General features: G+C 43.4%; 2 protein-coding genes across 12 annotated transcripts; both read right to left on the reverse strand.

Moving 5' to 3' along the window:
* Positions 1–7,596: 7,596 nt before the first annotated feature.
* On the reverse strand, positions 7,597–42,542 carry hif1aa (hypoxia inducible factor 1 subunit alpha a). 10 transcript variants are annotated; one of them, XM_031788110.1, is made up of 14 exons: positions 42,105–42,542; positions 35,387–35,580; positions 23,530–23,690; positions 14,445–14,529; positions 13,804–14,119; positions 13,396–13,502; positions 13,136–13,283; positions 12,680–12,966; positions 12,355–12,542; positions 12,101–12,223; positions 10,790–11,055; positions 10,578–10,680; positions 10,344–10,434; positions 7,597–8,761 (listed from the first exon to the last, which is right to left on the reverse strand). In XM_031788110.1, exons 1-14 carry the CDS (start codon positions 42,131–42,133, stop codon positions 8,598–8,600), a joined length of 2,262 nt encoding a protein of 753 aa, XP_031643970.1. In that variant the 5' UTR covers positions 42,134–42,542; the 3' UTR covers positions 7,597–8,597. The 10 variants fall into 10 exon arrangements, with proteins under 10 accessions (XP_031643970.1, XP_031643972.1, XP_031643968.1 ...); XM_031788112.1 differs by having other exon boundaries at positions 23,530–23,687; positions 35,387–35,577; positions 42,105–42,538; XM_031788108.1 differs by having other exon boundaries at positions 10,344–10,449; positions 23,530–23,687; positions 35,387–35,577; positions 42,105–42,538.
* A 13,343-nt stretch (positions 42,543–55,885) lies between these two features.
* Positions 55,886–113,010, reverse strand: prkcha (protein kinase C, eta, a). 2 transcript variants are annotated; one of them, XM_020501252.2, is made up of 14 exons: positions 112,009–113,010; positions 99,816–99,879; positions 91,737–91,890; positions 91,312–91,346; positions 90,828–90,910; positions 89,211–89,340; positions 88,958–89,091; positions 86,843–86,977; positions 86,570–86,743; positions 75,512–75,666; positions 69,536–69,674; positions 68,728–68,916; positions 56,875–57,021; positions 55,886–56,589 (listed from the first exon to the last, which is right to left on the reverse strand). In XM_020501252.2, the coding sequence occupies exons 1-14, from the start codon at positions 112,357–112,359 to the stop codon at positions 56,443–56,445; spliced, it is 2,037 nt and encodes a 678-aa protein (XP_020356841.2). In that variant the 5' UTR covers positions 112,360–113,010; the 3' UTR covers positions 55,886–56,442. The 2 variants fall into 2 exon arrangements, with proteins under 2 accessions (XP_020356841.2, XP_031643975.1); XM_031788115.1 differs by lacking the exon at positions 112,009–113,010 and adding an exon at positions 100,136–100,180.
* Between the last annotated feature and the right edge of the window lie 21,407 nt (positions 113,011–134,417).

A 134,417-nucleotide genomic window follows, 5' to 3' on the forward strand; every position in this document is an offset into this window, starting at 1 on the left:
AGAAACATGTTAGTCTGAAAAGTTCATTTTAATCATCTTCACTCTCTTAACACACATCTTCACCAAGATCCAACGGCTGGAACATCTTACATTAACTCTGTACAAACAGCAGGTGGCTGCCTGGGCCCACACGGTGCACTAAGGGCTGGATTCAGACGGGAGATAAGTAGAGGAAGATAAGTAAACTAGACTCGATTCAAGCCATATCGCTGAAGTTCGGCACTATAGCGCGATTGAAATGTGTAGGCAATGTTCCCGCGTGTGTGGAAACTGCATTCACAATAATCGCTGCATATGTCGGCTCAATTGGAAAACACCTGAAAATTTCAATCATGCTATAATGTTGAACTTCAGCGATACGTATTGAGTTGAGCACTAAACATGGACTTCAGTCAAAAAACATTACCTTTAAATTTCAATCACACTGTAACGCGGAACTTCCAGTACAGATTGGATAAAGGTCTACTTATCTCAAGTTTGAATAGCACACTAAGGAAACAGAGTGGTCTTTACATAGCAGGTATGGTGGATGATGGTGCCATAGGGGAACAAAATACAATTAATGTAGTCTCATACATTCAACACATGATATGACTGCAGCCACTCACTCATAGAGAAGTCTTCTCAGGGAATCATGTACACTGAACAAAAATATAAACCAACAAATGTTGGTTTCATGAGCTGAAATAAAAGGTCCCAAAAATTTTGCAGACGTACAAAAAGTGTATTTCTCTAAAATCTGTACATCCCTGTTAGTGAGCATTTCTCCTTTGCCAAGATAATCCATCCACTGACAGGTGTGGCATATCAAGAAGCTGATTAAACAGCATGATCATTACAGAGGTGCACCTTGTGCTGGGGACAATAAAAGGTCACTTTAAAATGAGCAGTTTTGTCACACAACACAATGCCACTGATGTCTGAAGTTTTGAGGGAGTGTGGAATTAGCATGCTGACTGCAGGAATGTCCATCAGAGCTGTTGCCAGAGAATTGAATGCTAATTTTTCTACCATAAGCTGCCTCCAATGTTGTTTTAGAGAATTTGGCAGTACATCCAGGCCTTGCAAACCGCAGACCATATGTAACCATGCCGACCCAGGACCTCCACATCAGGCTTCTTCACCTGCGGGATCGTCTGAGACCAGCCAACTGGACATCTGATGAAACTTTGGATTTGCATACTGAAAAGTTTGGGGGGGGGGGGGGGGGGGGGGGTTAATCCTAACTTCTACATCGTTTAGCAGTAACATCGGAAACTATGAAGTCGGCGCGCAAAACCCCCACGTCTGCATCACCTGATCTCGGTAAGTAATTAAGAGAATGTGAAACTTGGTTGCCAGTACTTAATATACAAGACATGCACATGATTTTATTATATTATGTTATTCACATAGGAACGGGGGAAGCTGCTCTGCAGCCCGTGCGCCAGATGAACATGTCCCCTCCACCAAGGGAAGCTGCGTTGCAGCCCGTGCACCCTCCACACAGGGATAAAGTGCATGAGGCTCCCAAATCAGCAGGTGCCAGGAATGCTATCCAGGTTTGGCTACAGGTGTCGATGGCCCATCCATGTCTGCGTCCACATTTCGCATTGCTGACCACCTCAGTCCTGCAAAACCAGAACGGGTTGGGCAGATTGTGACTGAACTCGGAAGAATATGAAGGGGTTTGATTAATTTACATAATGCAATTGTTGAACGTTTCCCACAACGTGAATAAAAAACCTATGCTTTGTATATTGTCTAGCATTCTGTTTCTTACCACCAATCTCTGTATGAGCTGCCGCCTCCTTACTGCATCACCCGGGGCAGGTGCTCCATTAGATGATGGGTTAGGAGGCTCATATCATATCATATCATGCCCAACGTTCTTGTCAAATAAACTTGCACTTCAGTTAATGAGAAGTCCCCTTGAAATCTGTTCGCATTTTGTTGCAATGCCAGTGGAAATGATAGGAATCAACTGATTCCATTCGTTTACACCAGCATTGCTTCAAAATTAACAAGTTTCAAGGTGACATCTCTGTAACCGAAATTAACTGTTTTCAGCTATTTGGCCAAAACCTTTTGGGTGTGCAATTTCGATAAAATGTTGGTATATGTTGCTTTAAGTTAACCCATTTTAAATTAAACTTTTGTATTTCTATTAAGTTATGGTGCGCTCCACAACCGACCTTGTTCTGCCATGCGCCAGAATGTAGCGCATTTCCTGTGCTGTTCAGGGATCGACAAAGGGAGTGAGAAGCCACGTTTTCAGTGGACAGCTCCGGTCACCTAATAGCGTAAACCATTATTACATTATTTTGCAAGGTTAATAGGAAACACACTGAAAAAAAAAACTCACCGAGAAGCCACCTGCCTCCACTCACCAGCTTCTAGACGCGTAGACCTTGGCCACTTAGAGCATACATTGAGTATGTTTCTAATGCTAAATTAAAATGATATTCCTTGTCACTATATGAGTTCAGATAAATACACGAACATTGTGCAGGTCACAGAAACTAGTCCTTTCATATTGCATTTTTATCTGTTGGAATAAAATATGTAAATATGTCTCATATTCCATACATATATGAAAACAAATTCATTTAGAACAGAACAAGATGACAATATAAACATTTAAAATGTTTTCAGTTAGTGACAGTTTCAACAGTTACCATTGGAATGGAGTGCTGAGACCAAGGACATGAAATGTGTCCTTATACTCTTTATGCCATAAAGTAGTAATAACAGTACTGCATGGTACCCTTGGTCCTGTGTATAAACATGGGAGTTTTGTATTTTGGTTATTTTATTAGGATCCCCATTAGCTGTTGCGAAACCAGCAGCTACTCTTCATGGGGTCCACTCAAAACATGAAGCATAACATAATACAGAATATTAATAGACAAGAACAGCTCAAGGACAGAACTACATCCAAAAGAAAATGTAAAGGCACATATAGCCTACATATCAATACATACACACAAACTATCTAGATCAAATAGGGAAGAGGCGTTGTGACGTGAGGTGTTGCTTTATCTGTTTTTTGAAACCAGGTTTGCTTTTCATTTGCGCAATATGAGATGGGAGTTTCATGCAATGATGTCTCTATATAATACTGTACACTTTCTTGAATTTGTTTGGGGACTGTAAAAAGACTCCTGGTGTAATAAGTGTCTGTGTATGTTTCTTATAGTGTCTGTGTATGTTTCTTAGCCAAGAGAGACTGACATGCATATTAATTACAGTGGCAAGAAAAAGTATGTGAACCCTTTGAAAATACCAGGATTTCTGCATAAATTGGTCATAAAATGTGATCTGTTCTTCATCTAGGTCACAACAATAGACAAACAGTCTGCTTAAACTAATAACACAAACAATTATACATTTTCATGTCTTTATTGAACACACCGTGTAAACATTCACAGTGCCGGGTGGAAAAGGTATGTGAACCCTTGGATTTAATAACTGGTTAACCCTTCTTTGGCAGCAGTAACCTCAACCAAACATTTTCTGTAGTTGCCGATCAGAAATGCACAATGGTCAGGAGGAATTTTGGACCATTCCTCTTTATTGCTGAAATGAAACAGTTTTGTATTCTTGTGGTGTCTGGTGTGAACCGTTCTCTTGAGGTCATGCCACAGCATCTCAAATCGGGTTGAGGTCAGGACTCTGACTGGGCCACTCCAGAAGGTGTATTTTCTTCTGTTGTTGATTTACGTCTGTGTTTTGGGACGTTGTCCTGTTGCGTCACCCAACTTCTGTTGAGCTTCAATTGGCGGACAGACAGCCTAACATTCTCCTGCAAAATGTCCTGTCCAGGCCCTGAGGCAGCAAAGCAGCCCCAAACCATGATGCTCCCTTCACCATACTTTACAGTTGTGATGAGGTTTTGATGTTGGTGTGCTGTGCCTTTTCTTCTCCACACAGTGTTGTGTGTTTCTTCCAAACAACTCAACTGTAGTTTCATCTGTTCCACAGAATATTCTGCCAGTAGTGCTGTGGAACACCAGGTGCACTTTTGCTAACGTCAGACGTGCAGCAATGTTTTTTAGGCACAGCAGTGGCTTCTTCCGTGGTGTCTTCCCATGAACACCATTCTGGTTTAGTGTTTTACATATTGTAGACTCGTCAACAGAGATGTTAGCATGTTCCAGAGATTTCTGTAAGTCTTTGGCTGACACTCTAGGATTCTTCTTAACCTCTGAGCATTCTGCACTGTGCTCTTGCAGTCATCTTTGCAGGAAGGCCATTCCTAGGGAGAGTAGCAACAGTGCTGAACTTTCTCCATTTATAGACAATTTGTTTTACCGTGGACTGATGAACATCAAGACTTTTAGAGATACTTTTGTAACTCTTTCCAGCTTAAACAATTCTTAATCTTAGGTCTTCTGAGATTTCTTTTGTTCGAGGCATGGTTCACATCAGGCAATGCTTAGATTTTGGAGAAGTCATTACCCTAGGGGTTCACATACGTTTTCCAACCTACACTGTGAATGTTTAAATTATGTATTCAATATAGACAAAAAAATACAATAAATGTGTGTTTTTAGTTTAAGCATACTATTTTTGTCTATTGTTGTGACTTAGATGAAAATCTGATCAAATTTGATGACCAATCCAGTTATCCAATTTATGCACAAATCCAGGTAATCCCAAAGGGTTCACATACTTTTTCTTGACACTGTACAGTGGGGCAAAAAAGTATTTAGTCAGCCACCAATTGTGCAAGTTCTCCCACTTAAAAAGATGAGAGAGGCCTGTAATTTTCATCATAGGTACACTTCAACTATGACAGACAAAATGAGGAATAAAAATCCAGAAAATCACATTGTATGATTTTTTATGAATTTATTTGCAAATTATGGTGGAAAATAAGTATTTGGTCACCTACAAACAAGCAAGATTTCTGGCTCTCACAGACCTTTAAGAGGCTACTCTGTCCTCCACTCGTTACCTGTATTAATGGCACCTGTTTGAACTTGTTATCAGTATAAAAGACACCTGTCCACAACCTCAAACAGTCACACTCCAAACTCCACTATGGCCAAGACCAAAGAGCTGTCAAAGGACACCAGAAACAAAATTGTAGACCTGCACCAGGTTGGGAAGACTGAATCTGCAATAGGTAAGCACCTTGGTTTGAAGAAATCAACTGTGGGAGAAATGATTAGGAAATGGAAGACATACAAGACCACTGATAATCTCCCTCGTTCTGGGGCTCCACACAAGATCTCACCCCATAGGGTCAAAATTATCACAAGAACGGTGAGCAAAAATCCCAGAACCACACGGGGGGACCTAGTGAATGACCTGCAGAGAGCTGGGACCAAAGTAACAAAGCCTACCATCAGTAACACATTACGCCGCCAGGGACTGCTTAAGCCAGAACATGTCCAGGCCCGTCTGAAGTTTGCTAGAGAGCATTTGGATGATCCAGAAGAAGATTGGGAGAATGCCATATGGTCAGAAGAAACCAAAATAGAAAGTTTTGGTAAAAACTCAACTCGTCGTGTTTGGAGGACAAAGAATGCTGAGTTGCATCCAAAGAACACCATACCTACTGTGAAGCATGGGGGTGGAAACATGCTTTGGGGCTGTTTTTCTGCAAAGGGACCAGGAAGACTGATCCGTATAAAGGAAAGAATGAATGGGACCACGTATCGTGAGATTTTGAGTGAAAACCTCCTTCCATCAGCAAGGGCATTGAAGATGAAACGTGGCTGGGTCTTTCAGCATGACAATGATCCCAAACACACCGCCCGGGCAACGAAGGAGTGGCTTCGTAAGAAGCATTTCCAGGTCCTGGAGTGGCCTAGCCAGTCTCCAGATCTCAACCCCATAGAAAATCTTTGGAGGGAGTTGAAAGTCCGTGTTGCCCAGCAACAGCCCCAAAACATCACTGCTCTAGAGGAGGTCTGCATGGAGGAATGGGCCAAAATACCAGCAACAGTGTGTGAAAACCTTGTGAAGACTTACAGAAAACGTGTCAACATTTGTGTATGTACCAATCAAATAGAGTTTTGTCCTTGTTATCTAATGTGTATCTAATTTTTATTTGACTGCAGGATTCTTCTGTTGGAGTGAATAATTCATGTTTATATTGATACCACAATATTCCATGACATGACACAGAATATACACTGCTCAAAAAAATTAAGGGAACACTTAAACAACACAATGTAACTCCAAGTCATTCACACTTCTGTGAAATCAAGCTGTCCACTTAGGAAGCAACACTGATTGACAATACATTTCACATGCTGTTGTGCAAATGGAATAGACAACAGGTGGAAATTATAGGCAATTAGCAAGACACCCCCAATAAAGGAGTGGTTCAGCAGGTGATAACCACAGACCACTTCTCAGTTCCTATGCTTCCTGGCTGATGTTTTGGTCACTTTTGAATGCTGGCGGTGCTTTCACTCTAGTGGTAGCATGAGATGGAGTCTACAACCCACACAAGTGGCTCAGGTAGTGAAGCTCATCCAGGATGGGACATCAATGCGAGCTGTGGCAAGGTTTGCTGTGTCTGTCAGCGTAGTGTCCAGAGCATGGAGGCGCTACCAGGAGACAGGCCAGTACATCAGGAGACGTGGAGGAGGCCGTAGGAGGGAAACAACCCAGCAGCAGGACCGCTACCTCCGCCTTTGTGCAAGGAGGAGCAGGAGGTGCACTGCCAGAGCCCTGCAAAATGAAATCCAGCAGGCCACAAATGTGCATGTGTCTGCTCAAACGGGTGGTATGAGGGCCCAACGTTCACAGGTGGGGGTTGTGCGTACAGCCCAACACCGTGCAGGACGTTTGGCATTTGCCAGAGAACACCAAGATTGGCAAATTCGCCACTGGCGCCCTGTGCTCTTCACAGATGAAAGCAGGTTCACACTGAGCACATGTGACAGACGTGACAATCTGGAGACGCCGTGGAGAACGTTCTGCTGCCTGCAACATCCTCCAGTATGACCGGTTTGGCAGTGGGTCTATCATGGTGTGGGGTGGCAATTCTTTGGGGGGCCGCACAGCCCTCCATGTGCTCGCCAGAGGTAGCCTGACTGCCATTAGGTACCGAGATGACCCCTTGTGAGACCATATGCTGGTGCGGTTGGCCCTGGGTTCCTCCTAATGCAAGACAATGCTAGACCTCATGTGGCTGGAGTGTGTCAGCAGCTCCTGCAAGAAGAAGGCATTGATGCTATGGACTGGCCCGCCCGTTCCCCAGACCTGAATCCAATTGAGCACATCTGGGACATCTTGTCTCGCTCCATCCACCAACAGTCTGTTGCACCACAGACTGTCCAGAAGTTGGCAGATGCTTTAGTCCAGGTCTGGGAGGAGATCCCTCAGGAGACCATCCGCCACCTCATCAGGAGCATGCCCAGGCGTTGTAGGGAGGTCATACAGGCACGTGGAGGCCACACACACTACTGAGCCTCATTTTGACTTGTTTTAAGGACATTACATCAAAGTTGGATTAGCCTGAAGTGTGGTTTTCCACTTTAATTTTGATAAATTTGATTTCCATTGATAATTTTTGCGTGATTTTGTTGTCAGCACATTCAACTATGTAAAGAAAAAAGTATTTAATACGAATATTTCATTCAGATCTAGGATGTGTTATTTTAGTGTTCCCTTTATTTTTTTGAGCAGTGTATATATGTTTTAAACAAGGCAAAAAAATAATAATTCAGTTTTATTTTACACAGCAACAGGAAGCATGACAACACTACAGTATGTGGACCAATGCCATAAAACAGACAAAAAAAGAGAGAAAACATGCAAGCATAACACTTGCTTGCTACTAATGATGAGATAACTATACTGGTAAAATGATGATCATATGACACACGTCACTAAATTCTAAATGAAGTGTTTGAGTCTCGACTAAAAATATGAAATACATGATCAAGCTGAGTGACGAATCCTCCATTGTTAAAAACAAACACTGGATTTAGTTCCAATTATATCTTTCCACATGTATTTTATTACTCATGACAAGGCTTTAAGACATCTCGGAAAGTTCCCAAGGTCAATGCACAGTAACAAACACACACTTATGCCTAAAATACTGGTAACCAGTAATGGGGATATAACATCCAATGAAACAATGAACTCAGCCTTCTGGACCATATACTATCGTTGTACACAACATAAGAATACAGAGGGAAAAGTTCAATAAAATGGTTGAAATTCCAATTGAATGACTTTTAAAAAGCCGTAATATATATATTGCTGGTAATCGGAATTATTATGATTATTTTTTCAAATAGAAACTGTGCGATTAAAGCTTACAATACACTGCTGGCAGTAGCGCCGCCGGTTTCCATGGAGACCAGGCAACAGAGCCATCCATGGAGGTGCCATATGTGTGCTGTTAGACTCCCGAGAAAGAAACAATTACGTGCCTCTACCTGCTAACACTACCACATCCCTTACACCAACTCTGTATGACGTTCATCAAGGTGGAACGCTGCAGAGATCACTTGGTGGATGCAGACGGCAGCCAAAGCATAATATCAAACTCACACAGAGACAAATAAAGTGGCAGTGGGTGGGAACAGGGAGTGAGAAGTTGTAGTGTCTAGTCTGGTCCAGCAGGGGGCAGGCTAAGCGTTGACTCAGTTGACTTGGTCCAGGGCACACAGCAGATCCTCGCCCTGCAGCAGGTGCTGGCGACCCACCACGGGGGCATTAACCTCACAGTCATACCGGGTCAGCTGTGGAAGGGTGAAGGGTGAGCCGCTGCCCTCCGAGGAGATGCCAAGCAGGCAGCTTGCCAGGTCTAAGAGAAACAAGAGAATATAAGGGACACTAGTGTCATTGTTTCATGTAAATTATATGGAAAACATACAGTGCCTTCGGAAAGAATTCAAACCTCTTAACTTTTTCCACATTTTGTTAGGTAACAGACGCATTCTAAAATTGATTAAATCGTTTCCCCCCCCCTCAATATACACACACAATACCCCATAATGACAAAGCAAAAACATTTCAAACGTATTTTTTGGGGCTAATAAAATTTAAAAAACTGAAATATCACATTTACATAAGTATTCAGACCCTTTACTCAGTACTTGGTTGAAGCACCTTTGGCAGCGATTACAGAGTTTTTCCCATTATTCTCGGCAGATCCTCTCAAGCCTTGTCAGGTTGGATGGGGAGCGTTGCTGCACAGCTATTGTCAAGTCTCTCCAGAGATGTTCGATCGGGTTCAAGTCTAGGCTCTGGCTGGGCCACTCAAAGACATTCAGAGACTTGTCCCAGAAGCCACTCCTGTGCTGTCTTGGCGGTGTGCTTAGGGTCTTTGTCCTGCTGGAAGGTGAACCTTCGCCCAAGTCTGAGGTCCTGAGCACTCTGGAGCAGGTTTTCTTCAAAGACCTCTCTGTACTATGCTCCGTTCATCTTCCTCTCAATCCTGATGAGTCTCCCAGTCCCTGCCGCTGAAAAACATCCCCACAGCATGATGCTGCCACCACCATGCTTCACCGTAGGGAATGTTGCCAGGTTTACTCCAGACGTGACGCTTGGTATTCAGGCCAAAGAGCTCAATCTTGGTTTCATCAGACCAGAGAATCTTATTTCTCATCATCGGAGTCCTGAAGGTGGCAAATTCCAAGCTGGCTGTCATGTGTCTTTTACTGAGGAGTGGGTCCCGTCTGACCACACTACCATAAAGGCCTGATCGGCAGAGTGCTGCAAAGATGGTTGTCCTTCTGGAAGTGACCATCGGGTTCTTCATCACTTCCCTGACCAAGGCCCTTCTGCCCAGATTGCTCAGTTTGGGCGGACTGCCAGCTCTAGGAAGAGTCTTGGTCGTTCCAAACTACTTCCATTTAAGAATGATGAGGCCACTGTGTTCTTGAGGAATTTCAATGCTGCAGAAATGTTTTGGTACCTTTCCCCAGATCTTTGCCTCGTCACAATCCTGTCTTGGCGCTCTATGGACAATTGCTTCGATCTCATGGCTTGGTTTTTGCTTTGACATGTACTGTCAACTGTGGGACCTTATATAGACAGGTGTGTGCCTTGCCAAATCATGTTAAATCAATGGAATTTACCATAGGTGGACTCCATTCAAGTTGTAGAAACATCTCAATGTCGAGTCTCAAAGTAAAGGGTCTGAATACTTGTGTAAATAAGGTATTTCTGTTTCTGCAAACATTTCTAAAAACCTGTTTTTGCTTTGTCATTATGGGGTATTGTGAGTAGATTGCGGAGTATTTTTATTTGATTTCATCCATTTTAGATTAAGGCTGTAACGTAACAAAATGTGGAAAAGGTCAAGGGGTCTGAATTCTTTCCGAATGCACTGTACATACGTTTAATATCAGGCCGTGGCTATTGTGTATTCCAGGAGTAACTACCTGTAGGTAGGAGCAGTATGGTCCTGTTGGAGGGAGCCTCAGAGCTGCCCAGCTCAGACACCTTGAGCTGTTTACCTGCCCCAGGAGGGTCCTGGAGCAATGCCCCGTAAGAAAAACAACATGTTCAAATTAGCCCTCAACATGCCAGATGTTATCAAACAGAATATCTCTGCTAAATGTTTTTTTTCATATGTATAATGTGATAAAAAAAACATTTCTAAAGGTCCTACACACATTTACTATTCCGACAGCCTGAGACAGAGACAACTTTCTCTTGCGCTGTGAGTTCTGGGTGGCCAGTGTCCTGATGGACATCTCTCTGTCCATCTGAGGCGCCCTAGAGCACAGAGAGTCACACACCATGTCAGCAGTCAGAAAACACTGATATGCTTTAGTTTTGAGGAAAGGGTAAGTTGGAAGGAGTGTGTGTATGTGGTGGGACTTACCTCATGGTGAGTAAGGAGGCAGGGCAAGGGCTAGCTGCCAGCTCCGGGGCTGGGGAAGCTGTCCGGCTTCTTGGGGCACTAAAGGGGGAATCAGTGTAGCTGTGGACATCCTGGGTGAGGTGCAGAGGAGAGCACAGAGGAGAGTTCTCCAGGGGCTGGGCTGGGCCACACGATGGGGGCTCCTCTGGGGACAGGGTGCGCAGCTGGAAGTCATCATCCATGGGGATGTATGGAGCCAACATCTCCAGGTCCAGATCCTCCATGCCCTACAGGGGGAAACAAGAACATATGTCAGATCATACTTTACCTGAATCAAGTCATATCCTTTAAAAGAAGTTTAGAATCCACGCAAGTTCAGGGAAGTGGTGGAATGGAATCACAGTAATTACATCTCAGCCTACAGTATTTCAACCACACAACAGCTGATTCTCATTTCAATTAGGTTCACCATTGTACCAAGATGGACGCGTCCCACTGCCACCCCAGTCTCTTCCTTATATTGTTCACTACCTCCTCCAGCTACTGATAGTGTGTAACCCAAGCTCGTGACATTTTTCTGGTGACCACACGCTTTTTCAGTTCTGGCCACAAATTCTCTATAGGATTGAGGTCAGGGCTTTGTGATGGCTACTCCAATACCTTGACTGTTGTCCTTAAGCCATTTTGCCACAACTTTGGAAGTATGCTTAGGGTCATTGTCCATTTGGAAGACCCATTTACGACCAAGCTTTAACTTCCTGACTGATGTCTTGAGATGTTGCTTCAATATATCCACATTATTTTCCTCCCTCATGATGCCATCTATTTTGTGAAGTGCACCAGTCCCTCCTGCAGCAAAGCACCTCCACAACACGATGCTGCCACCCCTGTGCTTCACGGTTGGGATGGTGTTCGGCTTGCCAGCCTCCCCCTTTTCCCTCCAAACATAATGATGGTCATTGTAGTCAAACGGTTCTATTTTTGTTTCATCAGACCAGAGGACATTTCTCCAAAAAGTACTATCTTTGTCCCCATGTTGCAAACTGTAGTCTGGCTTTTTTATGGCGGATTTGGAGCAGTGGCTTCTTCCTTGCTGAGCGGCCTTTCAGGTTATGTTGATATAGTACTCGTTTTACTGTGGATTTTAGAGGGTCTTTTGTACCTGTTTCCTGTCTAAAAAACTGTTTTCACTTTGTCATTGTGGGCTATTCTGTGTAGATTGATGAGGAAAATATTTTATGTAATCCATTTTAAAATAAGACTCATGTAACAAAATGTGGGAAATTTCAAGGGGTCTCTGAATACTTTTCGAATGCACTGTAGGTACCATACCTGTGAGGTGAAAGGTGTCTTGGGTTCTGTGTCGATGGCAAACAGTCTTTCCACCAGGTCCAGTTTCAGCGCAGCACTGATGTCAGAGTCCATTGGAAAACAGAAGTTCAGCGGGCTGTCAGGCTGCAGAGGACATTACATTGGTTAAAGACTAGTATTTGTGAAAATAAGTATTTTTGACATAGCAACTTTCCATTGATTTCCTGACTGGCAGTTTTAAAAGCGGTCCATCTGCACGTGGTATCCCTGGTCACCTCAGTTGAGCTGTGGCTGCCTGGGGTGCTGAAGGAGTCTGGACCTGCCTTGGTGTCCACCGAGGCACTGGGGATCAGGGGCTGCTCATTGGGGGGCAGCATAGAGTGAGGCAGGGCCAGCTTGTCACTGGTGGAGGGCAGCATCACATCGTTGTAGAGAGGCACCTCCTCCAGCAGGATGTCAGAGTCTGCAGGGACAGTAAAGAGGAGGTCAGAATGAGTTTGGGATAGTAAAGTAAAGCATGACTTTATCACTAATTATAAAGTTAGTCTCCCATTAAAAAGTAATTATCACCCAAAGCTCCAGGCAGGGCAGGGTACTGACCGGGGCTGCTGAAGTCCAGGGAGATGATGGTGTCTCCTGCGGCCGGGGCCAGAAGGGTGAGGGCCTCTGGTTCCTCCTTCAATCTGTCATACAGGCTCGCCTGCGGCTGGGCCTCCATTGCCTGGGTGAACAGCTTAATCACATCCACCTTCTCCTCCTTCAGGAGCACAGGGGACACCTCTGCCTCTGAGCCCTCGTCCTCTTCCTCCTCCACCAGCTCCTTCTTTACAGACCTCATGTCCTCAGTCTGCTCTAGAGACAGCACCATCTTCTCCTCCTCAATGCCACTGGAGCAAGAAGGAGACAAAAACAGTTACATATCATGTCTTACTCCACCTTACAAAAGGGAAAATCTGATTGATTGGTTGAGTCAGAACCCAGTGGAGTCAGTCCACCAGACAGTTTAAACCCCTGATCAAACTAGCCTCTAACACACTATGTAGACCATGACGGTACCTGAGCACAAAGTTGACAGAGACAACACACTGGGGCTGGGAGTTCTTGTTGTTGTAGATAACAGTGGCCTGAGTCTCCACCCACACAAAGCCACCTATCTTAGCCAGCATGCGGTACTGGCCTGTGCTCACCTGGCCCTTAACAAACACTGGAGAGCCAAAGAAAGAAGAAAAGGGTGAGAGAAGAGGAAAGAGAGACTGCAAGTAGCTACCTAGTACTTCAACAATATATTACGTACTTATTTATGTGGGGATGCTTACAGTTGTGATGGGTCTTAGTGAGGTAGTCTGCGTCCAAGGCATGGTAGTACTCATACACAGAGCGATTTATCAGGTCCTCTGGATCATAGCCCATCAGCTCAGTGATCCTGGACAACACAGAGTTAGGGGACAGGTTAATCCTGCTGCTTACTGGAGTGACATTCAATCTATTGGACACAAGGTGGATCTGTGGCACTACATTCAGGAGCTACCTATTATTTTAAATCACATCTTTGTGTGAATACAAGTCATTTAACTTTTCAAGGAAAAAATCTAACGCAACATATATTCTTACAACAATAGCCCTTATTCTTATATTGAGTAAAGCTTTGTGTTAGATTCAGTATTCTTCTACTACATTATTCATGCTGGTGCTGCAGTCAGTGGAATGGTAGGTCTCAGTTTCACCTCTCGTCACAATAGGTGAACTTCATGTCCAGTGTGTGGCGGCTGAGGAAGGTCTTGGTGTCCAATGGCGCCTCGATGTTGGAGGGGTGGGGGATGGGGTCACAGACTAGCACCAGGTAGGAGACGGGCTGCTCCTTGTGCCCAATGGGGCTCTGCTCAGTTGGGGCTTCATGGACTCGCACATGGCCTGAGCAGTGGAGAACCTTCCAAGTGGATGATTTGACATTGACAGTGCGCCCCCTGCTGGTGAGGGTACATTTCATCCGCAGGAAGAAGCTGCGCTCTGTGTTTGGTCCCTTGGACTTTTTAGAGGTCCCTGACCAGGCAGAGGAGAGAGAGAGAAGGTTAAGGTTACTAAATAAACAATTACATTTAGTGTTGGTGCGATGTGCAAAAAAGGAATGGTGCCAGTGAAGCAGAGTGAATACCAAGGGAAAAGACAGTAGCCCACTAATCACCCTGACCTCAGGGCTGGAGTGGGAAATGATAACTACTTCTACAGGCTCCAACTTTTGCTTGGAGCTGCTAAATTGAGCCCCACACTACTTGTTACACTGATATTCCAGAGTGCTGTGTGTAGCAGAGTCTATTCTCAGTAGGAACCTTTAGTTTGAGTGTGTATTCACATTTGTGGGTCTCACCTGTTCTGTGTACCAGGATCTCCCTTAGCTCCTCGTGGTCACAGGGGTGTGTGTACTCAAACACACTAAGTCCTGTCAGGTCAAACTGCACATGGACAGAAGAGGAAGGATGTTTAGAAATAACATATTCATGTCAAGGAAAGAACAGCAAATGTGACTAATTTCAGGAAACTAGGCATATGTCATCCATTACTACTTCACAGGAGAGCCATTTGAAAGTAAACTTTTTTTTTGTTGCAGAAATGCCATCTCGAACATGTGGACTTTCATGTGCCTTAATAACAAACTTGTATGCCATCTGTAAATACAAATGATATTGTTATATGTTACGAGCCTAGTTGGTTTAGCCACAGAAAGACAGGAACCTTCCCACTAGCCAATATTGGCTGAGATAATGGGTGGGCTGGACAAGACGAGAGATGAGTTCGGCTTGGTCTGCCATATACCATGCTTCTGTATATGAGCTGGTCAGTACGTGTTGGTAATCCTTTCTAAGGCGCAACTTTTTTTAAAGATATCATGTAGTAGAACTGCAAAGGTGTTGTTCTCCACTTTCCAAAGGATCGAGTTTTGAAATTAGTGGGATGCACGGTGGAATTTGAGTATGACAACAACGCGTTTGACTGCAAATATGCAGACAGAGTCGAAAAGAAAACATACGGCTGTTGTATAAAACACCTGTCTCCAGATTTATCAAACAGAAATTTGCATCCTGTAGCGCAAACTCCAAAAGGTTCTGGGACACTAAAGTCCATGGAGAATAAGAGCACCTCCTCCCAGCTGCCCACTGCACTGAGGCTAGGGAACACGGTCACCACTGATAAATCTACAATAACTGAGCATTTCAATAAGCATTTCTCTACAGCTGGCCATGCTTTCCACCTGGCTACCCCTACCCCTGTCAACAGCACCGCACCCCCCACAGAAACTTGCCAGAGCCTCCCCCATTTCTCCTTCACCCAAACCCAGATAGCTGATGTTCTGAAAGAGCTGCGAAATCTGGACCGCTACAAATCAGCTGGGCTAGACAATCTGGACAATCTGCAGCTTGGTGAGAAGGCAACAACTGTTGGCGCAATTATTAGAAAATGGAAGAAGTTCAAGATGACGGTCAATCACCCTCGGTCTGGGGCTCCATGCAAGATCTCACCTCGTGGGGCACCAATGATCATGAGGAAGGTGAGGGATCAGCCCAGAACTACACGGCAGGACCTGGTCAATGACCTGAAGAGAGCTGGGACCACAGTCTCAAAGAAAACCATTAGTAACACACTACACCGTCATGGATTAAAATCCTGCTGCACACGCAAGGTCCCCCTGCTCAAGCCAGCACATGTCCAGGCCCGTCTGAAGTTTGCCAATGACCATCTGGATGATCCAGATGAGGAATGAGAGAAGGTCATGTGGTCTGATGAGACAAAAATAGAGCTTTTTGGTCTAAACTCCACTCGCCGTGTTTGGAGGAAGAAGAAGGATGAGTACAACCCCAAGAACACCATCCCAACCATGAAGCATGGAGGTGGAAACAGCATTCTTTGGGGATGCTTTTCTGCAAAGGGGACAGGACGACTGCACTGTATTGAGGGGAGGATGGGATGGATGGGGCCATGTATCACGAGATCTTGGCCAACAACCTCCTTCCCTCAGTAAGAGCATTGAAGATGGGTCGTGGCTGGGTCTTCCAGCATGACAACGACCCGAAACACACAGCCAGGGCAACTAAGGAGTGGCTCCGCAAGAAGCATCTCAAGGCCCTGGAGTGGCCTAGCCAGTCTCCAGACCTGAACCCAATAGAAAATCTTTGGTAGGGAGCTGAAAGTCCATATTGCCCAGCAACAGCCCCGAAACCTGAAGGATCTGGAGAAGGTCTGTATGGAGGAGAGGGACAAAATCCCTGCTGCAGTGTGTGAAAAGCTGGTCAAGAACTACAGGAAACGTATGATCTCTGTAATTGCAAACAACATTTTCTGTACCAAATATTTGGTTCTGCTTTTCTGATGTATCAAATACTTATGTCATGCAATAAAATGCAAATTAATTAGTTAAAAATCATACAATGTGATTTTCTGGATTTTTGTTTTGTTCTGGATTTCCGTCTCTCACAGTTAAAGTGTACCTATGATAAAAATTGCAGACCTCTACATGCTTTGTAAGTAGGAAAACCTGCAAAATCAGCAGTGTATCAAATACTTGTTCTGCCCACTGTAAATGTTGATGAAAATTCAAGTGTTATGCATGGAACTTTAGATACACTTCTCCTTAATGCAACCGCGGTGTCAGATTTTAAAACATCTTTATGCAAAAAGCATAATCTGAGAACGGCGCTCAGAGCCCAAACCAGCCAGAGAAATATCCGCCATGTTGGGTAGTCAACATTAGTCATAAATAGCATTATAAATATTCACTTACCTTTGATGATCTTCATCAGAATGCACTCCCAGGAATCACAGTTCCACAATAAATTCTTGTTTTGTTCGATAATGTCCATTTATGTCCAAATAGCTTCTTTTGTTAGGGCTTTTGGTAAACTAATCCAAAAGCGTGATCTGGTCCAGTCGGGCGAAATGTTCAATAAGTTATATTACAGGTCGAAGAAACTTGTCAAACTAAGTATAGAATCAATCTTTAGGATGTTTTTATCATAAATGTTCAATAATGTTCCAACCGGAAAATTCCATTGCCTGTAGAAAAGCAATGGAACGAGAGATACCTCTCATGTGAAATGCGCGTGACTGAGAACGAGGCTGCTGGCAGACCCCTGAGTCAAACAGCTCTCATCTGGCCCCCCTTCACAGGAGCAGCCTGAAACAATGTTCTAAAGAAGGTTGACATCTAGTGGAAGCCTTAGGAAGTGCAAAATAACCCATATCCCACTGTGTATTCGATAGGGGCTGAGTTCAAAAACTACAAACCTCAGATTTCCCACTTCCTGTTTGGATTTTTTTCCAGTTTTTTGCCTGCCATATGAGTTCTGTTATACTCACAGACATCAGTTTTAGAAACAGTTTTAGAAACTTCAGAGTGTTTTCTATCCAATACTACTAATAATATGCATATATTAGCATCTGGGACTGAGTAGGAGGCAGTTCAGTCTGGGCACGCTATTCATCCAAAAGTGAAAATGCTGCCCCCTATCCCAAAGAAGTTAAGCATCTCCAATCCAAATTTAAATCTAGAAGAATCGGCTTCCTATTTCGCAACAAAGCATCCTTCACTCATGCTGCCAAACATACCCTCGTAAAACTGACTATCCTACCGATCCTCGACTTCGGCGATGTCATTTACAAAATAGCCTCCAACACACTACTCAGCAAATTGGATGCAGTCTATCACGGTGCCATCCGTTTTGTCACCAACACCCCATATACACTACCCACCACTGCGACCTGTATGCTCTCGTTGGCTGGCCCTCGCTTCAGATTTGTCGCCAAACCCACTGGGTCCAGGTCATCTATAAGTCTTTGCTAGGTAAAGCCCCACCTTATCTCAGCTCACTGGTAACCATAGCAGCACACGCTCCAGCAGGTATATTTCACTGGTCAACCCCAAAACCAATTACTCATTTGGCCACCTTTCCTTCCATTTCTCTGCTTTCAATGACTGGAACAAACTGCAAAAATCACTGAAGCTGGAGACTCATATCTCCCTCACTAACTTTAAGCACCAGCTGTCAGAGAAGCTCACAGATCACTGCACTTATAAATAGCCCATCCAACTACCTCATCCCCATACTGTTATTTATTTTGCTCCTCACCCAGTATCTCTACTTGCACATTCATCTTCTGCACATCTATCACTCCAGTGTTCAATTGCTAGATGGTAATTATTTCACCACTATGGCCTATTTATTGCCTACCTCCCTTATCCTACCTCATTTGCACACACTGCATATATACTTTTTCTATTGTATTATTGACTGTATGTTTATTTATTCCATGTGTAACTCTGTGTTGTTGTTTGTGTTGCCCTGCTTTGCTTTATCTTGGCCAGGTTGCAGTTGTAAATGAGAACTTGTTCTCAATTAGCCTATCTGGTTAAATAAAGGTGAAATAAAAATAATTGCATTGTTAGTTATAGCTAGCTAACATTGAACCTGGCTGGTTAGCTACCTGCAGATTCATGCAGGGTAGTAACGTCATGAGTTGGGATTAAATCAAATCAAATTTATTTTTTAGCCCTTCTTACATCAGCTGATATCTCAAAGTGCTGTACAGAAACCCAACCTAAAACCCCAAACAGCAAGCAATGCAGGTGTAGAAGCACAGTGGCTAGGAAAAACTCCCTAGAAAGGACAAAACCTAGGACAAAACCTAGAGAGGAACCAGGCTATGAGGGGTGGCCAGTCCTCTTCTGGCTGTGCCGGGTGGAGATTATAACAAAACATGGCCAAGATGTTCAAATGTTCATAAATGACCAGCATGGTCAAATAATAATAATCACAGTAGTTGTCGAGGGTGCAAAAAGTCAGTACCTCAGTAGTAAATGTCAGTTGGCTTTTCATAGCCGATCATTAAGAGTATCTCTACCGCTCCTGCTGTCTCTAGAAAGTTGAAAACAGCAGGTCTGGGACAGGTAGCACAGGTGTTCGGGAACATGCTATATAGCTAATTATCACAAGTGGTCTCTCTGTCTTCCATAAACACGTGCAGTAACATGGAGATATGGCCGTTTGGGAACATTAACCCTATTCAGTATATAATATATACACTACCGTTCAAAAGTTTGGGGTCACATAGAAATGATTTTTTCCCCCATTAAAATAACATCACATTTATCATAAATACAGTGAACACATTGTTAATGTTGTAAATGACTATTGTAGCTGGAAACGGACAATGTTTTATGGAATATCTACATAGGCGTACAGAGACCGATTATCAGCAATCATAACTCCTGTGTTCCAATGGCACACTATGTTCGCTAATCCAAGTTTATAATTTTAAAAAGGCTAATTGATCATTAGAAAACCCTTTTGCAATTATGTTAGAACAGCTGAAAACTGATGTGCTGATTAAAGCAGCAATAAACTGACCTTCTTCAGACTAGTTGAGTATCTGGAACATCAGCATTTGTGGGTTTGATTACAGGCTCAAAATGGCCAGAAACAAAGACCTTTCTTCTGAAACTCGTCAGTCTATTCTTGTTCTGAGAAACGAAGTCTCTTCCATGCGAGAAATTGCCAAAACACTGAAGATCTCGTACAACGCTGTGTACTACTCCCTTCACAGAACAGCGCAAACTGGCTCTAACCAGAATAGAAAGAGGAGTGGGAGGCCCGGGTGCACAACTGAGCAAGAGGACAAGTACATCAGAGTGTCTAGTTTAAGAAACAGACACCTCACAAGTCCTAAACCAAAACCAAAAAAACAATCTTCACATAATCACTAGTTAACTACACATGGTTGATGATATTACTAGGGTAACTAGCTTGTCCTGCATTGCATATAATCAATGTGGTGCCTGTTAATTTATCATCGAATCACAGCCTACTTCAACTTCGCCAAACGGGTGATGATTTAACAAAAGCACATTCGCGAAAATGCACAATCGTTGCACAAATGTACCTAACCAAAAACATCAATGCCTTTCTTAAAATCAATACACAAGTATATATTTTTAAACCTGCATATGAAGTTAAAAGAAAGTTAATATTGCCTGCTAACATTAATATGGAAATTGTGTCCCTTCTCTTGCGTTCAGTGCAAGCAGAGTCAGGGTATATGCAGCAGTTTGGGCCGCCTGGCTCGTTGTGAACTGTGTGAAGACCATTTCTTCCTAACAAACCGTAATTAAATTGCCAGAGTTTTACATAATTATGACATAACATTGAAGGTTGTGCAATGTAACAGCAATATTTAGACTTAGGGTTGCCACCCGTTCGATAAAATACGGAACGGTTCCGTTTTTCACTGAAAGAATAAACGTTTTGTTTTTTCGAAATGATAGTTTCTGGATTTGACCATATTTCTGGAAAGTTTCTGGATATGACCATTGGCTCGTATTTCTGTGTGATTATTATATTATAATTAAGTCTATGATTTGATAGAGCAGTCTGACTGAGCGGTGGTAGGCAGCAGCAGACTCGTAAGAATTCATTCAAACAGCACTTTACTGCGTTTGCCAGCAGCTCTTAGCAATGCTTGAAGCACAGCGCCATTTATGACTTCAAGCCAATCAACTCCCGAGATTAGGCTGGCAATACTAAAATGCCTATAAGAACATCCAATAGTCAAAGCTATATGAAATACAAATGGTATAGAGAGAAATAGTCCTATAATAACTACAACCTAAAACTTATTAACTGGGAATATTGAAGACTCATGTTAAAAGGAACCACCAGCTTTCATATGTTCTCATGTTCTGAGCAAGGAACTTAAATGTTAGCTTTTTTACATGGCACATATTGCACTTTTACTTTCTTCTCAAACACTGTGTTTTTGCATTATTTAAACCAAATTGAACGTTTCATTATTTATTTGAGACTAAATTTATATATTATATTAAGTTAAAATAGAAGTGTTCAGTGTTCATTCAGTATTGTTGTAATTGTCATTATTACAAATATCTATAAATAAATGGCCCGATTAAATTGGTATCGACTTTTTTGGTCCTCCAATAAATCAGTATCAGCGTTGAAAAATCATAATCGGTCGACCTCTAGTCTAAACCAAAGACTCCACTATGAAATTAACCATTTAAATTTTCATCATGTCACTGTGATAACTGTTGATAGACGTAGCTGGTAAATTCACTCTGGCTATCTACTCGGATTTCAGAGCACTCGTCTGACTGTGCCAGAGCGCAGAATAAATGACGAATTTATGAACGCTAAACACCCGTTGAATATGGCCGGTGTCATTAAACGTTGAGGAATAAAAGCGTAAGAAAAAAGCGTAATTAAATTGTTGCCAGCAGCAGTCAGCAACGCTCTGGATAACATAAAGACAGCCTAACCAGCTCTGCTAGAGCAAGTAAAATGGTCAGAGAAAGCAGTTCCCTCATTTGTGTATGGAAGTAGCTAGCAAGCTAGCCAACATTAGCTTGGGTTCTTGACTGTGGTTAGGTCAGAATGCTCGGATCAACCCTACTCCTCGGCCAGAGGGAACATCCAGTGTGCTCTCTGAACGCTCCGAGAGCAAAACGCTCTAAATTTACATAACTGACAATGCTCTGAGTTTCAGTTTACGAACGCCCAGAGCACACACTGAGCACACTTTGGCACTTCAGATTGAATTTACAAACACACCCATTCTATAAACCAGGCATTAGTCTTGACATTTTTGGTTGTTTAGTACATGGCCTCACATGTGCATCCTTAAAAGAGCTGGGTGGGGCTAAAGCTTAAGAGGGTGTGAACGATGCTGAATGGGTGTAGACAAAGAAGAGCTCTCCATTAGGTGTACCAAAACATTCAAAGACCATTTTCTCAAAAGTGAGGTTACAAGTTATTCAACTTTCAAAGCAGAATTACTTTCCCATTGTTCCTCAACTGTAGTGAATGATATACCACTTTGTAGCTCTGAGTCTCTACTTTTATACAATGTAAAAAACACAATTTCACATTTTGCTACATAAGACCGAATCGAGCTGGTCAGTCACAAATACAGGTAAGTTCCAAAATAAAGGAAATACCAACATAAAAAAGTGTCTTAAAGGGATAATCCAGCCCCAAATCACTAATTCCAATGATTAACAGTGTTAAATGACACTAATATGTGAAAACAAGTTTTGGGAACAAATGTTTAATTTTGTAGTTATAACAAGGTTGGTAGAAACATGTGAAAATCTATTTTGGAAATCTGTTGCATCTCAAATCTACTACAAAGCACACAATGCAATGCTCTCTCTCTCTCTCTGGGCTGGCTGGCTAACTAGAACACATAGCTACTAAAGTCAATATCAGCATGTCAAATAGCTAGCTAGCTGTCAAAATCGGCTAAATAAAACTGTACTATCAATTTAGGAGTCTTACCTACAGAGTTCAACTTGAAGTTAGTCTCGGTCACTGAGCTATAAATGGCATCTCTGCCCAGAGGGAGAGCAGAGTAACGTTGATTTCCCACAGATACTTTTGAGGAGATGGGGAAACTCCATTAGAATCGTGTTAACAAGTTTCCCATAAGTCATCAATGGGCCGCGCAGGGCATTCTGGGTGATTCTGGGAAAAGGACACCTCTCCTTCAAGGAGTGAATGCGAGTTAATAGGTCGTGAAAAATGCATTTTGTGAGATGATTAACTTGTTCTCTGAAATATCGTATAACTTTACGTACATTTGAGGAAAATAGGCAGGTTTCTCAACACATACCCTGACTTTGGGAAGGTTACGTTTAGCAACCGCGTGACACAGCATGACAACATGAATGCAATGGGTTGACAGTCAGTGGGTGGGGAGTTTCTTCATTCATTGCCCAATTGGATTCCAATCGCCTCCTTTCTGTAATATATCTCTCCATTTCCCACAGACACAGGGCACATTGCGACATGGTACTTGAAGGAGAAACGGAGTTGAACAATTTGGTACACCATTTAGAGTGAGCACACCTCACGAAATATATATACTTTGTCATGACAATATAAACGGATGGATGTATTCAAGAAGGTATTCTCATACCATCTATTGGCTGATTTGGCGATCTGGAGTGCAGGTAATTGTTTAAAATATTGTGGGTTATCCCCATCTAGTGATGAGAATGATGTAGCTATGACTCAATACTACACAATATCCAGATTTTCACAGATGGACCACTTAGAAGTTAAATCATGGGTATTTGTATTTATTTTACCCACTGACAGAACATAGGCTTTCACCAAATTGACAGGAATATCATAATTGTATTTCTGCATTGTCATCCTATGGGGACATAGCCATGGTAGCCAAAATAATAGCCTGTCCAGCATTTTTATACATGACCCTAAGCATGATGGGATGTTAACTGCTTAATTAACTCACAAACCATCCCTGTGTGGAAGCACCTGCTTTCAATATACTTCGTATCCCTCTTTTACTCAAGTCTTTCCATTTTTGGGGCATTCTTTATCGATCTATCCTAGTCAGTTCTGTCTCTAACGGGACACCAGACCTACCTGTGCCAGACCCAAGCACTTGTTGACATTTTCAGAGAGATAGATCATGTCCCCGTCTTTAGACAGCACCATGAGGAAGCCCTCCAGAGCCTTCAGATAGGAGCCATTCAGCTGGGAGTCCATCTCACTCTCCTCCTGCTCCTTCTCTACTGCCTTATCTTCTGGAAAAAGAGAGCGAGAGAGAGGGGTGAGGGGATGAGAAAGAGAATAAGAGAGAGGGAGGTAGCAGAAGGGACCGTGTGGCAGACATGGGGACATGAATAAAGCAGGATATATGATTACTAGCCAACACACATGCTTGTGTGGCAGGGTACTGCAACATACACAGAAACACTAAAAGGTTCTGTTCACATAGGCAGCCCAATTCTGATATTTGTTCCACTAATTGGTCTTTTGACCAATCACATCAGATATTTTTCAGAGCTGATCTGATTGGTCAAAAGACGAATTAGTGAATAATAAAAAGAAGAATTGGGCTGCCTGTCTAAACGCAGTCAAAAAGTGCCCAATTATTGATACCCTTGATAGAGATGAGCAAAAATTACTGTATAAAATAAATAATTTTAACCATTATTTTACCAGGTAAGTTGACTGAGAACACATTTTCATTTACAGCAATGACCTGGGGAATAGTTACAGGGGAGAGGAGGTCGATGAATGAGCCAATTTTAAGCTGGGGATGATTAGGTGGCCATGATGGGTTGAGGGCCAGATTGGGAATTTAGCCAGGACATGATAAGTGCCATGGGATCTTTAATGACCTCAGAGAGTCAGGACACCCGTTTAACGTCCCATCCGAAAGATGGCACCCTACACAGGGCAATGTCCCCAATCACGTCCCTGGGGAATTTGAATATTTTTAGACCAGAGGAAAGAGTGCCTCCTACTGGCCCCCCAACACCACTTCCAGCAGCATCTGGTCTCCCATCCAGGTACCAACTAGGACCAACCCTGCTTTGCTTCAGAAGCAAGCCAGCAGTGGGATGCAGGGTGGTATGCTGCTGGCAATTAATTGGCCCAGTGTCATCCGGGTTTGGCCAGGGTACGCCGTCATTGTAAATAAGAATTTGTTCTTAACTGACTTGCCAAGTTAAATCAAATAAATAAAATACTGCATGCTCAAAAAATGTGGAAATCATATTATTTTACAGTTGCTTAGAGAAAGAGATTGTTTAACAAGTAATAAAATTGACATCTGTTTTTAATACAGCACCTCACCTTAAGACTATTCATCCATACAGAATCCTTCCAGATCCATGACATCCTACGTCTGCGCTTATGGACTGCCCACTTCAAATCAAACCACAGGTATTCAATTGGTTTCAAGCCCTGAGACGGCAATTGCAAAATGCTGATTTTGTGGCCAATTAACCATGTCTTTGTGGATTGTGATATGTGCTTGGTGTTACCGTCTGATAGATCTATAAGTGGCTAAGTTTCAGCCTCCAAGCAACCAGGTTTTTGGCTAAAATGTCCTGGTACTGGGTAAAAATCATGATGCCTTTGACCTCAACAAGGCACCAGGAGGACCAGTGGAAGCAAAATAGCCCCATAATATCAAAGATCCACCACCATATTTGACTGTAGGTATGAGGTTCTTTTCTGCATGTTTCAATGCCAAACCCACCACTGGTGTGCGTGGCCAATGTGCTCTATTTTCATGTCATTTGTCTAAAGCACACCCTGGACTTTGCTAAACGGCATTGGCACTTGGATTGGAAAAGGTGCCCTCGTCAGATGACATGCAAATAGAGCTCTTTGGCCACACATACCAGCAGTGGGTTTGGCATTGAAATGAGAATACATACGCAGAAAAGAACTCCATACCTACTGTTACGGATACAGGTATCCTGTGTCTGTGTGTGTGTGTGTATCCTGTGTTCTTTTCTCTCCTTCTCCCCTCACAGGTGAAAATCATCACTCCCCAATCAGTCAACAATCCAATCATCAATCAGAAGACACACCTCCTCCTGTTTCCTACCCTATCACAGTTCCTTTCCCTTGGTTTAAAAACCCTGTCAGTTGTTTGCTCTAGAGCTCAATCTCTCTGTAAATGCCATGTCTGTAGGACTCTGTGTTTCACCCTCGCTTTGTGTATTAACTGCTCTTTTGTTTGAGCACCTCCATAGCACTTTGTCATCACCTGTGAGTATTGTTTCTGGTTATGGTGTTTGTTTGATTGCTGGTGGGAAAAGGGGAAACCAAGACAAGTTGCCCATGGGCATACACTACCCGTAGGTAGACTTTTAAATACACTAGTTAGAACTGGGCGGACCACCCACTGTATTTTTGGTTAGTTAGTTAGCTGTTGTTAAAGTAGGCTAGTCTAGCTTAGTTTTTTTTTAATACTTATTGTTTCTTTCCTTGGGTCCAGCTCAGCCCCTTTTCCTGCTCCCCCCATTACCGTGTTTACAAAAACCTTGAGTTGTCCTGGTTGTCCTAGTTATTTCATTCACACTTTGTCACTATTATAATTTGCATGAGTTATGTTACGGGTACTCATTACCATCCCCCCTAGACTGTCGGGCCAAAAGGGATTTGTAACACCTACCGTAAAATATGGTGGTGGATCTTTGATGTTATGGGGTTATTTTGCTTCCACTGGTCCTGGGCCCGTGTTAACCCTTTAGACTTGTAGGGATGGGCGATATGGCCAAAATATCACATCACTGTATTTTTCCAAATTTTCACTGTCGGTATTTGATGCTTTTGAATAATACAAATTGTAAATTTGCTTTGAGTAGTGCGTGACCCTAGGTTGGCAACACATACATTTCTAAATGATTTAAATGGGTATTTCTCTAATTTTTTTACGTTTGTTTTTAAAATGTCATCAATTGCTGCAATTCCACATAGTTCTGCAGGATATTGTCCCCAAAAAATTTGAAGCCTTATTTTTAACCAAATCTTGCAATTGCAATTTGACTTGCGATTTAGATCAAAACACAAATTATTATTATTATTATAATTCTATAGTTAGAATATAAATAGTAGGCACTTTGAATACATTGTCATTTGACATGAGAACCCAATGGGGAAAAAGAAAGGAGAGGGTACTGCAACATACACAGAAACACTAAAGGCTCTGTTAGGCACTTTGGTTTCCCTTTGTCATCAAGGCTTCAAGATCTGCCAACTGCTCATGTGGACAGGAGAATGGTATCTGCCTGAAGGCTGTCCCAACAATGTTGTGAAGCTCTAGTTTACAGTGAGTGTCTGTGAATCCCATCAGAATCCCATCAGCACAGTCTTCTCATTTCCCCTGTTCACCTTCATCCCCAGAAGGGAGGAGCAGCAGTGTATTGTGTTTTCTGCTGGTCAGACCCTGCCAGACAAACCTTCTGTACAGGATCATTGGGAGGCTGTTTCTTTGTCCACCAGGTAGAAGCAATAACCTCCTGGGGCCTCAGCCAGATAGAGGCCCTTTCAAACCTCAGTGAGGGGCCAACCAAGACGCTTAGCATTGCTGACAGCCTGGCAAGACTGCAAAGTCAAACCGAGGAAGTCATTACCTTGGCGATATTCTCCCACTAATTGTAGATGAGTTCAGTCACGATGTCATCATCCTCTGGCCCCAAGCCGACCATTGTCTTGCTCCATTTTCCATCATTAGGGACCTTACAAGTTGCCTTACATCCTCCTTCAAACTCTTTGTGAAGCACAATCTTCATGCCGAGCATATCTCTGTGAAAGGCGGTCGTTTTGCTTCTGTCTCCCACTTTGAAAACTAAATGCAAGGCTCGCCTCAAAGCCACTGAGCCAAGTGAGTTTGCTACATACTATACGATTATATATATCTCACGCTCAGTTTGTCTACGTTGATTAAGGATCCTTGCAATTGATTGCCATATAGAAAAGAGAAAGTATAAACAGAAGAAACAAGACAAACACCCTGAGGCATGATCATTGTCATTATTTTAATTATCTCTTAACGTGGTAAGGTTTCCCATTACCTTCTGCTGCCGTAACAGCAGTAACAAATTAACCAAGCGGAAACACTTCACACTCAACTGATCTTCACACTCAACCTTTAAGTCTTTATTGAAGACTCATCTCTTCAGTTGGTCCTATGATTGAGTGTCGTCTGGCCCAGGAGTGTGAATGTGAATGGAAAGGCACTGGAGCAACAAACCGCCCTTGCTGTCTCGCCGGTTCCCCTCTCTTCCCTGGGATTCTCTGCCTCTAACCCTATTACAGGGGCTGAGTCACTGGCTTACTGGTACTCTTCCATGCCGTCCCTAGGAGGGGTGCATCACTTGAGTGGGTTGAGTCACTGACGAGATCTTCCTGTCCGGGTTGGCGCTCCCCCTTGGGTAGTGCCGTGTCTCAGGATGGTAAGTTGGTGGTTGAAGAAAATCCTCTAGTGGTGTGGGGGCTGTGCTTTGGCAAAGTGGGTGGGGTTATATCCTTCCTGTTTGGCCCTGTCCGGGGGTATCGTCGGATGGGGCCAGTGTCTCACAACCCCTCCTGTCTCAGCCTCCAGTATTTATGCTGCATTAGTTTGTGTGTCGGGGGCTAGGGTCAGTCTATTATATCTGGAGTATTTCTCCTGCACCCTCAACAACCACTGTGATTATTATTTCACCCTGCTGGTCATCTACGAACATTTGAACATCTTGGCCATGTTCCGTTATAATCTCCACCCGGCACAGCCAGAAGAGGACTGGCCACCCCTCATAGCCTGGTTCCTCTCTAGGTTTCTTCCTAGGTTCTGGCCATTCTAGGGAGTTTTTCCTAGCCACCGTGCTTCTACACCTGCATTGCTTGTTTGGGGTTTTAGGCTGGGTTTCTGTAAGGCACTTTGAGATAACAGCTGATGTAAGAAGGACTTTATAAATAAATTTGATTTGAACACATCTTCTGTAACACCACAGCTGACCTTACAAACTTATCAACATCAAAGAAATCTGCCAATTTGACAGATTTACCACCTCTAAATTGTATATATATACATCATATAGTCATCACCAGTTGCTATCATATCAAAAGAGATCCTTCTCCTGATCCTCCTCAACTGAGGCTACATACCACCGACTCCCCTCAGCCACATTGTGTAGCTGGGACCCTTGGGGTTGCAAACAGAGGAAGATCTTCAAAGGTAAGTGATTTATTTTATCGCTATTTCTGACTTTTGTGACACCTCTGCTGGTTTGGAAAATGTTTAATGCTTTTGTGTGTGGGGTGCCGTCCTCAGTCACCGTAAAGCCTTTTTGAAATCTGACAACGTGGTTGGATTAACAAGTTATGCTTTTAAACAATGTATGACACTTGTTTGTTCATGAATGTTTAATATTACGATTTTTGTATTTTTCACTGGATGTTGTCGAGGTGGGACACTATCCCAAAGAAGTTCTTTAACTTCTCTAGGGTAGGGGGCAGCATTTGGAATTTTTGATGAAAAGCATGCCAAAATTAAACTGCCTTCTACTCAGGCCCAGAAGATAGGACATGCGTATAATTAGTAGATTTGGATAGAAAATACTAAAGTTTCAAAACATTTTAAAATAATGAGTATAACAGAACTGATTTGGCAGGCAAACCTGAGAAATCCATTCAGGAAGTAGGATTTTTTTGTAGTTTTCTATTCAATGCCATTACAGTATCCATTGACTCAGGACTCAAATTGCATTCCACTAGATGTCAACAGTCTTTAGAAATTGTTTCAGGCTTGTATTCTGAAAAATGAGGGAATAAGAGCAGTCTGAATGAGTGGACCCTGCCGTGTCACAGAGCTTTTTCATGCGCGAGAGAGTGCCTTTATTGTTTACCTTTTTATATTGACGTTAATGTCCGGTTTAAATATTATCGAATATCGATTATTTTGGCTAAAAACAACCGGAAGATTGAATAAACTTCGTTTGACATGTTTCTATGAACTTTACGGATACAATTTTGATTTTTTTTTTGTCTGCCTGTTGTGACTGCGTTTGAGCCTGTGGATTACTGAAGAAAACACGCAAACAAAACGGAGGTTTTCGGATATAAGAGAGACTTTATCGAACAAAAGGAACATTTATGGAATAAATGAATATCTGAGTGCAATCATAAGAAGATCAAAGGTAAGTGATTAATTTCTCTATTTCTGACTTGTGTAACTCTTCTACTTGGCTGGTTACTGTTTGTAATGATTTGTCTGCTGGGCTATGTTCTCAAATAATTGTAAGGTATGCTTTCGCCGTAAAGCATTTTTTAAAATCTGACACCATGGTTGGATTCACAAGAAGTTCATCTTTAAACCAATGTAAAATAGTTGTATCTTTTCTGAATTTTTATAATGAGTATTTCTGTATTTGAATTTGGCGCTCTGCAATCTCACTGGATGTTGGCCAGGTGGGACGCTAGCATCCCACATACCCTAGAGAGGTTAAGAAACAACACCACTGTTGAATTCATCCGCGATGCATAAGCAACATTTTTCATAGCCTACCTTCTCTCCAACAGCGATCAGAAACTCCTCAATAGTGACAGTGGCTTCAGAAGTGCACCTAAAGCTGTGCCAATGTGACAGGGACCGTGTCCGCATGTGGGTCGCCATCCCCGCCAAAACCAACAAGAAATACAATATACTTAATTCTACCACAAGAAGAAAAATTATGAACCTTAATCATGCATAGAAAAACAAAGAAAACACAAACGATGTAACTCCAGATAGCAGCCGGTAAGACAGCTAACGGTGTTATCTGAATAGACAATCGGACAATTTTTTTAAATTATTTTTTATTATTATTATTATGTTTTCTTCTTGGGCCTCTAACTATATCTATTGTTTTTATTTTTGTTGTGTGATTTGGATTAATCCCCTCTACCACACGGAACCCCACTAATCTACTGACGGAACGTAAGGGGTGGCTAACAACAGACCTCCATCCTATGCTAGCTTGCTACCGATGCCCTGGCTAGCTGTCTAAATCACCAACCAACCTCTCCACTCACCGGACCCTTTTGATCACTCGACTAAGCATGCCTATCCTTAATGTCAATATGTCTTGTCCATTTCTGTTCTGGTTAGTGTTTATTGGCTTATTTCACTGTAGAGCCTCTAGTCCTGCTCACTATACCTTATCCAACCTATTAGTTCCACCACCCACACATGCAATGACATCTCCTGGTTTCAACGATGTTTCTAGAGACAATATCTCTCTCTTCATCACTCAATACCTAGGTTTACCTCCACTGTATTCACATCCTACCATACATTTGTCTGTACATTATACCTTGATGCTATTTTATCGCCCCCAGAAACCTCCTTTTACTCTGTTCCAGACGTTCTAGACGACCAATTCTCATAGCTTTTAGCCGTACCCTTATTCTACTCCTCCTATGTTCCTCTGGCGATGTAGAGGTGAATCCAGGCCCTGCAGTGCCTATCTCCACTCCTATTCCCCAGGCGCTCTCTTTTGATGACTTCTGTAACCGTAATAGCCTTGGTTTCATGCATGTTAACATTAGAAGCCTCCTCCCTAAGTTTGTTCTATTCACTGCTTTAGCACACTCTGCCAACCCGGATGTTCTAGCTGTGTCTGAATCCTGGCTTAGGAAGACCACCAAAAATTCAGACATTTTAATTCCAAACTACAACATTTTCAGACAAGATAGAACTGCCAAAGGGGGCGGTGTTGCAATCTACTGCAAAGATGGCCTGCAGAGTTCTGTCCTACTATCCAGGTCTGTACCCAAACAATTTGAACTTCTACTTTTAAAAATCCACCTCTCTAAAAACAAGTCTCTCACTGTTGCCGCCTGCTATAGACCACTCTCTGCCCCCAGCTGTGCTCTGGACACCATATGTGAACTGATTGCCCCCCATCTATCTTCAGAGCTCGTGCTGCTAGGCAACCTAAACTGGAACATGCTTAACACCCCAGCCATCCTACAATCTAAACTTGATGCCCTCAATCTCACACAAATTATCAATGAACCTACCAGGTACCTCCCCAAAGCCTTAAACACGGGCACCCTCATAGATATCATCCTAACCAACTTCCCCTCTAAATACACCTCTGCTGTCTTCAACCAAGATCTCAGCGATCACTGCCTCATTGCCTGCACCCGTAATGGGTCAGCGGTCAAACGACCTCCACTCATCACTGTAAAACGCTCCCTGAAACACTTCTGCGAGCAGGCCTTTCTAATCGACCTGGCCGGGGTATCCTGGAAGGATATTGATCTCATCCCGTCAGTAGAGGATGCCTGGATATTTTTTTAAAATGCCTTCCTAACCATCTTAAATAAACATGCCCCATTCAAGAAATTTAGAACCAGGAACAGATATAGCCCTTGGTTCTCCCCAGACCTGACTGCCCTTAACCAACACAAAAACATCCTATGGCGTTCTGCATTAGCATCGAACAGCCCCCGTGATATGCAGCTGTTCAGGGAAGCTAGAAACCATTATACACAGGCAGTTAGAAAAGCCAAGGCTAGCTTTTTCAAGCAGAAATTTGCTTCCTGCAACACTAACTCAAAAAAATTCTGGGACACTGTAAAGTCCATGGAGAATAAGAACACCTCCTCCCAGCTGCCCACTGCACTGAAGATAGGAAACACTGTCACCACTGATAAATCCACCATAATTGAGAATTTCAATAAGCATTTTTCTACGGCTGGCCATGCTTTCCACCTGGCTACTCCTACCCCGGACAACAGCACTGCACCCCCAACAGCAACTCGCCCAAGCCTTCCCCATTTCTCTTTCTCCCAAATCCATTTAGCTGATGTTCTGAAAGAGCTGCAAAATCTGGACCCCTACAAATCAGCCGGGCTAGACAATCTGGACCCTTTCTTTCTAAAATTATCTGCCGAAATTGTTGCCACCCCTATTACTAGCCTGTTCAACCTCTCTTTCGTGTTGTCTGAGATTCCCAAAGATTGGAAAGCAGCTGCGGTCATCCCCCTCTTCAAAGGGGGGGACACTCTTGACCCAAACTGCTACAGACATATCTATCCTACCGTGCCTTTCTAAGGTCTTCGAAAGCCAAGTCAACAAACAGATTACCGACCATTTTGAATCTCACCATACCTTCTCTGCTATGCAATCTGGTTTCAGAGCTGGTCATGGGTGCACCTCAGCCACGCTCAAGGTCCTAAACGATATCTTAACCGCCATCGATAAGAAACATTACTGAGCAGCCGTATTCATTGATCTGGCCAAGGCTTTCGACTCTGTCAATCACCACATCCTCATCGGCAGACTCGACAGCCTTGGTTTCTCAAATGATTGCCTCGCCTGGTTCACCAACTACTTCTCTGATCGAGTTCAGTGTGTCAAATCGGAGGGTCTGCTGTCCGGACCTCTGGCAGTCTCTATGGGGGTGACACAGGGTTCAATTCTTGGACCGACTCTCTTCTCTGTATACATCAATGAGGTCGCTCTTGCTGCTGGTGAGTCCCTGATCCACCTCTACGCAGACGACACCATTCTGTATACTTCCGGCCCTTCTTTGGACACTGTTGACAACCCTCCAGGCAAGCTTCAATGCCATACAACTCTCCTTCCGTGGCCTCCAATTGCTCTTAAATACAAGTAAAACTAAATGCATGCTCTTCAACCGATCGCTACCTGCACCTACCCGCCTGTCCAACATCACTACTCTGGACGGCTCTGACTTAGAATACGTGGACAACTACAAATACTTAGGTGTCTGGTTAGACTGTAAACTCTCCTTCCAGACCCATATCAAACATCTCCAATCCAAAGTTAAATCTAGAATTTGGCTTCCTATTTCGCAACAAAGCATCCTTCACACATGCTGTAAAACTGACCATCCTACCAATCCTCGACTTTGGCGATGTCATTTACAAAATAGCCTCCAATACCCTACTCAACAAATTGGATACAGTCTATCACAGTGCAATCCATTTTATCACCAAAGCCCCATATGCTACCCACCATTGCGACCTGTACGCTCTCGTTGGCTGGCCCTCGCTTCATACTCGTCGCCAGACCCACTGGCTCCATGTCATCTACAAGACCCTGCTAGGTAAAGTCCCCCCTTATCTCAGCTCGCTGGTCACCATAGCATCTCCCACCTGTAGCACACGCTCCAGCAGGTATATCTCTCTAGTCACCCCCAAAACCAATTATTTCTTTGGCCGCCTCTCCTTCCAGTTCTCTGCTGCCAATGACTGGAACGAACTACAAAAATCTCTGAAACTGGAAACACTTATTTCCCTCACTAGCTTTAAGCACCAACTGTCAGAGCAGCTCACAGGTTACTGCACCTGTACATAGCCCACCTATAATTTAGCCCAAACAACTACCTCTTTCCCAACTGGATTTAATTTTTATTTATTTATTTTGCTCCTTTGCACCCCATTATTTTTATTTCTACTTTGCACATTCTTCCATTGCAAAACTACCATTCCAGTATTTTACTTGCTATATTGTATTTACTTTGCCATCATGGCCTTTTTTGCCTTTACCTCCCTTCTCACCTCATTTGCTCACATTGTATATAGACTTGTTTATACTGCATTATTGACTGTATGTTTGTTTTTACTCCATGTGTAACTCTGTGTCGTTTTATCTGTCGAACTGCTTTGCTTTATCTTGGCCAGGTCGCAATTGTAAATGAGAACTTGTTCTCAACTTGCCTACCTGGTTAAATAAAAAGGTAAAATAAATTAAATAAATAAATAAAATTGAAATGTTTCTTAAAGAAGAAATATGAAAAAACGCATCTGCATAACCAAGGTAGCAATTGAAAGGGAACAGTTAACTGGAAAAGTATTAGACCAAAAGGAGAGGACACAACAGTTCACCTGACAAGACTGAATCCAAACATCACACTGTTGATCTTATGTCCATTTGACATTTACTGTACTTTTTTCCTCATTTGTTGATCTGAAAACACTCTACATTTAGTAACATAAGACTATTCCTGGAAAATGGTGCAACATAATACAAAAAAATGAAGGGTTTGAGTGAGAGGACTAACTGGTGTTTCCAAGTGGCCCCACACAAACACCTCTCCATATTGCCTCTTGCAATATGGATATTGTGAATGCCAATATCACAATTCCGATTAAAATGATGTTACTGTACAGCCACTACGTTCCAATTGAGGCTCTTATTGGTGCCCAAATCTGCCACTTTCAACCAATATACATACGGGTACGAGTGTAAAGGCATAATGAACTTTACACAGTACCAGGACATTTTAGCCAAAAACCTGGTTGCCTCTGCCAGGAGGCTGAAATTTGTCAACAAGTGTAACTTCCAGCTAGACAATAACCCCAAGCACAGATCAAAATCCACAAAGAAATTTCAACATTTTGCAATGGCCATCACAATCTCCGGACTTGAAACCCATTAAATACCTGTGCTTTGAATTGAAGAGGACAGTCCTTAAGCGCAGATGAAGGATATCAAGGATCTGGAAGGATTCTGTATGGAGGAATGGTCTAAGATCCCTCACAATGTGTTCTCCAACTCATAAAACATTTTGGTTGTTATCCTCACAAGGTGAGGTATTGAAAACAGGGTGTCAATTTTGACCCCTATATTTTAAACAAAATCTTTCTATGTGCAATTGTGTTAATATAAAATATAAATATAGCTCAGTATTTGAATTATTTATTTCATACGGTCATTTTATGCTTAAATTGAATTTTTGTTCCTCTTTATCAAGGGAGTAAATCATTTCAGACCCCACTGTATATCCTCCTGTCTGCAAGTTTCTAGATCTTCCAGGTCGCCCACGCTGCTCACCTCAACGCTTTTTCTCACCTCAAACTTCTCTCCTCACCCCCACCCCTTAACCCCCAAGACACTTTTGACACTATCCGCACCACAGCTGTGTCCCTCTAATTTGGACACTACCATATTCCTCTTCCTCACTCCCCCCAGGGTACTGACCTGTGCTCAGCAGTTTCCTCATGTGCAGGTAGCTGATGGCCAGTCTCATGATAGAAGCCTTGTCTAGGTTGGAGGTGACACTGTGGGGCAGGGGCAGCTCCTGGGCCAGCTCGTAGAACACCTCCGACTCCTTCCCCCTCCGGTATCGCGCTGCATCCCGGGACTTCTCCTTCCTCCGCTCCGAGCTCACCCTGCTGTGGGAGACAGGCCGATCAACAAGATGCAAGTCAGAGTCCGGGCCTAACACACACACCACCAGGGATTGCATCATTGTTGTCTGCCTGCCTGCTCTGCGCACTGTTCACTAAGCCACTGGCCAGACAATGGGAAAGGCTGCAGCAGCTGGGGTCTGCAACAAGCTCCAAGTCCAACCGTCTCACCCTAGCAGGCTCCTTTTCGGATGCTGGCCCAGCCTGCCGTCTTATTGGCTGCAAACCAAAGGAAGCACAGTGAGCCCCCCATGGCACCATTGGCTGGGAGTGGGGACTTGGTTGTGTGTGATACGCAGTAGATTCTCCACTCTACCTGCTTGGTGCACTGCCAAGCCTCTCCACCAATCATCCTGACATTTACTGCCAATAGTACAATACGCCACTATTGAGGGACAGTGAGGGGGGGACAGACGGTCCTCGTTAAGGACACACATTTATATAAAAAAACACAGGCTGCTGAACGAATGACAGCCTCTTTAAAAATTGGTCCACTTCATGCAACAAGAACCATAAGAGGAACAAAAAGGAGCCCGTTTTGAAAACTATGCAGGCTAGGTGTCCGCTAAGATCAGTCCCTCAAAAAGGTAAAAAAAAAAAATTACAAATATAGTATGTACAAATATAGGCCACGATGCAATTCTCCATTGAGTGAGAGAATGTTAAAATATGTAGGCTAAAATAAGGTCTTAACTAAACAGTAAAAAAATATCCTGTGGGAAAAAACGACAAGGAGAACTTTTAATTCCGTAGAAGAAAGGTCTGCCGAAAACAAAGGTGACAATAAAACATATTTAATTCTCCTTCAGAGTTTCTTGTAAAGAAATAAACTGCTCAAAAAAATAAAGGGAACACTTAAACAACACAATGTAACTCCAAGTCAATCACACTTCTGTGAAATCAAGCTGTCCACTTAGGAAGCAACACTGATTGACAATAAATTCCACATGCTGTTGTGCAAATGGAATAGATAACAGGTGGAAATTATAGGCAATTAGCAAGACACCCCCAATAAAGGAGTGGTTCTGCTTACAGCCCAACACCGTGCAGGACGTTTGGCATTTGCCAGAGAACACCTGCAAGAGGAAGGCATTGATGCTATGAACTGGCCCGCCCGTTCCCCAGACCTGAATCCAATTGAGCACATCTGGGACATCATGTCTCGCTCCATCCTCCAACGCCACATTGCACCACAGACTGTCCAGGAGTTGGCGGATGCTTTAGTCCAGGTCTGGGAGGAGATCCCTTAGGAGACCATCCGCCACCTCATCAGGAGCATGCCCAGGCATTGTAGGGAGGTCATACAGGCACGTGGAGGCCACACACACTACTGAGCCTCATTTTGACTTGTTTTAAGGACACTACATCAAAGTTGGATCAGCCTGTAGTGTGGTTTTCCACTTTAATTTTGAGTGTGAGTCCAAATCCAGACCTCCATGGGTTGATAAATTTGATTTCCATTGATAATTTGTGATTTTGTTGTCAGCACATTCAACTATGTAAAGAAAAAAGTATTTTAATAAGAATATTTCATTCAATCAGATCTAGGATGTGTTATTTTAGTGTTCCCTTCATTTTTTAGAGCAGTGTATATACACACAGTACCAGTCAAAAGTTTGGACACACCTACTCATTCAAGGGTTTTCCTTTATTTTTACATTGTAGAATAATAGTGAGGACATCAAAACTATAAAATAACACATATGGAATCATGTAGTAACCCAAAAAGTGATAAACATTTCTTCAAAGTAGCCACCCTTTGCCTTGATGACAGCTTCGCACACTCGTCATTCTTTCAACCAGCTTCACCTGGGATGCTTTCCAACAGTCTTGAAGGAGTTCCCACACAAGCTGAGAACTTGTTGGCTGCTTTTCCTTCATTCTGCAGTCCAACTCATCCCAAACGATCTCAGTTGGGTTGAGGTCAGGTAATATGATGCAGCACTCCATCACTCTCCTTCTTGGTCAAATAGCCCTTACACAGCCAGGAGGTGTGTTGGGTCATTGTCCTGTTAAAAAACAAATGATAGTCCCACTAAGCGCATACCAGATGGGATGGCATATCGCTGTAGAATTCTGTAGTAGCCATGAAGTGTGCCTTGAATTCTAAAGAAATCACAGACAGTGTCACCAGCAAAGCACCCCCACACCTGCTTCATGGTGGGAACCACACATGAGATCATCCGTTCACCTACTCTGCGTCTCACAAAGACATGGCGGTTGGAACCAAAAATCTCACATTTTGGATCATCAAACTCTGGGTCTTCCATTCCTGTGGCGTGGAGAGCCAGCTTCATTATGGTTTTTGCGACTGCACTTGAAGAAACTTTCAAAGTTCTTGACATTTTCCGTATTGACTGACCTTCATGACCCTAAGTAATGATGGACTGTCATTTCTCTTTGCTTATTTGAGCCGTTCTTGCCATAATATGGACTTGGTCTTTTACCACAGAGGGCTATCTTCTGTGTACCACCCCTACCTTGTCACAACACAACTGATTGGCTCAAACGTATTAAGAAAATAAATTCTACAAATAAACAAGGCACACCTGTTAATTGAAATGCATTCCAGGTGACTACCTCATGAAGCTGGTTGAGAGAATGCCAAGACTTTGCAAAGCTTTCATCAAGGCAAAGGGTGGCTACTTTGAACAATCTGAAATATATTTTATTCGTTTAACACTTTAATGGTTACTACATGTGTTATTTAATAGTTTTGATGTCTCCACTATTAATCTACAATGTAGAAAATAGTAAAAAATAAAGAAAAACCTTGGAATGAGGTGGTGTCCAAACTTTTGACTGGTAATGTTTATATAGCTCCCACGTGATGTGAACACATGCATGGCTTATTGTCGGTCTTGTCCATATGTATTGAAGCATGTAGAGATTGTAGACAAGTCAAGGCAATGACACCAATGCATACCAGAGGCTGCTGCTGAGTTGTGGTCTTAACCCTACAGACAACAGCGTAAATCCAAAAAGTGTGCAACGCTCACCATGAAAATAGACGTCAGTAAAAATAAATCCCCCCCGAAACATTATTGCAATTTATCTGTTATGGAGTTAGTCACATAATTATATTATGAGACTGTCTGTAAAAATCAGGAAAATGCTTCAGCTAGCTAATTGAACGTAATTTAAAAATATATAAATGTACTACTAGCCTATATAGATTGGCACATTTCCTAACATTTTGTGAGTACAGAAAGTCCCTCCTAACAGTTAATGACAGAAACTGATCCACCTCAATGTACATCATGTCCACACACAAATGAGTAGCCTAGATGGTCAGTTTTGCAACCCAAATATTTTGCATGCTCAGTGAATGTGTCTGCAGGTTTTCCATCACGTGCATGCATGATGAGAATAACCAATGTAATACCTCAACCTGAAGTCAAACTGACAGACAGGCAGTCAGTAGGTAGCAGTCTGTGTCTCTTTACCAAGCTGACAGACTGACTGTGCAGGTCAGGAGCTCAGTCAGCAGGGGCCAAATATTTACACTATCCTCAGTCAGATCTCCCAGACCACATGAGGTCTGCCTCTCTGGGGTCTGAGTTTGTGGTCCTCTGGTCCTCTGTGTAATGCAACCAGTTCTGCATAGTGCCATCACACTTCTCACCCTCCGCTACAGAGACCTTCCTGGTCACTTGCCCTAGCCCAGAGCAATATCTTTCAATAATCATTGCTTTCAACCAACCAACCACTGCTAAGTGAAGCAGATAAAAATAAATGAATATCTAGGTCTTCACCCGTGGAAAATCTGGCCACATGAAGGTAAAATAAAATCTAAGCGTATCTCTGTGCTATGTATTGGAATCTATTGTGATGTGACAGACAAGTATGGCTTATGCACAGAGAATACAGGGAATGTCTGGAAACCCTTTACCTGAAAAGTCCTGGTTTAGGCTGGACTACAAACTCTACAAAGTGAGTTATGTGCAGTCCAAACAAAGGCAGCTACAGAAGACAGGATTCTCGTGCTGCTGTCTTAATGGTGCGTCAGCCCCTCCACACTACAGATGGGAGGTGGGTGTCCTGCAAGACAGGAATGTCAGTGTTCTGCCATGGCCAGCGAAGAGCCCGGATCTCAATCCCATTGAGCACGTCTGGGACCTGTTGGTGAGGGCTAGGGTCATTCCCCCCCCAGAAATGTCCAGGAACTTGCAGGTGCATTGGTGGAAGAGTGGGGTAACATCTCACAGCAAGAACTGGTAAATCTGGTGCAGTCCATGAGGAGGAGATGCACTGCAGTACTTAATGCAGCTGGAGGCCACACCAGATACTGACTGTTACTTTTGACCCCCATTTTGTTCATGGACACATTATTCCATTTCTGTTCTGTGGAACTTGTTCAGTTTGTCTCAGTTGTTGAATCTTATGTTCATACAAATATTTGCACGTCAACTTTTCTGAAAATAAACGCAGTTTACAGTGAGAGGACATTTCTTTTTTTGCTGAGTTTATATCCAAGATATCAAGTTCAACAAGTGAACATCCATATCAGTGAACCTCCCCACACACTCCCTCTTGTTTGGGGATGGTTTGGTGCCATCGTTGATACTGCTTGGCCAACTTGGCTTTGGTTTGTTGATTGGGTTTGTTGTCCTTAACAGTGCTTGAATCCCCCGAAACCAGAAATCTGTTTCTTTGAGCTCATAAGTATCTCTCGTCAATTAATCGTTCAAGCTCTTCAATGGATTCTGAATCATCCAGCGTGTTTGCAGGCAGAGTAAAACAAAAATTAGATGTATCTTTCCGGACCTGTACAGGCTGTCAGTAGATACCCGCAATACATTTTTTTTTTACTATGTGTGTAGTAATGGGTATTTCATCCCTCACTGTATGTAATGGGACAAGCTTATAGGTCCTTATGGAAAACTTCTTCCTCATGAAGAGATGCATATACAAAATGTCACAACATAGTATGAGGAAAACCATGAATTGAATACATTTTAGAATAAGGCTGTAATGTAACAAAATGTGGAAAAAGTCAAAGGGGTCTGAATACTTTCCCAATGAACATAAAAATATTTAAAAAGCACATACACATGTTTAAAAAGTGTGTGTATATACACACACACTTTTTAAACATGTGTATGTGCTTTTTAAATAATTTTATGTGCATTGGGAAAGTATTCAGACCCCTTGACTATCTATCTATCTATCTATCTATCTATCTATATATATATATATATATATATATATATATATATATATATATATAAGCACAACGTGACTAAGAGACAAGTCGGAATGTTTGACTAACAAGTCTAACACCCTGTCGCCGCTAGCTGTCTGTCAGTGCCTTGAATCTAGCCCTATGCCAGAAAATATATTTAAGACCACAGCTGTGCAAAAAGCCCATGGATCATGAAGGACCCATAGTTGCACACAAAAATGCTACCTTAAATAGATGTTTTGTTCAGTGGACAGGCTTTTTACTTAAATTTGGCCTATGCACAAAGAAAGTGTCAATTAAAGGCCTTTCCTGGCAACTAGTGAATTGCCACACACACACTTTATGCCAGGAACTCCCACTGACGTCAGGCTCTCAGTGATTAAGACGTGATACAGAAATAACAAGGTCACAGCAATCCATGGAATGGCAAACACTATAACATTAAAATAAGCTTGATACTTTTTGCAATGGTTTTGATTTCTGTTTTGGTTTTAGAACCTGCGGACAAAGCAGTGTGAAATAGTTGTGAAAGTAGGCATAGAGCGCAAAGCACTACGTTAGATTCATTTCAGCAGTTTTAAGTAAGGTATTTGGTAACAAATAAAAGCTCCATCACTGAGGCAAACCACAACCTACATTAGTATAAATGTCTAAATTCTGCCCACATAGTCCCATAGAATGTTACACTAACAACAAAAGTAGCAGCCTCCCATAGAACAGCCTACCTTGGTTCACACTGATACCACTACATTGGCCTATGGCAACTAAACCATCTCAATTATAGAGGCGCCAAACAGTTTTAATTCAATTCTGAGTATTATACGAGCAACCACTAACAATACATTTCAACACCTTTACAATGAAGGCCAGAAAATGGGAGACAAGAGAATAGAGTTGACATACCAGGCTTTCTTCCCTGTTCTTGCCTCAACATTTGACAACCTCAAAGACACGTTTCAACAATTCCTCAAAACGTTCATAATCTGTATTCAGCACCTCAAAACAAGCTCTCACTATCATTCGGGCAAGTCAAGTGACAGCAACCTTTTTTTTTTCGCGACCTTTTAACACACTGGCTGTCAGTGCCACTTATTTACGGTAGCCTTATTGAAACAGTTAGCTAGCTATGTAGTTAGTTTAGTAGTTAGCCGCCTAGCTAGCTAATGTTAGTTCTAGAAATTAAAATATCGAGTCGTCTCTAACATTTACTGTAGCTGGCTAGGCTAGCTAACTAGTTACGCAAACACGTCAAAATCTAAACCAAGCCGAACGAAACAACACATTACAGCTAGCTAATCGGCTAGATTACTAGAGGCGAACGTACCTTTTCTTTTCTGGGACAACTGTGTTCATTTTAATGACGACGGACTTATTTTGAGCCTCAGCCAAGAAGATAAACTGTGTTTCGGGCCCGTACAAAAACAAGCGACAATTCACGTAGCTAATTCAAATTAAATCCGTGAATGTGTTTCCAGAAATTGTTGATAAATGCAAATCAGGAGAGGTCAAGCCTCCATCGCTGAAGTCAAAAAATGAGTACAGAAGAATGTGTTTTAATTCCTTCGAAATGGCATGAGGTGCCACGCTAGCGGTTGCTTGGAACAACGTTACATCTAGTTAGCTGAGCAGCTAGGTCAAACACCGTACAGTAAGATAGGTAGAAACTGCTTCTCCAAAAGAAATCCCCGATCACACTTGTTGGCAAGGTAAATTCATGCGTAGAAACATGTCATTACGGGTCTTAATGGTCGTCTCGCGCCCAAATGCGCATGTGCAGGCCGTCAATTCATTTTGACGAAAATGAAAACGTGGCTGTTTGTCACTATCACGAGGTTGGAGTAATAACATGTTTAATTAAGACATTGTCTCGAATCTAGGTTGTGCCTTTAGATTTCGAGAAAACGGACAACTAACGAATAATTTTTCACTTCTTTCATTGACTTCTCAAACCCCGGCCTGGTTACTGAAAGTCTCACGATGTCGCTCCTCTGGGTTTAGAAACTCTGTGGCTAGGTGATCAGCTGCTTATCAATTCAATTTCAATTACATTTAAGGGATTTATTGACATGGGAAACATGTGTTAACATTGCCAAAGCAAGTGAAGTAGATAAAAGTTAAATAAAACAATAAAAATTAGCATTACACTCACAGAAGTTCCAAAAGAATAAAGACATTTCAAATGTCATTATGTCTATATACAGTGTTGTAACGATGTGCAAATAGATAAAGTATAAAAGGGAAAACAAATTAACATAAATATGGGTTGCATTTGCTTATCTCCCCCAGGGAGATGAGCAATTACTACAGGTCTGGAATCAGCTAACATTTTATACTTGTTGTTTACTCCATGTGTAACTCTGTGTTGTTGCCTGTTCACACTGCTATGCTTTATCTTGGCCAGGTCGCAGTTGTAAATGAGAACTTGTTCTCAACTAGCCTACCTGGTTAAATAAAGGTGAAATAAAAAAAGAGAATCTGTCCCCTCTCATTACCTCTTTGTCTTTTCGGGAGCGCGCTCAATCACATGCCTATCCACCGGCGGCGCGCACGAGCTCTATGGTACTGTATATTCCATTTGTTTGGTTTCCCTCCTTTACACCAACTTGACTGAACTGCTATCATTAAAATGTAAGCATGACACATTTACCAGGCCAAACGTCAGTTCCCTTACAAATTCAATAAAATACTAACATCAAACAATCTCAGTTCAATCTACACAAAATAATAAAACATGAGCATTTACCTTTTACAATGAGAAGTGAGGCATTTTTTTAACCAAAAATGTAGGCCAATGGTTCAAGAGTGGGGGGTTATGGCAGTATTACCATTCCAAACTCAAACTCTTTCCCAGTAAATATTACCTTTTAATGTGCCATGACACAACCAGTCATGATGTTTTTATCTGATTGTCAAAAAAGTAGGTTTCCTTCACACGTTCATCCAAAATAATTCCAGCATCTGCACAGTGCACTGTGCACCCGCCAACTTTCCGACAATATGCAAGTGGCTACAACTATCTCACCGGAGAAAGCATCCGAGCTAGGCAAAACAGCGCCCCTCTGCCTTACATTATGTGGCCCAAGTGGCTTGCGAAATATTCAACCCCCTTGGCATTTTTCCTATTTTTTTGCCTTACAACCTGGAACTAAAATAGATTTTTGGGGGGTTTGTATAATTTTATTTACACAACATGCCTACCACTTTGAAGATGCTAAATATTTTTTCTTGTGAAACAGACCCCCAAAAAACTGAACTTGAGCTTGCATAACTATTCACCCCCCAAAGTCAATACTTTGTAGAGCGACCTTTTGCAGCAATTACAGCTGCAAGTCTCTTGGGGCATGTCTCTATAAGCTTGGCACATCTAGCCACTGGAATTTTTGCCCACTCTTCAAGGCAAACTGCTCCAGCTCCTTCAAGTTGGATGGGTTCCACTGGTGTACAGCAATCTTTAATTCATACCACAGATTCTCAATTGGATTCTGTCTGGGCTTTGACTAGGCCATTCCAAGACATTTAAAATGTTTCCCCTTAAACCACTCGAGTGTTGCTTTAGCAGTATGCTTAGGGTCATTGTCCTGCCGGAAGGTGAACCTCCGTCTCAGTCTCAAATCTCTAGAAGACTGAAACAGGCTTCCCTCAAGAATTTCCCTGTATTTAGTGCCATCCATCATTCCTTCCATTCTGACCAGTTTCCCAGTCCCTGCCGATGAAAAACATCGGTACTCTCAGGCTAATGAGAAGTGTTGGGCCAGACATAGCATTTTCCTTGATGGCCAAAAAGCTACATTTTAGTCTCATCTGACCAGAGTACCTTCTTCCATATGTTTGGGGAGTCTACTACATGCCTTTTGACAAACAACAAATGTGTTTGCTTATTTTTTTCTTTAAGCAATGGCTTTTTTCTGGCCATAAAGCCCAGCTCTGTGGAGTGTATGGCTTAAAGTGGTCCTATGGACAGATACTCCAATCTCTGCTGTGGAGCTTTGCCGCTCCTTCAGCGTTATCTTTGGTCTCTTTGTTGCCTCTCTGATTAATGCCCTCCTTGCCTGGTCTGTGCGTTTTGGTGGGCGTCCCTCTCTTGGCAGGTTTGTTGTGGTGCCATATTCTTTCATTTTTTAAATAATGGATTTAATGGTGCTCCGTGGGATGTTCAAAGTTTCCGATTTTTTTTTTTTATAACCCAACCCTGATCTGTACTTCACCACAACCTTGTCCCTGACCTGTTTTGAGAGCTCCTAGATCTTCATGGTGCCGCTTGCTTGGTGGTGCCGCTTGCTTGGTGGTGCCGCTTGCTTGGTGGTGCCGCTTGCTTGGTGGTGCCGCTTGCTTGGTGGTGCCGCTTGCTTGGTGGTGCCGCTTGCTTGGTGGTGCCGCTTGCTTGGTGGTGCCGCTTGCTTGGTGGTGCCGCTTGCTTGGTGGTGCCGCTTGCTTGGTGGTGCCGCTTGCTTGGTGGTGCCGCTTGCTTGGTGGTGCCACTTGCTTGGTGGTGCCGCTTGCTTAGACTCTGGGGCCTTTCAGAATAGATGTGTATATATACTGAGATCATGTGACAGATCATGTGACACTTAGATTGCACACAGGTGGACTTTATTTAACTAATTATGTGACTTCTGAAGGTAATTGGTTGCACTAGATCTTGTTTAGTGGCTTCAAATCAAAAGGGGTGAATACATATACACGTACCACTTCGTTTTTAATCAAATTAAATTGCATTTTAAACAAGTTATTTTTTAAATTTCACTTCACCAATTTGGACTATTCTGTGTATGTCCATTACATGAAATCCAAATAAAAATCCATTTAAATTACAGGTTGTAATGCAACAAAATAGGAAAAACGCCAAGGGGGATGAATACTTTTGCAAGTCACTGTATCTGATGCTGGCTAGTCAAAAGGAGTATGACATGCCATACTCTTTTAGGCCAGACATGATCAGATACATGGGTAACACATGAATGTCCTCTGCCTCAAGGATAAATAAATCCCCTGCCAGTATTATCAGCAGCACCTGTCTTTTTACTAAAGAAATTAGTTAAATTAGGTACTTTTTCTGTTCAAATGAAATCTTCTTTCTTTTTCTCTGCCCCACTCTGAAAGCTCCTCTTTGTTGGAGCTTAATTTCAATGACAGTCACGTTTGCAACCATATTGAGTGGAACAATGCACAGGAATGAATCAGTCTGTGGGTGATTAATGACACTCGTTTCTACTATTATGAGAAAAACTGTAGGTATGGAAATAAATTATGGTCTATTATGAGTTATTATTCAGCTGTATGGATTCATTTACTTTTTTTGAGGCCTGTTTAGTAAACAATGTCCTGGGATAAACCCCACTCCCTCCCCATTTACTTTGCAAATTTCAAGCTTTCTGCAGGTTTTGCTGCTGCTGAACCAAAACATAATTGGAGTGATGAGCTGAGCAGCCCACGACAGCGGGTCGTTTGTCGGGGGGGCTCAAATAGAGAACTTTATTTTTTTAAAACTATTACTCATATATTTTTATTATGCTCAGCTCACTAGGCCCCTTAATGAGGCCTGCGGCATTGCACAGGGGTTGAATTTTTGCAAGGTCTGATTAAACCAGATTAGTAGCCTGCACTGGTGCCTCCCGAGATCAATGCTCTTGATCTTAAACCTTGAGCTAAACTGATGCTCCAGTAAGTCATAGAATAAAGAAGATAGAGGTGGGATTTTGTTAGTTTAGTGCTGGCAAGGTTTTACTGGGATATTGAGAAGGGATTGAAAGTTCGCATTAATCCAAATATTTCAGCAACTTTAAATTTAGAGCCGTGTGAGGCATCCTCTTTCAATTGAATAAAGTTCACATAAGGTCTATGTGTCCTTGTAGCACAGGCTAGTGGGACATTACTTGTGCTCTGATTCGACGGGAGCTATTTCCTGCCATTGATTTCAAACAATGCTAATTTTATATCTTAGGAATTTCTTCCAGCAGGATAAATCAGTGACTCTGGTACTGTCTGAAGACTTCCAGTGCTAAATGACAGGAAGTTCCCATCCTATCTGAACATATCAGTGCACATCTCCGGGTCAAGAACATCGAGCTCTGAGCAGGTTCAACACAGGGCAGCAAATTGTTTCTTCTGACTGCTGGGATTTCCTTCAGCGTCAGAGAAGGGTTGTTTTCAAATTTATCTTCCATCTCCTAGACCAGCTGCTTATTAGCAGAATGCTTGGCCAACATCTAAGTCTCCCTTTCAACGAACAGTAACCACACCTTCCTGTAACTATCAGAGGCGACAGTCATGACACTGTAGTTTCCTGTTTATCCATTTATTGTCTGTGACGACAGTAAGAATGTAAGATATACAGTACATGATGGCTCAAACAGAGGATGGATCTTTATAGTTAGGGTTGCAACTGCATTTCCCTTCTCTCTCTCAAGAGATCCATAAAGCAACATATAAATAATAATCTGATGCAGTCTCTTATAGTCTCTTGTTGCTATCCTGTACCTGTCCCACAGGTGTGATGTTAGGATGTAGCGATCCTGTGCAGGTTGTTACACGTGGTCTGCCACTGCGAGGACGATCAGCTGTCCGTCCTGTCTCCCTGTAGCGCTGTCTTAGGCGTCTCACAGTGCGGACTTTGCAATTTATTGTCCTGGCCACATCTGCAGTCCTCATGCCTCCTTGCAGCATGCCTAAGGCACGTTCACGCAGATGAGCAGGGACCCAGGGAATCTTTATTTTTGTGTTTTTCAGAGTCAGTAGAATAGTGTCCTAAGTTTGCATAACTGTGACCTGTTTATGGTTCATTGAACAAGCATGGGGAACAGTGTTTAAAACCCTTTACAGTGAAGATCTGTGAAGTTATTTGGATTTTTATGAATTATCTTTGAGACAGGGTCCTGAAAAGGGATGTTTTCTCTTTTTGCTGAGTTTACATATCTACCTCAATTACCTCATACCCATGCACATCGACTCGATACATCGAGCATAGCTGTGCTGCAATCCCAGCTTCAGATGCAATCGTTAGGCAAGGGTAATTTCAGTGTAGGAAAGGATGAGACAGTGTCTGTGCCACAAGTAAGTACAGATAGTAGTATAAATCCCCTCGCACAGTCTCTGCAGCCGGACAACTTTCTCATGGCTTCTGGAGGGAAATGCTTTAGGAATGCTCAACCGGTGTCGCTCATTCAGCCGACAGAACCTTTCAACAGGTTCTCCTCATTAAGCAGCGAGTCTGAGTCAGAGGCTGAGCCTTCTCTGGTCTCTACTCCTCCCGTTAAGGGGTCTGAGACGCCGAAGCCTCCCACCATTAGCTCTGACAAATTGAAAACCCTAGTCATTGGCGACTCCATTACCCGTAGTACTAGACTTAAAACGAATCATCCAGCGATCATACACGGTTTACCAGGGGGCAGGGCTACCGACGTTAAGGCTAATCTGAAGATGGTGCTGGCTAAAGCTAAAACTGGCGAGTGTAGAGAGTATAGGGATATTGTTATCCACGTCGGCACCAACGATGTTAGGATGAAACAGTCAGAGGTCACCAAGCGCAACATAGCTTCAGTGTGTAAATCAGCTAGAAAGATGTGTCGGCATCGAGTAATTGTCTCTGGCCTCCTCCCAGTTAGGGGGAGTGATGAGCTCTACAGCAGTATCTCACAACTCAATCGCTGGTTGAAAACTGTTTTCTGCCCCTCCCAAAAGATAGAATTTGTAGATAATTGGCCCGCTTTCTGGGACTAACCCACAAACAGGACCAAGCTTGGCATGTTGAGGAGTGATGGACTCCATCCTAGCTGGAGGGGTGCTCTCATCTTATCTACGAACATAGACAGGGCTCTAACTCCCCTAGCTCCACAATGAGAGGGTGCAGGCCAGGCAGCAGAATGTTAGCCAGCCTGCCAGCTTAGTGGAGTCTGCCACTAGCACAGTCAGTGTAGTCAGCTCAGCTATCCCCACTGAGACCGTGTCTGTGTCTCGACCTAGGTTGGGCAAAACTAAACATGGCGGTGTTCGCCTTAGCAATCTCACTGGAATAAAGGCCTCCTCCATTCCTGCCATTATTGAAAGAGATTGTGATACCTTACATCTCAAAATAGGGCTACTTAATGTTAGATCCCTCACTTCCAAGGCAGTTATAGTCAATGAACTAATCACTGATCATAATCTTGATGTGATTGGCCTGACTGAAACATGGCTTAAGCCTGATGAATTTACTGTGTTAAATGAGGCCTCACCTCCTGGTTACACTAGTGACCATAACCCCCGTGCATCCCGCAAAGACAGAGGTGTTGCTAACATTTACGATAGCAAATTTCAATTTACAAAAAAAAAAAAAAACAATGTTTTCGTCTTTTGAGCTTCTAGTCATGAAATCTATGCAGCCTAATCAATCATCAATTATTATGTTTGCAATCACAACAAATAATCTGCTCAGACCCCAACCAAGGATCATCAAAAGCCGTGCTATAAATTCTCGCACAACCCAAAGATTCCTAGATGCCCTTCCAGACTCCCTCCGCCTACCCAAGGATGTCAGAGTACAAAAATCAATTAACCACCTAACTGAGGAACTCAGTTTAACCTTGCGCAATACCCTAGATGCAGTCGCACCCCTAAAAACCAAAAACATTTGTCATAAGAAACTATCTCCCTGGTATACAGAAAATACCCGAGCTCTGAAGCAAGCTTCTAGAAAATTGGAACTGAAATGGCGCCACACTAAACTGGAAGACTTCCGACAAGCTTGGAAAGACAGTACCGTGCAGTATCGAAGAGCCCTCACTGCTGCTCGATCAATCTATTTTTCCAACTTAATTGAGGAAAATAAGAACAATCCAAAATGTATTTTTGATACTGTCGCAAAGCTAACTAAAAAGCAGCATCCCGAAGAGAGGATGGCTTTCACTTCAGCAGTGATAAATTCATGAACTTTGAGGAAAAGATCATGATCATTAGAAAGCAAATTACAGACTCCTCTTTAAATCTGCGTATTCCTCCAAAGCTCAGTTGTCCTGAGTCTGCACAACTCTGCCAGGACCTAGGAAGAAGGGAGACACTCAAGTGTTTTAGCACTATATCTCTTGACACAATGATGAAAATAATCATGGCCTCTAAACCGTCAAGCTGCATACCCTATTCCAACTAAACTACTGAAAGAGCTGCTTCCTGTGCTTGGCCCTCCTATGTTGAACATAATAAACGGCTCTCTATCCACCGGATGTGTACCAAACTCACACAAAGTGGCAGTAATAAAGCCTCTCTTGAAAAGCCAAACCTTGACCCAGAAAATATTTTAAAAACTATTGGCCTATATCGATTCTCCCATTCCTCTCAAATTGTTTAGAAAAAGCTGTTGCGAAGCAACTCACTGCCTTCCTGAAGACAAACAATGTATACGAAATGCTTCAGTCTGGTTTTAGACCCCATCATAGCACTGAGACTGCACTTGTGAAGGTGGTAAATGACCTTTTAATGGTGTCAGACCGAGGCTCTGCATCTGTCCTCGTGCTCCTAGACCTTAGTGCTGCTTTTGATACCATCGATCACCACATTCTTTTGGAGAGATTGGAAACCCAAATTGGTCTACACGGACAAGTTCTGGCCTGGTTTAGATATTATCTGTCAGAAAGATATCAGTTTGTCTCTGAGGATGGTTTGTCCTCTGAGAAATCAACTGTAAATTTCGGTGTTCCGTTTTACGACTACTATTGTTTTCACTATATATTTGACCTCTTAGTGACGTCAATCAGAAACATAATGTTAACTTTCACTGCTATACAGATGACACACAGCTGTACATTTCGATGAAACATGGTGAAGCCCCAAAATTGTCCTCGCTGGAAGCCTGTGTTTCAGACATAAGGAAGTGGATGGCTGCAAATGTTCTACTTTTAAACTCGGACAAAACAGAGATGCTTGTTCTAGGTCCCAAGAAACAAAGAGATCTTCTGTTGAATCTGACAATTAATCTTGATGGTTGTACAGTCATCTCAAACAGAACTGTGAAAGGACCTCGGCGTTACTCTGGACCCTGATCTCTCTTTTGACGAACATATCAAGACTTTCATGGACAGCTTTTTTCCATTTACGTAACATTGCAAAAATCAGAAACGTTCTATCCAAAAATGATGCAGAAAAAATGTATCAATGCTTTTGTCACTTCTAGGTTAGACTACTGCAATGCTCCACTTTCCGGCTACTCGGATAAAGCACTAAATAAACTTCAGTTGGTGCTAAATACGGCTGCTAGAATCCTGACTAGAACCAAATAAAATGATCATATTACTCCAGTGCTAGCCTCTCTACACTGGCTTCCTGTTAAGGCAAGGGCTGATTTCAAGGTTTTACTGCTAACCTACAAAGCATTACATGGGCTTGCTCTTACCTATGGTTCCGATTTGGTCCTGCCCTACATACCTACACTGTCACGTTCTGACCTTAGTTCTGTTATTATATCTTTGTTTTAGTATGGTCAGGGCGTGAGTTGGGTGGGTTGTCTATGTTCGTTTTTCTATAATTTGGGATTTCTGTGTTCGGCCTAGTATGGTTCTCAATCAGAGGCAGCTATCAATCGTTGTCCCTGATTGAGAATCAAACTTAGGTAGCCTGGTTTCACTTTTGAGTTGTGGGTGTTTATTTTTCCGTTTCAGTGTTTGCACCATTCAGGACTGTTTCGGTTTTCATTTTGGATTCTCTTGTTCTTTTGTATTTTGTATTCATTAAATCATTAAATCATTATGGATACATACCACGCTGCATTTTCGTCCGATCATTGATACTCTTCGTCAGAAGAGGAGGACGAAAACCCTTACATACACGTATGCTACGGTCACAAGACGCAGGCCTCCTAACTGTCCCTAGAATTTCTAAGCAAACAGCTGGAGGCAGGGCTTTCTCCTATAGAGCTCCATTTTTATGGAATGGTCTGCCTACCCATGTGAGAGATGCAGACTCGGTTTCAACTTTGAAGTCTTTATTGAAGACTTATCTCTTCAGTAGGTCCTATGATTGAGTGTAGTCTTGCCCAGGAGTGTGAAGTTGAACGGAATGGCACTGGAGCAAAGAACCGCCCTTGCTGTCTCTGCCTGGCCGGTTCCCCTCTTTCCACTGGGATTCTCTGCCTCTAACCCTATTAAAGGGGCTGAGTCACTGGCTTACTGGTGCTCTTCGATGCCATCCCTAGGAGGGGTGCGTCACTTGAGTGGTTTGAGTCACTGACGTGATCTTCCTGTCTGGGTTGGTGCCCCACCTTGGGTAGTGCCGCGGCGGAGATCTTTGTGGGCCCCTCTGTCTCAGCCTCCAGTATTTATGCTGCAGTAGTTTGTGTCGGGGGGCTAGGGTCAGTCTATTATATCTGGAGTATTTATCCTGTCTTATCCGGTGTCCTGTGTGAATTTAAGTATGCTCTCTGTAATTCTTTCTTTCTCTCTCTTGGAGGGCCTGAGCCCTAGGACCATGCCTCAGGACTACCTGGCCTGATGACTCCTTGCTGTCCCCAGTCCACCTGTCCGTGCTGCTGCTCCAGCTTCAACTGTTCTGCCTGCGGCTATGGAACCCTAACCTGTTCACCGGACATGTCCCAGACCTGCTGTTTTCAACTCTCTAGAGACAGCAGGAGCGGTAGATATACTCAATGATCGGCTATGAAAAGCCAACTGACATTTACACCTGAGGTGCTGACCTGTTGCACCCTCGACAACCACTGTGATTATTATTATTTGACCCTGCTGGTCATCTATGAACATTTGAACATCTCAGCCATGTTCTGTTATAATCTCCACCCGGCACAGCCAGAAGAGGACTGGCCACCCCTCATAGCCTGGTTCCTCTCTAGGTTTCTTCCTAGGTTGTCTTTCTAAGGAGTTTTTCCTAGCCACTGTGCTTCTACACCTGCATTGTTTGCTGTTTGGGGTTTTAGGCTGGGTTTCTGTACAGCACTTTGAGATATCAGCTGATGTAAGAAGGGCTTTATAAATCTATTTGATTTGATTTTGATTTGACTCAGTACTGGTAACCCGTGTTTATAGCCAAGTTATCGTTACTCATTGTGTATTTATTTCTTGTGTTATTATTCTTCTATTTCTTTTTTTTCTCTCTGCATTGTAAGCATTTCACTGTTAGTCTACACCTGTTGCTAACGAGGCCTGTGACAAATAAAATTGGATTTAATTTGACAGCGCACAGGATGAGATTTATTCCTGAAAAACAGGGACAAAACAAGAGGTGTGAGACCCCCTTCCCTCTTCTCAGACCACATCCCTGTGTCTGATATGAAAGGTGAAAATGACTGACATTTATCTCCATTGTGTTTGAATTACTATTCTCGTGGGTACGGGAAATCCCCCAAAGTCCCCACAAGGATAGTAAAACAAGGAAAATTCTCCCTCGTCCTCATGAGGACAAAGGCTATTTTAAGCTTAGAGGTTAGGTTTATGGTTGCAATTAGGGCTAGAATTAGGGATAGGTTTAGGGGTTAGGTTTAGGAGTTAGGGTTAAGTTAAGGGTTAGGTAAAAAGGATGTTTTTTAGGTCCCCACAAGGATAGTAAAACATACTGTATGCTGTTTGTGTTTGTGTTTTCCGGGAAGGACAGAGAAACCTTTTCACATGGACCCCTCAGCAGTCATTCCAGTATTTAATAGAGCAGATCAGCCGTTCTGGTTACATTACCATTTTCCCTGCTATCGTCTATGTGCTGGAGTCAGTCAGTTATCTTGACTAATGGTCACAGCCAGTGGCGACACGTCATTCAGCCCAACCTGTCTTGAGCCCCACCTGTTTAGCCCATTTCATTTTCTTGTGCCTCTCTTGCATGTTATTCTGGCTTTAATATTCTATCACATATCAGTTTGCAAACAATGTTTAAAAAAAAAAGTTTATAAAGCTGCATGCAGACATGGTCTCTTTTTAACTAGCGCAGTACTTTCTGTGGTGCTGGGACAGCCAGCAGAAAATACAGCGCCTCGGGGTTGGTAATGTTCTCAGTGTTCTGTCACTCATGGGGACACTACGTCACCGCAAAATCTACGGGTAGAGCTTGAATATTTATTAATATTATTATAATTTATTTTTTACCCCTTTTTCTCCCCAATTTCATGGTATCCAATTGTTTTAGTAGCTACTATCTTGTCTCATCGCTACAACTCCCGTACGGGCTCGGGAGAGACGAAGGTTGAAAGTCATGCGTCCTCCGATACACAACCCAACCAAGCCGCCCTGCATCTTAACACAGCGCGCAACCAACCCGGAAGCCAGCCGCACCAATGTGTCGGAGGAAACACTGTGCACCTGGCAACCTTGGTTAGCGCACACTGCGCCCGGGCCCACCACAGGAGTCGCTGGTGCGCGATGAGACAAGGATATCCCTACCGGCCAAACCCTCCCTAACCCGGACGACGCTAGGCCAATTGTGCGTCGTCCCACGGACCTCCCAGTCGCGGCCGGTTACGACAGAGCCTGGGCGCGAACCCAGAGTCTCTGGTAGTACAGCGCCCTTAACCACTGTGCCACCCAGGAGGCATAGCTCAAATATTGAAGCCCCTTGGGTGCTGCTATAGACTTACATTAGAAGTGCCCATCAAAGAAGGCTCAAAGTCATTGGCCACATATCTACAGTAGCTTTGATTGGACTGATCTTGTCAACATCATACTTTCAAAATCTTAGCTAGCTAGCCAGACAAGCAGTCATCATCATAAATCAAGTCGACAATCTACTAGCAAATCCTTTTCATCCTTGCCACATTAAAATAAATTATAGATAAAACATATCGGTGCTCATCGGCCATAAACATTACTCAAATTCAAAAATGAGTGCTGAGGCACGACTGCAGCCTCGGGTTCTATCCCCAGCTGTGACCTGGAGAACCATTGGATGGCGCACAATTGGCTCAGTGTTGTCCGGGTTAGGGGAGGGTTTAGCCAGACAGAATTTCCTTTTCTCATTGTGCTCTAGCAACTACTTGTGGCGGGCCGGGCACCGGAATTCCAAGTGTGTCAAGAAGCAATGTGGCTCGGCTTTCGACCTTCGCCGAGTCTGTAGGGGAGTTGCAGCGATGAGACAAGATTGTAACTTCTGGCCCATGACGTTATATGTGAATGTTCATCCTTTAAAATGTTTGAACCCCTTTTTCCCCCAATTACGTGATATCCAATTGGTAAGGAACTAAATTTTTTCCCCCCTCTGACTGGGTAAATACAGAAAATAATTTAGACTCGGAATTCCAAGCCGGGAACTCGGGCCCACAAGAAAGACCACCGTGCCACTTTCCTGTTCAAGTGAGCACAGCACAACAAGGTGAGTCCAAAAATGTCTTGTATGCTGCTGCATAAATGATGCAATATGCCAGGGAGATATGTATACTGAAAGTATGTTGTGTAGTAAGCAGTTAGTAGCCCATGTGCCTCACCCTAATAATTTGGTCCCTTTCCCCCCCTCATAACTTAGCCTACTGTTCTGACTTGGTGGTGCACATGTAGCCTATAGCCTGTTTTAGAGAACTGTAATCATCGAGTATTGTAAGAGCTTTCATTGTCAGTCTATATTTATCCTACGGTTCTGACTTGGTGTACAGGGAAAATACTGTAAGAACGGCCCATGTCCTGAATTCTGTTGCTGTACATTTCTAAAGTGCTGAACAAAGTTATATTGACTACGCCCGTCCTAGCTAGCTAATTAATGTCTTCATTGAAATAACGGATTGCCTCTTATCCGCTCATCATTCCCTTCTGCCATAGTTTGTAGATCTCAATTGTCAGTAGAAACCACATTTGTTTAAGCAAGTCAGAAATATCAGCTATGTTTTTTTAAAGGCAGTAAATGAGGCTGAATGAACTGTTTCACTGCTAGACAAGGCTCTGTTGATAGCCAGGTGTAGCAGCGGTAAGGATTCACTCCATGGTGCTGAAAAGTTCAGCTCTGCTGTTGGGACAGCTTTATGTAGGCCTAAGAGTTTGTGGGCACTGTTCGTCACCGTTATAGTGCAATTAATGTATTGTTTAGTGTTGTGTAGTGGTTTTGCTGGCATGCATAAAAATGTTTGCCCACCAGGATTTACATGCTAAAATCACCAATGGTCACAGCATTGAACAAGAAGTATGTCGAGTTAATAAAGACACAGATACACAATTCTCATTAGTTTAAAAAATGCTTGTATTTATCTTGAAGTAACTGTAGGGGAATTCATATTTCTGTATCAGTGGACAAATTGCCATTAACATTGCTTTGCATTTCAGTCAACTAGTCTGAAAGATCAGTAAAACACTTTGAGCAAGATTACAAGTCAGAACTGTCCCATGTTTTCCAAAGGTGACAGGAATGAGCATGGAAAAATAAAGAATCTCTGATTAAAATCTGGCCTCATTGAGAAACCTCTGTCTCAACACAGAACCAGTCAGTCATGTCTCACAGTGACGAGACAGTGATGTCATATCCCACAGTGCCAAGAAGCAATTACGCAACAATCCTGCTGCAAGAATTTAATTGAGAATGTCAGAAGCTGGAGATGTTTTTCAGGGCTACAGTAAGAGTCCATATGAGTCCTCATGTATCTGGAAGTCAGCCTCTTCCACTCAAACTGCCTCCTCATTGGGCAGAAGTAGAAGTCAGTAGGGGCAGAGAAAAAGGGGTGAACAGTGAAAGGGGGAGGTATGACAGAAGTCTGGGGGTGCTGGGGTGTCACACACAGCCCCTTAATCGTCCAGCAGCTCAGGAGCAGTGAAGGAGAAGTTGTGAAACTCGTCTTGGTTGACAGAGGGAAGGAGGTCCTCAATCGGCGTCAGGATGGGCTCCTCCTGGGTGAAGTCTGGGTCAAAATTGTTCACGTCCTCTGCAGTTTTCTGAAAGTGAAGTATTGGTTAGACAGGAAAGGAGGCACAATAACAAAATATCAGTGAGATGTCCTGGAAATACTTTTGGGTAACTGCCAACAAATACCACCTTGCATGTCTTTCATAACCCAGGCCACTACCTACCATACTGTAATTCAATGATAAGAGAATAAAACTGGGTGTGTATTAAAAATGGTAAGATAGGAAGGTATTACAACTCTACCGTAATATCTACTGTAAACAGTTTGTAATGACATCAATCATGTGTATCAGGTGTGTGTGTGCGCGCCTCACGATGCGGGGTTTGAAAGGCGGCTCCAGCTCCCTGCGGTTCAGCTTGTCCCAGTCGATTCCAATGAAGAAGGCGTGGCTAGTCACAGCATTCTCCCCGCCCTCTTCCGCCATGCAGCCTAGACGCCGGGCTGGGTTCTTTGTCAGGAACTGTGGAGAGAACAGAAATATAATTGCATATGAGAAGTGAATAAAAGTAAAATAATGTGTGTTAATGAAGTAAATCATTTGAATGTGGCTTATAATATGACTGTTGAGATTAGCATCAGCTTTGGTTCGACCTTGAATGCCATCCCATCCACCCCCCTGACTTGCAGAAACACACACCCCGAGGCCCAGTAGCACCTCCTTTCCGGCTCAGCTTGGCGTCTGGAGAGACACAGATGTGTTTTGTAAATTCTATTTATCTGAACTGTGTCAACAAAACAAAGCAACCATTTCCTGGACTAAATACTGTATGTGGACCTTACATTTTTCTCAACAACATCTGACGTTGGTGGGTTTGAGCAGCCAAGGGGAAGAGTCAAAACACAACAAAACTAAATTAAACACAGTCTCTCAAATTTCCTTGAGGAGTGATTCCAGAGGAACAAATTAATGTACTGGACCACTGTGTTGGCTGAGGAGTCTAGGGGGCTAGCAGTGACATTCCCAATCAGCCAAAACTAATGAGAAATAGGACCAGATTCACCTCCAGTCCACCCCAAGATTAATAGGTCTTGCCACACCAGACCCAAACACAGTTAACAGAACATTAATACTCTCCCTTCCGTGACGGCTACAAATCCCTCCCCCACCCAGGACTACGTTTTTGGCTAGAAAGTCCAAGCTGCTTAATAAGGACTCCATGAGAGTGCTAGCCACTGCCCACATTCAATGCCATTTTGAATACGCTAGTACTCCAGATAGCCTAGAATTAGCTGATCAGGGCAGTATTGAAGGGGAGTCCACGTACTCACATAGGCAGGAGCTGCTTTCAGGAACTCAACTGGTTGCCTGTTGAAGTTAGGGTGTCCCAGATTAGACTTGGTTTGGTTTACAGGACTATTCATGGTTCTGCGCCCAGATATCTAACTGATTACTTTCCCCATGTTAGGGATGCACATAACAGCATCAGATCAGGTGTTGATAATGTGTACTTATACAGGTTCAGGAGTAATGCTGGGAAAGCTACTTTCTTGTATACTGGGTCCTCGGAGTGGAATGAGTTGCTTCTGCCCATAAAAACAACCTCACTGGACAGTTTAAGTAAAAAAAAAAACTGTCTTCTGTGCCCATTTGAATGTACCTTGTGATGTAACTGAGATGAGATAGATGTTCTTATTATTTGTTTTTATGTTTTATTATCTCGCTGTCATACTGTGTTGCAACTGTTGGATTTTGCCTAGCCATCTTGTCTCAAGAGGACCACAATGGAAATAAGTCCTAGACTTTGTGTTATCCTCGATGATTTTACTAATATGCACTTTTGGATTTAAGTTATGGTCAATTTAATAAACAAAACATTTTTTTAAAATCAGCTCACACCTCCATTCTGCTCCTCCCACCTATAGGTCAAATTTAAATAGGAAGCTACCATGGTAAGGACCGTTCAACATTGGTCTGACCAAACAAAATCTATGCTTCAAGATTGTTTTGATCACACGAACTGGGAAATGTTCCAGGTTGCCTCTGAGAATAGCATTGATGTATACACTGACTTGGTGACAGGAAATGCATAGAGGATGTTGTTCCCACTGTGACGATTAGAACTTATCCAAACCAACCATTGTTCTTGCCATAATACAGACTTCGTCTTTTACCAAATAGGGCTCTCTTCTGTATACCACCCCTACTTTGTAACACAACTGATAGGCTCAAACGCATTAAGAAGGAAAGAAATACTACAAATTAACTTTTAACAAGGCACACCTGTTCACTGAAATGCATTCCATGTGACTACCCATGAAGCTGGTTGAGAGAATGACAAGAGCGTGGAAAGCTGCCATCAAGGCAAAGTGTGGCTACTTTGAAGAATCTCAAATATAAAATATATTTTGATGTGTTTAACACTTTTTTGGTTACTACATGATTCCATATGTGGTATTTCATAGTTTTGATCTCTTCACTATTATTCTACAATGTCAAAAATAGTAAAAAATAAAGAAAAACACTGGAATGAGTAGGTGTGTCCAAACTTTTGACTGGTACTGTATGTAAGAATGTTGTTCATCGACTACAGCTCAGCTTTCAACTCCATTAGTGCCCTCATGACTAAGCTCAGGGCCCTGGGTCTGAACTCCTCCCCATGCAACTGGGTCCTGGTGGGTTGACCCCAAGTGGTGAAGGTAGGCAACAACACCTCTGCCACACTGATCCTCAACACCGGCCCTACAAGGGTGTGTGCTCAGTCCCCTCCGGTACTCCCTGTTCACCCATGACTGCTTGGCCACGCACGTCTCCAACTCAATCATAAAGTTTGCTCACAACCCAACAGTGGTAGGCCTGATAGCCTACAGGGAGGAGATTAGAGCCCTGGCAGAGTGGTGCTTCAAGTTCCTCGGTGTGCACATCACCGACAACCTGAAAAGTGGTCCATTCACACAGACAGGATGGTGAAGAAAATGCATCTGCGCCTCTTCAACCTCAGGAGGCTGAATAAATTTGGTTTGGCCCCTAGGACCTTCACGAACTTCCACAGATGCACCATTGAGAGCATCCTGTCAGGCTGCATCACCGGCTGGTACGGCAATTGCACCCTCCGCAACCGCAGGGCTCTCCAGAGAGTGGTGCAGTCAGCCCAACGCATCACCGGTGGCACACTGCCTGCCCTTCAGGACATCTGTAGCACCTAATGTCACAGGAAGGCCAAGAAAATCATCAAGGACCTCAGCCACCCGAGCCACGGCCTGTTCACCCCGCTACCATCTAGAAGTCGGAGACAGTACAGGTGCATCAAAGACGGGACCGAGAGACGGAGAAACAGCTTCAATCTTCAGGCCATCAAACTGTTAAACAGTCACCACTAACTGGCCTCTGCCCAGTACCCTGCCCTGAACCTCAGAGACTGCTGCCCTATGTACAGTGCCTTGCGAAAGTATTCGGCCCCCTTGAACTTTGAGACCTTTTGCCACATTTCAGGCTTCAAACAAAGATATAAAACGGTATTTTTTTGTGAAGAATCAACAACAAGTGGGACACAATCATGAAGTGGAACGACATTTATTGGATATTTCAAACTTTTTTAACAAATCAAAAACTGAAAAATTGGGCGTGCAAAATTATTCAGCCCCCTTAAGTTAATACTTTGTAGCGCCACCTTTTGCTGCGATTACAGCTGTAAGTCGCTTGGGGTATGTCTCTATCAGTTTTGCACATCGAAGAGAAATGTTTTCCCATTCCTCCTTGCAAAAACAGCTCGAGCTCAGTGAGGTTGGATGGAGAGCATTTGTGAACAGCAGTTTTCAGTTATTTCCACAGATTCTCGATTGGATTCAGGTCTGGACTTTGACTTGGCCATTCTAACACCTGGATATGTTTCTTTTTGAACCATTCCATTGTAGATTTTGCTTTATGTTTTGGATCATTGTCTTGTTGGAAGACAAATCTCCGTCCCAGTCTCAGATCTTTTGCAGACTCCATCAGGTTTTCTTCCAGAATGGTCCTGTATTTGGCTCCATCCATCTTCCCATCAATTTGAACCATCTTCCCTGTCCCTGCTGAAGAAAAGCAGGCCCAAACCATGATGCTGCCACCACCATGTTTGACAGTGGGGATGGTGTATTCAGGGTGATGAGCTGTGTTGCTTTTACGCCAAACATAACGTTTTGCATTGTTGACAAAAAGTTAAATTTTGGTTTCATCTGACCAGAGCACCTTCTTCCACATGTTTGGTGTGTCTCCCAGGTGGCTTGTGGCAAACTTTAAACAACACTTTTTATGGATATCTTTAAGAAATGGCTTTCTTCTTGCCACTCTTCCATAAAGGCCAGATTTGTGCAATATACGACTGATTGTTGTCCTATGGACAGAGTCTCCCACCTCAGCTGTAGATCTCTGCAGTTCATCCAGAGTGATCATGGGCCTCTTGGCTGCATCTCTGATCAGTCTTCTCCTTGTATGAGCTGAAAGTTTAGAGGGACGGCCAGGTCTTGGTAGATTTGCAGTGGTCTGATACTCCTTCCATTTCAATATTATCGCTTGCACAGTGCTCCTTGGGATGTTTAAAGCTTGGGAAATCTTTTTTGTATCCAAATCCGGCTTTAAACTTCTTCACAACAGTATCTCGGACCTGCCTGGTGTGTTCCTTGTTCTTCATGATGCTCTCTGCGCTTTTAACGGACCTGTGAGACTATCACAGGATATGTGCATTTATACGGAGACTTGATTACACACAGGTGGATTGTATTTATCATCATTAGTCATTTAGGTCAACATTGGATCATTCAGAGATCCTCACTGAACTTCTGGAGAGAGTTTGCTGCACTGAAAGTAAAGGGGCTGAATAATTTTGCACGCCAAATTTTTCAGTTTTTGATTTGTTCAAAAAGTTTGAAATATCCAATAAATGTTGTTCCACTTCATGATTGTGCCCCACTTGTTGTTGATTCTTCACAAAAAATATAGTTTTATATCTTTATGTTTGAAGCCTGAAATGTGGCAAAAGGTCGCAAAGTTCAAGGGGGCCGAATACTTTCGCAAGGCACTGTATATAGATTAACTGAACACTGGTCACTTTAATAATGTTTAGATACTGTTTCACCCACTTTATATGTATATACTGTAGTCTAGTCACGGCTCATCCTATATAAAACTTAATCCATAAAAATAAAAATATCATGTGTGTATTTCTTTGTTGTTGATATTACTGCACTGCCGAAGCTAGAAACACAAGCATTGTGTACACATCTACAAATCTGTGTACGCAACCAATACACTTTGCTTTGAGACCAGACCACAATTAAACTGAGATTTAATCTAAGCCACTCTTTAACACCCCAGAGCCATTGCATTTTTTATAACAAAACAGTTCACAAGGAGAGGAGAGGAGAAAGTAGAGCTGATGTAGAGAAAGGAAGACACAAGCAGAGACAAGAAGACAAGACGAGGCCAGGAGAGAAGAGTAGAGGAGCAGAGGAAATTGGTTAGTCAGTTCATGATGGGACAGAGAAATGCACTATGTAATTCCCTCCTCCTCAACTGACCACAAAATGGAAATAGGGAAATCCTACTTGAGTCTATCATATTTTCCACTGGCTACACCGGGCCTGTGCCATCCACTCTGCCAGGCCTGAGAACTAAACTCTGCAGACAGACAACAAGCCTACTATATCAGAGACATGCAAAGAAATAGGACACAGGCACATTTACCCCGCTCTTATGTCCCAGTCAAATATGAGGTGGGATAATGTTCACCTTAGCATCTCAACTGTCAAACACCAAACAATGTGCGCTCTCTGTTTGAATAACCAGTCTCAGGGCTCAAACACACGGGATGTTGCTTGCAGGAAGTAGAACCCTGGTGAGCGAGCAGCTTTCAGTATAAATAAAGCAGCGAGTTAAATCCACTCAACTGTTGAAAGCCTCTGGATATGATGACACGAGCTTGCCTTTACATAACATGTGTCGCTGGGGGGGGGGGGGGGGGCAGAGGGGACGAGGCAGCGTTATTTATAGTGGTGGGGTAGTGGACTGTGCCTTAATGTAGTTATGTAAGACAGAGGGAGCACTGTGAGGCTAGTGTCATACACGAGGACCCAGATTATTTATTATCCACCCCGATGCGCTGACCAAAAATCCGTCCCCAAAACCCTGTCCTGTATGTTCTCTCCTATCTGAGAGCTTATATTATTTTTTAACCCTGTGATCACTTGTGGCAACAGATGGGTGCCAGATGGGTGCCAGTTCTGCTTGCATGGAAGTGTTGCCACTGCTTCTCTCTACATGGTGGTCTGTAATGTTGATATTCTATTATGCAAACCGCTGGTGGTAGGCTAATTGGACTTATCATTTTTCCTCACAAGGCTCTATATACACAACTGTGTGGAGATCGATTTTCTTGCCCTTTGGTTCAGAGACAAAATGTACTCTGACAGAGTTGGGCCCGAAATGATTGACACCTTCCTGATAAACATGAGCAATAATGACTGTGTACAATAATTCAAATCTGAGCTATATTGTATGCAACAAAAAAAGGGGGACATTTTCTATTTATTCATACTAATACAATTGCTGAGAGAAATAGAAATGAAAAATTATTGACACCCCTAAAGATTTGTAGAAATAAAGTAGTCTAAAGTTAAGTATTTGGTCCCATATTCCTAGCACACATTGACTACATCAAGCTTGTGAGTCTATACTGAACAAAACTATAAACGCAACATGTAAAGTGTTGGTCTCATGTTTAATGAGCTGAAATAAAAGGTCACAGAAATGTTCCATATGCACAAAAAGCTTATTTCTCTCAAATTATGTGCACAAACGTGTTTACATCCCTGTCAGTGAGCATTTCTCTTTTGCCAAGACAATCCATCCACCTGACAGGTGTGGCATATCAAGAAGCTGATTAAACTGCATGATCATTACACAGGTGCACCTTGTGCTGGGGACAATAAAAGGCCACTCTAAAATGTGAAGTTTTGTCACACATCACAATGCCACAGACATCTCAAGATGAGGGAGCGTGCAATTGGCATGCAGACTGTAGGAATATCCACCAGAGCTGTAGCCAGAGAATTTAATGTTCATTTCTCTACCATAAGCCGCCTCCAACGACAGGATAGTCTGAGACCAGCCACCCGGAAAGCTGATGAAACTGAGGAGTATTTCTGTCTGTAATAAAGCCCTTGTGGGGAAAAACAAATTCTCATTGGCTGGGCTTGGCTCCCTAACAATTTTGTCCAGTCCCAAACTTGATGTAACGTCCCAAACTTGGTCCTCGTCTTGTCGTGTCCTGTATATATATATATATTTACAACTTTTTCACATACATTTTATTTTTATTTTCCATCAACTCATCTTCAAAACACTCTCCTGCAACCCGCCTCACCAATGTATATTTATAAAAAAGTATTATTTACCTCAGATCTGTAATCCTCCAAGAAGCTAGCCAGAAACTCCAAGAAGCTAGCCTGAAACTAGCCAGAAGCTAATCCAGAAGCTAGTTAGCTCCTTTACTGGCAAATCGTTAGTATTCAGCTAACCACGGTTTGTGGTCATCAGCTATCCTTTAGCTCGAAAATCTATCGCCAGTTCTGTACGGCGCAGCGCGGCTCGGAACGGAACATACCGGACCAATTTTTCTCTCCATGTCCCTGGATTTCGACTGCTCTCTGGACATTCATACCCGGATCTCACAGCTAGCTAGCTGCTATCCGTGTGACTATCGGCCTTCGTCGATTCCGGAGCAAACATCAATTATTCCGGAGCTAGCAAGCTCCGTCAATCACTCCTGAGTTCCATCAATCACACCTGGGCTGCAGTCACCTATCCGGACCCGTTTTACTGCCTTCGCGGAGCCCCACCGGGCCTTCACAACTGGACTGCCGACGTTATCTACCCGAAGGACTTATTCGGCTGGCTCCTCCGTCGCGACGTTACCTGAACGCCCATCTGCGGCCTGCTAACCGTTAGCTGTCTTACCGGCTGCTATCTGAATAGACAATTTTTTTATTTTTTATTATTATTATTATTATGTTTTCTTCTTGGGCCTCTATAACTATATCTATTGTTTTTATTTTTGTTGTTGTTGTGTGATTTGGATTAATCCCCTCTACCACACGGAACCCCACTAATCTACTGACGGAACGCAAGAGGTGGCTAACAACAGACCTCCATCCTATGCTAGCTTGCTACCGATGCCCTGGCTAGCTGTCTAAATCACCAACCAACCTCTCCACTCACCGGACCCTTTTGATCACTCGACTAAGCATGCCTATCCTTAATGTCAATATGTCTTGTCCATTGCTGTTCTGGTTAGTGTTTATTGGCTTATTTCACTGTAGAGCCTCTAGTCCTGCTCACTATACCTTATCCAACCTATTAGTTCCACCACCCACACATGCAATGACATCTCCTGGTTTCAACGATGTTTCTAGAGACAATATCTCTCTCTTCATCACTCAATACCTAGGTTTACCTCCACTGTATTCACATCCTACCATACATTTGTCTGTACATTATACCTTGATGCTATTTTATCGCCCCCAGAAACCTCCTTTTACTCTATGTTCCAGACGTTCTAGACGACCAATTCTCATAGCTTTTAGCCGTACCCTTATTCTACTCCTCCTATGTTCCTCTGGCGATGTAGAGGTGAATCCAGGCCCTGCAGTGCCTAGCTCCACTCCTATTCCCCAGGCGCTCTCTTTTGACGACTTCTGTAACCGTAATAGCCTTGGTTTCATGCATGTTAACATTAGAAGCCTCCTCCCTAAGTTTGTTCTATTCACTGCTTTAGCACACTCTGCCAACCCGGATGTTCTAGCTGTGTCTGAATCCTGGCTTAGGAAGACCACCAAAAATTCAGACATTTTAATTCCAAACTACAACATTTTCAGACAAGATAGAACTGCCAAAGGGGGCGGTGTTGCAATCTACTGCAAAGATGGCCTGCAGAGTTCTGTCCTACTATCCAGGTCTGTACCCAAACAATTTGAACTTCTACTTTTAAAAATCCACCTCTCTAAAAACAAGTCTCTCACCGTTGCCGCCTGCTATAGACCACCCTCTGCCCCCAGCTGTGCTCTGGACACCATATGTGAACTGATTGCCCCCCATCTATCTTCAGAGTTCGTGCTGCTAGGCGACCTAAACTGGAACATGCTTAACACCCCAGCCATCCTACAATCTAAACTTGATGCCCTCAATCTCACACAAATTATCAATGAACCTACCAGGTACCTCCCCAAAGCCTTAAACACGGGCACCCTCATAGATATCATCCTAACCAACTTCCCCTCTAAATACACCTCTGCTGTCTTCAACCAAGATCTCAGCGATCACTGCCTCATTGCCTGCATCCGTAATGGGTCAGCGGTCAAACGACCTCCACTCATCACTGTAAAACGCTCCCTGAAACACTTCTGCGAGCAGGCCTTTCTAATCGACCTGGCCGGGGTATCCTGGAAGGATATTGATCTCATCCCGTCAGTAGAGGATGCCTGGATATTTAAAAAAAATGCCTTCCTAACCATCTTAAATAAACATGCCCCATTCAAGAAATTTAGAACCAGGAACAGATATAGCCCTTGGTTCTCCCCAGACCTGACTGCCCTTAACCAACACAAAAACATCCTATGGCGTTCTGCATTAGCTTCGAACAGCCCCCGTGATATGCAGCTGTTCAGGGAAGCTAGAAACCATTATACACAGGCAGTTAGAAAAGCCAAGGCTAGCTTTTTCAAGCAGAAATTTGCTTCCTGCAACACTAACTCAAAAAAGTTCTGGGACACTGTAAAGTCCATGGAGAATAAGAACACCTCCTCCCAGCTGCCCACTGCACTGAAGATAGGAAACACTGTCACCACTGATAAATCCACCATAATTGAGAATTTCAATAAGCATTTTTCTACGGCTGGCCATGCTTTCCACCTGGCTACTCCTACCCCGGACAACAGCACTGCACCCCCAACAGCAACTCACCCAAGCCTTCCCCATTTCTCCTTCTCCCAAATCCATTCAGCTGATGTTCTGAAAGAGCTGCAAAATCTGGACCCCTACAAATCAGCCGGGCTAGACAATCTGGACCCTTTCTTTCTAAAATTATCTGCCGAAATTGTTGCCACCCCTATTACTAGCCTGTTCAACCTCTCTTTCGTGTCGTCTGAGATTCCCAAAGATTGGAAAGCAGCTGCAGTCATCCCCCTCTTCAAAGGGGGGGACACTCTTGACCCAAACTGCTACAGACCTATATCTATCCTACCGTGCCTTTCTAAGGTCTTCGAAAGCCAAGTCAACAAACAGATTACCGACCATTTCAAATCTCACCATACCTTCTCTGCTATGCAATCTGGTTTCAGAGCTGGTCATGGGTGCACCTCAGCCACGCTCAAGGTCCTAAACGATATCTTAACCGCCATCGATAAGAAACATTACTGTGCAGCCGTATTCATTGATCTGGCCAAGGCTTTCGACTCTGTCAATCACCATATCCTCATCGGCAGACTCGACACTCTTGGTTTCTCAAATGATTGCCTCGCCTGGTTCACCAACTACTTCTCTGATAGAGTTCAGTGTGTCAAATCGGAGGGTCTGCTGTCCGGACCTCTGGCAGTCTCTATGGGGGTGCCACAGGGTTCAATTCTTGGACCGACTCTCTTCTCTGTATACATCAATGAGGTCGCTCTTGCTGCTGGTGAGTCCCTGATCCACCTCTACGCAGACGACACCATTCTGTATACTTCCGGCCCTTCTTTGGACACTGTGTTAACAACCCTCCAGGCAAGCTTCAATGCCATACAACTCTCCTTCCGTGGCCTCCAATTGCTCTTAAATACAAGTCAAACTAAATGCATGCTCTTCAACCGATCGCTACCTGCACCTACCCGCCTGTCCAACATCACTACTCTGGACGGCTCTGACTTAGAATACGTGGACAACTACAAATACTTAGGTGTCTGGTTAGACTGCAAACTCTCCTTCCAGACCCATATCAAACATCTCCAATCCAAAGTTAAATCTAGAATTGGCTTCCTATTTCGCAACAAAGCATCCTTCACTCATGCTGCCAAACATACCCTTGTAAAACTGACCATCCTACCAATCCTCGACTTTGGCGATGTCATTTACAAAATAGCCTCCAATACCCTACTCAACAAATTGGATGCAGTCTATCACAGTGCAATCCGTTTTATCACCAAAGCCCCATATACTACCCACCATTGCGACCTGTACGCTCTCGTTGGCTGGCCCTCGCTTCATACTCGTCGCCAAACCCACTGGCTCCATGTCATCTACAAGACCCTGCTAGGTAAAGTCCCCCCTTATCTCAGCTCGCTGGTCACCATAGCATCTCCCACCTGTAGCACACGCTCCAGCAGGTATATCTCTCTAGTCACCCCCAAAACCAATTATTTCTTTGGCCGCCTCTCCTTCCAGTTCTCTGCTGCCAATGACTGGAACGAACTACAAAAATCTCTGAAACTGGAAACACTTATCTCCCTCACTAGCTTTAAGCACCAACTGTCAGAGCAGCTCACAGATTACTGCACCTGTACATAGACCACCTATAATTTAGCCCAAACAACTACCTCTTTCCCAACTGTATTTAATTTTTATTTATTTATTTATTTTGCTCCTTTGCACCCCATTATTTTTATTTCTACTTTGCACATTCTTCCATTGCAAAACTACCATTCCAGTATTTTACTTGCTATATTGTATTTACTTTGCCATCATGGCCTTTTTTGCCTTTACCTCCCTTCTCACCTCATTTGCTCACATTGTATATAGACTTGTTTATACTGCATTATTGACTGTATGTTTGTTTTTACTCCATGTGTAACTCTGTGTCGTTTTATCTGTCGAACTGCTTTGCTTTATCTTGGCCAGGTCGCAATTGTAAATGAGAACTTGTTCTCAACTTGCCTACCTGGTTAAATAAAGGTAAAATAAAAATAAAATAAATAAAAATGTAGTCATTGCGTGCTAGGAATATGGGACCAAATCCTAAGCTTTTGACTAGTTTATTTATACAAATCCTTAGGTGTGTCAATAATTTCAGACTCCACTGTATATTCTCTCATGTAAACAATATAAAGGCCTCTGTAACATGAACAGCATTGAGTGTTATTGACATGACTAACTGTGGTCATTTAGGACAGATAGATGAGCTCCGCATTAAGGATGGACTTTAAAAATTTTTTAGGATGGATTTACAGCTTTCAGGATATTGACTGCATCAGCACTCAGCCAGGATGCATAGATAATCTCCTCATTCAGGATGGACTCAAACAGGTCGTCCTCGTTCTCTGCCTCGAAGGGGGCGTGGCCAGACAGCATCTCGTAGAGCAGCACCCCGAGAGCCCACCAGTCCACAGACGGCCCATACAGCATCTCCTGAAGAATCTGGGTACCCAAAACACATGACATTTAACAACATTACACAACATAGTAGAGACCTTCTAAAGTACATCAACTGGAGTTTTACTAAATGTAACACCAAACTCCAGAGCCAAGACAGTTCCTTGGGTCTCGCTGCTCTTCACTGGGATACACTAAGGACTGAGTGTTGGGGGTGGCAATGAAGCCATTCATCAAAATCAGACTAAATGCTTTACGTACAAACACATGCATACTCCACATTCATAAACTCACTCATTCGTAACCAAGGACCCCTCTTTTGGTGAATTTTGTGGTGGGGATTTAAAGAGTGTTGGCAAACAGAGCCTGTGAGAGGCAGATGGGGCTCTCCTAACAGAACTGAAGTGGTTTCAGGGGTCCAACCCAACACAGGTGTGTTACCTAGCTGCTAACCACCAGGGAGACTGGACTAGAGGACCAGTGTTAACAGTACTGGGTATTCTGAGTGGTGGGGTGACATAGTGGGGCTGGCTCCTAAATAATGTGAACTCCAATGTCCTTCGAAAGATAGATGGGAGACCGATACTTAATGATTCCCATTGGTGTAAAGAATGCAATCTTAGAGCAGATGAAGGTGTATATGAGTGGAGGGGGGTAAACTGACCTCTGGGGCGATGTAGTCAGGCGTCCCACAGAAGGTGCCCGTGGCCACACCTTCAAACATGCCCTCCTTACACATGCCAAAATCAGCCAGCTTACAGTGTCCATCCTTATCAAGGAGCACATTGTCCAGTTTAAGATCCCTGGAAAACATAACACCTCATTACAGACATCTCTAGACCTGTAGACTCCTAAACGCATTCATTTTGGGGGGGAAACTATTCAACTATTACTTCAGTATGTTCCCCATTTGGGCGGCAGGGTAGCCTAGTGGTTAGAGCGTTGGACTCATAACTGGAAGGTTGCAAGTTCAAATCCCTGAGCTGACAAATCTGTCGTTCTGCCCCTGAACAGGCAGTTAACCCACTGTTCCTAGGCCGTCATTGAAAATAAGAATTTGTTCTTAACTGACTTGCCTAGTTAAATAAAGGTCAAATAAAAAATTACCAGTGAGTCAGCAAATACTGCTATATTTAATTTTGTGACGGCTAAACTATCCTAGTCTAACCCCTTCGAGAGTTGTTGCTAAAATATGTCTGTGAGGTGAGAGAATATGGTGAGGTAGACCGTGACCAACTGTAGGACCAGGAGACACAGAGGAGAACTGAACAGAGAGCTACTGTTGGCCAGGACACTGACCAATGACTGACAGCAGAGAAGAGTCTGTCACAGTCATACGACAGAGCCTAATGGGGAAGGGGGATGAGCAGGGGAATGGCTGGGCTGCAGTGTCAATATTGATCTGTCCCCCCAAAAAATGTGGAGAACTTCAAACACAGACATTAACAAAATGTTTTGGCGTTGGGCTCTTGTCGCTCTGGTATCTTTGAAGTTTGTCTAGCGTCTTTGAATTAGCACTGTAACGAGGAGAAGCAATATTCAGGAGAAGCAGTAAGGTAGGAGCAGAGCAGAGTCATTAGTAATTTCCTTCATAATGAATCATCCCCCATAACAATAAATTGTCTGGTCTCTGTCTCCATCTCTATTGGAGGCCCCTCCTCCTCCCCACTAAGGCCGTTGGAGCCTTGGCTATCTGAGAAACAGATTAACCCAGCCAATAGCGCTAATCTGAGATCAGGTGACACAGCAGTGATGTGTCACCAAGGTGTTAGACGGGCATGGCTGAGTCTACAGGTAAAGGTGAGGTAATGACTTAATGTGTAGGTTGTGTGTGTATGTGTGAGAGGGAGGGAGTGAAGAAAAAGAAATAGAGTGAAGCCACACAGACACATATTAATGGAAGTATAGTGTGGTTGGTTTAATCTGGTGTTTCCTGTCCTGACTGACTCAGTTCCTCATGGTGCCTCTGGCTCACTGCAAAACAAACACAGGGCAAAAAAAGACTTGTAGAAATAAAGCAGTCTAAAGTATAATATTTGCTCCCATACTCCTAGCACGCATTTACTACATGAAGCTTGTGATTCTATACTGAACAAAAATATAAATGCAACATGTAAAGTGTTGGTCCCATGTTTAATGAGCTGAAATAAAAGATCACAGAAATGTTCCATACACACAAAAAGCTTATTTCTCTCATATTGTGCACAAATTTGTTTACATCCCTGTTAGTGAGAATGTCTCCTTTGCCAAGATAATAAACATGGACAGGTGACTAGGAATATGGCTGAATACAAACAGTGTAGTTATTCCCTCCACAAGGGAATCAAACAAGCAAAATGTCAGTATAGAAACAAAGTGGAGTCGCAATTCAAGGACTCAGACACGAGACGTATGTGTATAGTCCTTAGCACGGGTACATCCTGTTTTAGTTTCTGCCTATAGGAAGGGAGGAGCAAAATGGAGCCATGGTCAGATTTGCCGAAAGGAGGGCGGGGGAGGGAGGGCCTTGTATTATGGATGGAGGGCCTTGTATAATTTGCAAATAAATTCATAAAAAATCCAACAATGTGATTTTCTGGATTTTTTCCCCTCATTTTGTCTGTCATAGTTGAAGTGTACCTATGATGAAAATTACAGGCCTCTCATATTTTTAAGTGGGAGACCTTGCACAATTGGTGGCTGACTAAATACTTTTTTGTCCCACTGTATATATATTTTTAAATACTGCAAAGTTTCCTAAGGACTAGAAGTGAGGCAGCCCTCTCTATCGGCACCATTACTTTAAGAAGCCGATTAAACAGCATGATCATTACACAGGTGCACCTTTTGTAAAATGTGCAGTTTTGTCGTACAACACAATGCCAGAGATGTCGACAATTTTGAGGGGGCGTGCAATTGGCATGTTGACAAAAGGATTAGCCACCAGTGCAGTTGCCAGATAATTAAATGTTAATTTATAAACCACCTCCAACGTAATTTTTGGCAGTACATCCAACCGGCCTCACAACCGCAGACCACGTGTATGGCGTAGTGTGGGTGAGCGGTTTGCTGATGTCAACGTGGTGAATAGAGTGCCGGGGTTATGGTATGGGTATAAGCTACAAACAATGAACACAATTGCATTTAAATCGAGGGCAATTTTAATGCACAAAAATATCGTAACAAGATCCTGAGGCCCATTTGTTTAAGGTATCTGTGACCAACAGTCATGTGAAATGCATAGATTAGGTCCCAATGAATTTATTTCAATTGACTGAGTTCCTCATATGAACTGTAACTCAGTAAAAATCTATGAAATTGTTGCATGTTGCATTTATATTTTTGTTCAGTATAAAAGCACAACCAAATTACAGTAGAAAAACAATATGTTTGATTTTTGGTTTAGTTGTCATCTAAATGTGTTATTACTGCACTGTCAACCATTTAAAAGCATAAAGTTCAAATGGGAATACAATGTCAGATATTTGTATTTATACAACAACTTAACGTGTTATGAGCTTCATCTAATAGAACAACCAAATGTCCTGGGTTGCAGTTGAGATTACATTAAAAGTACATCGTGCAAGTGATCAATGCTGTTCAAGATTCTGCACAGATTATGAAAGCAACTGAAGATCTCCACAGACCTGCAACCTTTGAATGCTATCTTGAACATGCACGCTTGATTACGTAAGAGATTTAGAGTTACAGTAGGCTAACCTCAAAATGTGGCCATAGATGTGTTACTAATTTTAAGGTTGAATAAATACTGTTACATATGAAAGATTATTGAATTGTGTTTGATTGACCACGCAACCAAATATCAACATTTAAAGGATATCTAATGCTTGGATAGTTTCATCTGAGCCACTGGCATAATCTTATTCTTTACATTTTTGTTGTTGAAGTTAGAGATGTGAATTCAACACGTAATTTGTTAACAAGTTAATAGGGAATTTACTGTATTGCAAAAGTGATATTAAATTGTGTTTGGTTGTCAAATTCCAGTTTGTCTACAATTTAATAAAATGTAATATCCCACTGGGCACAAATTGGTTGAATCAACATTGTTTCAATGTAATTTTTCAACATATTGAATGTGAAATTGTTGTTTTAAGCGTGAAATTTGAATCACAGGATTATGTCATCATGGTTACACATTTTCAACATAGATAAACCTTATATAAAATATGTTGAATTTGCATCTTTTGAAATACCGTTATATCCACTATCAGAAAAAAACAATCGGAGAGTTTATATATCTACAGCTATGCATTTGGTCTCCCAAACCCAGCCCTGCTCAGCTTTAATATTTGTCACTGACTACTATCAATGTGCTATAGTGAGAATGATTGAGAGATCTCTTAGTAACTAAATATATTCACTGTTGCTATCAGCCATTCCAAAGCAACATTTTAACAAAGCAAATTAAATGTAAGCATACTTTATAAGTCATAGAGTATTTCAATGATACTTTTTAGGCCTAAAAAGCATTTGCAAAGTCATCAACGACTTTTGTTTCAATTCAAACAAACTAGGGTAAAAAAATAAAAATAAAAGACAATACAGTTGAAGTCGGAGGTTTACATACAGTCGTGGCCAAAAGTTGAGAATGACACAAATATTAATTCCCACTAAGTTTGCTGCTTCAGTGTCTTTAGATATTTTTGTCAGATGTTACTATGGAATACTGAAGTATAATTACAAGCATTTCATAAGTGTCAAAGGCTTCTATTGACCCTTCTTTTTCAAGACCTCTGCAATCTGCCATGGCATGCTGTCAATTAACTTCTGGGTCACATCCTGACTGATGGCAGCCCATTCTTGCATAATCAATGCTTGGGGTTTGTCAGAATTTGTGGGTTTTTGTTTGTCCACCTGCCTCTTGAGGATTGACCACAAGTTCTCAATGGGATTAACGTCTGGGGAGTTTCCTGGCCATAGACCCAAAATATCAATGTTTTGTTCCCTGCTTTTGCCTTATGGCAAACTGTTCCATCATGCTGGAAAAGGCATTGTTCGTCACCAAACTGTTCCTGGATGGTTGGGATAAGTTGGTTTCGGAGGATGTGTTGGTACCATTCTTTATTCATGGCTGTGTTCTTAGGCAAAATTGTGAGTGAGCCCACTCCCTTGGCAGAGAAGCAACCCCACACATGAATGGTCTCAGGATGCTTTACTGTTGGCATGACACAGGACTGATGGTAGCGCTCACCTTGTCTTCTCTGGATATAGGATATATCGATATATGGTTTACTGTGGATATATGTACTTTTGTACCCATTTCCTCCAGCATCTTCACAAGGTCCTTTGCTGTTGTTCTGGGATTGATTTGCACTTTTCACGCCAAAGTACGTTAATCTCTCAAATTAGGTTGAAACAACGTTGATTCAAACAGTTTGTGACCAGTGGGTGGTGGGGTTTTCAGGCTTGAGTCCAATGACACCGTTTTACTAAAGAATTACCCTCCACTTAATCACAAACCCTGCCTGCTTCCTGTCCTCTGGTTTATCTCAGTTTTTGTTTGGCTCTCTACTCCAACCTCAGTCTCTACCTCATCCACCTAATTCCTCTTCATCACTTCCTGTGAGAGGCATGGCTGGGCAGTGAATCTAGCGTCGATATTAGAGACATTAGACCTTTGTCTATGAGATGTAGGTCATAGTCACAGTGTGTTCATGACCTTGGGGTCAAACTGCCATGCTGGAAACATCTCAGTGCATTCTGAACGTCTGCCGCATGCTGACTTGATCTGCTGTGAATCACATCTCCAACTGGTGATTGGGAAACAGCTGCAGCCATAGAGAGAGGAACCAAGTGCTTCCCAATCATACAGTGAGCGGAAAGTACTAGTAGAGGGAGTAGTTGGTGACTTACTGACTTACTAACCCAAACCATTTACCTTATCTGGACTTCAAATATGTAAGAATGACCAACAGCACAGTGAGCAAACCTAAAAAGATTAAGGACTAGTCAAGGAGGGGACCTTGTGGTCTGTAACATTTTGACATTGGGTACTATTAGCTCTGGTCTTTGATTTAAGATTATATTAATGGTCTAAAATCGAGATTAAAGCACTTTTGCAAAAAGAATTTTGTTGCTCCATTTTATGGCCCCTGATTGGCTGATAATGAGCCCTTTACCTTGAGGTGAAAGAGCACGAGGAAGAGATACAGTAGTTAAGACAAGAAGGTGATTAGGTTACATAATACACTTGGGCTACATCTGGGACCATATGTTGAGAAGTCAGCACAGGGTCTTTAGTACTGTTATAGAGCAAGACCTGGTGTTCTAGGGTTAGGGTATTTCCAGGAAAAGTCATTAGCTCGTCACATCAATCTAGCAGTCATACTATGTGGCGCTGACATGGAGGGCTACCTAAATATAAACTCAACATATAGCGTAGCCGCTCAGATGCTGCTGCCACCTTTATCAACGTGAGGTTTGGCAGAGAGATCGTTGTGTTGGCCATCACGGTAAGTGGACAACAACCATGTAAAAAGACTATTAAAAGACCACACACAAATCTAGATGGATTAGAACCAGTCACCTTGGCATCACTTCAATGAAAAGGTTAGCTGTCTCTATATAAGAGCGTGTGTGTGTGTGTGTGTGTGTGTGTGTGTGTGTGTGTGTGTGTGTGTGTGTGTGTGTATTGGACCTGTAGAGGATGCCCTTGCTGTGCAGGAACATGAGTGCAGAGGTGATCTCGGCAGTGTAGAAGCAAGCGCGGCCCTCCTCAAACTTCCTGGACTTCTGGATGTGGAACATGAGGTCGCCCCCGTTGACAAACTCCATCACAAAGAACAGGCGGTCCTGCAACACAGGGACAATGGTTCAGTTTGTACATACACAATAACGAATCCCAACTTTCTCCACAACAGCTCTACATGTTTGAGGACATACCAAGTTCCTTATGTCAAGGAGGAAGAGACGTCAAACTCTTGTCTATTACCCTACTATACAAAATGGCGCCGACAGATGGTCGCCTCGCTTCGAGTCCTTGTATTATTTCTTACATTGTTACCCCAGGAAATCTTAAGTTTATTACATACAGCCGGGAAGAACTATTGGATATAAGAGCGACATCAACTTACCAACATTACGACCAGGAATAGGACATACCCGAAGCGGGTCCTCTGTTTGGACCAGGACAATGGATCTAATCCCAGAAGCCGAACCAAAACAACTGTGCCTCGGCAGACGGAGCGGCCTCTTGGTCAGGCTCCGTAGACGTGCACATCGCCCACTGCTCCAAAGTATACTACTCACCAATGTCCAGTCTCTTTACAACAAGGTAGACGATATTCGAACAAGGGTTGCCTTCCAGAGAGACATCAGAGATTGTAACATTCTCTGTTTCACGGAAACATGTCTCTCTCGGGATATGTTGTTGGAATCGGTTCAGCCACCGGGCTTCTCCATGCATCGCACCGACAGAGATAAACACCCCTCTGTGAAGAGGGGGTGTGTATGCCTCATGATTAACGACTCATGGTGTAATCATAACATATAGGAACTCAAGTCCTTCTGCTCACCAGACCTAGAATTCCTTACAATCAAATGCCGGCCATATTACCTCCAAGTGAATTCTCGTCAGTTATCGTCACAGCTGTGTACATTCCCCCTCAAGCAGACACCACGACGGCCCTCAAGGAACTTCACTGGACTCTATGTAAACTGGAAACCATATATCCTGAGGCTGCATTAAATTGTAGCTGGGGATTTTAACAAGGATACCTAAATTCAATCAGCATATTGATTGCAGTACTCGCGGGGGTAATACACTCGATCACTTATACTCTAACTTCCAGGACACATACAAAGCCCTCCCCCGACCTCACTTCATCAAGTCCGACCACGACGCCATCTTGCTCCTACCATCTTATAGGCAGAAACTCAAACAGGATGTACCAGTGACTAGAACCATTCAATGCTGGTCTGACCAATCGGAATCCACGCTTCAAGATTGTTTTGATCACGCGGACTGGGATATGGTCCAGTCAGCCTCAGAGAATAACACCGATCTATACGCTGACTCGGTGAGTGAGTATATAAGGAAGTGCATTGGCGATGTCACACCCACTGTGACTATTAAAACCTACCCTAACCAGAAACCATGGATGGATGGATGGCGGCATTCGCGGCAAACTGAAAGAGCGAACCACCGCATTTAACCATGGAAAGAGGTCTGGGAACATCACTGAATATAAACAGTGTAGTTATTCCCTCCGCAAGGCAATCAAACAAGCGAAATGCCGGTACAGGGACAAAGTGGAGTCGCAATTCAATGACTCAGACACGAGACGTATGTGGCAGGGTCTACAGGAAATCAAAAACGACAAAAAGAAAGCCAGCCACGTCCCAGACACCGACGTCACGCTTCCAGACTAAACCCCTTCTTTGCCCGCATTGAGGATAATACAGTGCCATTCTTTGCAGACCTCTAACAAGGACTGCAGCCCCCCCCCTCTCTCCTTCTCTGTGGCCGACATGAGCAAAACATTTAAACGTGTTAACTTCCTTGGGATAGGTGGGACGGTAGCGTCCTCGACAACAGCAAGTGAAATTGCAGAGCGCCAAATTCAAAAACAGAAATACTCATAATAAAAATTCCTAAAACTACAAGTGTTATACATCAGCTTAAAGATGAACTTATTGTTAATCCAACCGCTGTGTCAGATTTCAAAAAGGCTTTACGGCGAAAGCAAACTATGCGATTATCTGAGAACAGCACCCAGCAGACAAATCATTAAACAGTAACCAGCCAAGCAGAGGAGTAATAAAAGTCAGAAATAGCAATAGAATGTATCACTTACCTTTGATGATCTTTGTATGGTTGCACTCACAAGACTCCATGTGACACAATAAATGTTTGTTTTGTTCGATAAAATCCCTGTTTATGTCCAAAAACCTCAGTTTTGTTGGTGCGTTTTGTTCAGTAATCCATTGGCAAAGCGCAGTCACAGCAGGCAGACGAAAACTCATAAAAGTACCATAAAAGTTCGTAGAAACATGTCAAACGATGTTTATAATCAATCCTCAGGTTGTTTTTGTCATAAATAATCGATCATATTTCAACCGGACAATAGCTTCGTCAATAGAAAAGGAAAAACAAGAAAGGCGAGCTCTAGGAATCGTGCAGGACACATCTCTGGAAATTTCCACTGGCCTCTCATTGAAAGTGGTGTTTCTCCCTCATTTAGAGTAAAATCCTGAAACAATGCATAAAGACTGGCCACATGTAGTGGAAGCCATAGGAATCGTGAACTGCGTCATAAGTCTCTGTATGGTGGATAGGCTTTCAATGGAAAAACAGGCATTTCAAAATAATAGCACTTCATGGATGGATTCTCCTCAGGTTGTCACCTGCCATATTAGTTTTGTTATACTCACATACAGTATTTTAACCGTTTTGGAAACTTTAGAGTGTTTTCTATCCAAATCTACTAATTATATGCATACCCTAGCTTCTAGGCCTGAGTAGCAGGCAGTTTACTTTGGGCACCTCAGTCCTCCAAACTTCCGAATACTGCCCCCTATCCCAAAAAAGTTGACCCTCGCAAGGCTGCTGGCCCAGACGGCATCCCTAGCCGCATCCTCAGAGCATGCACAGACCAGCAGGCTGGTGTGTTTACGGACATATTCAGTCACTCTCTATCCCAGTCTGCTGTCCCCACATGCTTCAAGATGGCCACCATTGTTCCTGTACCCAAGAAGGCAAAGACAACTGAACTAAATTACTATCGCCCCGTATTACGCCCTGTCATCATGAAGTGCTTTGATTGACATGTCAAGGATCACATCACTTCCTCCTTACCGGCATTCCTAGACCGGCCGCCCCCAGGGTGTGATGGTAGGAAACAACATCTCCACTTCGTTTACCCTCAACACTGGGGCCCCACAAGGGTGCATGCTCAGCCCCCTCCTGGACTCCCTGTTCATCCACAACTGCGTGGCCATTCACGCTTTCAACTCAAACATCAAGTTTGCAGACAACAGTAGTGTGCTTCCTTACCAACAACGACGAGACAACCTACAGGGAGGAGGTGAGGGCACTCAGAGGTGGTTTCAGGAAAACAACATCTCACTCAACAAAACAAAGGAGATGATCGTGGAATTCAGGAAACAGCAGAAGGAGAACCCACCTATCCACATCGAAGGGACAGCGGTGGAGAAGGTGGAAAGTTAAGTTCCTCGAAACTGAAAAGGTTCACCCACACAGATAGTCAGGAGGCTGAAGAAATTTGTCTTGTGCATCTGTAAAAGTTTGTCAGGGTTTTGGGTGACAATCGAGAGCATCCTGCCGAGCTGTATCATAGCCTGGTATGGCAACTGCACCGCCTTCAAGTGCAAGGCTCTCCAGAGGGTGGATACAAACTTTTACTGATGCACAATTGAGAGCATCCTGTCGGGCTGTGTCACTGCCCGGTATGGCAACTGCACCACCCAGACTCTCCAGAGGGTGGTGAGGTCAGCACAACGCATCACCGGGGGCAAACTACCTGTCCTCCATGACACCTACAGCACCCGATGTCACAGGAAGGCCAAAAAGATCATCAAGGACAATAACCACCCGGGCCGCTGCTTGTTCACACCGCTACCATCCAGATGTCGAGGTCAGTACAGGTGTGTCAAAGCTGGGACAGAGCGACTGAAAAACAACTTCTATCTCAAGGCCATCAGACTGCTATACAGTAATCTCTAACTCAGAGAGGCTGCTGCCTTCATTGAGACCCAATCACCTTAATAAATGGATCACTAGTCACTTTCAACAACACTTTAATGATGTTTACATATCTTACATTACTCATATCATATGTATATACTGTATTTTATACCATCTATTGCACCTTGCCTATGCCGCTTGGCCATCGCTCATCCATAAATGTATGTACATATTCTCATTCACCCCTTTAAATTTGTGTGTATTAGGTAGTTGGTGGGGAATTGTTAGATTACTTGTTAGATAGTACTGCACTGTCGTAACTAGAAGCACAAGCATTCCGCTACACTCGCATTAACATCTGCTAACCATGTGTATGTGACCAATAACATTTAATTTCACGAGCCCATATAGCAGATTCATGTGGCTGTCACTGCAGAGCCACGACTCCCTGATACCAATGGGCCAAATGTATTTTATTTGTATTAGTTACATGCGCCGAATACATCTTACAGTGAAATGATTACTTAAGAGCCCCAAACCGACAATGCAGTTAAAAAAAATATGGATAAGAATAATAAATAAAAGTAACAAGTAACTAAAGAGCAGCAGTAAAATAGCAATAGCGAGACTATATAAAAGGGGGGTACCGGTACAGAGTCAATGTACAGGGACACTGGTTAGTTGAGGTAATATGTACATGTAGGTAGAGTTATTAAAGTGACTATGCATAGATGAAAACAACAGACAGTAGCAGCGTTGTAAAAGGGAGGGGTGCACATAGTCTGGGTAGGCATTAGATTAGGGTGTTCAGGAGGCTTATGGCTTGGGGATAGAAGCTGTTTAGAAGCCTCTTGTACCTAGACTTGGCGCTCCGGTAACGCTTGCCATGCAGTAGCAGAGAGAACAGTCTATGACTAGAGTGGCTGGAGTCTTTGACAATCTTTTTGGCCTTCCTCTGACACCGCCTTGTATAGAGGTCTTGGATGGCAGGAAGCTTGGCCCCAGTGACTAGGCACCCTCTGTCATGCCTTGTGGTCAGAGGCCAAGCAGTTGCCATACCAGGCAATGATGCTCTCAACGGTGTACCTGTAGAACCTTTTGAGGATCTGAGGACCCATGCCAAATCTTTTCAGACTCCTGAGGGGGAATAGGTTTTGTCATGCTGTCTTCACATGACTGTCTTGGTGTGTCACACCCTGACCATAGTTTGCTTTGTATGTTTCTATGTTTTGGTTGGTCAGGGTGTGATCTGAGTGGGCATTCTATGTTGGATGTCTTGTTTGTCTATTTCTATGTCTGGCCTGATATGGTTCTCAATCAGAGGCAGGTGTTAGTCATTGTCTCTGATTGGGAACCATATTTAGGTAGCCTGGGTTTCACTGTGGGTTTGTGGGTGATTGTTCCTGTCTGTGTTTTGCAGCAGATAGGGCTGTTTTTGGTTTTCCACGTTTATTGTTTTGTAGTGTTCGTGTTTCTTTTTTTTTATTAAACATGAATCAATATAACCACGCTGCATTTTGGTCCGCTTCACCTAAGGAAAACCGTTACATGGTGTGCTTGGACCATGTTAGTTTGTTGGTGATGGACACCAAGGAACTTGAAGCCCTCAACCTGCTCCACTGCAGCCCCATCGATGAGAATGGGGGGGGTACTCAGTCTTCTTTTTCCTGTAGTCCACAATCATCTCCTTTGTCTTGATCATGTTGAGGGAGAGGTTGATGTCCTGGCACCACATGGCCAGGTCTCTGACCTCCTCCCTATAGGCTGTCTTCCCGGTTATGAGGCCTACCACTGTTGTGTCATTGGCAAACTTGATGATGGTGTTGGAGTCGTGCCTGGCTGTGCAGTCATGAGTGAACAGAGAGTACAGGAGGGGACTGAGCACGCACCCCTGAGGGGTCACTGTGTTGAGGATCAGCGTGGCGGATGTGTTGCTACCTACCCTTACCACCTGGGGGCGGCCCGTCAGGAAGTCCTGGATCCAGTTGCAGAGGAAGGTGTTTAGTCCCAGGGTCCTTGGCTTATTGATGAGCATTGAGGCCACAACAGTGTTGAACGCTGAGCTGTAGTCAATGAATAGTATTCTCACATTGGTGTTTATTTTTGTCCTGGTGGGAAAGGGCAGTGCGGGGTGCAAAATAGATTGCATCATATGTGGATCTGTTGGGGCGGTATGCAAATTGGAGTCGGTCTGGGGTTTCTGGGACAATGGTGTTGATGAGAGCCATGACCAGCTTTTCAAAGCACTTCATAGCTACAGACGTGAGTGCTTCGGGTCGGTAGTCATTTAGGCAGGTTACCTTGGCGTTCTTGGGCACAGGCACTATGGTTGTCTGCTTAAAACATGTTGGTATTACGGACTCGGACAGGAAGAGGTTGAAAATGTCAGTGAAGACACTTGCCAGTTCGTCAGCGCATGCTCACAGTACACATCCTGGTAATCCGTCTGACCCTGTGGCCTTGTGAATGTTGACCTGTTTAAAGGTCTTACTCACATCAGCTGCGGAGAGCGTGATCACACAGTCTTCTGGAACAGCTGGTGCTCTCATGTATGTTGCAGTGTTATTTGCCACGAAGCGAGCATAGAAGTAGTTTAGCTCGTCTGGTCGGCTCGTGTCACTGGGCAGCTCTCGGCTGTGCTTCCCTTGGTTGTCTGTAATGGTTTGCAAGCCCTGCCACATCCGACGAGCATCAGAGCCGGTGTAGTATGATTTGATCTTTGTCCTATATTGAAGCTTTGCCTGTTTGATGGTTCTTCGGTGGGCATAGCGGGATTTCTTATAAGCTTCCGGTTTAGAGTCCCGCTCCTTGAAAGCGGCAGCTCTAGCCTTTAGCTCAGTGCAGATGTTGCCTGTAATCCATGGCTTCTGGTTGGGGTATGCACTGTGGGGACGACGTCATCAATGCACTTATTGATGAAGCCAGTGACTGGTGTACTCTTCAATGTCATCGGAGGAATCCCCGAACATATTCCAGTCAGCGCTAGCAAAACAGTCCTTTTGCTTAGCATCTGCTTCATCTGACCACTTTTTTATTGATCTAGTCACTGGTGCTTCCTGCTTACATTTTTGCTTGTAAGCAGGAATGAGGATAGAATTATGGTCAGATTTGCCAAATGGAGGGCGAGGGAGAGCTTTGTATGCTTCTGTGTATGGAGTAAAGGTGGTCCAAAGTTTTTTTCCCTCTAGTTGCACATTTAACATGCTGATAGAAATTTGGTAAAACATATTTAAGTTTCCCTGCATTAAAGTCCCTGGCTACTAGGAGCACTGCCTCTGGGTGAGCGTTTCTTGTTTACTTATGGCAAAATACAGCTCCTTCATTTCTGTCTTAGTGCCTGCCTCTGACTGTGGTGGTATGTAAACTGCTATGAAAAATACAGATGAAAACTTTAGGTAGATAGTATGGTCTACAGCTTATCATGAGATACTCTACCTCAGGCGAGGAATAGCTAGAGACTTCCTTAGATATCATGCACCAGCTGTTATTTACAAAAATACATAGTCCACCGCCCCTTGTCTTACCAGACGCCGCTGTTCTGTCCTGCCAGTGTAGTGTATAACCAGCCAGTTGTATGTTGACTGTCGTCGTTCAGCCACGACTCCGTGAAGCATGAGATATTACCGTTTTGAATGTCCCGTTAATGGTTTAATCTTCCGCATAGGTCATCTATTTTATTGTCCAAAGATTGCACGTTTGCTAGCATAAAGGAAGAAAGTGGGGGTTTATTCGATCGCCTACGAATTCTCAGAAGGCAACCCACCCTCCAGCCCCTTTTTCTCCGCCTCCTCTTCACACAAATCACAGGGATATGTGCCTGTTCCCGAGAAAGCAGTATATCGTTCACGTCGGGCTCGTCAGACTCGTTAAAGGAAAAAAGGATTCTGCCAGTCCGCGGTGAGTATTCGCAGTCCTGATGTCCAGAATTTGTTTGCAGTCATAAGAGACGGTAGCGGCAACATTATGTACAAAATAAGTTACAAAAATAAGTTACAAACAACGCAAATAAACAAACAAAAAAACACAATCTGTTGGGGGCATGTAAAACATCTGCCTTCTTCTCCAGCTCCATTTTAAGTACACTGTGCAAATACATAAATAATTTATCTCATTACAGGTTAGGCACACATATGTTCCAGAATATGGGAGCAGGAAAAACACTTCCCTGTGGAACACGGAGTGCAGTTACGTATGGGCCATAAATGTACCAGACATGACTAGCCAGTACAAGGTGTTCTGTTCAACTGCAGCACACTAGGTAGGTAAAGACTATAGAGCCCTTACTGTGTTATTCTACTGAGCATGTCTTAGATTAACTTGATGTCATTGGTAAAATATTGACAAGTAACCCAACTGGATAAGTCATGGATATGAATGGCGTAGAGAGGCTCTGTGAGAGATGAGGTACAGCTACAATTTGTATTGTTAAGATATGAAGTACTGTAACTCCCACTCAACGAAGACAGAACTATGGAGTGAAGATAGAGTGTGGTCTGGGGTAGCTGAGGTATACATAGTAAGCAGGGTCTAGGAGCCAGAGTTAACCCATCACTCAACACTGCTCGATTTTCATCCACATTGAAGTAGGCCAGCGACGGTTCAAACAACTAAAACAGAGCAGGCTCTGGGTGGTAGAATAGCTCTGGCATCCAGATGGCCATTCACACTGTGCTTCCTGTGTCACAATCAATTTAACCTCTCACACTCATAACGTTAGGGCACTGCTGCCCTCAACAGGACAATCTAGGCATTTTATTTATGTATTGTATTTCACCTTTATTTAACCAGGTAGGCAAGTTGAGAACAAGTTCTCATTTACAATTGCGAACTGGCCAAGATAAAGCAAAGCAGTTCGACACATACAACAGCATGGAGTAAAACAAACATACAGTTACTATAATACAGTAGAAAAATAAGTCTATATACAATGTGAGCAAATGAGGTGAGATAAGGGATGTAAAGGCAAAAAAGGCATTGGTGGCGAAGTAAATACAATATAGCAAGAAAAACACTGGAATGGTAGATTTGCAGTGGAAGAATGTGCAAAGTAGAGAGAAATAATGGGGTGCAAAGGAGCAAAATAAATGAATACAGTAGGGGAAGAGGTAGTTGTTTGGGCTAAATTATAGATGGGCTATGTACAGATGCAGTAATCTGTGAGTTGCTCTGACAGCTGGTGCTTAAAGCTAGTGAGGGAGATAAGTGTTTCCAGTTTCAGAGATTTTTGTAGTTCGTTCCAGTCATTGGCAGCAGAGAACTGGAAGGAGAGGCAGCCAAAGGGAGAATTGGCTTTGGGGGTGACCAGAGAAATATACCTGCTGGAGTGCATGCTACAGGTGGGTGCTGCTATGGTGACCAGCGAGCTAAGATAAGGGGGGACTTTACCTAGCAGGGTCTTGTAGATGACATGGAGCCAGTGGGTTTGGCGACGAGTATGAAGCGAGGGCCAGCCAACGAGAGCGTACAGGTCGCAGTGGTGGGTAGTATATGGGGCTCTGGTGACAAAACGGATGGCACTGTGATAGACTGCATCCAATTTATTGAGTAGGGTATTGGAGGCTATTTTGTAAATGACATCGCCGAAGTCGAGGATCGGTAGGATGGTCAGTTTTACGAGGGTATGTTTGGCAGCATGAGTGAAGGATGCTTTGTTGCGAAATAGGAAGCCAAGTCTAGATTTAACTTTGGATTGGAGATGTTTGATGTGAGTCTGGAAGGAGAGTTTACAGTCTAAAAAGACACCTAGGTAGTTGTAGTTGTCCACATATTCTAAGTCAGAACCGTCCAGAGTAGTGATGCTGGACGGGCGGGCGGGTGCAGGCAGTGATCGGTTGAAGAGCATGCATTTAGTTTTACTCGTTTTTAAGAGCAGTTGGAGGCCATGGAAGGAGAGTTGTATGGCATTGAAGCTCGTCTGGAGGGTTGTTAACACAGTGTCCAAAGAAGGGCCAGAAGTATACAGAATGGTGTCGTCTGAGTAGAGGTAGATCAGAGACTCACCAGCAGCAAGAGCGACATCATTGATGTATACAGAGAAGAGAGTCGGCCCAAGAATTGAACCCTGTGGCCCCCCCATAGAGACTGCCAGAAGCACGGACAACAGGCCCTCCGATTTGACACACTGAACTCTATGAGAGTAGTTGGTGAACCAGACGAGGCAATCATTTGAGAAACCAAGGCTATCGAGTCTGCCGATGAGGATGTGGTGATTGAAAAGAGTCGAAAGCCTTGGCCAGGTCAATTAATACGGCTGCACAGTATTGTGTCTTATCGATGGCGGTTAAGATATCGTTTAGGACCTTGAGCGTGGCTGAGGTGCACCCATGACCAGCTCTGAAACCAGATTGCATAGCGGAGAAGGTGCGGTGGGATTCAAAATGGTCGGTGATCTATTTGTTGACTTGGCTTTCGAAGACCTTAGAAAGGCAGGGTAGGATAGATATAGGTCTGTAGCAGTTTGGGTCAAGAGTGTCCCCCCCCCTTTGAAGAGGGGGATGACCGCAGCTGCTTTCCAATCTTTGGGAATCTCAGACGACACGAAAGAGAGGTTGAACAGGCTAGTAATAGGGGTTGCAAAAGTTTCGGCAGATCATTTTAGAAAGAAAGGGTCCAGATTGTCTAGCCCGGCTGATTTGTAGGGGATCAGATTTTGCAGCTCTTTCAGAACATCAGCTGACTGGATTTGGGAGAAGGAGAAATGGGGAAGGCTTGAGCGAGTTGCTGTGGGGGTGCAGTGCTGTTGACTGGGGTAGGGGTAGCCAGGTGGAAAGCATGGCCAGCCGTAGAAAAATGCTTATTGAAATTCTCAAATATAGTGGATTTTTCGGTGGTGACAGAGTTTCCTATCTACAGTTCAGTGGGAAGCTGGGAGGAGGTGTTCTTATTCTTCATGGACTTTACAGTATCCCAGAACTGTTTTGAGTTTGTGTTGGAGGAAGCAAATTTCTGCTTGAAAAAGCTAGCCTTGGCTTTTCTAACTGCATTACATATAAATATATATATTGTGTGACTGCAGTCAACTGTAAATGTAAGAATGTGTGCGTGTCTCACCAGTGTCTGAAAGCAACAGTAGAGCTGAGTGAGGTAGGGGTGGCAGCCAGCTAGTGACAGCACTCTCTTCTCTGTCATAGTGCACTCAACATCATCATCCTGCAGAATTATGTCCTTCTTCAGCACCTTAACTGCGAACACCCGCTCACTGCTGTTCAACCGAGCCAGCATCACCTGAAATAAGAATAAACCACACACACGTTACTAACCCAACTCCAAACCCTCACACAGTCCCTTGTGTTATCGCTCCATAGTGTATCTCTATTGTCTCACCTTGCCGAAGCTGCCCTTGCCCAACACCTGTAGGAAGGTGAAGTCAGTGATACCCAGCCGTCTGGTCTGCTGCTGAGGGTTTCCACTCTCCCTCCTCACACTGAGGGCCCGCTCCTGGCCCTGCCCTCCAGGGGACTGGGGGACAACAGAGTATGCTTATGTAATGTATGTACAGTTGAAGTCAGAAGTTTACATACACCTTAGCCAAATACATTTAAACTCACTTTTTCACACAATTCCTGACATTTAATCCTAGTAAAAAAAAATCCCTTTCTTAGGTCAGTTAGGATCACCACTTTATTTTATGAATGTGAAATGTCAGAATAATAGTAGAGAGAATGATTTATTTCAACTTTTATTTCTTTCATCACAATCCCAGTGGGTCAGAAGTTTACATACACTCAATTAGTATTTGGTAGCATTGCCTTTAAATTGTTTAACTTGGGTCAAACGTTTTGGGTAGCCTTCCACAAGCTTCCTACAATAAGTTGGGTGAATTTTGGCCCATTCCTCCTGACAGAGCCGGTGTAACTGAGTTATGTTTGTAGGCCTCCATGCTTGCACACGCTTTTTCAGTTCTGCCCACATATTTTCCAATAACTTGACTTTGATGTCCTTAAGCCATTTTGCCACAACTTTGAAAGTATGCTTGGGGTCTTTGTCCATTTGGAAGACCCATTTGCGACCAAGCTTTAACTTCCTGAATGAGGTCTTGAAATGTTGATTCAATATATCAACATAATTTTCCTGCCTCATGATGCCATCTATTTTGTGAAGTGCACCAGACCCTCTTGCAGCAAAGCACACCCACAACATGATGCTGCCACCCCCGTGCTTCACTGTTGGGATGGTATTCTACGGCTTGCAAGCCTTCCCCTTTTTCCTCCAAACATAACAATGGTCATTATGGCCAAAAAGTTCTATTTTTGTTTCATCAGACCAGAGGACATTTCTCCAAAAAGTACGATCTTTGTCCCCATGTGCAGTTTCAAACCGTAGTCTGGCTTTTTTATGGCAGTTTTGGAGCAGTGGCTTCTTCCTTGCTGAGCGACCTTTCAGGTTATGTCTATATAGGACTCGTTTTACTGTGGATATAGATACTTTTGTACCAGTTTCCTCCAGCATCTTCACAAGGTCCTTTGCTGTTGTTCTGGGATTGGCTTGCACTTTGACACCAAAGTACGTTCATCTCTAGGAGACAGAACACGTCTCCTTCCTGAGCGGTATGACGGCTGCGTGGTCCCATAGTGTTTATACTTGCGTACTATTGTTTGTACAGATGAATGTGGTACCTTCAGGCATTTGGAAATTGCTCCGAATGATGAACCAGACTTGTGGAGGTCTACAATTTGTTCTTCTGAGGTCTTGATTTCTTTTGATTTTCCCATGATGTCAAGCAAAGAGGCACTGAGATTGAAGGTAGGCCTTGAAATTCATCCACACGTACACCTCCAATTGACTCAAATTATGACAATTAGCATATCAGAAGCTTCTAAAGCCATGACATAATTTTCTGGAATTTTCCAAGCTGTTTAAAGGCACAGTCAACTTGGTGTATGTAAACTTCTGACCCACTGGAATTGTGATTCAGTGAATTACATATAAGTGAAATAATCGGTCTGTAAACAATTGTTGGAAAAATTACTTGTGTCATGCACGAAGTAGATGTCCTAACCGACTTGCCAAAACTATAGTTTGTCACAAGAAATTTGTGGAGTGGTTGAAAAACGAGTTTTTGCCTCCCGGGTGGCGCAGTGGTCTAGGGCACTGCATCACAGTGCTAGCTGTGCAACCAGAGACTCTGGGTTTGATTTTTAATGACTCCAACAGTGTATATAAACTGTATGTGTATGTATCTAAGTACGTGTGCGTATCAGTTGAGGCTGCTGAGGGGATAACAGATCATAATAATGTCTGTAACAGAGCAAATGAAATGGCATCAAACACATGGAAACCATTTGTTTAATACCATTCCACGTATACCAGTCCAGCCATTACCACGAGCCTGTCCTCCCCAATTAAGGTGTCACCAACCTTCTGTGGTTTGTATGTGTGGGTTAACTTGGCACACTATTTCTTCCTCTCCCGCTCTCTCTTTTCATCTAGTTAGCATACCAGTGAGTTGCGTTTGGAGAGCCCCCCAGCCTGCAGCCCCATCTCTGCCAGCTTGTTGGCCAGCTCCACACTGTTGACCCCACAGCTGGGTGCTACGTTGCCCTTACAGCGGATGTGTACGTTCATCTTACAGACTGCAGAGGACAGACACACAACAGACAGGAAGTACAGGTTAATAAGCCATGAAAATGGAACATCTGCCTATAAACATCTGAGAGAGCAAGAATATAAGAAATGAGAGAAAGAATCTTACTCTTGCAGTGTAGACCCTGTCTGACAAGGCCCCACAGTAGAGAACCACAGTGGTCACAGAAGGTGGGAGCCTTAAAGTTGTGGATGTTAAACTTATGGGGGACGTTGATACTGAAGCCTTGATTGGTGGTCTGTGAATGAGAATTTATCAGAATGTCATCACATTGGCCCAGTGGTATAAGGTACTTAAGTAAACAGTACTTTAAAGGACTACTTAAGTAGTTTTGGGGGGGGGGGGGGGGTGTATCTGTACTTGACTATTTATGGAAACTTTTACTTTACTACATTTCTAAAGATAATAATGTACTTTTTACTCCATACATTTTCCCTGACACCCAAAAGTACTCGTTACATTTTGACAGAAAAATGGTCCAATTCACACACTTATCAAGATAACAAACATTTAAAATAAAAAAAATACATTTGTGCTGTCTGGTTTGCTTAATATAAGGAACTTGAAATGAATCATACTTTTACATTTGATACTTGAGTATATTTTAGCAATTACATTTACTTTTGATACTTAAGTATATTTAAAACCAAATACTTTTATATTTTTCTCAAGTAGTATTTTACTGGGTTACTTTTACTTGAGTCATTTTCTATTAAGGTATGTTTACTTTTACTCAAGTATGACAATTGAGTACTTTTTCCACCACTGCATTGACCTCAGTTTGAATGGGAGACCATGTAAATACTGTATGTTATAAACCACACAGCCAGCAGGTAGCAGTGTGTGCTCAAGCAAACCATCACATTGCATCATGTCATTGTGCCAGTTTGCTTCAGCAGAAAACTATCCTGCAGCAACAGGAAATGTGAATTATTATGTGGATTATAACGAATGGACATTTTAAGGGAAAATAAAGTCTGACATTTCAAAGTGGAAATTACAAACTTCAGAAGCCTTTTTAAAGCTGCATTGCAGTTCTCCTGCAACAGGGTGATCAAATGAAGGTCCTACATCTGTATTCAGTAGCTTGATGTTGTTCACCCAGCACAAACAGCATCCGGGGCAGGGTCCCTGACTGACACAGTTCCTGAATAAAGATATTTTCATCTAAGTCTGAAGGCCATCTGACTGGTGCACAATGCACCTGTAGAACAGCCGATTTTGACTCTGGAATCCCCCGGATAGTCAAAATAGTGTATTTCAGGTACAAAGACAACTTTTTGTCTTTGCATTGTCAGAACACATTCCATTTATGTCATATCATCTCATATGTATATACTGTACTCGATATCATCTACTGTATCTTGCCTATGCTGCTCTGTACCATCACTCATTCATATATCCTTATGTACATATTCTTTATCCCCTTACACTGTGTATAAGACAGTAGTTTTTATTTGGAATTGTTAGTTAGATTACTTGTTCGTTATTACTGCATTGTCGGAACTAGAAGCACAAGCATTTCGCTACACTCGCATTAACATCTGCTAACCATGTGTATGTGACAAATAAATTTGATTTGATTTGATTATGAGAGAGTGATTTTTGGAATGTGGAGGGGTGGGTGTTCTAGTAATGACATGACCGAGCTGTTACAGCGTTATTGTAGTGTAATAGGGGTATGGTGTTAAAGTTCAAATGGCTTGTCTCTGTATGTTGTCTCACCGGCTCCTTGACAGGCTTCTTCATGCGTGGACACACCGTGACAACCAACTGATGACATCGCTTGTGAACCACACAAGTGCATACTGGAAAACAGACAGAGAATTAATCAAAACAACAATCAAACCATGTTTTTCATTAACACAGCCGTTAAGTGTGAAAGAAACCCTGACAAAGGCATCAGCTTCCTGCAGAAACTCTAGGGATTTTTATCAATTGTTTCTGAGAAAGACCATGTGGCTTAATTATTTGAGATAGAGGCCGGGCACTGTGAGATGATTGGGTTTTGGGTTCAGCAGCTCAATAATAAAAACAGGCCGTGAGAGAGAGCTCAGTCTCTGTGGCGTAGCACTGACTTCCTTTCTGAGTGGGCTGGTGGTCACAGAAATGGTGTGAATAAGAGTGAGAGAAAAGAAAGACTGGGGGTTTGAGCAGAAAGAAAGACTCAAGAAAGAAAACAGTGAAAAGGAGAAAAAGGGTCACTCACCTTGGCATTGGTAACCCTGCTTCCCAAAAACACCCCTGTAACAGAAGACCTGACAGTCAGGAATCATGCAAAGCATACTGTTTACATATGAAATATATTGTAACTGGCTGTTTATATTATAAACCATCGACAATACTATCACTATGTGTAACACGTTAGATGAACTCTATGAGGTGAGGGAGGGAGTGTGTGTGGTCTTGTATTACTACCCTTGTGGGTACCAGAAATCCCCAAAAGTCTCCACAAGGACAGTAAATCAAGGAACATTCTCCCAAATACTATTTTCAATATAGGGATTAGGCTTAGGGTTACAATTAGGGATAGGAGTTAAGGTTAGTGTAGTGTTAGGGTACCAGAATGGAAATCAATTTTAGGTCCCCTCAAGAATAGTAAAACATATGTTGTGTGTGTGTGTGTGTCCTTACCAGATGAACTCTTTGCAGTGGAAGCAGAAGGTGGGCTGCCGTAGGAATGTGGACATGAACTTGTGTCCGTTGACCTGGTGAATTTTGCGTTTCACGGCGCCCTGCCTCTTCCTGTTGAACTGCTTAAACACCTTCACATTCCCCGTGGCGTCATCTTAGAACATGGGAACAGAATGGGATGGGGGTCAGACAGTATTGGGATTCCAACTGCAAGCTCTGAACCTTTACACCGGATCATTGCAGCTAGCTAGCTGCTATCCGAGTGGCTACTCCTGGCTAACGTCTCTGTCACGAAGCAAGCATCCAGTTAGCCTGGAACTAGCCTCGAGCTAGGCCCATCTCCCGGCTAGCCAAAGAGGTCCTTCAGCCAATTCTTGGGCTACAATACCTATTTTTCCAATTGGCCCTTTTACTGCCAACACGGAGCCCCGCCGATCCATCACGACTGGTCTACCGATGTAACCGTCCGAGGGGGTCTCAACAGGCTATTCTGTTACGATGTCACCGAAGAACCATCTACTAGCCTCAGCCCGCTAGCTTTTCTGAACTCTGTGTCCCCTGCTCGCCTAGCGAGATAGTGACTACCGAACAGCACCCTGACTCACCTATTGCTGCTCTTTTGACCCTATGATCACTCGGCTACACAGCAGATGCCCCTGTACTGTTTCAATAACACGGTACCTAATTTTGTTTACCTGTCGGCCCCAGCCTTAAACTCAGGTCCTGTATGTCCTAAACAACCCGCTCTGCCCATTCATCGCCATTTACCCGTTGTTGTCTTAGCTCTCCTGATCAACAACTGTGTTTGCTTTATGCCTCTCTCTAATGTCAATATGCCTTGTCTACTGCTGTCTTGGCTAGTTCCTACTGTTTTATTTCAGCCCTCAGTCCCACTCAAAATGCCTTAGATAGCTCTTTTGTCCCACCCCACACACATGCGGAGTCCTCACCTGGCTTAACTGGTGCCTCAAGAGACGAAACCTCTCTCATTGTCACTCAACGCCTAGGTTTACCTCCACTGTACTCACATCCTACCATACCATTGTCTGAACATCATGCCCTGAATCTATTCTACCACTCCCAGAAATCTGCTCCTTTTATTCTCTGTCCCCAATGCAATAGACGACCAGTTTTTATAGCCTTCAGCCGTACCCTTATCCTACTCTGTTCCTCTGGTGATGTAGAGGTTAACCCAGGCCCTGTAGCCCCCAGTTCCACTCCTATTCACCAGGCGCTATCTTTTGTTGACTTCTGTAACCGTAAAAGTCTAGGTTTCATGCATGTTAACATCAGAAGCCTCCTGCCTAAGTTTGTTTTATTCACTGCTTTAGCACACACACATCTTGCTCCAAGATGGCATAGCAGTCAGACGTCTTTTGTCCTCATCTTGCCGTGTCCCGTATATATATATATATATATATATATATATATTTACAACTTTCTTCACATACCTTTTTATATATATTTTTTATTTTCCATAAACTCATCTTCAAAACACTCTCCTGCAACCCGCCTCACCAATTTATATTTTTTTTAAAGAAAGTATTATTTACCTCAAATCTGTAATCCTCCATAGAAACTAACCAGAAGCTAGCCAGAAGCTAATCCAGAAGCTAGCCTGAAGCTAACCAGAAGCTAATCAGAAGCTAGTTAGCTTCTTTACTGGCTAATCTTTAGTATTCAGCTAACCACGGTTTGTGGTCATCAGCTATCCTTTAGCTCGAAAATCTATCGCCAGTTTTGTATGCCACGGCTCGGACTGGAACATATCGGACCTATTTTTCTCTCCATGTCCCCGGATTTCAACCGCTAACTCTGGACATTTATACCTCGATCTCGCAGGTAGCTAGCTGCTATCCGTGTGATTATTGGCTTATGTTGAATCCGGAGCTAACATCAATAATTCCGGAGCTAGCAGCTGAAGAGTTCCATCAGTCACTCCTGGCCTACAATCACCTATCCGGACCCGTTTTACTGCCAACACGGAGCCCCACCGGGCCTTCACAACTGGACTACCGACGTTATCTGGCTGGCTCCTCCGTCGCGACGTTACCTGAACGCCCATCTGCGGTCCGCTAATCGTTAGCCGTCTTATCGGCTGCTATCTGAATAGGCCTATTGGACAATTCATTTTTATTTTTTATTTTTTCTTGGGCGTCTTTATCTATTGTTTTTTTGCGAATTGGATTCATCCCCTCTACCACACGGAACCCCACTAATCCTACCAACGGAAACGCACGAGGTGGCTAAAAACAGACCTCCATCCTATGCTAGCTTGCTACCGATGGCCCGGCTAGCTGTCTGAATCGCCGTGACCCCAACCAACCTCACTGGACCCTTTTGATCACTCGACTAAGCATGCCTCTCCTTAATGTCAATATGCCTTGTCCATTGCTGTTCTGGTTAGTGTTTATTGGCTTATTTCACTGTAGAGCCTCTAGTCCTGCTCACTATACCTTATCCAACCTATTAGTTCCACCACCCACACATGCGATGACATCTCCTGGTTTCAATGATGTTTCTAGAGACAATATCTCTCTCATCATCACTCAATACCTAGGTTTACCTGCACTGTATTCACATCCTACCATACCTTTGTCTGTACATTATACCTTGAAGCTATTTTATCGCCCCCAGAAACCTCCTTTTACTCTCTGTTCCAGACGTTCTGGACGACCAATTCTTATTGCTTTTAGCCGTACCCTTATCCTACTCCTCCTCTTTTCCTCTGGCAATGTAGAGGTGAATCCAGGCCCTGCAGTGCCTAGCTCCACTCCTATTCCCCAGGCGCTCTCTTTTGATGACTTCTGTAACCGTAATTGCCTTGGTTTCATGCATGTTAACATTAGAAGCCTCCTCCCTAAGTTTGTTTTATTCACTGCTTTAGCACACTCTGCCAACCCGGATGTTCTAGCTGTGTCTGAATCCTGGCTTAGGAAGACCACCAAAAATTCTGACATTTTCATCCCAAACTACAACATTTTCAGACAAGACAGAACTGCCAAAAAGGGCAGTGTTGCAATCTACTGCAAAGATAGCCTGCAGAGTTCTGTCCTACTATCCAGGTCTGTACCCAAACAATTTGAACTTCTACTTTTAAAAATCCCCCTCTCTAAAAACAAGTCTCTCACCGTTGTCGCCTGCTATAGACCACCCTCTGCCCCCAGCTGTGCTCTGGACACCATATGTGAACTGATTGCCCCCCATCTATCTTCAGAGCTCATGCTGCTAGGCGACCTAAACTGGAACATGCTTAACACCCTAGCCATCCTACAATCTAGCTTGATGCCCTCAATCTCACACAAATGATCAATGAAGCTACCAGGTACCTCCCCAAAGCCTTAAACACGGGCACCCTCATAGATATCATCCTAACCAACTTGCCCTTTAAATACACCTCTGCTGTCTTCAACCAAGATCTCAGCGATCATTGCCTTCATCCGTAATGGGTCAGCGGTCAAACGACCTCCACTCATCACTGTCAAACGCTCCCTGAAACACTTCAGCGAGCAGGCCTTTCTAATCGACTTGGCCGGGGTATCCTGGAAGGATATTGATCTCATCCCGTCAGTAGAGGATGCCTGTTTTTTTTTTTTAAATGCCTTCCTAACCATCTTAAATAAACATGCCCCATTCAAGAAATTTAGAACCAGGAACAGATATAGCCCTTGGTTCTCCCCAGACCTGACTGCCCTTAACAAACACAAAAACATCCTATGGCGTTCTGCATTAGCATCGAACAGCCCCCGTGATATGCAGCTGTTCAGGGAAGCTAGAAACCATTATACACAGGCAGTTAGAAAAGCCAAGGCTAGCTTTTTCAAGCAGAAATTTACTTCCTGCAACACTAACTCAAAAAAGTTCTGGGACACTGTAAAGTCCATGGAGAATAAGAACACCTCCTCCCAGCTGCCCACTGCACTGAAGATAGGAACCACTGTCACCACTGATAAATCCACTATAATTGAGAATTTCAATAAGCATTTTTCTACGGCTGGCCATGCTTTCCACCGGTCAACAGCACTGCACCCCCCACAGCAACTCGCCCAAGCCTTCCCCATTTCTCCTTCTCCCAAATCCAGTCAGATGATGTTCTGAAAGAGCTGCAAAATCTGGACCCCTACAAATCAGCCGGGCTAGACAATCTGGACCCTTTCTTTCTAAAATGATCTGCCGAAACTGTTGCAACCCCTATTACTAGCCTGTTCAACCTCTCTTTCGTGTCGTCTGAGATTCCCAAAGATTGGAAAGCAGCTGCGGTCATCCCCCTCTTCAAAGGGGGGGGGACACTCTTGACCCAAACTGCTACAGACCTATATCTATCCTACCCTGCCTTTCTAAGGTCTTCAAAAGCCAAGTCAACAAACAGATTACCGACCATTTCGAATCTCACCATACCTTCTATGCTATGCAATCTGGTTTCAGAGCTGGTCATAGGTGCATCTCAGCCACGCTCAAGGTCCTAAACGATATCTTAACCGCCCTCGATAAGAAACATTACTGTGCAGCCGTATTCATTGATCTGGCCAAGGCTTTCGACTCTGTCAATCACCACATCCTCATCGGCAGACTCAACAGCCTTGGTTTCTCAAATGATTGCCTCGCCTGGTTCACCAACTACTCTCATAGAGTTCAGTGTGTCAAATCGGAGGGTCTGCTGTCCGGACCTCTGGCAGTCTCTATGGGGGTGCCACAGGGTTCAATTCTTGGACCGACTCTCTTCTCTGTATACATTAACGATGTCGCTCTTGCTGCTGGTGAGTCTCTGATCCACCTCTACGCAGACGACACCATTCTGTATACTTCTGGCCCTTCTTTGGACACTGTGTTAACAACCCTCCAGGCAAGCTTCAATGCCATACAACTCTCCTTCCGTTGCCTCCAATTGCTCTTAAATACAAGTAAAACTAAATGCATGCTCATTAACCGATCACTGCCTGCACCTGCCCACCTGTCCAACATCACTACTCTGGACGGCTCTGACATCAAACATCTCCAATCCAAAGTTAAATCTAGAATTGACTTCCTATTTTGCAACAAAGCATCCTTCACTCATGCTGCCAAACATACCCTTGTAAAACTGACCATCCTACCAATCCTCGACTTCGGCGATGTCATTTACAAAATAGCCTCATCCCCATATTGTTTTTTAGTTTTTTTGCTCATTTGCACCCCAGTATCTCTACTTGCACAATCGTCTTCTGCACATCCATCACTCCAGTGTTTATTTGCTCAATTGTAATTATTTTGCCACTGTGGCCTATTTATTGCCTTACCTCCCTAATCTTACTACATTTGCACACACAGTACATAGATTTTTCAATTCTGTTATTGACTGTACGTTTGTTTATCCCATGTGTAACTCTGTGTTGTTTGTTTCGCACTGCTTTGCTTTATCTTGGCCAGGTCAAAAATGAGAACTTGTTCTCAACTTGCCTACCTGGTTAAATAAAATAAAATTAAACAAATGTTTATCAAAACATTGGTGCGTGGGTAAAATCACCAAGGAAGCCAATCCAGGACAAAAAAAGCCATACTTCAACCGGTGTTGTGATAAATGTGTTGATAGCTCTATAACCGGTTAGCTCACATGCCTTACCACCATGACATATTGGCCTAAGGCCCGAGGCAATAAAAAGACACAGTGACAGAATAAAGTCAACCACACATGTCTCATTACAAAACCAGAGAGCAACATCTGTTCTGTGAAGTCCACAAAACATATTGCATGTAGCAAACAGTGATATGACCTACAGCATGGTAGAGCAAGGTAATGCTTGACATTTTCACACTACTAAACAACTATTTATTTAGAGCCACAGAGAGTTACCGCAAGTCGCAAAGAAAACTGGAGCGGTCTCCCCTATTCCAGCACCATTTCAATTTCAACAGCTTATCACCTATGCTTAGTCTAATAGAGTGACAACTACAGTGAACAAATATATAAACGCATCATGTAAAGTGTTGGTCCCATGTTTCATGAGCTGAAACAAAAGATCCCAGAAATGTTCAATAAGCACAAAAAGCTTATTTCTTTCAAATTGATTCTGAGGAGTATTTCTCTCCCTTCATGTTGCCTAAACGGTCTATGACAGTCACACAGTACACACTTTAAGTTGTTGTTGACCTAGGCTACCTGGCTAAAATACTTGCTCACTAGCCTAACTTCCTTTCATGGGCAACGATAGGTCAGGCCAGCTAGTTAACATTAGCATACCACAATCTAGCTACACGTTGAACTTCCATCCTCTCAGGCCAGGGGCACAATGTACGAATTTATGGTTGGATCAGAATCGCCGTTTTAATGATTGACCAGTATGGAGAATTAAGTCCAAATCCCTATCTCCATCCATGGCTAATTTAGGAAAGGGACGATTTTAGCTAGCTAGCCACTGGATAACACAACAATTAAAGTTTTTTTCTGTCAGTAATGATGATTGGCCTCTGATGTGATTGGACTGAAACCAAATCCAAACTATCTTCCCTTGAAAAATGTTTTTGTTGCACCAGGACCATTCAAAGCTGAGCTCACTCAGTTTAATAGCTGATTGGCTATTAACAAGGGATGCCAAATACTTGCTGGCTTCCCTTGCATTCAATATTATGGCCAAATACTTGCTGGCTTCCCTTGCATTCAATATTATGGGCAGCATCAATTTCATACTCTTTCTGACCAGACAGCATCAGAGAGATACACTACACATACTGAGACAGAGGGGCGCTGTTTCGTTCACTGGGATGCTTTCTCCGGTGAGATACGTTCAGCCTCTTGTGAATTGAAGGAAATTTATGAAACACAGAGAGATTGCACTACCAGTCTAAAGTTTTAGAACACCTACTCATTCAAGGTTTTTTCTTTATTTTTACTATTTTCTACATTGTAGAATAATAGTGAAGACATCAAAACTATGAAATAACACACATGGAATCATGTTGTAACCAAAAAAAAAAGTTTAACAAATCAAAATACATTTTATATTTGAGATTCAAATAGCCACCCTGACAGCTTTGCACACTCTTGGCATTCTCTCAACCAGCTTCACCTGGAATGCTTTTCCAACAGTCTTGAGGAGTTTATTTTATATGTTTTTTTCTTGGTACATTTTTGGGGGAAGCCACTGATCATATCATGTATGGTATTATGGATGAGTGTGTGCGCGTGTCTATAGGTGAGTGTGTGTGTCTGTCTAGAGTAATAATAGTTGAGTTTGTGAGGTGCTAAAACCACATACGAACAGCGGAAAGTTGTATGTTTTAGAGTCCCGACACACGTCAGAGAGACAGGTGGTGGAGTACTACACTGAGAATGGCACTCAATTGTCAGCTATTGAAGGATGTTTGATTTGCCACAGCTAAAACTAGGGTTTAATGTGTGTTATTTCATGGACGGAACCTCCCTAAAGCATTCATGACCTAACCCAATCTACTCTTTACAAATTAAATATTATTATATCAGGGAAGTGACCTTCAGAATGGAGAGGTTTATGAATGATATTATGATAAAGTGAGAGAAATTTGCAGAGCTATGTGCAGTTTTTATTTGTAGGGTATCCAGATCAGATGCAGTTTAGATAAGGTCATGATGATTTTCAGTGGTGATAAAACCACGGCAGAGCACTATACAAACTGCTAGAGGGGAGTATGTTATTCAGACAGGAAATATGGATGATAGAACATTGTTGCTTTTATCTGAAAGGAAACAAAGGAGATAGGATTCCCATCAGTCAAAGCATCTACAGTATGTCTTACAGTAAGTCAGTCACAGGCATGCACAAACGCTCACACATACACACATCCAGGTTTTTGTGACGCCGAATGTCTGTTTGACAGCCTGTTAGTTATCAGCTGCATCAGTGGCTGTGTTGAAGCAGCCAGACAGACAGACTTTTAACTTTAGAGGGAGGAGGGTCGAAAATAACAAAATGTTACTGAATATTTAAGGAGTTGAAAGAATGTATGCTGTCTCAGTGTAAGAGAAATAAAAGATAGGAACAGAGAAAGAGGGAGAAAGAGATAGTTGTGCCATCTATGGATGAAATAGATAGAGGGTTAGTGTGAGATACAGTGAAAAACTCTTACCATCAATGAAGGAGCCATTGAGTGCTATGAGTATGTACACCTTGCCCTCTGGCTCCAGGTCCACCTGCACACAAACACAGGAGACATTAGACTAGACTATTTAAAGGCCCAGTGCAGTCAAACATGATTTTCCTGTGTTTTATATATATTTCCACACTGTAAGCTTGGGATAATACTGTGAAAATTATAATGATGTCCTTTTAGTGTAAGAGCTGTTAGAAAAGGCCACTTGGTTTTGGTGGGATGATGTTTTGGCCTGCCTGGTGACATCACCAGGCGGTAATATAGTTAATAGACCAATAAGAAAGAGAGTTCCAAACCTCAGCTAGTTTTCAGTTTCCCTCCCCACTCAGACCACTCCAAGACAGTCCTAGAAAAATACATCTTGAGAAATTGCTCTTTATTAAGAAACTATTTCTGTTTCTTTTTTACCATTTAATTCAAAACAATCAATCACAGAAGGGTACTTAATTGTTACCCAGAAATTATTTGATATTGAGATTAAAAAAAACATCTGCATTGTTAGGTTTTTCTTTAACATACCGGTATTTAGCATGTTGAGTGGGTTGAGTGTGTATGTAATGTGGGGAGAATGTGAGCAATGTGGTGAAGAGACTAGAGAGCAGGTTCAGCTGGTTGAGCTAGCTCTATTAAAATGACACCCTGCTCCAGTGAAAATAACATCCATCTCACACAGACATAGGCATACAGTGATTTCGGAAAGTACTCAGACCACTTGACTTTTTCACATTTTGTTACGTTACAGCCTTATTCTAAAATTAATTAAATACAACATTTTCTTCAGCAGTCGCTACACAATACCCCATAATGACAAAGCGAAAACAGAAATACCTTATTTACATAAGTATTCAGACCCTTTGCTATGCGACTCGAAATTGAGCTCAGGTGCATGCTGTTCCCATTGATCATCCTTGCGATGTTTCTAAAACTTGATTGGAGTACACTTGTGGTAAATTCAATTGATTGGACATGATTTGGTAAGTCACATACATGACTATACAAGGTCCCACAGTTGACAGTGCATGTCAGAGCAAAAACCAAGCCATGAGATCGAAGCAACTGTCCGTAGAGCTCCAAGACAGGATTGTGTCGAGGCAAAGATCTGGGGAAAGGTACCAAAACATTTCTGCAGCATTGAAATGCCTCAAGAACACAGTGGCCTCCATCATTCTTAAATGGATGAAGTTTGGAACCACCAAGACTCTTCCGAGAGCTGCCCGGCCAAACTGAGCAATCGGGGGAGAAGGGCCTTGGTCAGGGAGGTAACAAAGAACCTGATAGTCACTCTGACAGAGCTCTAGAGTTCCTCTGTGGAGATGAGAGAACCTTCTTGAAAGACAGCCATCTCTGCAGCACTCCACCAATCAGGCCTTTATGGTAGAGGGTCAGATGGAAGTCACTCAGTAAAAGGCACAGGACAGCTTGCTGGGAGGACTCTCAGACCATGAGAAACAAGATTCTCTGATCTGATGAAAACAAGATTGACCTCTTTGGCCTGAATGCCAAGCGTCACGTCTGGAGGAAACCTGGTACCATCCCTACGGTGAAGCATGGTGGTGGCAGCATCATGCTGTGGGGATATTTTTTAGCGGCAGAGACTAGTCAGGATAGAGGGAAAGATGAACAGAGCAAAGAACAGAGAGATATTTGATGAAGTCCTGGGTGCTCTGGAGCAGGTTCTCAGACTTGGACAAAAGTTTACCTTCCAACAGGACACAGTAAGCACACAGCCACGACAACGCAGGAGTCTCTGAATGTCCTTGAGAGGTCCAGTTAGAGCCCGGACTTGAACCCGATCAATATTTCTGGAGAGGCCTGAATATAGCTGTGCAGCAATGCTTCCCATCCAACCTGACAGAGCTTGAGAGGATCTGCAGAGAATAATGGTATAAACTCCCCAAATACAGGCGTGCCATGCTTGTCGCGTCATACCCAAGTAGACTCGAGGCTGTAATCGCTGCCAAAGTTGCTTAGACAAAGTACAGGGTCTGAATACTTATGCAAATTTAATATTTAAGTTTTAATTTTTCATACATTTGCCAAAAAAACTGTTTGCCTTGTCAGCGTGAGGTTGTGTAGATTGATGACAAAAATCAATTTTAGAAAAAGGCTGTAACATAATAAAATGTGGAAAAGTCAAGGGGTCTGAATACTTTCTAAATACACTGTAAGTATTAAGAAGACCTACACACATAGACAGATTGACAGAGGTCGAAAGGTTTGTATTAGGCCCACAGTGAGAACCTGAAGGATCTCCACAGTGCTGCGGAGGCCATGCACAAACCACTAAAATGGAAACGGAGGTTACTTACAGCCAGGTGAGTAACTTGCCGGGGGCATGGGGACGGGGAGTCATGACTGCCCCAATATTAGAAACACCTATCTTACCATGATTAGTTTGATTGATTGGAAAACATGTCCCCACTGCAAAGTGCCAGGCAGCTACTGGCTTTATGTTCCTCATTCCTCATTTTATGATTGGATCCCCCCCGCCGCCAAATATGCTTTTGGTTGCGCCAGGTCTCCAGAGGCAGCCGGCCCATTCCGAGTAAGCACAGCAACGCGCATACTGCAGTATAGGCTACATGCGAATGTTCCAAAATGCAATTAGCGGGAATACAATTAGCGGGAACACACCCATTTGATCTGAACAAACCGTGCCTCGAGTATGTCAACATCCTACATTATATTTGTCAAACATGAGTGGCATTTAGCCTATATTTATGTACTTAAAAGTTTGGCTACATTTTCTGGCGCCTCCCTCATGTCAGCATCAGTGTGGACATATCACCTAGGCAACACTTTGAGATGTACATAAATAATTCGCCTACAAGTAACTGCCAAAACAAAGGAAACACCAACATAAAGTGTTTTAGTGCGTTGGGCCACAACGAGCCGATAGAACAGCTTCAATTCGCCTTGGCATAGATTCTACAAGTGTCTGGAACTCTATTTAAGGGATGCAACACCATTCTTCAAGGAGAAATTCCATAAGTTCTTGTTTTGTTGATGGTGGTGGGAAATGCTGTCTCAGGCGCAGCTCCAGAATCTTCCATAAGTCTTCAATTGGTTTGAGATCAGGTGACTGACACACACTTTAAACTCCATGAGATGATTTGTTCTAGCCATGGTAGCCAAAATGATGGGCAACTGGGCATTATTATATCTTACATGACCCTAAGCATAAAGTTGCTTAATTAACTCAGGAACTATACCTGTGTGGAAGTACCTGTTTTCAACATACTTTGTATCCCTCATTTACTCAAGTGTTTCTTGTATTTTGTCAGTTACCCATACATTTAGGCAAAATAGATTAGAATATTATTCCAGTGTTGGCCTTTTAAGCAGTGGTTTAAAGTACTGAAGTAAAAATACTTTAAAATACTACTTAAGTAGTTTTGGGGGGTATCTGTAATTTACTTAACTATTAATTTTTTTGACTACTTTTACTTCACTACGTTCCTTGAAGAAAATATTGTACTTTTTACTCAAAACATTTTCCCTGACACCCAAAAGTACTCATTACATTTTGAATGCTTAGCGGGATAGGAAAATGGTCCAATTCACACACTTATCAAGAGAACATCCCTGGTCATCCCTACTGCCTCTGATCTGGTGGACTCACTAAACACAAATGCTTTTTTTGTAAATTATGTCTGAGTGTTGGAGTGTGCCCCTGGCTATCCATACATTTAAAAAACAAGAAAATGGTGACATCTGGTTTGCTTAGTAAGGAATTTAAAATTATTTATACATTTACTTTTGATACTTAAGTATATTTCAAACCAAATACTTAGACTTTTACTCAAGTAGTATTTTACTGGGTTACTTTCACTTTTACTTGAGTCATTTTCTATTAAGACATCTTTAGAAGTACACTACATTACCAAATGTATGTGGACACCTGCTCGTCGAACATCTCATTACAAGATCATGGGCATTCATATGGAGTTGGTCCCGCCTTTGCTGCTATAACCGGCCTCCACTCTTCTGGAAAGGCTTTCCACTAGATGTTGGAACATTGCTGCGAGGACTTGCTTCCATTCAGCCACAAGAGCTTTAGTGAGGTCAGGCACGGATGATGGGCGATTCAATTTGTCCCAAAGGTGTTTGATGGAGGTTGAGATCAGGGCTTTTTGCAGGCCAGTCAAGTTCTTCCACACCGATTTTGACAAACAATTTCTGTATGGACATCGCTTTGTACACAGGGGCATTATGTTGAAACAGAAAAGGGTCTTCCCCAAACTGTTGCCACAAAGTTGGAAACACAGAATCATCTAGAATGCCATTGTATGCTGTAGCATTAAGATTTCCCTTCACTGGAACTGAGGGGCCTAGCCCGAACCATGAAAAAAATCCCCAGACCATTATTCCTCCTCCACCAAATTTTACAGTTGGCACTACACATTCGGGCTGGTAGCGTTCTCCAGGCATCCGCCAAATGCAGATTCGTCTGTCGGACTGCCAGATGGTGAAGTGTGATTCATCACTCCAGATGTTTCCACTGCTCCAGAGCCCAACGGCAGCAAGCTTTACACCACTCCAGCCGACGCTTGGCATTGCACATGGTGATCTAGGCTTGTGTGCGGCTGCTTGGCCATGGAAATCCATTTCATGAAGCACCCGATGAACAGTAATATTGCTGAAGTTGCTTCCAGAGGCAGTTTGGAACTTTCTAGTGAGTGTTGCAACCAAGGACAGGTTTTTACTCACTACGTGCTTCAGCACTCGGTGGTCCCATTCTGTGAGCCTGTGTGGCCTACCACTTTGTGGCTAAGCCGTTGTTGCTCCTGGACATTTCCACTTCCCAATAACAACACTTACAGTTCATCGGGGCAGCTCTACTACCAATGTTTGTTTATGGAGATTGCATGGCTGTGTACTCGATTTTATAAACCTGTCAGCAACAGGTGTGGCTGAAATAGCTGAATCCACTCATTTGGAGGGCAGTCCACATACTTTTGTATGTATAGTGTATTTTAATGTGGGATGGTCATCTACAGTTCGGGATGTTAAAAGTTGCACTTTGGGAAGATTCTGTCCCGGTGATGAAAAAAGAAATTTTTGAGCCCTGGGTAGTTACATTCATGAGCAATCCAATGAATGAATGTTTTAAAATGTTAAAACAAGTAAAAGTTCATGAACATTTCATAAATCTATTCCTATGTTCCTGTGTAACTAGTGAACTATTTACTGGTGATGAGATAATTGTGTAAAAATAGTTTTATAGTGGGTGATGCTATGCTAGGTTGGCTATTTTAGCTCGCTAGCACAGTATCTTCCCCTTTTCAACTGCAGCTCCAGATGAGCAGCACTTAGTGAGTCACTGTTCACCCTAGTGAAAAAGTAGTTAGTGCCCTTAATGGAGGTACCAAATTAATTAATGGCTACATAGCTAGCTAACTACAGTACACTGTACAATTCATAATAGACTGGGACTTTGTTGTCAGCTAGCTAGCTATACCTATTGCCAAACAGTAAAAAAAAAAAATGTTGCTAATAAAAGCAGAATATAATTTATGTTAATGAGCTAACCCCATCATTGTTACGGCCAGACATTTTTTTCAAATGATAATGGTATTTGATCATATGATTATGGGAGGGTTCAAAGACAGGCAATAGAGAGAGTGAGAGTGTACTGCCCATGTTGAGGCAGGGAGAGGACAAACAGGTCATCAGGTGAGAATTTGAGTTAAGGAAGGTACTATATGTTCAATTCCTCATCTTTTCTGACTGTAGCCCAATACTATAACAAAACAGTTGCTGCCTTCATTCTGATTTCATTTGGTTGTATTGGTAGGGGTCAGAGACAGTCAGTAGAAAGAGGGAAAGCACTGCCCATGTTGAGGCACAGGGAGAGGGCGATCAGGTCATCAGGTGAGAATTTGGAATTTGGGTTATAAGGCAGTCTGGTACAGCATGTTGCACAGCAATTTACATTGAACACAGATTGGGACTATCGGTTCAACTTCTCATCTTTGCTGACTGTAGCCCAAGTGCTATAACAAATGTTGTTGTCTGCTGATTTCATTTGGTTATCATGGAGATTGAAGACGTGGCTGCTCTCAACAATGACACAAAGCAGTCACTGGCTTGCTGGGGCTCTCTCATGCCGTCCCTGGAGGGGGTGCGTCACCTGAGTGGGTTGATTCACTGTTGTGGTCATCCTGTCTGGGTTGGCGCCCCCCCCCCCCCCCTTGGGTTGTGCCGTGGCGGAGATCTTTGTGGGCTATACTCAGCCTTGTCTCAGGATGGTAAGTTGGTGGTTGAAGATATCCCTCTAGTGGTGTGGGGGCTGTGCTTTGGCAAAGTGGGTGGGGTTATATCCTTCCTGTTTGGCCCTGTCCGGGGGTGTCCTCGGATGGGGCCACAGTGTCTCCTGACCCCTCCTGTCTCAGCCTCCAGTATTTATGCTGCAGTAGTTTATGTGTCGGGGGGCTGGGGTCAGTTTGTTATATCTGGAGTACTTCTCCTGTCCTATTCGGTGTCCTGTGTGAATCTAAGTGTGCGTTCTCTAATTCTCTCCTTCTCTCTTTCTTTCTCTCTCTCGGAGGACCTGAGCCCTAGGACCATGCCCCAGGACTACCTGACATGATGACTCCTTGCTGTCCCCAGTCCACCTGGCCATGCTGCTGTTCCAGTTTCAACTGACCTGAGCCCTAGGACCATGCCCCAGGACTACCTGACATGATGACTACTTGCTGTCCCCAGTCTACCTGGCCATGCTGCTGCTCCAGTTTCAACTTCCACCTGACTGTGCTGCTGCTCTAGTTTCAACTGTTCTGCCTTATTATTATTCGACCATGCTGGTCATTTATGAACATTGAACATCTTGACCATGTTCTGTTATAATCTCCACCCGGCACAGCCAGAAGAGGACTGGCCACCCCACATAGCCTGGTTCCTCTCTAGGTTTCTTCCTAGGTATTGGCCTTTCTAGGGAGTTTTTCCTAGCCACCGTGCTTCTACACCTGCATTGCTTGCTGTTTGGGGTTTTAGGCTGGGTTTCTGTACAGCACTTTGAGATATCAGCTGATGTACGAAGGGCTATATAAATAAATTTGATTTGATTTGATTGAACCATGTTGCCATCTGTCATTCACCAGGAGAAGCTGGATACCATAGAAATGAAAACAATATGCCAACATTCTATTTCTGTCAGTGACGGGCATAAACAGGTATTTAGTCAATTTTAGAGAATTTAGACTAAACATCTGACCCCTCTCTGTACCACTATATGCCCACCTTTATATAAGATTGCAACAGGTAATTGAATGTGTTTGTTTTGTACTTGATGGTGAATGACAATTAATTGTTGCCATCTATTTTTTAAGTCTATTGCTTGAGCATGATGCTACACTGATTGGTTAATTTTGAAGTCTATCGTTAGATCCATATCGAAGAGTTATATTTTGAATGTCACTGAATTATTTTATGAATTAATACTACAATTCAATTGTGTAACTAAGTAATATGTTTCTGGAGTCAGATTTTAAGTTAATTTGGTATAAGAAATGAGTTATTCAAGACCATGTACTAGCCAAGCGTGGTGAAGGGTACACAAATAGAAAAATGGGTTTTAACATTTAAATGTAGTTAAAGAAGAGGTGTGGTTGTGACTTTCAGAACTGTTACGAGTAAGAACACAGTTTAAAGAAATATTTTTGTTTCAGTTGTTATTGGGGTATATTGACCAAATTCACCAGAAACAATCATTTCAGACCTTTTTAAAACACAACATCTCCCGTGGGGACATGCCCCCAGACCCCCCTAGAGGGGTGTTGACACCGGAACCCGTTGACCCTAACCCCAAATATCCAACAAAAAGTTATGCCCTTGCTTACAGCACAAACTACAGAGAGGGTTCATGTCAGACAGATGACCAATGGAAAACCTTGACAACCCACAACAAAAGTGACATGATTGGACTGATACTGCAGGGTCATCTCTATCCTGATTTAGTCATCTCTACCAGCTGGTCTCTCCATTCAATATACTTGGTCAGTTAGATAGTTCTGTATCACTGTAAGGAGGGAATATATCTAACATCACACATGATCTAATGCTGAGGCTGAAACATTGGAAACGGAAATCCCAGACAGAAAATGACATCAGATGTAGATGTTATGATAATTCCACCTCTCTCATTCCTTAACTATTGACCTTGACAAGACATCACCCTCTACACATGTTTCCTTTGTGTTCAGCTGAGCACACACAAACTATCCTCGGATGGGGCCACAGTGTCTCCTGACCCCTCCTGTCTCAGCCTCCAGTATTTATGCTGCAGTAGTTTGTGTCGGGGGGCTGGGGTCAGTTTGTTATATCTGGAGTACTTCTCCTGTCCTATTCGGTGTCCTGTGTGAATCTAAGTGTGCGTTCTCTAATTCTCTCCTTCTCTCTTTCTTTCTCTCTCTCGGAGGACCTGAGCCCTAGGACCATGCCCCAGGACTACCTGACATGATGACTCCTTGCTTTCCCCAGTCCACCTGGCCATGCTGCTGCTCCAGTTTCAACTTCCACCTGACTGTGCTGCTGCTCTAGTTTCAACTGTTCTGCCTTATTATTATTCGACCATGCTGGTCATTTATGAACATTTGAACATCTTGGCCATGTTCTGTTATAATCTCCACCCGGCACAGCCAGAAGAGGACTGGCCACCCCACATAGCCTGGTTCCTCTCTAGGTTTCTTCCTAGGTATTGGCCTTTCTAGGGAGTTTTTCCTAGCCACCGTGCTTCTACACCTGCATTGCTTGCTGTTTGGGGTTTTAGGCTGGGTTTCTGTACAGCACTTTGAGATATCAGCTGATGTACGAAGGGCTATATAAATAAATTTGATTTGATTTGATTTGATTATTAGCCTACTGTTAGCTCCCGTTCTCCCTCTTTCTCTGAGAGCCCTGGGTCTGTGTACTCTGTGAAGCAGCTGATGCAGTCAGGACTCCAGAGGCAGATAAAGACAGAAGTGTTCAGACTAAATCAAGCTCTGATGCAAACAGGACCACACTAAATTTAAAAAGCAGGAACTTTGCCTGGCTGAGCCACAGCAATGGAGGAAGTGGTTTTTTAAGTTAGTGGAAGCTGCTGACAGACATTTAGAGTTAAACTGAGTCTAGTGTATTCAGTCCCCAACCCTTTCTAGAAGAGACAAAATTTCAATGAACCTGATAAATGGTTCAACACAGGCCACTATTTGAAGTTGTCACAGGTGTAAGTTATGGGTCTTAATGGAAACTGTCCCCCAGTGTTGAGGATGTGAGTGGGGTGTGGAGAGGAGTGGGTGGGTGGCACATGAGGCTGAGCCACAGGCTGATGAGACACAGATATGACTGCATGCTTCTATTTTGAGTTGCTATTTTTTAGGTTAACACCTCAAACTGCTGCTTGTCCTGACATACAACATAGACTCTCTCTCTGCTCCTCTGTACTTTGACATGGGGGCGGAGGCACACAGTGTTATGGTGCTGGTCAAGGTTCTGTGTAACAGTGCAATAAGAAGTAAAGTTATTGTATGTGTGTGTCCCGATAGCCCCCCTAAGATTTAAGACACTCTGTAAAGTCTGTTTGTGTTTAATATGCAACACTGTACTGAGCAATTCCAAAGTAACACTTTAAATGTTTGCAATAATTTTTTGAGGGGACATTGTTTTAAATTGAACTAGGCAAGTCAGTTAAGAACAAATTGTTATTTACAATGACAGCCTACTGGGGAACAGTGGGTTAACTGCCTTGTTCAGGGGCAGAATGACAGGTTTTTACCTTGTCAGCTCAGGGATTCGACACAGCAACCTTTTGGTTACTGGCCCAACGCTCTAACCACTAGGCTACCTGCCGTACAACTCTATGCACAATGACTACTTTTAACATTGTCCAAACAATGTTTGACATACATTTTAAAGTGAGAAATCTGAGTCTCAGCATCATTCTGTTGTCGTGGAATTGCCCTGCTTGTTAGAGAGGAACACAGGTGAGAAAGAGAAAGTGATGTTATTGGCTCTGAGCCAAGAGAGGTTATAAAACGAGGGAGATGAGATGGGATGGGATTGAGAGGGACTTGGAGCGTCAAGCAGACGTTGGGAAAGCAGCAATAACAGTGGTGTTGGCGTGTGGAGGCCTGTGCCCTACTTTTTAGTCTTTACTCTTTGTCATACATATAGGGCCCCAAGCACTTCATCTGAGAAAGCTAACAAAGCAAAAAGATAGTTTCACAGTTCAGATCTATCAGATAAGTGCTGTCAAGAGTGCATGTCCTAAAGTGTGAGGGCAGGCTATGCCCACATCTTGGTCAATAAAACCTCAGACACACCCACTGCACTGACTCTGGTCTTCAGCGATTGGCCCCTGGTGGAAGCTTCGCAAAAACAAAACAAAAACTCAGATTCTACTTTTCAACAGGTTAAAGGGATACTTCCCCAGAGTCGAATGAACTCATGGATACCATTTTTATGTCTTTGCATCCAGTATGAAGGAAGTTAGAGGTAGTTTTAAGAGCCAATGCTAACCAGCGTTTGCGCTAACGCTATTTAGCAACTTCCTTCAAACTGCACACGTAGACATAAAAATGGTATCCACCAGTTCATCTGACTCTGGGCTTCATAGCCAATATTGTGAAGTATTGCTTAATAGCTTTTTGGCCCCATGACAGAGGAGGTTGAGTATGTCAGCCCATTGCTCCCGAGTGGCGCAGCAGTCTAAGGCACTCTATCTCAGTGTAAGATGTGTCCCTGCAGTCCCTGGTTCAAATCAAGGCTGCATCCCTTCTGGCTGTGATTGGGAGTCCCATAGGGTGGCGCACAATTTGTCTGGGTTTGGCCTTCATTGTAAATAAGAATTTGTTCTTAACTGACTTGCCTAATTAAATAAAGGTTTGATTTTTAAAAATTGGACTGTGTGACCATAAGAGATAATAAGAAGCCCAGACAGCCACTGGAGGACGGTGGGTCTCAAGGCACACTGACGATCCCAGTTCGCACAGGTTCAGGTTACACATTATTAAAATGGACCAAAAGTAAACCAGACGAGTGAAACTATGTTATAGAGGGCAGTTCCAGTGACAAACATAACCCAAACCAATAGTAGCCTACAATGGTATAAAGAGGTATCCATGTAGCCCCTAAGGCAATGCACATCAACCAGAGAGAGAAATGTAGAAAGTCATAACAGGTCATTCTTTTGATACTGTCACTTTAACATCTATCAATGGCTGTATTTGAGTGGCTGTACGAGAGTGGCGGTATGAGATGCAGTAAGATAGGGTATTATCACACTTCAGCTTGTTTGTGCATGCAAGGCACCGACCCCAGATGCAAAGTCTCTGCTGGTTGTGGTTTCCAGCACACTTTACCATGCCATGCTTGACATACTGCTAGCAGGGAGCACAATTAACACATTAGAACGGCATGTGTGGTTATGGCCCTTTGCTGATGTCGCTTCTGCCTTTCCGACAGGCTCAAGCTAGTCTCTAGACAGACGTGTTGCTTCCTATAATGTACTCATGTGGGTCTGGGTTTGAGACTAGGCGTAAGCTAAACACACTATTCACTAAGATGCCACCTATAATTAGCGGCTCTATATTGGGAAAGGACACTATCGGCTCTTGCCCTGTAAAGAAAGGACTGGAAAGGGAATGGCAAAATGAGTGTAAACTATGCATCTCAGGTCTACAAGTAGCACTACTGATGGGGATGTATTTAGAAGTGCCTATTACCTTGTGTCTGGCCCTTGGCATTAGTTTATCACCCAACAGTACAGTATGGAATATGCAAATTCCCCAAAAGTTCTCCAAGGGAACTTTTCAGAGCGGTAAAGGAAAATATGATCAGGGTATTTTTTACTGACAGTCTGGCTATATTCATTCTGCTTTATCATAAAGGCTATTTGAGTGAATTGCCAAGAGGATACAATTGTGTCATGACAGCCACATCAGTCCCTATTCATCCTCACAGTGCCCAGGGCTTAAAGTGTCATTTCCAAAACGTTCAACTTCCTATTCATCATTTTCAGCACCACCCGAACAAATGTGAAAATAGTGCGTTTTGTTTTGTTGTAAAAAAAATGTTTTGCTCGTGGTTACATTTCTCCAGCCCCATCTCTCAGCTTTTTATATGAACAGGGCTGGGATTCGGCTTTATTACTGTTTTAACTAATGATTGCCGCTTTAAAGCTACTCACCCATCCTTCAAAAGTATCTTCTGTGTTCGAGGTTTTGATCAAGTCCTCAAATTGAATAATGCAGTTGGCAACAAAGTCGTCATACCCTATGGGTGCATCATGAAATACAGCCAACTCTATATGCTTGCCGTCGTTGACATTGAGGCAAAACTCTTCGTTGTAAGTTGGCATGTTGGTTTTCTGTTTTGTATGTGTTTGTCCAATTTTGTACTCGTCCACCTTTATCACAAGGTAAGGGTCTAGAGTGGGAGCCGTTCTGTTGAACATTACAGAGTGACGAAGAGAAAAAGTAGTTGGTTTGAGGTCCAGCGCCTCACCAATTCTAAGCTTCAGATACCCGTTGAACTTCATATTGTTCCTCTACAGAAAGAAAAAAAAACTAACAAGTTCAAAGTTTTAAAAAAATCAAAAAATACTTAAACTCAAATTAAAACTACGCTATTGCGATAGTCATGTAAAGCATTCCTACATACTGACCTAATTTCAAAATAATATAAATCAATATATTTGACTGTGAATTGGAGTCCAATGTTTCATCCTAGAGCAATTCGAAGACATTGCTCGTCAATAGGCATCTGCAGGTGACGCGTTCGCACGGTGCTCTTGACCCTCGGTCGTGAGCGGTGCCCTGGACCAGCGCGCGTGATCTTGCCTCCCAAAACAACACTGCTGATGTAGGCTATACAGAAAGCGCGCACGTTCTGAGAACGACCTAGGTCTACTTCAAGGAAGCACAAGGCAAGTTCCGTAAAAAGGAAGTAACAGAAGTAGCGACCATGCACGATAATGCTTTCTATAGAGTTTCTTCTTTCTCAATGCACGTGTTTACATTTTGTTCTGACTAATCGGCATGCTACAACTAACTGTAAAAGGTCTAGTCAATATTAGTCTCATCGGTTATTATCAAGGATTGATATAATAATGTGGAAAAAGTAGCATTAAGACTATAACTACCGTAGTGCACGTGCAGCGCTTAGGGTTGCCTCAGAGCATGGGGGTAGGCTATCGAAATGATTGTCCTGTCCTCGGCAGATAAATAAGGAAATAGCACCCCCTTGTGATATACAGAAAGTGTGACTACAGCTATTTAGCCTCCAGAGGTCTATTGTACAGTTCTTGTGTGAACAATATCACCTGGCACAGCTGTGAATATGAAATTAAAGGCACATGGCCATGAGCTGCAAGACATGGTAGAAACAAGTGGGCTTTTAATCTGAGTTGTAAGGATGGGCGCTGTGGAGTTGATTTATGCTGAATGCTAATAACACCAGAATCAAAAAGAAGGACATTAAAGGCAAGAGTTTTCTTCTGAAGGAGTGCCTCAGAGGACCTATGAAAGTAACCAGAAAGAGCTAATGATGACCTTAACTCATGGGTTAGTTCTAACTCCCCTCCAGTCTTAACCCCTCTCTGTCTCTGAATATCTTCCTCTGACACACACTCTCTCTGCCCTCATTTCCAAACTCCCTTGACCCCAATCTTTTTGGCAAAAGAAAAGGTCATATTCGGTGCCACACTGTCAATCTTTGAGGTCAGTAAATATTTCTCTCTCACGATCAAAGTCTGGCCGTTATTAGTGTTAGCGTTGACCTCTCAGCCTTCTCTGCCAAACGTCGCCTCCCCACATCTCTATCTTCCAGCTGCTTCCAATAAAGGGGCCACATCCCAGGGAACAGAGATGGTCTTAAAAAACAAAGCTTTTAACACGGCTCTTACAGATCTCAGGGATAGAGCCTGTCTTATAAACAACGGCTTTTACCTGCCCTTATAAAAAGAAGACAGCGATGAGATAAAAGTGACATAGATAGGGTAGTGTGGTTTCATATGTTTTTCACAATTATCACCCCAGAATGACTAACCTGAATACTACAGATGTATGTGTATGTCAGTGTGTTGAGTCAGACATTGAGTCATTACTGACAGGGATTTGACCTGTCAGTAATAGAATTCCGAGACAAACATGTGCCCGTAATACATCAAAGTGGTCTAAGACAACCTCCTGAGACAACTTTCATTACCGGTAAAAACACATTCAATTGATCCATCATCCATGGTCTGTGAGTAACCATTCCTCACTTTGTATATTCCCAAGGAATACTGTACATTGGTTTTCATTGCCAGTTTTGTGGAGCATTACACCATACAGTCCAGCAGAGGGCAGGCTGAGACTGCTGTTGAACTCAAGAAAGTTCATTTGATAGCCATCTTCCTCCTTCGTACCGCATCATCAATCTTTTGTTTTTTTCCATCTTTACTTTTACATGCCCTACTTCCTCATCTTGACAGTGGTCTTTTTTTTCTTAGGCTACCGCAGACATTTTTCTCCACAGCAGTCGTTTCACTGGCTGGCGTTTATACGATCATGGAGGGTGATTTGTTTGATCTCTCTGTTTTCCCAACTGTCCCCATCTCTCTATTTCTCCAACTCTCTCCCGTTTTTCATCCATTTTTATACTCTCCTCCCTACAGCTGTTGCCATGCCCAAATCAAGAGTTATGATCACACACTTACACACATCTGAACTCAAACGCGTGTTCTGGTGTGTACTCCACAAACACACATGACCACACTTTCTCATACATATAATCACACATTTCTTTGCAAGGACACACCTCTGGTGTAAACTCTAAAATTGCATGTTAACGTTCTTGTACACATTAACACAGAAGCAGCTACCTCAACCAGGCTGTAACAGTCCAGGGTATTCATTGGTACGACTAAAGTAACTGCCACCTGTAGTGTTTCCACATTCCCTTCACCGTCCACATTACGATTTATGCTCCTGTAACCCTGGACAGCTCTATTCTCTGGCTCCCTGCCCAGGTACACTCTATAGCTGCAGCTAATGAACCATAGCATTGGTGCCAAATGGGACAACAGGGAATATGGGTAATATGGGCCAGGTATGGTGAGCTCCATTCCCAGCCCTCTGTGTGTGACCCCGGTAAGGGAAGGCCCATGTGGCTAGTATATAAACACCATGCCTCCCACATCAACCCCCTCCCCATCACCCCCCTCAGACCCAACCCAATTACCTCCATCCCTCACAGGGGCAGTGCCCCAATACTATCCCCCTCACCTAATGCCACATTGGACCTCTCGTCCCCTTCAAGCTGGGTACGACTAGAGATTCCTACACACTGAATACTGAACTAGGCCAAATGAGCTGATTATGTGTAATCCACCAATATCTTTCTTTCCTAGTCACTGTCCTCACAGGGCTATAAACAGAGATATCAAAAGGTACATGATAAACCAGTGAAGCCTTCAAAAGAGAGCTTATATATAGGTTATATGTGTCGTCATTACCAGTGGCATTATGCCAAACAATTGCAAAATGATAAGCCAAGATGGTTGAATGCAATTTGGGGCAGGTCAATGTTGAATGACAGTAACAACTTATTTGTTATTGTGAGAACGTACTATTTATTCTTTGCAGAACTAAGTCAATGTATGTTTGCCCTCCACTAGCTTTTGAGCCCCTCAGTTTACCTCTCCCCCAGCAAAATAAAAACAGCAGTCCTTTAGATGAAATGAGGGGAGAACCAGCAGGCCATAAATCACAGTCGTAAAAGCTGATTTGGTGCGAAGTGTCCCTTTTATTCACACGTCCATATTTCATACCAGCACTCTGCCGCTGGGAAACGTGACACCTTAATTGGTACAGGTTGAGGGCAAGGGAAAAAGGCATGGAGAGATAGAGACAGCGAGAAAGAGAAAGTTTGTGCCAGTCAGGGTGCATGAGACCTCACTAGCTCACTTTACCACTACTTTCACCCTTTTTGGAGTAGGGACAGAGAGTGAGTTCTGTTTTTCCTATTTCAAGTTTAATATAGAGAGACACGCGGATTGTGTGTGAATAGTACCATAGTAGATGTAAAAAGATGAGTTAGGGGGTGAAAGAAGTCATGATATAGACATATAGACTGGGAGACAGAGAGACTTAGAGGAAGGGAACGAAGGGAAAAATGAGAGCGAGTGAGAGAATGTTGTGAAAAGCAGAGGAATGTGTGTGTGAGACTGGGCCATCCAGTGTGGGAGGGTGGGGGGCTATGTCAAAGCCCCTCCTGGGTAATTGGCTCCAGATGTGGGGCAGCGTGGCTTCTGCCAGTGAGGCGTCAGGGCTGCGTTAAGGGCTCAGCGAAGTGCTAAGGGGATCGGGGGAAAGGCAAATGCACCCCCCACTTCCCAAAAACAGAGCCTGCTCAAAGCCCCATACTGTGCTGCTCACTATTGTGGCCCCCTTTCCAGACGAACTTCCCCACCTACCCAGCCCTCTCTGTACAAATCAGCTAAGGGCTGTTGGAGACAACCATTCTGCTCTAAATGTAGTAAACAGCTCATTGTGCTCTCCTCTTCTACTGTTTCTGTGCAGTTATGTGGAATTATCTTGACGTCTTTAATCTGGTCCTATTTTTTTAACGGTTACAGCATTGCTTGAATCAGTCTATTCAACATTATTTTTCTGCCATTGTGTCAACTATGACTAGTGAGAAAGAGAAAAGTGATCAGCATGGAACCCAATTCTACTGCCAAGGCTTCACAAATGCATTCTGTTGACATTTGGTTGGTGTTGAGCGATGAACTCAGAGTTGTCTTTCTGTTGCAGGGATTGATGAAGCACTTGAGAGGACAACTAGGGGAAGTGGAACTGGAGGGCACTTTATCGAGCAGACCCCTGACACCCAGTAAAGAGAAGGCCCTGCTCCATTCTTGTCATTATAATAAGGGTTATACACACAGCCCGTCAGCCACAAAGACAATACAATGGTGTGTTTTCAAGATCTATACAGGAAACTGCCTGTTGCAATGTGAAAAAGTAATGTTAGCTTCTTTCAGCTTAACCTTTCACGTATGCTTTTGTGATCGGTGTATGTCACTCACTTGACAAAGAGGCTGTTTTGAAAAGGTCTGTGGCCCTGAATCTTCCGTCAATTACACTGCGGGAGCCTGCTGCCAGCTTTACATACATTTAACTGAGTGTTAACTCTTCAACCCAGAGAGAGAGAGAGAGAGAGAGAGTGTGTATACACGTTTTACTATACTTGTGAGTACCAGAAGCTCTCACAAGAATAGTAAACCAACAAAATTTCAGAGAAGTGAGGACATTTTGCCAATCCTCACTTGTAAAAAGGCTATTTTAGGCTTACGGGTTAGGGGTTAAGGAACATAGGATTTTGAATGGGAATTAATTGATGGTCCTCAAAAAGTCATCACGAGTATAGTGATGTGCGTGTGTGACCAAATTTGATTGGTCCATACCGGACCAAATCTGAACCAATCATAGACGTCTATTTTAACCAAATGTTTCACAAGTAGAGTTCAGTACTGTACAGAACAGTACTCTCCTTCACTGCAGCCGAGGTGAGTAAGACATTTAAACGTGTTAACCCTCGCAAGGCTGCAGGCCCAGACGGCATCCCCAGCCGCGCCCTCAGAGCATGCGCAGACCAGCTGGCCGGTGTGTTTACGGACATATTCAATCAATCCCTATACCAGTCTGCTGTTCCCACATGCTTCAAGAGGGCCACCATTGTTCCTGTTCCCAAGAAAGCTAAGGTAACTGAGCTAAACGACTACCGCCCCGTAGCACTCACTTCCGTCATCATGAAGTGCTTTGAGAGACTAGTCAAGGACCATATCACCTCCACCCTACCTGACACCCTAGACCCACTCCAATTTGCTTACCGCCCAAATAGGTCCACAGACGATGCAATCTCAACCACACTGCACACTGCCCTAACCCATCTGGACAAGAGGAATACCTATGTGAGAATGCTGTTCATCGACTACAGCTCGGCATTCAACACCATAGTACCCTCCAAGCTCGTCATCAAGCTCGAGACCCTGGGTCTCGACCCCGCCCTGTGCAACTGGGTACTGGACTTCCTGACGGGCCGCCCCCAGGTGGTGAGGGTAGGCAACAACATCTCCTCCCCGCTGATCCTCAACACTGGGGCCCCACAAGGGTGCGTTCTGAGCCCTCTCCTGTACTCCCTGTTCACCCACGACTGCGTGGCCACGTACGCCTCCAACTCAATCATCAAGTTTGCGGACGACACAACAGTGGTAGGCTTGATTACCAACAACGACGAGACGGCCTACAGGGAGGAGGTGAGGGCCCTCGGAGTGTGGTGTCAGGAAAATAACCTCACACTCAACGTCAACAAAACTAAGGAGATGATTGTGGACTTCAGGAAACAGCAGAGGGAACACCCCCCTATCCACATCGATGGAACAGTAGTGGAGAGGGTAGCAAGTTTTAAGTTCCTCGGCATACACATCACAGACAAACTGAATTGGTCCACTCACACAGACAGCATCGTGAAGAAGGCGCAGCAGCGCCTCTTCAACCTCAGGAGGCTGAATAAATTCGGCATGTCACCAAAAGCACTCACAAACTTCTACAGATGCACAATCGAGAGCATCCTGGCGGGCTGTATCACCGCCTGGTACGGCAGCTGCTCCGCCCTCAACCGTAAGGCTCTCCAGAGGGTAGTGAGGTCTGCACAACGCATCACCGGGGGCAAACTACCTGCCCTCCAGGACACCTACACCACCCGATGTTACAGGAAGGCCATAAAGATCATCAAGGACATCAACCACCCGAGCCACTGCCTGTTCACCCCGCTATCATCCAGAAGGCGAGGTCAGTACAGGTGCATCAAAGCAGGGACCGAGAGACTGAAAAACAGCTTCTATCTCAAGGCCATCAGACTGTTAAACAGCCACCACTAACATTGAGTGGCTGCTGCCAACACACTGACACTGACTCAACTCCAGCCACTTTAATAATGGGAATTGATGGGAAATGATGTAAATATATCACTAGCCACTTTAAACAATGCTACCTTATATAATGTTACTTACCCTACATTATTCATCTCATATGCATACGTATATACTGTACTCTATATCATCGACTGCATCCTTATGTAATACATGTATCACTAGCCACTTTAACTATGCCCCAGTCTACCTGGCCATGCTGCTGCTCCAGTTTCAACTTCCACCTGACTGTGCTGCTGCTCTAGTTTCAACTGTTCTGCCTTATTATTATTCGACCATGCTGGTCATTTATGAACATTGAACATCTTGACCATGTTCTGTTATAATCTCCACCCGGCACAGCCAGAAGAGGACTGGCCACCCCACATAGCCTGGTTCCTCTCTAGGTTTCTTCCTAGGTATTGGCCTTTCTAGGGAGTTTTTCCTAGCCACTGTGCTTCTCCACCTGCATTGCTTGCTGTTTGGGGTTTTAGGCTGGGTTTCTGTACAGCACTTTGAGATATCAGCTGATGTACGAAGGGCTATATAAATAAATTTGATTTGATTTGATTTGATTATGCCACTTTGTTTACATACTCATCTCATATGTATATACTGTACTTGATACCATCTACTGTATCTTGCCTATGCTGCTCTGTACCATCACTCATTCATATATCCTTATGTACATATTCTTTATCCCCTTACACTGTGTATAAGACAGTAGTTTTGGAATTGTTAGTTAGATTACTTGTTGGTTATTACTGCATTGTCGGAACTAGAAGCACAAGCATTTCGCTACACTCGCATTAACATCTGCTAACCTTGTGTATGTGACAAATAAGATTTGATTTGAACAGTAGAGTACAGTCAAGTAGATATGTTCAGTACAGTACAGAACAGTAGAGTACAGTCAAGTAGATATGTTCAGTACAGTACAGAACAGTAGAGTACAGTCAAGTAGATATGTTCAGTACAGTACAGAACAGTAGAGTACAGTCAAGTAGATATGTTCAGTACAGTACACTACAGTACATACAGTTAATTAAACTGTACTCAAGTGTTTGGAGGATATATCCTTCAAACACCAGCATCGAGGGCATTATCACTTTTATACAACGGGTTACCAACATTCAAATAATGATTGACATATTTTCATTAACTTTATTTTGATGAATTTATTCATACTATTTCATCCTTCCACAAGATATAGTCATGACACAAATCTAGGGTTGCTACCCAAGCCAGCTGGTCATTCGTTCTATCGGTTCAGTTGGCAGAGACACGGACCCAGTCATTTAGTCTTTTTGTTCTGCATATATGGACGCGACCCAATTTTCAGCTGTTTGAAGCTGGTGTACAAAACCAACAGAAGCAAAAACAAAACTTAAGAACGGGAAGCATAGAAATAGCGCACATAGAACAGACTTCTTAGGCTTGCCTTTAATGAGAATGAAAGATCTATAACTGACCATTTCTATGTGAATTCGGTCGGATCTTGCAAAAAGTTACATATTGTAGCTTTAATAATTAATAACCAAATTTGTTATCAAGAAAAACACTAACTCATTGGTAGGTCTACTTTTAATTGTTACTTCTGTGAACTTTCCTTATCCTACTTAAATGTGGGTTTTTGGTAACAGAATGACAATTTTAAAAAACTGAGGATGGATTACTCCACAAAACTAAGCTAAATGGCAGTGACAAGAAGGAGCATGTACAGAATGAAAATATTAGAAAACATACATCCTGTTTGAAATAAGGCACTAAAATAACAATGCAAAAAATGTGGCAAAGAAATTAACTTTTGTCCTGAATAGCCTAAAAAGCGTTGCTTGTGGCAAATTCAAAACAACAACACATCACTGAGTACCAGGAGTGTAAATTGGGTATGTCAGAGTATGGCAGTCGCCATACACTAGCTCAACACCAACAATTTAAAATAGGCTACTAAAATCATTCCAATCCCAATTTAATAAGGCAATTGCAGTTTAGCGGGATTAGTGGCTGGCTTTAGGACCACGTGAGTGGCGAAGAGCTGACTGGCAGGCTTTAGTACATTCAAAAAGTATGCAGACCCCTTGACTTTTTCCACATTTTGTTATGTTACAGCCTTATTCTAAAATGGATTAAATAAATAAAAAATCCTCATCAATCTACACAATACCCCATAATGACAAAGAGAAAACAGGTTTTTAGAAATTAAGCCATGAGGTCGAAGGAATTGTCCGTAGAGCTCCAAGACAGGATTGTGTCAGGGCACAGACCTGGGGAAGGGTACCAAAACATTTCTGCAGCATTGAAGGTCACCAAGAACACAGTGGCCTCCATCATTCTTAAATGGAAGAAGTTTGGAACCACCAAGACTCTTCCTAGAGCTGGCTGCACGGCCAAACTGAATAATCGGGGAGAAGGGCCTTGGTCAGGGAGGTGGCTAAGAACCCGATGGTCACAGAGCTCCTAAAGGACTCAGACCATGAGAAACAAGATTCTCTGGTCTGATGAAAGATGAAAGACTGAATTATTTGGCCTGAAAGCCAATCATCACGCCTGGAGGAAACCTGGTACCATACATACGGTGAAGCATGGTGGTGGCAGCATCATGCTGTGGGGAAGTTTTTCAGCGGCAGGGACTGGGAGACTGGTCAGGATCGAGGGAAAGATGAACGAAGCAAAGTATAGAGAGATCCTTGATGAAAACCTGCTCCAGAGCACTCAGGACCTCAGACTGGGGCGAAGGTTCACCTTCCAACAGGACAAAGACTCGAATCAAACATTTCTGGAGAGACCTGAAAATATTTTGGGGGGACAGCAATGGCTTCTTCCATGGTGTCCTCCCATGAACACCATTCTTCTTTAGTGTTTTACGTATTGTAGACTCTTCAACAGAGATGTTAGCATCTTCCAGAGATTTCAGTAAGTCTTTAGCTAACACTCTAGGATTCTTCTTAACCTCATTGAGCATTCTGCGCTGTGCTCTTGCAGTCATCTTTGCAGGACGGCCACTCCTAGGGAGAGTAGCAACAGTGCTGAAATTTCTCAATTTATAGACAATTTGTCTTACCGTGGACTTTCTTTTAGAGATACTTTTGTAACCCTTTCCAGCTTTATGCAAGGCAACAATTCTTAATCTTACGTTTTATGAGATCTCTTGTTTTTTTTCACCTTTATTTAACCAGGTAAGCTAGTTGAGAACAAGTTCTCATTTACAACTGCGACCTGGTCAAGATAAAGCATAGCAGTTCGACACATACAACAGAGTTACACATGGAATGAACAAAACATACAGTCAATAATACAGTAGAAAAAATAAAACAGTCTATATACAGTTAGTGCAAATTAGGTCAAATAAGGGAATAAATAGGCTATGGTGGCGAAGTAATTACAATATGGCAATTAAACCCTGGAATGGTTGATGTGCAAAATATGGATGTGCAAGTAGAGATACTGTGGTGCAAAAGGAGAAAAATAAATAAATACAGTATGGGGATGAGGTAGATAGATGGGCTGTATACAGATGGGCTATGAACAGGTGCAGTGATCTGTGAGCTGCTCTGACAGCTGGTTCAGTGATTTTTGCAGTTCGTTCGAGGCATGGTTCACATTCGGCAATGCTTCTTGTGACTAGCAAACTCAAATTTTGTGAGTGTTTTTTATTGGGTAGAGCAGCTCTAACCAAAATCTCCAATCTCGTCTCATTGATTCGACTCCAGGTTAGTTGACTCCTGACTCCAATTAGCTTTAGCCGAGGGGTTCACATATTTTTTTCAACCTACACTGTGAATGTTTAAATGTTGTATTCAATATAGACAATAAAAATACAATAATTTGTGTATTATTAGTTTAAGCACACTGAGTTTGTCTATTGTTGTGACTTAGATGAAGATCATGTCAAATTTATGCAGAAATCCAGGTAATTATGTGTTGAAGTGTTGAAGTAACAATGTTTATTACAACAACAGCACAGGCAAACGACAGGTCAAGGCAGGCAGGGGTTGGTAATCCGGAGTAGGGGCAACGGCACCAGACGGCAGGCAGGCAGAGTGGTCAGACAGGTGGGCTCAGAGTTAGGACAGGCAATGGTCAAAACCAGGAGGGTGAGAAGAGAGAGACTGTGGAAAAGCAGGAGCTGAGAAACAAAACGCTGGTTGACTTAACAAACAAGACGAACTGGCACAGACAGACAGAAAACACGGGTATAAATACACAGGGGATAAGTGGGAAAGATGGGCGACACCTGGATGGGGGTGGACACAAGCACAATAACAGGTGAAACAGATCAGGGCACGACATTTACCCCCCACCCCCTCTAGTGACGCCACCTGGCATCCTACCTGGACACATACCTGGTTGAGCATGGTGTCAGCATTGGAATTCCGAGATGAAGCCTGGGTCCAGGATGTCCCAAGCGGAGACATAGCACCTCTCCTCTGGGCCATAACCCTCCCAGTTAACCAGGTACTGGAATCTGCCCCGAGGTCGAATCCTCAGGAGACGTCTCACCCTGTACGCTGTTTGGCCATCCATGAGACGGGGGAGAGCGGTGGGCCTGGAAACAGGAGACAGAGGGCTGTGAGACATGGGTTTAGATATAGACACATGAAAAGTAGGACGTATACGGAGGGTACGGGGTAACAGAGGACAAACAGCAGAGGGGCTATTGATTTTGGAGCAGGGGGGAAAGGTCTCGGCTTCCGGGGGTGTAGCTGCCAGACTATAGCGGTGTGTCAGCTCAACTGGCTTAACCTCCTTGGGTACCGGTCGGTGTTTTGGAGGTGAAGTGGCCCGGGCCTTACTGTACCCCTCCCGGAGGTCCTGGTACTCCGTGGGAATGACCAAGAGGTTCAGGGCAATTTCCAAGCCCCCGGGAAGATGTCCCGCGGCTTGCAGAGCTGATTTCAGGCAATGGGCATGGCAGAATGGGATCTAGCCCACGATGGCACCAGTAGACCAGTCAATCAAGGGATTGTTTCACTGGAGCCAAGAGAATCCCAATACCACAGGACTCAATTAGCAGGAATTGGATGGTCTCACTGTGGTTCCCCGACACTTATAGGTTGATGGGGGTGGTTTGGTGGGTGACCTGGCCTATAGAGAGCCCGTCCAGTGCTCTAACATTCATGGGAATGGAGAGGGGTTGAGTGGGGATGCCCAGCTCGGATGCCAGGGTAACGTCCATAAGACTCATATCGGCCCCCGAGTCAATGAGTATCTGGAGAGACTTGGACTGGTCGCCCCACAGCAGGGTGGCATGGAGAGGGGGGCGAGTAGAAGGAGAAGCAAAATGATCCGTAAGAAAATTATCCTCCGGTGTCCTACCAATAAGCTAGGTCTCTTGAAGGGACAGGTAAACACATAATGACAGTAGTATCGCAATACAGACGATTCTGAGTGTTAAGTCTGCATATGTGTTTGCCTGGAGACAGCCTAGCCCTGCCGAGCTGTATCAGCTAGGGAAGAGGCAAATCAGCAGGATTCGGAGGCTCTTGGAGGAACTCTCGGGGACAAAGACGCCGGGGAATTCCGGAGTTCATCAGATGCAAGGTGGGATCCTTGAGTGAGCGATTGGGACCGCAATCAGACCTCTCCTTCGTTCCCGTAGCCGCCGCCGATCGACCCGAAAGCGTGTCGAACATCGCTTCCGGGTTCCAGGCACCCTACGTTGCTAGCGTGCGGATATCCACCGCATAGTCTGCCACACTGAAGGAGTCCTGCCAAAGCTGGAGTAACTTCTGGGCAGCCTCTCTCCCGGACACCAGAGCCTCAAACACCTTTCTCACCTTCGTCACGAATACCTCCAGACTGAGGCAGACAGCGGATTGTTGCTCCCACACCGCTGTGACCCAGGCAAGTGCCCTCCCGGACATAATAATGTATACTATCTTTAGGCGGTCCGAGGGGAAAGTAGATGGCTGCAGCTCGAAAACGAGGGAGCACTGGGAGAGAAAGGCCCGGCAGGTTCTGAAATCTCCATCACAGTGCTCCGGGGGAGATAAGTGGGTTTCCGGGAAACCGGTGTGACGGCGCTGCAACCAGCCGGGTTACTGAGGGGCTGGGAGGTTGCCGTCGTGGTAGGCTGCCTGGTAAACAACCCATGGAATTGCCCCCGCAAGGCGTCCAATGCTAGGTCATGACGTTCGGCCACAACCTGGAACCTTTCCATCAGACCACTAAGCAACTCCTCTGTGCTACCAATGAGGGCTCCATGGGATGAGATGGCGTTGCGGAACTGGTCCAAGTCTGCTGGGTCAGTCATGGCCAGTTCGTACTATCACGTTTCAGGTAAGACCCAAGTGCAGACTGTGTTGAAGTAATAATGTGTATTACAACAACAGGGCATGCAAACGACAGGTCAAGGCAGGCAGGGGTCGGTAATCTGGAGTAGGGGCAAAGGCACCAGATGGCATGCAGGCTCAGGGCCATGCAGAGTTGTCAGGCAGGCGGGCTCAGAGTCAGGACAGGCAATGGTCAAAACCAGGAGGGTGAGCAAAGAGAGACTGGGGGAAAAGCAGGAGCTGAGAAACAAAACGCTGGTTGACTTAACAAACAGGGGATAAGTGGGAAATTCTCTAAATACTTAAGAATATTTTTCTCAACTTTGATTCCTAAAAGATGTTTCAGGGGATTTGGTCAAGTCCATCAGATTTGTCTAAAATCCTAAATGAATCAGGTATAAGAAGGGTCAGCTATACCCCCTATTCATGTCGACATTACATGTAGTGCAACAAGACCACTCATGGTCTGTAAAGTTCTCTACTTTAGATTTGTTTTAATTAACAAACAATATTGGAATCACCATGGTCACAAGCCTAAACTGTCAACTCAATCTGCCTGATAGATTCAAATAGAAAACTCATTTAGGTTCAAATATGTTACATTTAATAAGGTTTTAGAGTCATAAAGAAACTGAGTATTTTTATTTTTTTGTCTTCAACTCCTTCAGATTGCTGAAAGATTTGACAGAATGGTTGTTTTTATTGGGGATTTTCAAATTAATAATTTTCCATATTTTACAAATGTTTGTATTGAACTTTCATTTGTAGGCAAAAATATGTCTGTTTTGAGTATGTTGTCAACCCCTGTCAGTGACTTGTCAACTCCATGTCTGATGCCTAACAATTTTTTTTTTTTTGCAATCACTGTTCTGCAACATATGCTTAAACAATTGAAGTATTTGCTGAGCTAGACTCAAGGGATCATGTTTGCTTTATAAATGTTGTTTAATGTCCTAAATGTAAAAAACATGCCAAAATATTAACATAATTAGCCCTGGGCCATTTAATAGTGCTATAAAATGAAACAAAAATACATTTGGAGATTTGTATTACATATTTGAATAATCTAATGTTAGAATTAAACAATCAAGGCCTTTAAACACTTGTTGGACAATAATTGTACAAATGTAATGCCTTTATGGTGTCTGATGGAGTTGACATAACACCAGTTAGTTGCATTTTATGAAAAATAAGGTTGTTCCTTCACATGGTGTGATAGCTGATACTTTGTTCTATCAAAATATATATTTCAAATGTTGTTAATATTAAGACAAATATTTGTTGAAAGAAAGTTGTCCCGTCTTTCAAGAATCCCTGAGCTCTAAAACAGCAACATTTTCTCTCAGACTCATAGCAAAATGTGTAAAATAGCATGAGATTTCTCAGACCTTGCGAGCACCGAGAAATTCCATTATGCCACCGCTGACGCATCGACGCAACTGCACTGGACAGAGGTGGAAGTTAGGTAACGTCGGCTGTTTGACATGAAACTAAACTACAGTTTTTAATCCCGGTGCTGAGTTAGTGTCTACCAGCTAATTGCTGTATGGCATGTGTTTGTAGAATTTTAAGTCACCTATCAACTGAGGTGACTGAAGCTACAGTAGCCAAGTTGATAATGGCTGGAGTAAATTTAGCTTATTTTTGCTGTTCTTCAAATTGTATTACCCTAGGTTTAGGTGAAATGACGCAACTGCTGAGTACCACTCTTTTCAAGTATGGTGGTGGCAGCATGATACTGATGACAAGCATATTCATAACATGATGTAAGGAGAAGGGAGTTTTTTGGGGGATAAAAAGAAACAGAATAGAGCTAAGCACAGGCAAAATACTAGAGGAAAACCTGGTTCAGTCTGCTTTCCATCAGACACTGGGAGACAAATTCACCTTTCACCAGGATAATAACCTAAAACACAAGGCCAAATATACAGTGGAGTTGCTTACCAAGACTATCATTGAATATTCCTGAGTGGCTTAGTTACAGTTATCGGCTTGAAAATCTATGGCAAGACTTGAAATGGCTGTCTTCCAATGATCAACAACCAACTTGAAGAATTAAAAAAAATAATAATGGGCAAATATTGTACAATCCAAGTGTGTAAAGCTCTTAGAGACTTACCCAAAAAAGACTCCCAGCTGTAGTAACTGCCAAAGGAGATTCTAACATGTATTGACTCAGGGGGTTGAATACTTATCTAATCAAGATTGTTTATAAATGAATGAAAACTAAAACACTATGTTAACATTTTCTTCCACTTTGACATTAGAGTATTTTCTGTAGATCGTTGACAAAAAAATCACAGTTACATCCATGTTAATCCCACTTCATAACACAACAAAATGTGGAAGTCTAAAAAATATAGACTCTTAGCTTTCATTTGACACCCAATTTGATATAATGCTATGAACTTCACATGTTGGTGCGCATGGGTCTTTTTTACATGGAAATGCCCTAATATGACTGGAGTGGTGTGAATGAGGGGACATCTGTGGACTTAAAAGAGTCCTCAGAGTGAGGAATGTTCTTAGTTTGACGTGAAAAGCATGGTTAGTGATATACCATGTAAATCGATTGGGGTTGAAGATGGTCTGGGGGATGGAGAGAAGCAAGGAGGAGGGGTTAGAGGCAGCAGGATGACACGGTGGTTACGAAAACACAATATGTGGTGACACTGTCAAATAAAATTTTGTAGAGATCTATTATAGTATTTACAAGTAGATTCAGACTGTTCTCATGTCTGTCTGCGTGACATTCCACAACCATAATGAGAGCAAGAGAATTCTCTTCGATTATAGTCACAGCCGCATGTATTCCCTCCCCAAGCAGACACATCGATGGCCCTGAACTAACTTTATTTGACTCAATGTAAACTGGAAACAACATATCCTAAGGCTGCATTCATTGTAGCTGGGGATTTTAACAAGGCTAATCTGAAAACAAGACTCCCTAAAATCTATCAGCATATCGATTGTGCTACCAGGGCTGGTAAACCCTGGATCATTGTTACGCATATAAGGCCCTCCCCCGCCCTCCTTTCGGTAAAGCTGACCACGACTCTATTTTGGTCTTCCCTGCCTATAGACAGAGACTTAAACAGGAAGCTCCCGCGCTCAGGTCTGTTCAACGCTGGTCCAACCAATCGGATTCCACGCTTCAAGATTGCTTCGATCACTTGGACTGGGATATGTTCCGCATTGCGTCAGACAACAACATTGATGAATGCGCTGATTTCGGTGAGCGAGTTTATTAGCAAGTGCATCGGCGATGTCGTACCCACAGCAACTATTAAAACAATCCCAAACCAGAAACCGTGGATTGATGGCAGCATTCGCACGAACCTGAAAGCGCGAACCACTGCTTTTAACCAGGGCAAGGAGACCGAAAACATGACCGAATACAAACAGTGTAGCTATTCCCTCCGCAAGGCAATCAAACAAGCTAAGCGTCAGTATAGAGACAAAGTAGAGTCGCAATTCAACAGCTCAGACACAAGAGGTATGTGGCAGGGTCTACAGTCAATCACGGATTACAAAAAGAAAACCAGCCCCGTCGCGGACCAGGATGTCTTGCTCCCAGACAGACTAAACAACTTCTTTGCCCGCTTTGAGGACAGTACAGTGCCACGGCCTGCTACCAAAACCTGCGGACTCTCCTTCACTGCAGCCGACGTGAGTAAAACATTTAAACGTGTTAACCCTCGCAAGGCTGCAGGCCCAGACGGCATCCCCTGCCGTGTCCTCAGAGCATGCGCAGACCAGCTGGCTGGTGTGTTTACGGACATATTCAATCAATCCTTATCCCAGTCTGCTGTTCCCACATGCTTCAAGAGGGCCACCATTGTTCCTGTTCCCAAGAAAGCTAAGGTAACTGAGCTAAACGACTATCGCCCCCGTAGCACTCACTTCCGTCATCATGAAGTGCTTTGAGAGACTAGTCAAGGACCATACCACCTCCACCGACACCCTACTCGACACCCTAGACCCACTCCAATTTGCTTACTGCCCCAATAGGTCCACAGACGACACAATCGCAACCACACTGCCCTAACCCATCTGGACAAGAGGAATACCTACGTGAGAATGCTGTTCATCGACTACAGCTCAGCATTTCACACCATAGTACCATCCAAACTCGTCATCAAACTCGAGACCCTGGGTCTCGACCCCGCCCTGTGCAACTGGGTACTGGACTTCCTGACGGTCCTCCCCCAGGTGGTGAGGGTAGGTAACAACATCTCCACCCCACTGATCCTCAACACTGGGGCCCCACAAGGGTTTGTTCTGAGCACTCTCCTGTTCTCACTGTTCACCCACCACTGCGTGGCCATGCACACCTCCAACTCAATCATCAAGTTTGCAGACAACACTACAGTGGTAGGCTTGATTACCAACAACGACGAGACGGCCTACAGGGAGGAGGTGAAGGCCCTCGGAGTGTGGTGTCAGGAAAATTACAAAACAAAAAATAACAAAACAAAGGAGATGATCTTGGACTTCAGGAGACAGCAGAGGGAGCACCCCCTATCCACATCGACGGGACAGTAGTGGAGAGGGTCGTAAGTTAAAAGTTCCTCGGCGTACACATCATGGACCAACTGAATTGGTCCACCCACACAGATAGCGTGGTGAAGAAGGCGCAGCAACGCCTCTTCAACCTCAGGAGGCTGAAGAAATTTGGCTTGTCACCAAAAACACTCACAAACTTTTACAGATGCACAATCGAGAGCATCCTGTCGGGCTGTATCACCGCCTGGTACGGCAACTGCTCCGCCCACAACCGTAAGGCTCTCCAGAGGGTAGTGAGGTCTGCACAACGCATCACCAGGGGCAAACTACCTGCCCTCCAGGACACCTACACCACCCAATGTCACAGGAAGGCCATAAAGATCATCAAGGACAACAACCACCCGAGCCACTGCCTGTTCACCTCTCTATCATCCAGAAGGCGAGGTCAGTACAGGTGCATCAAAGCAGGGACCGAGAGACTGAAAAACAGCTTCTATCTCAAGGCCATCAGACTGTTAAACAGCCACCACTAACATTGAGTGGCTGCTGCCAACATACTGACTCAACTCCAGCCACTTTAATATTGGAAAAATGGATGTAAAAACAATGTATCACTAGCCACTTTAAACAATGCCACTTAATATAATGTTTACATACCCTACATTACTCATCTCATATGTATATACTGTACTCGATACCATCTACTGCATCTTGCCTATGCTGCTCTGTACCATCACTCATTCAAATATCTTTATGTACATATTTTTCATCCCTTTACATTTGTGTGTATAAGGTAGTTGTGAAATTGTTAGGTTAGATTACTCGTTGGTTATTACTGCGTTGTCGGAACTAGAAGCACAAGCATTTCGCTTCACTCGCATTAACATCTGCCAACCATGTGTATGTGACAAATGAAATTGTATTTTATTTGAGTAGGGACATGGAATAAGAATTGGTGGTGGTACCTCACGTCCTGATCTCCAACAGAAGAAAAAACATGAACAAATAAAACTGACAGCTGTAAAAAATGATGGGGCAAGCTGCAGCTGCCCTCCTCCCCACTCCAACTCTCCTCCGTTAAGTCCATTAAACAAAACAAAAACACTGAGGACACATGCATGAACCCTCCATCAAAACATCTCTGGTCTGCATTAACATACAGCTCAAACTCAGGGAGACGCTTGGAGAAAACTGCAGCATTTGGTTACATCTCCCTACCAACGTCTACGTATACAACGCATAAAATGTCAACAAGCAGTGGTAGAGGTGGAATCGAGGTTGCTGTGAGCTTGGTCAAACACTAGATGGTGCTTCTGTTCAGTGATTGAGGAATATTGGCAACTTACTCTATACTGGTTCCTTTGGGAACATAAGACATGGCCATCAGTGTAGTGATGTTCCTGATTATCACCATTTCTGTGAAAACCTGTGTCCTGACCAACAGACAACAGTGGTGACAGATAGCTATGATCTGTACAACTCATATCTGTTACTGTTTAACAAGCCTGTGTTTCTGCTGCAAAGCGTTACAGAAGAGCCTCTCTTTGCAACCAAAGTCGTCAGACAAGCAGACAAAGGATAGCTTTTGTTTGATCAGTTCACTGTGGAAATATGTGTAGTTATGGGGCAGATGAGAGATGAAAAGATCTCAATTGCGTACTCACTTCCTTCTCAAAACCAAATGGATGAGAAAGCCAGGGGTCCCGCCACTCTTACCTTCTCCAATGAGTTTTGAGGCGGTGGTAAGGTGTATGCAATTGAGATTCTGCCCTTGGTTTCTATAAAGCCAAACTAGGAGATCCTTCCTCTGGGGTGCAAAGCCTGTCATAGGAAAGACACTGGACTCCTCCCTGCTGAGGTAGACCAGAACTAAACCACATGTGAGCGAAACTAGCAAACCTCTACCAGAATACTCCAGCAATGACACACCATGTCCTCCCTCCCCTGACGATAGCAGATCTCCCATATGTGTGAGGAGTGGGCGGACTCCTGCTAGGCCTGTGGACCAGAGTACTCCATTCCTCAGATTAGAAGCAGCAGTACAGCGGCCAGAGGTTCCAGAGGGTGCCGAGAGACAATCTAAACAGCATCATGATTGGAAACGTACTGGGCATTTGGCTTTCATTAGCTACAGACCCCCAAACGCTACACTGCAGAGATTGTCCCAACGTCAATACAATGCATGCAAATACATGGTAGAGTGATTATTATTCCACAGTAAAGGAGATCGCAGCAGTACTCAATTAAAATTCCAAAGTCAATTACACAAGTCACAATGTTTCCCTTTTATTTTACAATAAATGTATCATGTAATACAGATGGTAAACCATGATTAGCGTTTTTAACGTTTTAAAACCAGGTCGAAGTAAGACAGCAGGATAACTTTTCTACGATTGATACCTGAGGTGCAGTCAAGGAGTGTATAGTATATTCACTCAACACATCAGAGCATTAAGTAACTGAAAATGACATTGTCAGAGAGACCATGTAAACTACTAATATACACTGCTCAAAAAAATAAAGGGAACACTTAAACAACACAATGTAACTCCAAGTCAATCACACTTCTGTGAAATCAAACTGTCCACTTAGGAAGCAACACTGATTGACAATAAATTTCACATGCTGTTGTGCAAATGGAATAGACAACAGGTGGAAATTATAGGCAATTAGCAAGACACCCCCAATAAAGGAGTGGTTTTGCAGGTGGTGACCATAGGCCACTTCTCAGTTCCTATGCTTCCTGGCTGATGTTTTGGTCACTTTTGAATGCTGGCGGTGCTTTCACTCTAGTGGTAGCATGAGACGGAGTCTACAACCCACACAAGTGGCTCAGGTAGTGCAGCTCATCCAGGATGGGACATCAATGCGAGCTGTGGCAAGAAGGTTTGCTGTGTCTGTCAGCGTAGTGTCCAGAGCATGGAGGCGCTACCAGGAGACAGGCCAGTACATCAGGAGACGTGGAGGAGGCCGTAGGAGGGCAACAACCCAGCAGCAGGACCGCTACCTCCGCCTTTGTGCAAGGAGGAGCACTGCCAGAGCCCTGCAAAATGACCTCCAGCAGGCCACAAATGTACATGTGTCTGCTCAAACGGTCAGAAACAGACTCCATGAGGGTGGTATGAGGGCCCGACGTCCACAGGTGGGGGTTGTGCTTACAGCCAAACACTGTGCAGGACGTTTGGCATTTGCTAGAGAACACCAAGATTGGCAAATTCACCACTGGCGCCCTGTGCTCTTCACAGATGAAAGCAGGTTCACACTGAGCACGTGACAGATGTGACAGTCTGGAAACGCCGTGGAGAACGTTCTGCTGCCTGCAACATCCAGTTGCAGTTTGGCGGTGGGTCAGTCATGGTGTGGGGTGGCATTTCTTTGGGGGGGCCGCACAGCCCTCCATGTGCTCGCCAGAGGTAGCCTGACTGCCATTCGGTACCGAGATGAGATCCTCAGACCCCTTGTGAGACCATATGCTGGTGCGGTTGGCCCTGGGTTCCTCCTAATGCTAGACCTCATGTGGCTGGAGTGTGTCAGCAGTTCCTGCAAGAGGAAGGCATTGATGCTATGGACTGGCCAGCCCGTTCCCCAGACCTGAAGCCAATTGAGCACATCTGGGACATGTCTCGCTCCATCCACCAACGCCACATTGCACCAGACTGTCCAGGAGTTGGCGGATGCTTTTGTCCAGGTCTGGGAGGAGATGCCTCAGGAGACCATCCGCCACCTCATCAGGAGCATGCCCAGGCGTTGTAGGGAGGTCATACAGGCACGTGGAGGCCACACACACTACTGAGCCTCATTCTGACTTGTTTTAAAGTCATTACATCAAAGTTGGATCAGCCTGTAGTGTAGTTTTCCACTTTAATTTTGAGTGTGACTCCAAATCCAGACCTCCATGGGTTGATAAATTTGATTTCCATTGATAATTTGTGTGATTTTGTTGTCAGCACATTCAACTATGTAAAGAAAAAAGTATTTCATTCATTCAGATCTAGGATGTGTTATTTTAGTGTTCCCTTTATTTTTTTGAGCAGTGTATTTATTTTCTACAGCACTTTCATTTACGAACAAGAATCTGTCTCTGAACGCCAAAACTAATTTAGGGATCTGGCAGTTCATGGTCTTCCACAGCTTCAAGTGATGCTACTAGTAATGTAGAGTTACAACAGTCCAGGGGTGTCATGCACCCATCATTTTAGAGGGGGCACAAAGTACATGAGGATATGCCTATTTTTCTGCATGGGTTATGTAAGCATACCTCTACCTGGTGTCATTTACCGGTTGTCGATTTGTAATTTTGATGTGTGTCATTCTGACTGTTGTATATCACACATCTCGATATGCTGCACTAACATGCCTAGGATATTACACCAGTACATATGATCATTATCGTAAGTTGCCAGATTACATTTAAACCAAGTATTTATCTAGGTCTCTAGCTGTCTGTATCCTCCTGAGTGGTGTTGCTTTTTTAAAAAGAAACTAAATATGCTTCTCTGCATCTTTGCCAAAATCTGGGTAAAAGATTGAAAGGAATGTGAGTCTTATTCAGTACATTTAGAAAGTCTAGCAACCTTGCCAGCAGGTATTCCAGCTAAAATGTTTAGATAAGATACTCTAATTTGACTGATAACTAGCTAATAAGCAAATTGTGGTTGGTAGATTGGGAACCCATCTGGTTTGCTAGTTTAAGCTAACTTCATAAAATTGATGTGGCTAGTATTACAGCAGAAACTAAATGTATTTTATTTATTCATCAAGGAGTCAATAGGCTACATCACTTGTCAAATTAACATACCACCTGCAAGTCCTACCCATCACTGGCTCTATACTTTGCTCCATGGTTCACCTTGGAAGGAA

Source organism: Oncorhynchus kisutch, linkage group LG14, assembly GCF_002021735.2.
Source record: "Oncorhynchus kisutch isolate 150728-3 linkage group LG14, Okis_V2, whole genome shotgun sequence".
Classification (NCBI taxonomy): domain Eukaryota; kingdom Metazoa; phylum Chordata; class Actinopteri; order Salmoniformes; family Salmonidae; genus Oncorhynchus; species Oncorhynchus kisutch.

What these genes read in the sequence shown, in the direction of transcription:
- hif1aa (XM_031788106.1), bottom strand. Translation starts at nt 42,133, where the DNA reads ATGAACACAGTTGTCCCAGAAAAGAAAAG. An exon ending in AGTGCTTGGGTCTGGCACAG is followed by an intron (nt 14,530 to 23,529) that starts GTAGGTCTGGTG and finishes GTCCATGTGCAG; the next exon opens with TTTGACCTGACAGGACTTAG. An exon ending in CCTGGACTTCAGCAGCCCCG is followed by an intron (nt 12,543 to 12,679) that starts GTCAGTACCCTG and finishes CTGTCCCTGCAG; the next exon opens with ACTCTGACATCCTGCTGGAG.
- prkcha (XM_020501252.2), bottom strand. Translation starts at nt 112,359, where the DNA reads ATGAAGTTCAACGGGTATCTGAAGCTTAGAATTGGTGAGGCGCTGGAC. An exon ending in ACAGGGTCTACACTGCAAGA is followed by an intron (nt 89,092 to 89,210) that starts GTAAGATTCTTT and finishes TGTCCTCTGCAG; the next exon opens with TCTGTAAGATGAACGTACAC. An exon ending in CGCCTTTCAAACCCCGCATC is followed by an intron (nt 56,590 to 56,874) that starts GTGAGGCGCGCA and finishes CTTCACTTTCAG; the next exon opens with AAAACTGCAGAGGACGTGAA.